Source organism: Mercenaria mercenaria, chromosome 18 (genome assembly GCF_021730395.1).
Source record: "Mercenaria mercenaria strain notata chromosome 18, MADL_Memer_1, whole genome shotgun sequence".
Classification (NCBI taxonomy): domain Eukaryota; kingdom Metazoa; phylum Mollusca; class Bivalvia; order Venerida; family Veneridae; genus Mercenaria; species Mercenaria mercenaria.
The window spans coordinates 25,789,651-25,933,829 of record NC_069378.1 but is presented as its reverse complement, the minus strand read 5'-3'; the positions used below and the strand labels follow the sequence as shown (position 1 = coordinate 25,933,829).

Here is a 144,179-nt window from a genome sequence, read left to right as displayed (position 1 = left end):
AAATCTTTATTAGTCATATGCATAATATAACTCATCGACATAAACACAAATAAATGTACACACACACATGCATAAATATAGCGAAAACAGAAAATACGTTATTGTAACGAGAGACACAAAATGCAAAATATTTTAAACTTCTGAACTCACGTGACATTAAAATTTTTACTAACTATATTAAACAACATCATTGTCTTCCTTTAAATATCTTAAAGGATCGAGCACAGTAATTTATGATTTAAAAACATATTTAATAAATTGCCAAATTCACAACATTACAGAAATTGAACAACATATATTATTTTGCAGTAAAATACGCTAAACGAGTATTATTCCATTTTACGTCTTTGTAATATCTTCCAAAACTTGACCATGTCATCGAAGTACAGCATACAAAATGCCATTGAAAATTTGTTTTGCCTTGGTAACTAAATCCTCACTATACATATAAGTTCAGCTTATAAACCATTTTACACAACTGTCTACTACAGTCTTATCGACTCCATTGCTTCAGTTTTATGTATGTTATTATTGATTACAAACTCTGTTTCTGTATGGTCGTGTATCTGAAAAAAAAAGAAGATTAATTATTTGACTTGCTAATCATGAGAGTAATATCCAACTTTACACATTTTACGAAAAGTAACAGTTCACTGTGTTATGTTGAAGAACATTTCAAGGCACATATAATGTATTTTATATATAATTAACATAGACACGTACTTTGTGAGAGCTAAAACATGCATGTATAATATCAAAATAAGTTAAACTTATATGATATATTGTCATAAACAATAATTATACTATCTTGTCAACCAAAATTGCAAAACATTTTGTGAGACAGGAGCCTTGATAAGGCGACATAAGGTGTTTACACTAAACCTAGACGGTTGACAATTCATCTTGACAAGAATTGTGCATACATTAATATTTGTCTGACAGGAGCATTGATAAGGCGACATCAGGTGTTTACACAAAGCAGAGACGACTGATAAATCAATTTTGCATATATTACATTTTGTCTGACAGGAGCATCGATCTTTACAAAGATGGAGAGAACAGATGTTCTTATCTTAAATAATTATGTATATTCACAATAACAATGTAACGGAATGTTATACTGGGAAAGGCGGATACATTAATTGCGCATCTAGAAATGAAGAATGTTATTATAAAAAACGCATGCATTAATTTGAGACAGATGTCTTGATAAGGGGACATCAGGTGTTTACACGGAGCAGAGACGTCTAATAAATCATCTTGTTTACAAGAATTTTGCATACATTAATTTTTGTCTGACAGGAACATTGATCTTTACAAAGATGGGAAGAACAGATGTTCTTATCTTAAATATGCATCTTCTCAATAACAAAATAACGAAATTTCCTGTCGGAATAGATTGATACATTAACTGCGTATTTAGCAACGCAATATTTCATAATAACAGAAACCGTATGCATTAATTTGAGACAGGAGCCTTGATAAGGCGACATCAGGTGTTTATACAAAACAGAGGCGACTGATAAATCATCTTCTTTACAAGAATTTTGCATACATTAATTTTTGTCTGACAGGAGCATTGATAAGGCGACATCAGGTGTTTACACAAAACAGAGACGACTGATAAATCAATTTTGCATATATTAAATTTTGTCTGACAGGAGCATCGATCTTTACAAAGATGGAGAGAACAGATGTTCTTATCTTAAATAATTATATATATTCCCAATAACAGTGTAACGGAATGTCATACTGGGGAAGGCGGATACATTAATTGCGTATCTAGAAATGAAGAATGTTATTATAAAAAACGCATGCATTAATTTGAGACAGATGTCTTGATAAGGGGACATCAGGTGTTTACACGGAGCAGAGACGTCTAATAAATCATCTTGTTTACAAGCATTTTGCATACATTAATTTTTGTCTGACAGGAACATTGATCTTTACAAAGATGGGAAGAACAGATGTTCTTATCTTAAATATGTATCTTCACAATAACAAAAATAACGAAATTTCCTGTCGAAATAGATGGATACATTAACTGCGTATTTAGCAACGCAATATTTCATAATAAAAAACGTATGCATTAATTTGAGACAGGAGCCTTGATAAGGCGAAATCAGGTGTTTATAAAAAAATAGAGGCAACTGATAAATCATCTTGTTTACAAGAATTTTGCATACATCAACTTTTGTCTGACAGGATCAGTGATCTTTACAAAGATGAAGAGAACAGATGCTATTATCTTAAATATGTATATTCACAATAACAATATAACGAAATTTCATATTGGAATAGACGGATACATTAATTGCACATTTAGCAACGAGGAATCTTGTGATGACAAAAACGGCATGCATTCAGTTTGAGACAGGAGCCTTAATAAGGCGACGTCACGTGTTTATCTGTTTATATAAAACTGAGGCTACGAATAAATCATCTTGTTTACAATTACTGTCCATACATTAATTTTTTTTCTGATAGGAGCTGAGATCTTTAAAAAGATATAGACAATATTATGTTCTTTCTTATCTTAATTATGTATTTTCACAACAATGTAGTGAAATTTCATATTGGGATAGGGGGAAACATTTATTGCGTATGCAGCAATGGAAACAAAATATATAACAAAAAAAAATCCGCATGCATTAATCTTTGTCTGATAGAATAACATTGACCTTTACAGAAATTTTCTTATCTTTAATATGTATATGCACAATACAAATGTAGTGAAAGTTCATTTGTTGTAGATGTGTAGGTAGAACTTATGCATTAAGTTTTGTCTAAAAGGCACATTAATCTTTACAAAGATGAAGATAGAGAGATAAATAAATTGCCTATAGAGTAGGGAGCGAGGATGACTTCTATTATAACAAATATCGCATACATTTTTTTTTGTCTGACAGGTGCTTTGATCTTCAACGGATGTTCTTATCATAAATCATCATTAAGTCATCATAAAGATGATTTACAATGTTAATACATAAGTGACACAATTTTCTGTGTAGAACGTACACCAAGTTTGTATGCCAAAAAGATCACGGACACGTTTGATAATGTACAAGACTGCTTACACCATTAAGAATAATACAGCCCTTAGATATTTCACATCGTTAACGTTGAGGTAGTGTTTTACGTTCGAATTAAAATCTTCTTTAAACCCGAGTTTTCAAAACTTCAGAATATACTTCGAAAATTTGATCAATAGAAAAAGATAGGGCCATTTGCTACCTACTTTTGTGAGTAGTCGTCTTGAAACTGAAACATTGTGAATATTGTTAGGGCTTGATACAATTTGAAATGCTGTTCAAATAACATCAGAGGTACGGTCTTTGATTCCGTACAAACTATATTAGGTAAGGGAATGTATATCATTCACACGGAATTGACACCTCTCTAAGCTCAGGTAAGTCAATATTTTGAGTTACTTAGACCAACCTTTATGAAAGAACCTCGCCCAACGTATACGCCAAAGCTTACAAGAACTGTTTCTGACGTATAACGCAATAGTTTCTAGATATCCCTGTACACTGAGGTTTTCTGCATGGAAAACATTTACACCAACAACAAACATATCAAAGAAATGACCGATTTTCCACTTGCCACCTGTTCATCATACATAGAGGAGTAATCAATTTTGACTCATATATGCTATTGATCACTTGTTTCAAAGCCAATTTATAAATATTCAAAAGGCATAGTCACGTCTACACTCATTAAAAATGTATCTCAGCTGATATGCTTTAGCCTATAAATAATTTATGTTAGGTCGATTGTAAAGAAAGTTCTTCAGCTCACATGTATATTATTCACTCTCGACACCTTATACCTGATGGAATCCATCACCTCGAGGATATGAGAGAAGAGGCCAGTTTCTCTTTTTAATGCTGATCACCAAGCAAGGCAACTACTGGTACCATTTTGCACGTCTTTGGTATGACGCGGTCGGGGATCGAGTCCACAACCTCTATGTTTCGATATTACTTGTTATTACTTTTCTTTGGGCTTTAAGAAACATTAAACATGTGATTTTAATGTGTATTTAATTTTCTGTATTTGGTGGAGCGCCATTTTTCAACAGTATTTTAGTTATGAAACTGCAGGCAGATGACCAAACCAGTGTACTTTGATTCAATACCAGTACTAAACCTGTTTTCCGTAAGTAAACTGCAACTTCTCCACATGAATCAGAGTAACTTATAGGACAATTTCAGACAAAGTGTGTTCTTTTAAATCGTCACGGAGAAGGTGGTCGAACTCACAACCCTACCAACTGGGAAGGCGCGTGCACACTCCCTACTGAGCTAAGCGGACGGGTATAATTTTTGTGTGAAAATTTGTCCTGCTTACATGAATAAATACACAGATATACGGTTTCGACTTCGAGGCGCTATGTTGTTGGAAAATAACTTCTTAATAAATTATTCAATTTGCCTTAGTTTTACTTCGGGTGTCAACTGTGATTTTGTTTTCAATATGAGTGTTTAATTTCAGTTTCAAAAATATCTTGTTAGCCTTCGTCAAACGCAAACATTTATTAGGTAATACACAGATGAAAACACAGATTTGCTGCCTGCCGCGGCAAAACAAAGATATTTGGTAAATTGAATATTGTTTTTTTTTCTTCGACGTAATTAGCTATAAACAAGCATTAAGGCACGCGTCATAATCAAAAGCCGTTGTACTGAAGAAAATTAAAAGAAAAAAAAATGAATTGAATTATTTATTGAGATATAAAGCATATAAAAGGAAATGAATTCTTTAAAGTTGTTGAATGTCGGAGTTGATGCCTGAATGTGGTATAAACACGCTAATTTGAATATGTTTTGTACTGCTACTAATGAGTTGAACCCTTCTCTCTCTCTCTCTCTCTCTCTCTCTCTCTCTCTCTCTCTCTCTGCCCATGCAGGCCTGACGTGAATAAATCCTTTTAAACGGCGAAATTCCTTCGACATTGTCGTGTTTGATGTAAATTGTATCTGTAAAGAAAACCTCATTGTTTAGTCCTAATCTTGAAACTTGTGCAACAAAAAATGCCAGAAACGATCCTTGAAAGATTTAGTAGAGGTTGGGCAGAGTTGTTACAAAAAGATCGTCCTAGTAAATACAAAATGGACTTACCAGAGCTTGAAGCGGTATTAACTCCACGTTAACATAATGACTATACACAAAGGTACACATAACGTACGTACCTACACTAGTATTTTGTTTTTGTGTTGCACAAACAAAAATTATAAACTTATTACCGAATTATCAAATTACCTAGCGAAGGAAAAAATATCACAGTCAGTCAATTTTCGTCAAAGTTCTAAAACACTTCTGCTCAGAATAAAACTTATTTGATTAACAGTATTGTGTTAAATTTGAAAACAGAGTTTAAATGAACAACACACTCGATATCAATGCCAGCAAGCTATAGAAGTGAAAATACATTTTCATCATGAAACAATACTGTATGATAATTTACGTATCATATGATTGGCACTGTATGTCAAACTTATATTTCCAACAGTTATAACTTACAAGGAGAAATACACGCGAAAAGGTGTTCTTTTTCATATGGGTCCTCCCAACAGTCAGGTACAATGTCACATGTGTGAATCTTGTGAAATAAGTTTGTTCATGCTAATGTTTTAACTTTATTTGGAAATTGAACAGACTAATTAGTGAGGAAACAATTGTCTTAGATAGAAAACAAAATGTGTCTGAAATTTGAGATGGCGATTTTTTATTCGTGTCTTATAGTTTTAATTTTCTGGACTAGGCCAGCCTCTGGACAGGATTTTAGTGAGTATAGAATTTATTTGTTACTTAAAAGTGAAGTGTTGGATATAAAATTTTATACTGCAAGAATAACACAAGTTTGCTTCGTGTTATAACGTCCCTATATCTTAGATCGTGCACCAACGAATCCCGAGGTTTTTTGCAATGCTATGCAGAAAAAAAAACATGCGTTAAACGTGTAAAAAGCTGGATTAAATTGATATCAAGTCGACAATCGTTCATTACACTTTACACGTATGTTAAATTATGCGTTACGTATAGGGACGTTTTACGCCGTCTCAAGTATGATTGTCAAGAAAGATTGTTATAGTTACGAAAATAAATTTCATTAATTTACATATCTAATTGCCAAAAGGAAATAGCAAGGTGTTTGGCCATTGAAAAATTGAAAAGTGTATAATTATATTTCTTATTAATAATTTTCAGAACAATACATGGTTTAAAGCTACTTTCCATGGAATCGCAAATAATTTTATCATTTGTCTATATTTTCTTTATGGTTTCAGACTATGCAAATAGCAATTATTTTATTCAAATGCCATTTTGTTACTTTGTAATCGCTTATTTCCTCGGAGTACCAAAACCTATTTTTAGAACGTGAAATTGAAAATACTAGCTGTCGCTTTTATTTTTAGATTTGGATTTTCCAGACTGTTCCATTTATTAAATAAGGGTTTGAAATATATTTTAAAAACACTGATAAATACTAGGAATCTTCAAAGTCACGCAAGGAACTGAAGTGTGCCATTAGGAATAAGATATACTCACCTAATTCTATTTATCGTTCGTTTGTAGAGAGAGTTGAGAGTCATTTTCCTTGCCAAACTGAGTATGGCTATTTTCTCAATGTGGCAGAGTATGTAATATGCAAACGATAAAACAATTTTATCCTCGTGAAAATCGTGCAAGTACACGCCATGTTGAATATTTACAGAAGATATCTGAAAAACCTATGTCATATGCAAAAAGAGCAAAATTATGCTATTAATGCAATTCAAATACATATTAACATTATCATCATTTTAAAGTTATTTAAAATGAAAAAATATAAAATAAAAAAAATATTGATCTCCGTTGGAATTCGAACTGACAAAAGTTAGATTCTAGAGCCGTCACGCTTACCACTGCACCACGGCGTCTTATTATCGAAAGAAGCAGTCATTTAAATATCTATTATAAAAATAAGTTATAAAAAGTTAGGGCACCCCTCTACTGAAGTGGTTTATTCCAGTAACCTTTCAAATCTATAAATAAGTCACAGCTAGTAATTGCTTTGCTATTTTTAGAACTGCTAAGTGTCGTCGACGACACTTAGTAGTTTACCACTGAAATCTTTGAAAGTACGCCGAATTTAACAATTATCAATGTTTCACTGTTTAAACCAGAATTATTTGACAACGTACAAGTAGAATTACTTTTTTCTTTAACGAAATTTAATTAGACTGTGGAAAGCAGCTTTAACAGTTTCTAGCTTATTAAAGTGCTTCTTAATTTCAATGACTTTGATGTAAATCTGGAAGCATGCTACTTCTATATATGTATAATTGTATAAATTTATTGTTTCTATATAAACAGCTGATTGTGGCGGAGAGCTTTCAGTCGATTCAGGAAGCGTAGGGACAATCACATCACCAAATTTTCCTAAAACTTACCCTTACAACTCAAACTGCACCTGGATAATTAGATGCAACGACGTCGGACAGAATGTTGTTATCAACTTTGACTTCTTTAAATTAGGAGGGAGCCGTCATCAATATAATTGTTCCTGTGACTTGATCTCACTCGATAACGGTATGATGGCTCTTGTATATAACCGTTGAATTGTATTTAATGGGAAAAACAAACTTTAGGCAAAACTGTTACATTCCGTATAGAACAAGTTGTGTAAAGTGAAACCAGTTTTTATGTTCTGTCCAGTGACCAAAACAAGTTCTACTTCCCTAGACCAAATTTTTTACAATAAACAAGTTAAACAGGTCCATTTTGAGCACTAAGTTCAGACCGGCAAACTATTCATATTCTGATGGGATGGTTATGATACTATGATCGGCCTTTTGAATATATAACTATCCAACAATTCTTATAACGTTTATTACAAATGCCATTAGAATAATTTACTGAAGACTTTTTCTAATTTAAAGTACATTTTGAAAACTTTATTGAAAATAACGCATCAGAATTAGAGCAAAATCACACAACTTGATTTATTTGAATATCCAAACCCATTTTTAAAAGTTTGTAAGTCTTTAAAAGTAAATATGCATCAATAAATAAAATGCATCTCTTGAAGTAACTCGCTGCGTCTATTGCCTAAGAAATTGTATTATACAAACAACTCTGTCATCCAAGAAAATGTGTAACGAAAAGTAATAAATATACAATTAATGTTTAGGTGACTTAATCGGAAATGCTGATCTTGGAGTATTTTGTGGAGGTGCAGGTACAGCTTTTTTTGATATTCTTCCGCCGGTCAACGGAACTGTTAGCAATGAGAATGCTGTGTATTATACAAACAACTCTGACATCCAAGAAAATGTGTAACGAAAAGTAATAAATATACAATTAATGTTTAGGTGACTTAATCGGAAATACTGATCTTGGAGTATCTTGTGGAGGTGCAGGTACTGTTTGTAACAGCCTTTTTTTGATATTCTTCCGCCGGTCAACGGAACTGTTAGCAATGAGAATGCTGTGACTATCAATTTTAGGAGTGACCATTTGTCCAACCATCTAGGTTTCAATTTAACATACACTTGCAGTAAGTATTAACATCATAGCAACATTTTATAATCTGCCGTTAAATATTTAGCATATTATACTAGCATGAATCTATAGACTGAAGGTTTAACAATAAGTATAATGCTTTTTTAATTTTGGTAATTAATTCTTTAAAGTATATAACAAAGCTTTTATATTTATTTTAAACCGTAAAATACCAATTTCAAATTATATTTCCTAAACATTTGAGTATATTTGCCATGCTTTTGTTTGCATTACAAGTTCAGGGAAGTTAATCTATATATTTTTCTACAACACAAATACTTACATAGTCTGTAGTTGATAGATATTAAACATATGTAGGCTGTTGGAATAATTGTTATGAATTTATTTCAATTGGTTATGGTTTCTTTCCCAAATGTATTGCATGTTTTTAATTGGTATTCAGCTGGGAAAACGGACTCAGGAAGTGGGAAAACGGTCTCAGAAAGTGGGGAATCGGACTCAGAAAGTGAATCAGATGATTGAACATATTTGTCTTTACAAGAGGTAAGAACTGGCTGAATTAACTCTTATCTGCTTGACAGGGAAGTGGCTCTTACATATTGCGATGTGTAAAAACATCAAATTGAATTTTCAATTGTAAAGTGCAGCTTAATTCCTTCGAATTCTAATGCACAATTTATGTAGTAGATCTTGTTTTTGTTACATATTTTGCCGACTGAACTGCATAAACTTACAAAAGCATTTTCTCATTTCTCTTTTTAACAAATTTTGATTAAGATAAATGTCATTTTCTGAAGGTGTGTCTCCTTGATAACGTTGAAACTAGCACTGCAAACATGATACATATTTAGTTTAGGTACCACACTTAAGTCTATTTATTATATTTCAGCCATAACCATACGACAGAGATGACAGCAATATCCAGATGACAACAATATAGAATTTAGCTGAATTTGTGCATGTTACTAAAACTTGGAAATACTTAATAAAGTATAATTGCATCTGTGTTGTTTTTTTTTATTGTTTATAAACTGTATCTATAATATTGAAAGACATTCACCACTATTTATGCTTTACAGGCCTATTTAGGTCTGGTGAAGTATAAATGTTCAGACAAATATCTCCAAACCGTCAGATGTTGTCTAGTTTCAAGACTTTTAGTGTTCGGGTCCCAGAACTGACCTCCACTGGTTATTTAGTGTTGTATTTAGTATTTAATGACCCAGAGGTGAATTCCGCTATCTATACGTTAACGATCAACACACATGAGTGCTATTGGTGATTTCCACAATTATCACCGTGCATTGTCACGTTCCGTATTTTTTAAGTTGAATTGTTTAATGAAAAATAGTTCTGATAAAAGCAAATGCGGCTTCAACTTGAAGTCTATAAATCACAAAGGTACACCAAATAATTAAGAAAAAACAAAACACTGCAAAGGACTCTGAAATTTATACCCCAAGCCCATCTTTATGTCCAGGTATAAAATATTGTCTACATGATCAGTTAAATCATGTATGGCTGAGAGGTGAGGTCACACGTAACTCTTATTATCTAATGATTTAATTGTAGAACATGTCATTGTTTACATGGCCGATTGTTTTTGATTAAAATATATAGACACAAGCATTAAGCAGTCCCATCCGTTTCCTGTCCGTCTGTCGGTGAACTTAGTATGGAAACACTATGATATATAAAGTAAGAACAACAAATTAGTGCACTTTGGAAGAATTACACAGAAAATTGGAAAGACAATAACTACCTATTTGCTGATTCTTCAAATCATTAACAATTTTCGTGCTTTTTTATCCTATATCTACAGGGCTTTGCAAAAGTTATTGTAGAATTATGTGTCAAAGAACGATAATTCTAACTTTCCCTTACACTCATTGGGTTGTATCGAAAATAAAAATTCGTGAAAAACATAAGTTATTGTCTGATACAAAATAGCACTGACAATAAACTGTTTGGGATTGTTGACATGATCTAGATTGTCAAGTTCGTCTGATAACTGTGATTACTTCCGTAATTGAATGCTTCAATGAATATTTTGCAATACCTCTTTTTACTTGAAGTGATGAAACTGGAGATATGTTTACACAAAATTTGATAATTAAACATCGGTTTTTGATCCAATAAAACAGCAAGTACTTTAATAACGTTCGGCTTGACAGGCTTCTGAAGCTCCTCCTGTCTAATTTTAAAATTTCAAGGCAATACCTGAAGGTAACTTTTGTTGGGCCGGTGGTCTGGTGGTAACACCCTTGACTGTCAATCCAAAAATCCGGGTTTCGAATCCCGGTCCAAGCACTGGAAATTTCTGAGATGCTCATGAGTGTCTCCCACCTTACTAGAGGCCTGTACTGGTTCTTTCCAAGAAAGACGGGCTTCGCGTATATCGGTGCTACCCCCGGGCATGTTAAAGAACCAGACTGTCTATTCGAAAAAAGCTAGGCTAAGTTAGCCGGACACGTCTGTATCTGAAACGATCTCTCTGTTTGTTCTAGGGGCTTTATCTCACTCTGTCCCTCTGGTCAGGTCGCTCTGTATCTGCACATAGTCTAGTAGTGGATGATTTCGCTCCCTGTATGGCTGCAGTATATGTAAAGCGCCTTTGAACATGTTTTTCATGAAAAGGGCGCTATATAAATCTGGTATAATAATAATAACGTTATGAGAAGGAGTTAGAAAAAATGTCAATTTTATTCCATGTACCGCACCATAACTCTAAAACTTCTTATGTGAGAAAAGCTCTTGAAAGCGCATTTTTACACAGCAGTTATATTGATATTATGTTTGCATGATACAAAAAGAAGACATAAAATTACACATAGTGATAACATATAAAATGAGAAAACAATTAAAGTTGAAAAGACAAAAATGTTGTAACAACAGTTTTATATGAATTATACGCAGTTAAACACAGCTAAACAGATAAGAAGAGAATAAACATTTTTAAGCAACTAAGTACAACTGAGCGAGACGGTACACAATCGACAGAAAATGTATAAAAAATAATGAATACATTTTTTTTATAAATGTACATACAAATGATTAATTTTCATGGAATTTTCAATGTTTGAGAAAAAAATGAATGAAAAGAATTAACAATATACACCAATGCAGTGATATTGTGTATGGTGGATGAAGAAAATGTGGAAACATATCCACAACATCACCCTTCTCATTGAGGCTATCTGAACCCTATTGCTGGACACCAGTGTTTATTGTCTGCCTTACATGGAGTGTCCAGAAGGTTCAAACTAACTGTTTAAGGATGCTTATTTTTCAAAAAATACCACAGACTAACCCACAAGGCTATATACCCATGAAGCCTGCATCAGCAGTATATAAAACATAAATTAGTTTAAATTTGATTAATAAAAACTATAGATCAGTAGAATAATAGAAAGACTGCTTACATAGATTAATTTTAAGATACCATAACAGCCAAAGACGTTTTCCTGTTTCATGGGTTCTGATTTCGTAAGGGAGTTAATTCCAAATCTTAGGATCGCCAAACGAAAATGAGTAATGTTGGCTACTACTACGGCTACTACTGCTGTTTTCTAATGTTCGTACTGCTTGCTGCTACTGCTCACTGCTACTGTAAACCTTGTTAAGTATTTTCTATTGAGCAATGACATTTAAGGGGAAGCTATACCAGCAATTCTAATAAGTTAAATAACACAAACTTATCTTCCTTACCTGTCCTGTAATACAATCTTTGACGCGCACTGTGGACATCAAACTGTGGACTTATACAATAGGGTGGTTCTCAAAAGGGTTTGCAAGAAGAAAGCATAATTATATATGCTTATCTGAAGTAACTTCTAATTAAAATGTATTGTGAATTCCTGTAATTCCAAATCACATTCCATTGCTAGAACAATACATGCGCTTGAAAGTAACAGGAAGAAATACAAGATATATTCGGCTAAAGTAACCTGAATAATGTGATAGCCATAATCCTGTGTAAAAGAGCTGAATTCGTATGTTTTATGTATTACAATGTGTTCAAAAGCAATAAAACTGACCGACTGTTCTTTTTCTTTTAGAAGCTCTTTCTTGCTGTAAAGTAACGGAAATTTCAGATAAAAGTTTTTAAGTTGTTGTGTAACATGGCTGTGTTGTGAAGAAACGACGATCTAAGATAGAATCTTGTTTAGTTTTGTAATATAGCTGTAATGTAATGCAATGATCACTTCAGATAGACCTTTTTTATTTTAGTTATAGAACATACATGTAGCTGTCCTGTAAAGAAACGACGATTTCAGGTAAAAGGTTTGTTTCAGTTTTGTACATCCGTACGATTTTTAGCGACGGTGTCACTGTAATTGGCTTTTCATCATTTATTTCAATAACTTTTAGTAAGCCATACACTTTTTATTTAGCTCATTTTATTGTCTAAATGAACAGAAAAGTTATTTGATGGCCGCTCTATCCCAAACATTACTGATTAAAAACAAGAAATAACCTTCAAAGATAAGGGAAGGCATACAAAAAGTTTATCTGGCATAAACCGTCACACGTGTATATTTTATCATTTTGACGTACCTCTCCAGCGTAAGAAGCAAATTTTAAAGATCTGTGATAAAACATTGTTCGTGTTATCTTCAGTCTCAAAAAAATGGCTTTCATTTTAATTACCAAATGTTCCATATGACTATGTTTTAACAAAATAATTGAAATAAAAAACAATTTGCGTACAATGCCGAGCGGAAAAAATATTATTTTCATTTATTTCATATAATTGTAGAATGTGCCATTAACAATATTAAATATATATTTCAATGTATTATCTTAACTCATTTAGTTCACCACACTGTCCATTTTTTAAAAAAAACATAAATGTAATGCATATACACGTATCTTTCATTCTCGTCGGAACGAGCTCTGAAACATAGTTTAGCGAAAATATGCTTATTCAGTTATGTATCAGCATCTTTGAGAATAAAATACTACGATCTCGAAGGAATAACCAATCTCTGATATCAGATTTTGAAAAGACAGGCTCGTTCTTGAGGACAAAGGTCAAGCTAGATTGAACTTCTGGCCTCCTGTTTAAAAAAACAAAAACAAAAAACACGTATCGCTGACGAGGCCCCACGTTCGCAAAACAGTTTTCAGTCTAAGCTAAGTTTGATAATTAAACTTTATTAGCATGGAGAGTAATGTTTGTGGAATATGTGGACGTGCAGCATTCAGTGCCGTCAACAAAGCATGATTTTCTTCTGGGCCGTGTCGCAAAAGTTCTGAGTATGTATGGAAAAAAGCTTGTCAGCGAGATTCATGTCAAGACCAGTGTCGGTGAATATATACTATAAACAAAAGTGATTGTGTGACATTGATGATAAAAACAGATCGAGTGAACGTTTAACATGTGTATTTAGTAAATACCTGACTACTGACACTTTAACAGTGAAGTTCAAAAATGTTTGACGTTACACTCTTATCATTTGCCACAGCAGTATATAATTTATCATATAAATCTAAAAGAACAAAGTGTTTTGACGTATACATATTAATCAGTTCAAGCAAATACAATTATCAGCCATAGTTAAAATCACAGATTATCCACTCCCTAAACATATGTTTGGTAACGTGTAGTAACGTAAGCTACTATTCCAGCGGTGAGTTACATACATTTTTACATTTAATTTGGTCAAATTTGACCATATGTATATTTCCATTATCCAAGTGTGAGTATAATTCTTAGGATAATATAGTTAATATATTAATTGAAAAATTAACAAGTTTATATATTAGGATTAAGAAGTGTATTTAATAATTCAGTAACGTACTACTTTCACAACTATTTCACACTTACTGAAGAAATGAGAGTTTACTAAAATACACCAATAACGTTCAAAAATTGTGGACTTACCGTTATAAAGAACCCAATTGCCAGATTGCAAAATTCAGACATTATTATGTTCTATAGACATTGTGCTTTTAGAAAAACATGTATAGGGTTTTTAAAAAGGTAAGGGAGCAGCTTGAAGTCTATTACATGGGATCCAATGTAACATAGTCACAGAAAATAGATAATACAGTCACGACTATAAAGTTTTCTTGTGCAGATCGTTATATTTAAATCATGATATTTCAGGAAGTTACTGAAATTGAGAGTTCAAACATGTTGTTCCTAAATGCCTTTTAATTTGGTTGCGATGTCTTAGCTAGGTAGACACTCCTTGTTACACTCGACGACATTCTTTAGACTTCCCATCCCTTCTACATAAACACTACCCCTCGGACAGGAATGGCCTACGCTGAAACCATCTAATAGATACATTTCCAATAGGCTCCGCAGCCATACTCTTTCATACCGTAAGTAAATCCAGGCGTTGATTGCTTTCATGGATCTAAAAAAAAAGGTTAAGTACAGGAAAATATAGTCGTTAACAAATCAGTTACAATTGATTCATACTGAATTATTCATCGAAATGGGATTTGATATGTTAAATGCTATGACATACAGTTAGCACCAAGTGTCGCCGATAATTAAATTCATGCCAGATTGCAAAACAGTTCAGAAAATTCCGCGAAAAAACGATATGTGAGTACTCAAATTTCGGATGCATTTAGCCAAGAAGGACTTTTTTCAGATGCGATTGTCAATAATATGAAATCAGTACTTTACGTTGTGTACCATAGTCACATATAAGTTTCTTAGGATTGATAGAATAGTAAATAAGTAATGCTTTGTACGAATTACTACATTTTATGGCGTTAATAAAACAATTTCGATTTTACAATATGAAAAGACAAAAAATATCACCTAAAATTCAATGCACTAGGAACGACGGTCTGCAGGCGATTGCGTCTGAGTCCCAAAATCGGCCAAATGGACATGAGCGCCCGAACGACATTATTCGTTCTCCTTGTTTCCAGCACGGAACAAACGTTGTGCAATCACAAAGGTATGGGCAGAAGATAACATCAGGATCATTTAGACTCCAGTAACACATATCTTAAGAAAAAAAAATCTATTTACACATGAATACTTTCAATATCATCACCACTTCAGTTTTTGCTGCATATGCAGTTCAAAAACTCACTGATTCGTTCAAGATGGACATTTGCTGCCTTCATAAAGATGTTGAATTGTTATAAATCCTTGCAGCTGCCTTGAGTGAATGCTGTTAGTGAGTCGGACTCATTCACGATAGTTTAAATTAAGATGTGTTCTAGGCCGCTCATTTTAACTTTTGGAGCTGAACTAATTCGAACTTTAACTTTTTGGTGTGGAATAAGTAGTATGTCAAGAAATGAGACACAGAAAAAATCCTAAAAATATCATAGTACAAACTAAGATATTGTATTTGGAATTTTATGCAACGTTTAATATATGTTGTGGTCATTACTGTGGATCATATGCTGTTCTTTTTCTTTTTTCTTTTTTTTGTCGGGAGGTGGGTGTGGGGCTGGGGGTAACGTCGCACCAACACAATTATTGGTCATATGGCGACGCTTCCGTAAACCAGTCGGATGGCTTCCTCTCATTAAGAATTCAACGCCTGAAGTGAGGCTTGAACTCACATTGGTGAGGGGCAAGTGATTAAAAGTCAGCCACTTTAACCAATCGGCTATGGAGGCACCATGGATAACATTGTCATCTTAGCGCAAAAAGTTCATAAGTCCTCCTTAGATAAATTGTCAATAGAGTTATCCACTTCTTGCTTTGAGATGACGATATGCTGTGTTGGTCTACTACGGGTTTACTATAGCATAAATATTTGCTTTGAATATCAGCGAAAAAATATATTTAAGATTTCAAGCAAGTACTGGTAAGTTAGGTTAAAAGCAATAAAATGTCAAAATTCAGAACATCTGTGTCAAAGTCAGAACATAGAATTTCTTATACATTATATATTTCTTAAAAACAACTCGTCGGCATTAGTGGTAAAAGGAGTTTAACACCAAAGATGTGTATTTCCAAGTCAAAATCAAGAAAAAACATTCATAGGGGATTCGTGAAACAAGAAATGTATAGATAATGTTACTGTAGACGGGTGGGGTACTGAATAACATCAATATTTACTCGTACTTCATGAACAGTTACGGCAATTATTTACAAAATTCTTCTTAAACTGCTTAATTATATAATGCATGCAATTGAGTAAAGTAATGATACGAATACTTCGTTTGATTGATTTTACTTTACTTCAGATAAATTTGCAATACTTCGTTTAATAAAATCTAAAGGAAGCCGCCCTTAAATATCAACAGATTTTCAGAGTTTGGTTTGGATTTATTTTGAGGACTATTTTCTTGTATTGCATAAGTTACTAAAGATTATAAATCACCAATAAAACTTCATGTTGGAATAACTTTAAGGTAATGGCATAATTTCTGGTAGTATGGCCGGCCTATATTTCGTCATCCAAATATTGAGCGACTTAAACCTACCTGCTGTGTTAGCTCATGTGTGCCCTTTAAAGTCGCTGTAAATCGGTAAAGTTTTATTTCTTTCTAGGACGGTATGTGATGGCGATTTGAAATGGGCGACTTCGGCTTCAGTTAGGAGCTTTCTTTAAGCTTATTTATGATAACTTTAATTAACATGTACTTTCAATTACTTTGATAAAGTTGTCCAGTAAAACAACCAATTGTGTTTCAGCAACACAGTTACATATAGGTACAGCTCGCAAATGGTAAACCGTTCGTGCATGTCATCTAGACTTGCATAACGTTTCATTACAGTGTCCGCATTAAAACAAATTTTAACCAGACACCTATCAATGATTTTCTGACCACAAACGCAACAAAATTCACCCAGTCATATACATCCGCATACAGACGGATAAAACACTGTATATCCGTCCGCAAAACTCATGATTTTGGACATATATGTAAGACCGGGCATGAAAAATAAAGCTATTTGAACATTCATTTATATACACATACAAAGGAGAAAGACCGGTTAAGAAAAAATGGAATATGTGAAAACCACTGGCATTTGCTTTTTTTTTATAAAGTACAATAAAGGTAGACAAAAAGAAATTAGATTTAACTAATTATGTTGAATAAATTGCAATATTGAAAGCAGGAAACATATTGATAACTGCTACATGTGATATTCAGTAGAACTGTAATGTCAGATTGTCCAAAACTGGTCATTTTTACAGAAGAGCATTTTCATTGTTTGGAGACTTTTCTTCCAGGTATATTATATTAGATTAAAAGAGCCTTTCAACACCTTATTTATTGTTGCTGACTTCTTTTCTTGCTTAAATGGTGATTTTTAGTGCAGTGACCCTTTCTGTTTGTCATGCAGACAAAATTGCAAAATTTAAAGTGTCTCTACATAGCAAATAGTAAAAATAAATGTTGCTGTTAGCAAAATTAAATTGGTCAGCTAAGAGGTAACATTTGCCTTTGAGCAAGAGCAAAACTTCAGAAATTCAAATTCGCAGACGAAGTGCTCGGCCGTACATGAGTTTCTAAATACAAATATATATATAGACATGCGTACAAGGACTTCTCTAGATACCTGTCTTCTTAAAACTAATGACGAGTTAAGGTTCTTGTCAAGCCTTGAAAGCACCCCTCGGGTGATTTTTTGTTTTAGGTTTTTACGCCACATATACCTTGGTTTATCATATACAATAAACCAAACTATTCATAATAAGTAAAGAAACTTTCATGACAGGTTATATTTTATTAAACAGCACATTTTGCCCTACATAACTTGTACTTGTTCTATTTTGTAGAAGATATCAAGCTTCTTTTTGTATAGTATTTTGGCATTACTTTTATGAATACTGTGTGTCTAACATATTTTTCCAGGTACTCCGAGAGTTGAAAGTGTTACAAACAATGTGCATTTAAAACATACAAAATGAAAGTGAAAGTAGAGCTGTCAAAATGACCAAAAACTGTAATATTTCAAAAAATATATCAGTTAATCAGTTTTCATTTCCCGGAGTACCTAGGTAAATATCTTAGACAAACAACAGAAACAAATTTAGAGAAAAATATTTTTGTTAAAGAAGTTTGGTATTTTCAACAAAATAGAATATGGACAATTTAATCGAAGTACATGTGTTGTAAGACAAAATACATGTTACCGTACAAGGTGACCTTTACAGAAAATATGTTCATCCCCTTCGAACAATTCTGCATATACACGTTTTGAATATTACGGGTCTGTCAGGTATGATTTCCCAAAATAAAAATTTTCCCGACGGGTGGTCTCAAAGGTGTTTGCATGACCCTTAAAATGTAATGTTGTTGTGGAATGAGAGATTACTATCTAAAATTATATCTACTTACTTTGAGAAACGGATGTTTCGAAAAACGTCAAAACAATCAATGGAAGAAAGCTATTCTGAACAACGTTCAACTGTAAATAGTAAACGGTATAATGAGGAAATATCTGATATAAAATATAACAGAAGCGTGAACCGTCAAAATATTAGTATACGCCCATCAAGGCAAAATATTTGGCTGCTACCAAGATCTATTTATTGGGCAGATAAGTTGACGATTTCGATTAATTCAAGAGCGATAACTTGAGCGACAAGGACTATCATGTTATCGAAGAATAAGTTAAGTGAACACTGGATTAGGAATTTAATATTACCAATTTCAGGTGTACAGTGTCATTTTTCGCAGTGTTTGTAATTCAAGGACCATAACTCAAGTGCTACTGAAATAATCCGAATGGTTATCAAACTTGACCGAGATATTATGTCCACAAACAGTGTGTAAAAGTTTGTTGAACATTTGGTAAGTGCTGCTTTATTTGGATATCGGATGTCAGTTTCTCGCAATTTTGAGAAAAGCAGATGCCATAACTGCAAAAGAATATTAGGAGATCTAGCTCAAGCCGGGATATTCCGCTAATAAAAATTGTGACATAACTCAAACGCCACCTGGATAATGCAGATGTTTATCAAACTTTGGCATTGGATAAGAACGGTTGATAACTTTAGATTACGCCGACCGCAGCTGTAAGTGATCATATAGACTGGCTACCGACTAGATAATTTTTTTTTAAATTCTCTTATATAGTCTGGCCAATCTTTCTTGTCTCTGATTATCTACTGCTTTGAGAAGAAAAACACAATTATAAAAAATGAATAGCCTCATTAGTTATCTGCTACGAACAAAACACAGGATCTGAGCACAGCCTAGTAATCACAAAATACGTACTTATTCATGGGTGTATATAAAGTACATTCATAAACATCTGTTGTATAATATGTGTGATACTTTGTTTGCCCATCATTTTATTGACAAAAATGGTTATATTTTTAAATGTATTTGCCCAGAACCGCCATTTTAACACTAACATGTCTTTACTGATGTTACTTTTACCTGTACCTAGAATTTGATTTTAATTAATATTACGAAATAGTTAACTTTCAAGGGAAGGGTGTTTATTAATGTTTGCAGAACTGGTGGCCCGACCCTATTGTTATATAAGGGATTGTTAATGTCTACCTGTGTAGTATATATTAAATAAATATTATGTATTGTATGCGATAAAATATTCTAAACTAGAAGAAATTAATTTTTGGCAATATAGCTTAGAATGATAATTCTGCAATATATTAATGTAATAAATACGTATTTATTGTTTTTATCTTTCACATATTTATAAATGAGATAAATATCAGAAGTAGCCAGAGTATATTACTTTAAACTCAAAGTACCTAAGGTCCCAACAGGTAGAAAATGATCATGGGTCCTATTTCTTAAGTTAAATAAGGTCGCTTTCCAGCCTAAATTTGCATCTGCACTATGTGGACACTAATATTGAGGTAGTACTTTTCATAGACTCTTTTGCAATGGCATATAACTTTGAGCTCCATCCCTGTCCTCTCATAACAAGAGCCAAGCGAGCCACTTTCTACCTTTTTTAAAAACTATACTTGTCAGTTTTTGCATTGAAGACACACGCTTTGAGGGACCTTGCGTATCCGGGGAAATGGTAAGCTCCTTACTATAACCCTTACTTTTATCTATTAACATATACTTATTTATATACTATTTTCATAATTATGTTAGATGTTTATAGTGGTGTATAGTCAATTGTAGTACCATAACCGGGACTGATTCATTCTAATATATAGATCTGCATAAATATTTACTTAGCATAATAGTAATCTTATTTTAGTTATATCTACTATGTTTTGATGGCAGGCATTACATTTTTAAAAAAGACTGCATAAACGCGTTTTCCGTTAGGTAAATTAATGTTTACCATTTCGTTTAGCTCTTTAAAGAATTCTGTTTCGGTAGCAAAGGAAATGTTAAAGGGAATTCCTATAGTTTTTTATGCGCATCTTTCTGCGCAGCCGACACTTTCTATGGAAAACTGAACTGAGGTCAACATTTGTTGAAACATGTTACAGACAATCTTAAATATGAGGAATCTTGAATGAAATAACATTTTTGATAAGTTTTATCAGTAATCAAATGCTGGTACTGGTTTATGTTGTATTGACAAGTATCATGCCTGACAGATATCTTGCTATTTTTGTGGTTGAGTTTTCACATTGCATTTTAGTACAAAGACAGTGTTGTTCATATAATGTAAGATAATTTACTTAGTACTGATAAGACAATATCACCGTTCGATTATTTAGTATTCAATTATAGAAAGAATTAAGAATTTTTAAAACTTTTTTTTAACTTCTAACTCACATACTTGTAATTAATTTGGCCAGGATTGCGCCACTTTCCGTTTGAACAGGTGTTGTATTCTAGCGGTCTTAACATAAAATTTAGCCTGGTGACCCATACATTTTTAGCCATTTTTATGCTCACAGTACAATTATCTATACACAAGAAAAACAGGAAAAAATTCTATGAAAGAGATTTTTCAAAATTTAAAATAATATTCTTCAATATGGGTATTTTTCATTGAAAAAAGTTCACAAAAGTAAATATAAACAATATTTTTTTCTTAATTTGTACCCATTATTGTAAGGATAGAGTATTACAAATATGACTATGATATCAAATAAGTATATAATAAAATCTGTAAAAAGAAAAAAACCTTGTTGTGCTGTCTTGATGTATATTTTGGTTGGTATTTATAAAAAAGCAGAAAATTATGAAAATGTTGGAAAATCGCTGGCAGTTTCAGCAACAGTGGGTGTGTTCAAAACAATTTTTCACAAAAACAAGCCTGGTGACCTATTGTTTTTATTTGCTCATTGTATTCAGCACAAAATTTCCTATCATATATGTGAATTTAAAAAAATTCTATGAAAGGAAAAAAACTATAGGAATTCTCTTTAAACTGAACTAAAATCATAAAAAGGCGAATGAACGTGCAGTATTAGTCCAGTAAAATCGTGTAAAAACACTTCAGAAAATGGGAAAAGCACAAAACTTGGTACATAACTACTTTAGGACAAAACACAAAAAAATGAGAGCATTAGACCCACTCCAAAAAATCCAATATGGCCGAAAAATTCAAGATGGCAGCCATGCATGTATATATTTTCAGAAATACCTAATATTATCTATAAAACTTATATAGACACGTACAGTCATCAACATAATTAACTAAACTCACCTGTTTGAATAAATTCAAACATATTATATTAACAAAAATACCGCTCTTCCAACAAAAATGAAAAAAGCTGCCACCCTTGGATAAAATTTTCTATTAAGCAGAAGAAAAGTCAGAATGCATTTATGTGAGTCAAAATTAAGTATATAATTGTAACTGGCATATCAAGAATGTTTAAAATGGCAACAGTTCTGTGTAGAACTTTACAACAATTGTAAATTGAATAAATATCTTCGAACTTCGTTAACTGGAACCCATCGGGAACGACAAAATGTGTTCGAGTTATCGGTAGTTTGAGTGATCGAACAATATATTATAAATGAATTTGGTTGGGACCTGACGATAGGTTCAAGTGAAGGATGGTGTTCAAAATATCAGAATTTGAGCGAACTAAGTTTGACTGTAGTGTATATTAGTGAATAATTGACATGTGTTTCACTTTGTCATTAGTTTACGCGACTCAAAATTTGTTAGTTTTGCTGTATTCATTTCAGTTTATTTACACTAAGAGAACTAATGACACTTAGTAAAACAATATAATTCATTAACTATGTTAGTGCGATAGACCATGTGAACATCTCTGGCCTGTCAGACCATCATGATTTCTTTGGGGAAAAGTCATTGCCGTTTGATCAGTGTAATCAATTTTACATTTGCATGTTTCTGTAAAGTTCTGTTTTTGTCAATTGTAGCACATTGTGCCATAACAATAGTTTTATAGTTAAATGTCATCAGCATATAATGTAAAGACACTTATGCCCTGATCACTCTCAGACGAAGACCATGAAGATCACACTGCGTCTTGAAAATTTAGACGCGGTAGGGACGGGGTTCAGACACGAAAAATGCGCAGTTTTGAAGTTCATACTGCGCCCTTACAACATCCTTCCCAGGTTCTCACGGCGTCTAACACGTTCGCACTAATTGTCTAACCACGCGCATCTTCAAGTCAAATGCGTTCTTACTACATTCTTAAAACAACCAGTCAGATTGCAACTCTAGCTTACCATGCTTTAACCATGCACTTATCACCTTCTCACCGCGTTCGTCGGCTACTTATAAATACTAAGCCCCCCGCCTATTTTTAATTCCTTCTGCAAGTTATAATGTGTCCGCATCTACACTCAACAACAATCAAATACAATAAACCACAAGCCCCCCGCCCCCTCTTTCACCCCCGAAAAAATCAGAGCAGTATTATAGAGAGGCCAGAGAGGTCATAGTGGAAAAAGCAAAGGCAGCATGAAGGGCATACTAAGGTCCGGAAGTCTACTTCCAGTGCTGCTGAGTCCGTGATTATGTGGTAATTCCTGATGATGTGCGATCATACCCATTGCTGGTTGATGGGGAATTGGATCCAGTATTCATAATCAGTTCTCAGAATCTGAAACAGACACGGTGAAAACCTGCTGCAAACGTGACAAAGACATGTTGAGCACCGAAAGAACGTAATGTTAACCTAATGCGGTATTCTACAACGTGGCACGGACGTAGCATGGTAGATAAGTCGAAGTGAAAACTCCATTGACGTAGCAAGAACGATATGACAACCCAGTGACAGCGCAATGCAGTCTTTCCCGTCCGCACCACGCATGTACTACGCCCTACTAGGTTTTATTTACATCATTACTACATCCTTATTAAGTTCTTACTGCTTCCTGATTCGACCACGTCCTCACTACTTTTGTTTTGAAATGTCCAAAGTTCGACCGCGTCCTCCACACTCATGGAGACCATATCATGTTCTTATCGGTGTCAACTGTATTCCTTTTACATTGTTCAAGTTCTTACTGCGTCCTGCCAGTTTTTAGGACGTAGTGGGAACGGGGCTGAGTGTGATGGTGGGGGCGGGTGGGGGGGGGGTATAAATTAGGAGCAGAAGCTATCATTTATACCCCAAAAATGCTCTAATATCTATTTCTGGACATTTGTACTGAAATTAAAATATATTAGATAAGGACATATTGATTGAAAGTATTTAAGGATTTATGTAATGAGCACATGTATTCGGAACACAATTTTAATACCAATTTACTAGTTTTAAGACAACACATATTATCTATTTATTTACCATTTTTAAGGCTATGTCACTACCAGTTAAGCAGTCCAATGTAAGAATAATACTGTCTTGTTAAACAAATCTAACCAGTACAGCTCGCGCTTACTGGTGAATCAAGCTTTTAAGTGCATTTTTTACACCTTCCTATAAACAAACTGTTCAGTCTTTGGTATAGATGGAGGCTTTCAATACTCTTCTTTACAACAAAATATGTCAAGTAGCTCATCAACCATCTGTTCACACAAAGATTAGGGCTATGGTGTAAAAAGGTTGCCCATTAGGTCGGGCACATATGGGGGTCACGTGTTCTATGACTTTCCTACGATTCTAAGTCAAGATAAATAAGGCTGACCAGAGGTATCTTTGATAAATTGGAATCTTTCTGGTAGTTTTTGCCTCAAGTAACTGAGTCACGTACCAATAGCTCCTCAAGTGTGCAACCTAGATAAAGGCTGCCGAGGAAGATGTAATTTGTCAAAAGAGCTGAAATGCTCTGCACTGCTTTATGCAAGTTAAGTAAAGTTGTCTACAGTCTCATGCTTGTGTGTACTGACACGAGTATCTGACATGTATCTTATTTCAGATTTCATCTCACTGTGCTGGATGTTATATTTCACATAATAGTTACAAAGTGTTGTGCATGAAAGCAACTTTAATATTTTCAGTCTTACTCTTCTTTGTTACACAGTAAGCATTACATAATCAATGATTATGTGATCAATTTATTATGCAGATGTTGTGACTGCGGGTGCATAATTAGGAACGTTGTTTCATTTGATCCTACTAGCTCGCCGCTATAATCTATTCTTGCATTTCTAAGTCCCAAACCAAAAGGGGTAGTTGTCGTACTTGGTGTCATTTTTTATACTAACTAAGTTAATTTACCTTCACATTCACAATATTACATACCATCTATACACATGGTTTCATAAAGAAATATTTGGAATTTGTACTTTTGAACTAACTGAAGAATGCAAATAGAAATATAAATTACATATAGTAAAACAAAACATCCTTTAAAATATGAAAAAAACAACAACACAGTTTTCGCTATGATAATGTTAAACTGAGTTTTAAAGGTTAGATTTTAGCCGTTACCATGGCAACATAAAGAAATTAACATCATTTAAATTGTCAATTTTGCTTTCGATGCAAATGTAAGATTTATTTTATCATATACATTTATATTTGGTGCATTTTGAGGATGAATGTAAATATAATGACCTCTTATTAGAATATTGTAAGGTAAATATCGAGTTTTGGCGGCCATCTTTACAGATATCAAATGGGTCCCATGAAAAAAAAAGTTTTTTATGCTTTAATAAAATCTGTGCCAATTTTAGTTCTTTTCCCATTTTCTTAAGTATTTTGGCATTTTCTGTTACGAATTGATCGGACTATATATGTCGCTACGGCAACTTTATAAATTGATACATACAGACATAACTGTTAACTGCTTTTTCTCATTCAAATATATTTAGAGGACAGATACTTTGCACCCGTTCACATATAAGTACATGTGCATCTCTTGTGATGGAATAATTAAAAGCTATTGTTATATATAACAGATACTGTAGCTTAATCTTTGATGGTGTATCCGACTCCAGTAGACTTTGCAAGACCTGGATCATATGAGGCGGACAAGCTTTTCGTTTATAAAGTGTTACGACAATTAACATGTATACGTACGATAAACATGTACACAGTGCAATACTAAAAAGACATATTTCTGCTCGTATTCATTTACAATATTGAGCCTATTCTAATACTGCTTGAATCAGTCTACATTAGATATTGGCGAAGCCAAAACTGAATATTTTGCAAATAGATAAAAAAATGCCCTTAGCATTTTTTAAATGTTCTGAGCACGCAGGCAAATTTTTACGATTTTACGTTTCTCGTTAGGCTATCTGTTGTATGCTCAATACTTTGCTAGAATAATGACCATGTGATAAATCGCTAAAATGATTACTTATCAATGACCCTTTTAGTGAGAAACATTGGTATTTTGCTAGGCCCTTAATGTGCCTTAAAGTTCCCCCTTTACGAATTTCGTTATTAGTAAAGAAAACATGTATGATAAGGTCACCATTTTTAAAAGAACCATGGGTGATCTAATACGCGGGATTTACTGTGTTAATGTTTAAGCATAAACATTCTTTGTATAGCTACCAGCAATATTAGTATAAAGACCATTATATGTATAACAATAACATGTAAACGCAAAAAAAAATATTTCGGTCTAGTCTGCTGACTTGGAAAAGGCTTATTAAGATTGTGTGATTATGACCTCAGTCGGGCTTGAGCTTAACACCAAATGGTTACGCGATTTAACATTCAAGTTTCTTACATTAAAAAAAGGATTGATTTAAAACAAAGGTTCTCAATGGGCTTCTTTGTGTTTCTAGCTGCTTAAAAGCTGTAAATATAGGGATTGAATGTTTGTTTTATGTGGGCGTGATTAATATATTTACAAGAAGATCCAGTGTGGTTTATGCCCGTCAAATGCCTAAAACTGGCATATAATTCTTAAACTGAACGATAGACTACTAACGCAGTATTAATGATATGCTTGTTATAAAGAAAATACATATATTTGGTGTTTCTGTTTTTTAATATATGTGTGCACCTGCGCATTTCTTTCAATGATGTTTTGCATAATTAGCAATAAGTGTCATGCATTATATTAAATATACACCCTACTAGGAATTGGTTTCCAGATCTCTCGGGGCTTCTGCATGATGTTGATACGTGCATTTTACTACACTTGTTGATCTGCTAGGTACTGTCATCATGATTTACTGAGGGACGCAGATCTACTTCTTGGAACCTTTTGCATAAGAAAATCATAATTTTCCATACTGATATGACGCACTGACTGTCTCAAAATTTATGATCATTAATTCCATTGGAGGTGTGTCAGTATATCGTTAGATATAGCTTATTATATACATTTTTTCATGTAGAACATCTTTTCTGTGTGCAGTTTGTTAAACTTCACTATCCGCATTTAAACAACGTTGCAAACATTCATTCAACTGCTATCAGCGATGTAAAGACGCAGAATGAAATTGACTAACTTATTAATGTCCTTGCATTTAACTGTATTCAGATATTAGAAGTAAACACTTAATTCGTTAAAACATAAACATTTTAAATTTAACGTCTGTTATTCAGTAAGCAGAAACATTTTGCTATTGTACAGGATCAAAGGTTATATTTGTTTTCAAAAACAATAGTTATACACAGTCGCTGATGAATGAAATTTAATGCCAATTTTAACCTAATTTTCTTGTAACTGCTTTCTTTAAAACAGACATTATTCACCTAATTACATGTTCCACACTCTTACCGATGATGTTACAAACTTGGCGACCTTTTAGCTTTCCATGGTGAAGGACGACCCAAAATGACCCCTTACATATCAAGCATCGCTTTTTGTACAGGCGGTCACCTGAGTAAAACCACAGAGCTGGTACAAGCTAACTGGATGACATGAAAACCAATTCTACGCTAAAAGCTATGTTTCAAATCCACAGCGGTTAGGGCATGTGCTTCGAAGTTATCGACCTTTAACCACTTTGCCTATGAGGCCATACGTAATAACTAATACGTGCGCACGCATCAAACATCTATTTCTGTGTCACCTTGAAAGACCCCGTATATGTTTTTGTCCTGTTACAGATGTCATGGATCAAACAGTAAATGTGTAAGAAGACCCCTTGGGAGCATATCTAAGGCAACAAACTGGTATTCTTCCTAAAGTGAAATACAGGAAGATTTTCCCAAATGACAATTTTTTCATGATGTTTAAACTGTGAAATTAAAGCGTCAAGTTCTGTTCTAAAAACATGTCCTTAACGTATGAAAATAATGAATAATAGTTCAACTTCAGAACGACAAAAACATTTAATACTGTTTCTTTTTTCGTTTTTTTTTTTGTTGTTTTTTTTTTTGCTCAATGCTCAAACATCATTTTAACCAGTTATGCAAGTGTCCAAGCAATTGGTTTCGACGTAAGGTGGAGATGTACATGAATATTTTCTTTGTATTTCGTTTAAAGTGAAAACCACTCATAGGTCAAATGGCGACCTCTCCTTTATTGCTCAACCAAATAAACCCGTGTTAAAAATATAAATATTTAAATCAATACTAAACAAACAAACAAACACTTGAACAAACGAGTGATGCTATATTTTCATTGTATGCTAATTATTCATTCATCATAATTTATCTTGATGTTAAGTGCTTAGTTTAATCTCAAACAATTATGTAAATCGCTAGCTAGTTTATATTATGTCTATGCATAGCTTTTGTTTGTGCGTGGATTGTGAAATTTAACAGAATTTAATATCAAAAAGGTAAGTAGTTCTCTAAGCTTTTTCGATACGAAACAATATAGATTTAAATGAAAATAATAATTATATTTAAGGTGTCTAGACAAATCGTTTGACATATTCCTTGGCGGAAATACGGCAACACGCCTCCTATGAAATAAATAATTATCATATTTATTCACTTTGAAGAGGGTAATTTCTTGACAGCAGCGGCAATTGCGGTTTTTTATACAATTATTCCTAAAGCTAAAACTCTCCCTCGTTAAATCATGATTATAGTAATACCCAGGAAATCAAGTTTAGTAAAATACATTTTGTGTATGAACATTATTACAGAGGCACCGAGAGTACTGGAAATCAAGTTCCAGATGGGTAAATGTTTATGAGTAATAATTACGTGCGAAATCCTTACTTATAAAAACAATCATCAAGAAATGTTTCCGTTTTAATCAATGGTAGTTTCATGATTAATTGCCATGTCAACAAGTTTAATGTAACAAATGTACATGCGTATTAAACAGAAACACGAAATGCTTGCATTCTCTTTATTACAAACATGACATTAATCGTTTTCTTTAAGAAATAATATGTGTTATTTTGATGTATTTAGACGTTAAAGGCACTGACTTCAGATCGTTCGAAAAAAAAAATGAAGATATCTTGAACTTTATGCTGTATTTCTTAAGAATCCTTTGAAAGTTAATTACTGACAGACTATATGTTACGGAAATACATGAGAATTAGTTGTTTTTACTTTATTTTTACGATAAAAATAGAAACGTGTTTGTAACTCTTTACGCGGGGTAAATTACCACGATTATGAAATAGGGTTATTATAACAGTAGCTCGATTTAAGATGTTCGAGTGGATTGTTTGTCAACTCGGATCTCTAAAACTAAAACATGTAATTGAAATAACAACTTTTGAAGGGATACCATAATTATTCATTCCTAATAACTTTCAGTAGCTACAATCTAATTTATGAAGTCCAAAACCATATGAGCCACGTCACGGGAAAATTGGCATTCGGACATTTTGGTGAATTTACGGAAAGTGTATATTTAGGCTGACCTGTGCATTTATGCATCTGAATTAGGGTCAGAAAATTTCATATTCAGGTAGAATAATCCTTTTTTTGAAATAACAGCGAATGGCGTGGGCCCTGATCAGACTGCGCGGATGCGCAGGCTGATCTTGGCCCAAACTGGTCGTAAAGCCTCGAAGATTCCTGAAGGCCCATTTTCTCATGATGCGGCTCATATGCATTTTGTCATCATCAATTTCATATCATAAACTTCAACGTTTTTGCTCTGTATGCAAATAGTATGCATTAGATAGATGTTATTGTTTGTTTCAATTCTTAAATGTATTATGTATAGATTGCCTTCCGGACGGTTAAATGAAACAAATATATTCATGAAATGACAGATCGCTTGCTGAAATCATCAAGCGTTTAACTTAGTGAAAAACAAATATATATGTAAGAATGTAGTTGGGAAGTATAAAACATAGCCAAGCAAATAACAGCAGACTCGATTTAACTGAGTCTGTTCAGTCTCGTTATACATCTCCTTCGTGCTAAAATTCAGTCCGAGCTAAAAATGTAGGATTAAACAGACCATTAGATAGAAAACAACTTACTAAAATTAAAATGACTACCGAATTAAGGTATTGGACCCCTAATAGTAATGTTTAAAAAATAGCATTTGCTTTGTATATTCTTAAAGTTGATCATGTTTCGCACTGTATTGCAAATTTTAAACAACTTTTACCGTGCTGTTTTTGTAAATTTTGTATTCTTTATGGTATTTCCTCAAGCTCAAGTATAGACAAATTTCAATGTGATGGCCACTATCTAAAACGTTTGCAGAGAATTCATTACAGCGTTAATTTTGATACAAAAAACATCAAACTATTGTTAAACAATTATAGAACACAAAATGAAACTGTAAATATCATTTTTTCTAGGGTACCTCAAGTAAAAAGATTTAATGAGACAGAATTCTAACTCCAACATTGAAAAATTAAGGTCGAATCCTGTGAGTCTGTTTTAAAATTTGCTCACTTCATTCCAAAGTAACCTTGAGGCAGAAGTAAAATTTACCTGCATTTCTTCCACAATATTTAATCTGAAGAATGGCAAAATAGAGAACTTTTACCGCATGTTACTCAGTATTTTTAAAGATGTCTTACTCTACCCCTCCTGATTCAGAGATAAATTCACTCTGAACAGCAAGAACTCACTTATAAAATGAAAATTTGCCACTTTTGTACAATGCATCCATAATAAGTCTTGAAAGAAGTAAAAACTTACTAGATAAAAAGGAAAATATGGAGAAAAAAAATTTGGTCCCATTGGGGCTTGAACCTACGCCCCCCCCCCCCCCCCTGAAAATTGCAGTCAAAGTAGGTTTATGATAGGAATTGAATACTCTTCAAAAAAGGAGGTACTCTATTACGGGTCCAATACCTTAAGAGTCAGAAGTACAAAATCCTGGATATATAGAGCACAGTAAACGCAACCACAATAGCAATCTGCCCATAAATAGGCACAGTATTAGGTTTACCTTAGGCGTAACAAGTTGTTCCTTTCCGGTATCCCGACCTACCCTAAATGTTTGGCCCGCACTAAATGTTTGTATGGCCTTTGAGACTTCTTTTCAAATATTGAACAAAAACATCACTTTTTATGCTTTAAACATGGTTAGTGATGTTAGAAATCAACTTACTGATACTTTACAGGCATAACCCTTTATTTGTAATTCATTTTTTGACATAAAAATAATTTCCGAAAAGTCTCACTTAATAAATAAAATTAAAAAAAGAGAAAAATTCCGACCTACCTAGTACCCTGATATATTTAGCATGTTACCGGAAACAAAAGAACTTTTTAGGCCAAAGATATAAAAGAATGACTTTTTAACAGCAATCAGCAAATTACTGATCGTAAAAGTGTTATAATCTCGAATGGACAAAAGGCACATCTATGTCAAATTTCAAGTTTTAGCCGATTGCAACGCACTTGTTGTTCAATTCTGTGCTTGATTTTATGTTAATTGTAACATTTGATGTTTCTACGTTTTATGGTTATATGTAAAAAACGGCATATTTTAATTTGCAAACAGGTAGTTACATCCCTGAGAAAATTAAAAACGCAGCAACCTTTATGGCAAATTGTATGGAAATATTAACACATTTTCAGTAAGTCCATTCAAATAATTGTTGCAATACATCTTTTGTGATACTTGAAGCGTGGCTACATGTGCACGTAAAGCTGGTGCGCAAAGTAATGTCAGACCAAATTCAGAACGTACATTTTCATAAATGAAATGTTGATTAAAACCGTATGAACAATTGCCCGACTTGATGAATTTTTGTCTTCGGTGCATTAACAATATTGTTGTTTACTATAATTCTTTGCCGAGTGGTTAAGGTCGCTGACTTTGAATCGCTTGCCCCTCACCGATGTAGGTTTCAGCCTCACTGTGGCCGTTGAATTTTCCTTTGAGGAAGCTATCCAGCTGGCTTACGGATGGTCGGTGGTTATACCCAGGTGCCTGCACAGGGTGAAATAATGCACGCAGGAGCAACTTGGGTCTTCTTCCGGTATAAAAAGTTTACCCCAATAAAAGTATTCTTTTTAATAGGAGGCGTATCTCAACAATCTTTTCTATGAATTGTTATTATGCCACAATGCCAGCCATCAGTTATTTAGGTACTGTGGAGGCACCAACAAGGCATTGCTTTAATTAAATCCCATTAACATAATGAAAGGACTTTGCAACATAGCAATCAACTCATTGTTTTAAGTTTGTTTTCTTGTTGTTGTTTTTTTTTTCTTAACTGGAAGTCACAGTAGAGCGGTAGTCACATTTTAAGTAGCACCTAAAATGACATTGATTACCAGTTTGTTTGAAATGAAATCACCTCAGTTATCTCGAATTCCATTATTAGTCTAGGTTCAATCCATTTATTAGTTCCCTCCGTCAGTCATTTACTCTTTTTCAGAGAGTAAATATTAAAGGCCAGTGATATTTACTTGATTACGCAATATTAGATAAACATCACATTTATGAACCCTCCATTCAGTAGTACCTTTGCCAAGAAAATAGCATAAACGTCGATAAAGTAAACTCAAAACAAAAGTACATGACAAAATTTATGTTAACTTCGACTTGATCAACTCCAAAATGTCAATTAAATATTTAAACTTAAAATCTTCTTCAAGGTCACAAGGGACATTAAAATAAAAATAATTATAGCAATCGTTTGTCAAACTTTAGGCAGAATTGTCTGTAAGTGTTATTCTTGTTTAGAGTCTGTGAACATTCATTTTTCTGTTTCCTTTTTCTGCAAAGATTTCCCTTCGTTCGATATTCTTCAATTCGACTCGACTCTACCATGTTAATGCCTTCCTCGACTCTTCTTTTTCACCTTCTTTATGTTTAAGGGAATGCTATCTCGGCGGAATTCGATAACCAGCTGTATCCTTTGATTCGTTGTACCGTTATGACCCTTTATTGGCCCTTGATTTCCTCAAACTTGAAATATGCGATAGAGTCTGCTCTCCAACTTTAGTAGATCTAATCAAGTGTTCAAAACGTTGGTCAAGATGTTTCAGCTAAGATTGTCAAAGCAGCTGTTGAGATATGACCCTTAATTTATCAAAGCAATGCAAAATTGACAGTGTTTACTTAATACTTATAGGAGTTCTAACACATTGTTCACAAAACTTAGTCAAAATGTTTTAGTCATAATTAACAATTTAGTCAAATTCGAAAACTGGCCGGATAGTATTTGTCTCCAGGGCCCTTGGATCGGTCGAACTGGAGAAAATTGACAACATCTGCTCAATAAGAAGGGTGTTGTAAAAACCAAAAGTAATTTGCTGTGATGGGCGTAAATTGTAATGGTCTGGAAAAGTTACAACGTTATACATTGCATATTTCTTCATTATATCGTTTACTATTCGCAGATGAACATCGTCAAACATAACTTTCTTCTCTTGGTTCTTGTGACAGCGACGCTAATATCCGTTTCTCAAAGTAAGTATATACCGGTACATAAAAATTTATTTGTTATTTCTCATTGCACAAATATTTTCTTTTGATTATAAGCTCCTCATTAAGGGGAACTCTTGCCCGCATGTGTATGACAGATATTCATGGTGTGTTGATAATTGAACCCCGTTAACTATTTTCTTTTCGACGTTGTGAACACAACGTTTCTACTGGACGGTTCTGACAGTATCAACTCTCAGGACTGGAACCAGGAGCCGAGCAGTGTTGCACCGATGATTAAGACGGTTGATTCCAAAACGAGTATGATCAATGAGCGAGTTCAGTTGACACACTAGAGTTCACTCTGATAACTTGGACTAAAGCAAACACAGAGTTTTACTCTAGTGAGCATATGACCTAATTTCTTACTTAAGTTCCACCCTGCCTCCAAAACGCATTCGAGTTTGAACCATCGAGAACATAATTATAAAAAAAATGTAATTGTAATTTCATTTTAATGTGAGTCTATGTTTATAAACTTTACATAACTGTAACTAACATCATGCCGTCGTCGTTTCTTTCGTACAATAACAGGATTAACAAAGTTAGATTCGTCATGTTTAGTTCTGAACCAAATTGATTATACTCATTTTGCTAAATCGTCGCTCGAATAGATTTATTTATTTTAAGTTTTTTGTTGATGATTACTTTAGAGATAACTATACTCGATCATGTCGGATTTGCTGTCTATATTTCTAACAAAGACCATCTCAACTCTCTTTAGCGGTAAAACAGGCATTAACATCGGATCACCCAACAGGGATGTCTAAGAATACCACTGAAGCTTAGAGGCTGATAACTGTTGCTCTGACTGCCTCCCTTTATAGTTCTATTTGTACAGTCTAATGTGCAGTATTAAATTTATTCATTCTTTCTTGCTCAGTTGTAGTTCATATGGAGACTTTCCAGCTTTAATGGTGGAGGAAGGCCCTGGGTGCCCCTCCGTGCATTATTTCATCACAAACGGGCACCTTGGTAGAACCATCAACCTTCCGTAAGCCGGCTAGATGGCTTCCTTACATGAAGAATTAAAAGTAACGCTTCTTCAAACCATATAATTTTGCATAACATCTATCATCATTTATATTATGCATTATGCATTCTTATCACGTTATTGTTCGACATCATGATAAAATTCATTATTACATATGCACAATACTTTTACACTAATTTTACAAAAAAAACAACATAATTATTACTTTACAATTTTACTTGTAAAATTCACGGACATAACTATTCATTTAAGAAGAAAATGAGCCGCGCAATGAGAAAACCAACATACTGCGTTTGCGACTAGCAATGATCTAGGCCAGCTGTTCGATTTCAAAACATATCGCAATTAGACAAACCGTTTGCGAACAGCATGGATCCTGACCAGACTGTGCGGATTCGCAGTCTAGACTGGATCCATGCTGGTCGCAAATGCACTATGTTGGTTTTCTTATGGCGCGGCTCAAGAGAAGAACACAGAATTCTGATATTATTGTGTAATAAGTTCATTTTAATCAATGTTTTGTCAACCTTTGGTAACTTGGTTCATATTACATCAAAATATTATGCATTTTATGTGTTTTATCAAACGAATTTCTCCCGTCATGACAATGATGTGAACAGTGGGTCATCTCATTAACACGAAATTACTTTATTAAATATCACTATTCATATGTTTTTCGTCCCATATGTCACAGTATAGGACTTATATATTAAAACGGGGAGAAAATGTGTAGGTGGCCGGGTAGCTCAGTCGGAAGAGCATCGGGACGGTATTTCGAGGCCCCGGGTTCGAGTCCCGGTCTGGCTGCACATTTTTCTCACCCTGTGACATTTGGCGCCCAACATGGGACCGTGACTGAATGTACTCTGAGATTATGTTTACCTTGTTCTCTAATTCCCATTAGAAATTCGAGGACGAATTTCATATAGCGGGGGAGTATGTCACGGTATAGGACTTGAATATTAAAACGGGGAGAAAATATGTAGGTGACCGGTTAGCTCAGTCGGTAGAGCATCGGAACGGTATTCCGAGGCCCCGGGTTCGAGAACAGGTCTGGCTGCACATTTTTCTCACCTGTGACATTTGGCACGTCACCTTATCTAAATAGGAAAAGCAAAAATCTACGGGTCGCAGGGTCATGAGTTAGATCCTTTAATTGTGCAAGGCGTATGTTCTCCGTGACAATTTGACATTGTGTCTGAAATCGTTCGCACTCCACCTCTGATTCATGTGGGAGAGATTTCAGTTAAACATGCGGTGAAGAGATATAGATTAACTGTCCGCCGTTACATAACTGAAATTCCGCTGTAAAAACGGCGTTGAACCCAATAGGAAACAAATAATCAATCTTTATTACTTTTGTCGTAAATGTAAAGATACTTTTTGCATATTTTCTAAGATATGTGATAATTTTGCTTTAAAATGATGAAAAAAGTATCAAATACTGCGGCAAAACCGTATTACGAATCAAGTGCGAAAATATTTTTTGCAATGCTCTGTTTATCATTAGATCAAAATCATTTATATTTTCTCTCGATTTATAATCATTTATCTATAAAAAGACCAGTTTTTCAAAATATGTAAAGAAATATTTCTTAAGAATCCAGAGCCATGTATTAATAACCATCAAAGAAAACAATAAACCAAAGTGTGTACCAATGTCACCATGATTGTTAAAATGATTGTAAGTCAATTCTGTTAACGTATACACGTGCGGTACATCAACATGCAATTAATAAAGGTGTGATAATCCAATTAAAGGTGATATCTTGGTCGAAAGTAGCAATGAAATGGAAATAAGGAACAATAGGGTATTGTATTACTGTAACACAATATTGTAGATGAAAACATGAATGTCTAATTCTTCTTTTCTTTCTTTTTTTATTTTTAAATGACTGAAATTCATACCGTCCAGCTAGGACACAGTTGTCCATCTATATCAGTTAGAATATGTTCGATTTATATTACCTTGTAAAACATGTTATTTCGTCAGCGGACAAACCCTAAACCCCCACACGTAAGCTTATAGTTCACAGAAATAAACATAATCTAGCAAATAATATCTATATTCATTTTTCATTTTCAGTATGGAGAACATGTTTTAAAGGCGCATACCTCCATATTTTTGCTAAAATGATCTTATTTTAAAATGAAAGTTTGGTCATATTATGAACATTGGTGCAATATGAGTTTTTATTGCTAAACTATCTTAAAAATACCAAATCAAGAAAAATAATGCCCGAGTCGAGAATCGTACCCAGGCCGTCGCGGCAATTAAAGCTTTCTCGCTGTCATTACCAGCACACACCGAATGAACATGTTTTTAATGATCTTTGTATATAGATATTTTTAATAAATGCCTTTTACCTCTGGTAAAGCGTTAGAAACACTTTTCAATTTTCTATGTAAAATTTAGTAAAAACAACTAATCTTCATGTGTTTCCGTATCTTAAAATGAAAATACATGGAAGCGATTTTGTCCACTTCCTGAAAGTTAAGCAGAAGGAGTTTTGTCCTCTATAATATATAGTTTTTACTAGAGAGCTACTTTGTTATAAGAACTATCAATTTAGCGACATGGTATAGAATATAGTAGGAAGAGTTGGTCCGGATAATGTTCAAGTCGTACGTCACATGATCAGCATGATTAGGTATGTCAAAGAATGCAGATGCGTACAGAAAGCGTGCCACATGGGATACTAGACCGTGTGGCCGAAACTTTTATCAACAATCTTGGCATCTTAACATCGCCTTTAAATTGCGTAATCAGCAATTAATCAATTCTATTAAACATTTTCATCAAATATCTATATATACATGAGCCATATCATGAGAAAATCAGCATAGTGGTACGAGACCAGCATGATCCTGACCAGACTGAGCGGAAGCGCAGTCTGGTCTGGATCTATGCTGGTCGCATAGCCACTTCGTTGATTTTCTCATGGCGCGGTTCAAATAGTAATAATGCGACACCACTTTTCTTATTTAGGGAACTACACTTCAAACTTGTTATACTTAGAATTCTAACACGGCCAGCAAATAACCTACATACATGTAGAACAAAATCTATCTCGGCTTTTCTTCAATAATCGACGCGCGTACAACGAGTTCATCTAATCCAGGTGCGTAGTACAGTCATTATAAGTATTTTCAATTTTTTCTAACACTGTTGATACTACTATGTCGTGTTGGAATCGAAATAACAAGTTTCCAAGTGTGATTTATCGTAGAAAAACCCAAGTTTTTCGTTCTAATGCGAAACGATATATAACTAAGGCCTACAATAAACCACGATTGGGAACTTATTATTTTTGAATATAAATAACTAAAACAGACTTCCACAAAAATATACTGCATGGAAAGAGTATACACAGCTTTCATTTTCACGGTGATGTTCAGGGGCGGATCCAGTTTCCAGGGACATGACCCAGGGAGGTGGTATATAATTGGGATGGGGTGGGGGGGGGGGGGATGTTATCTTCTATAATTAAGAATCTGTCAATTAGTAAAGTAAATTAAAGTGTTACGTTTCGTGCTGGTCAATATGGAGTTTCGCTATGCAGCCGAAATAAATAGATACTAGGATCGGGATGTTCCGATATTTTTCCGTTTACATCATAACTTTACACACGGCATGCTGCTTCAAACACACATTTTCAAATCGTTATTTTTAAATGCTGACACCATGACTCGCGTTGACGAAATACACACATTTTATCTGCAGTCACGGTAATGGAGTTATAACGAATCTACATTGAAACTGTTCATCTTGTAAGTGTTACATATGGCGAATGACAATAACAAAAATGCAGATTTCGAAGCAATTTTCTTTTCCGATGAATTGATTTAAGAAATAGAGATGTGGGTTATCTGGAAATGATTAGTCTTATTTTGTCGACATGAACGTCGGAGAGAAAAGAGGAGGAATGAAATAAAACCTTGATATGGTGTTTCATTCGTTGAAAATCTACAGGAATACGGATGTATCTTCGTTTTAAACTGTTTTTTTATAACTGCATAAAAATAGAATATACACCAAATTTACCTGTTATTCTTCACTTTCAAATGATATAGATAATTATGTCATACATTGCAGGAACATATCTAAATGCACTTACCTTACAGAATGTGTAGTCTCACTATCCATGCAAACAGTGCACATATAATCGTTTGTGTATTTTATTGAAAAACATGTATGCTAAAAATCTAAAATACTTTACACCCGTTGTATCAAGCGAAATTCTTTGAAGAAAGCAACTAAAGTAAATAGAGGCGATCATCTGTTAAGAAGTCAAAGGTATAATAGAGGTCAGTGGAAAAAAATTGTCGCTTGCCAATTTTGTGTACTTGCAAAATATCCTAATTAATGGTTATAATCGATAGGTGTGATAATCAGATCAAATTCAGTCGCAACTGATCAATGCATGTGTTTCTTAAATTAGAACTATCCTTGATGACCACGGTTTAACCTACATCTGGCAAAACCAGTTTAATATGCTTATTAATTTCAATACAATAAAACAAAGAATAATAGATATGTATAACCAACAATGGTACTCATCAATTAATAACTCTCCTCGTCTTGAAACGTATTGTTTATTTAAGCATGAATTTAAAGTAGAAAAATATCTTGACATTATACAAGAGCCTAAATTCAGAATATCATTTACGAAATTCCGTACATCATCACATGACTTAGCAATAGAACGCGGGCGTTACAACAATGTACCAAGGAACGAAAGAAATTGTACATATTGTAACAATGGAATAATCGAAAATGAATATCATTTTCTTCTAATCTGTCCTAGATTTAGAGATCTTAGAGTTAAATATTTAAAACGTTATTATTATACTTGACCCACCAAACAAAAGTTTATCAACCTACTAACAGTGACTAATCGGAAAATTATACAGAACTTGAGTAAATTTATATATCATGCCAATCTGACACGAAACTAAGAACCTTTTTCTAATATCCACAAACATCTATGCTCTTTTGCAAAAAATGTATATTGTTTAAGAAATCCATGCCTTTTATTGTATTTAATGTATTGTGTTGCTATAAATGTGTGTAACATGTTTAATGCAATAAATATATTGAATTGAATTGAAGTTTCTTAAATTGATTTTGTCTTTTATCTGTCTTACGACGCTTAGTTCAGACTGTTGTGTGATTTGGTGAAAATTGCATTTATTTTCTTTGTGTTTTATATGCCTCGTAAAAGAATAATGAAATAAAGTGCAATAAATACATATATATAGCAGGTCATTTCCAAATATGTCCCTTTCCGATCAGCGTGTTTTATGCACTAACTCACATTTTGTCTTTCTTTCATTTTAAAACAGAAAATCATTTTTCATTTCCAATTGATAAATGAAATACTAAGAAATACTTAAATAATACCCAATAATAAATATATTAGAGATCCTTTCCGATGTTCAAACATTCTCGATAAGCGTGATTTATACGCTGATGTGTATATACATGTAATTCATCTGAAAACGAAGAAAGAAACTTTTATATATTTATTTTCTGTTCCAACTATTTAGTGAAATATAACGTAATAATCAAACAATTTACAAAACAAACATAGCAGACCGTTTCAAACCGTTTCATGCACTGACTCATATATTGTCTTTTATTCGTAAAAACTGTAAGATCGATATTTATTTTTATTTGCATAATTTATTTTCTTTTTAGATAATGAAATAAAATATGAGCAATATTTCAATAATATCCAATACTAAACATAGAACAGCCATTTCTCGATAATATTAAGACATATCCATGGTCTCGTCATACCGGATGTAAATGGTGAATGGCATTTTCATCATTTCAAAGCAGAATGAATTGCAGTTTTTTGGTTTTTTTTTTTTTTTTTTTTTTTTGGTTTTGTTTTTTTTTTGTTTTTGGTAATCGATCAAATTACTGGGAAAGCATATCGAACTTTTGATTGGCTGAAAGAATCTCAATTAACGCTTCCCGTTTAGATACCATTTGGCTTATTGGGAACGCTCACCAAGCTTTTGATTGGCTGATCGATTCTTGACTAACGCTTATCATTTAGATATCATTTCATTGGAAGATTACTGAGATAAACCGTTTCCGACGCGTTTCGAAAGCGTTTACAAACGAGATTGCACGGAAATTTATCGCGAGCGCCACTGTATATATCAGGTGGTATGATACGAAAATTCTTAAAATCTTAAATATATGAGGTGTTGATTATTTCTTTTAGAGTAGAGCTTTTGGTGTACAGTAAATATACTTGGAATAATTTGTCAAACTTTAAAAGAATCTGATGAAAATAGTAAACATTCGTCTGCATTGATAAAGTTAGTAATTCGAAGCTATTCTGACCTTTCAAATACTTTTGAGACTGGGAGTCAGCATATTAATTCTATTTCAGGCACTTTAAATTGTGGTTGTGGGTAAAGAGAAGATTTATTTAGCTATATTGATGATTTAATATTTTTATTCTATAAGGTTTTGAATCATTTTTATAGTGTTTGCTTGTTTATCATTATATCTGTAGAAATCTGTGACAAGAAGACTAGGGTAAACGTTATTACGTTGAGATTGTATATGAATGGAGAGAAATAGTCCGTCCGTGTGCGGCATGAACTATTTTCTTTACAGAAAAATGTGATTTTAATCCGTCATATGCATTTATTGAATATTTGTAATGTTGCGGTTCCTACCTTCCATATACAAACTGTATACATGTCTACATTTGTGTAAGAAACAATGCTTGGTCATAAGGTATTTAATTTATGTCACATTTTTAGCATTCAATGTCATGCGTGTCTCTTATGCAGTTGTGCCTTCAGTATCGTGACGGCTTGCCAATATATATATAAAAAAAACAAAACAATTTACGTTGAAATGACGCATTAAGACTTTCCTTGATACATTCTTTTACAGTGTTAAGGAAGCCTGAAACAACCACTGTGCAAACTACAACACTACGTCCAGGTATCATATATTTATATATTGTCAATATTTGTTTTGAAAATCACGTTGACAAATTTTAGTAACTGGACCGTTTTTCTTTTTGTTGTTTGTTTTTTTGTGAGAAAACATAAATCCTTGTGATGAATCTAGCTAAGAGGAAAGCTATTTAACCCTTAGCCTGCTGGCGGCAATTGATTTTGCCTTTGCGACCAGTGCAGACCAAGATCAGCCTGCACATCCGTGCAGTCTGATCATGGTCTGCACTGTTCGCTATTCAGTCAGTAAATTTTCAGTGAACACCCCTTCGAATAATAAATGGTATTGCCCATATTGAATGATGGACCAGTCTTATTTAGAAATTTAGCAGGCTAAGGGTTAATTTAGGGCTCCCTAATGGAAAAAGACCTCGCCGTTTTCAAACTCTTATAATGAAATGAGCACCTTATACCCTCATGATCAGAATAAAAACAACTCTTTTTTATAGTTGAATCTATTTACCGTGGATAAGCATATACGGGCTAATACGGCAGATGAGAGAAAGCTGTTTGATATTTTAAGAACATTAAATGACATATAAAGCGCGCTATGAGAAAACCAACAGAATGCGTTTGCAACCAGCATGGATCAAGACCAGCCTGCGCATACGCGCAGTCTGGCCAGGATCCATGCTATTCGCTAATGGTTTCTCTAATTGCAGTAGGCTTTGAAAGCGAACAGCATGGATCCTGACAAGACTGGTCTGGACCCATGCCGGTTGCAAACGCACTATGTTGTTTTTCTCATGGTGCGGCTCATATTAGATTAGCTCCAGCTACTGTAAACAGTAGAAAAAATGTAAAGAGCGACGTTTTTTGATAGTTCATTATCCTTATGAAAAAGCAAATACTTAGCTGGAAAAAGTTTGCAACTTTTGTGCTTTATTTGTGGCAGTAATTGAAATAATGGCGATTAAAAGAAAGATACAAAGTCATATAAAAATAATTTCAATTATTTGTTTTAGGTTTATGTGACAGAAATCGTACTGATATAGGTGTTGCCTTCAATTCCTACCCAGGGGACTGCACAAAGTTTGTGCAGTGCTGGAAACAAGGGAAAACAATCATGTCGCTCGTGTATTCGTGTCCACCTGGCTTATTCTGGGATGCAGACGTAATCACGTGCAGACATTCGTTCCTTGTGCAGTGCACTGCAGGTTTTCATAGTGATAAAAATGAAAATTATTATGCTTTATCGTTATAACTTACGTACTAGCAAGTAACTGTTTCTTACTTAATATTCTGAATATATCTGAAACTTATATATGACAATGACACATGACATAATGTACTTATTTCTTTATTTTACACAATAATATCTGAACAGACCGCCCAGTGCGTATAGAATTCAAGTCTCTAGTTTATGGTGGCTGATTTCTGCAAACTTCACCTTATCGGTTTGAAGGCAACATTTTTGGTTTTGGTGCGTTGTTGCCTTTTCTCTTTTTCGAGGGTGCCAGGGCGAAAAGGCCAGATTGAGAAACACACGACAAACAAAAAGCCACAATGCGAAAAATGCGAAATAGTGAAAAAGTGACAAGCCAACAATACCAGAAATTTCGCCTTTTCGCTATCATAATAATGTTGCCTTCCTGTAGCGCATTTGCTATATAAAATATTCCTTCGTTTATGATAATTGTAACCGGAGTATCCAGGTAGTAACACCGTGAATTTCTCCGCATTAGGCAGAGGCGACAATGTGCCAAAATTAAAATCGTGCATTTGTGCTTCTTCGCCTTCCTGTAGCGCATGCTCACACCATTGTTATGAGATGTTGCAGTGCATGATTCCTGAAAATGTCACATCTCATAACATTAGTGTGCGCATCCGCTACAGGAAGGCAACAAAAGAGGAAAGGCGAAACTTTTCTTATGCAGGATTATCACCATTTCTCTCTGTCCCGGGCGCTGACGGCACATTAGAATTCTCGCTATTTTGCCTTGTCGCTTTGTGGTTTTTCGCTTTTCGTGTTTTAAATCCCGACCGCGAGAAGCTAAAAGATGACAATGCGCTAAAAACCAGAAATCTCGCCTTTTCGCCCTGGCGCCTACAACAAAGCGAAAAGGCGACTACGCGCAAAAAACAAAAATATCGTCTTTTCGCACTGGCGCCTGCAACAAAGCGAAAAGGCAACAACGCGCCAAAACCAAAAATCTCGTTTTTTTTCACCCTAGCGCCTACAACGCGTCAAAACTAGAAATCTCGCCTTTTTGCCCTGGTGCCTGCAACGAAGCGAAAAGTCGGGAACGCGTCATAAACCAAAACTTCCAGCCACATTTCTAGTCAAATGCAATGACCGTCTAAGTATATCAGCGTCTTTAGCGTAATAATTAGTCCAAAGGTTTGTGAAAGTTAATATTTACGGGATTCTTAGCGAACGCTAATCCGGCATAATTGAATCTGATTTCATTAAAAATTCATTTATTGTTAAAAAATATATTAATTGTCATGAAAGTAATTAGTTAGTTGATAGTATCTTGTAATTAACTTATTTAGATCCGTGCAAGCAATCAACGGCTGGATTTACTTACGGTATGAAAGAGTATGGCTGTCGAGCTTATTGGAAGTGTATAGATGGTTTCAGTGTTGGACATTGCTGCCCGAATGGCAGTGCCTATGTGGACGGGATAGGATGTCTAGAAAATGAAGAGTGTAACGAGGAGTGTGCACATAGCAAAGAAATTGCAGCTAGTTGTAAGACATTAATGAATAACACTTTTAAATTAAAACTTTCAATCACTGCTCTAATACACATACTCTAATGTCAGTACTTTCTTTTTTTACAGTGAGTTTTTGTAAAAATTCAAACATCTTCCCTAAAGACCTCTTTTTATACGTCAGGTGGTATGATACGAGAATTCTTAAAATCTTTTTAATACGAAGTGTTGTTTATTTCTTTTAGAGCTTTAGATGTACAGTAAATATGCTTGGAATAATTTGTCAAACTTCCAGAGAACCAAATGAATATAGTGTACATTCATCTTCATTGTTAAAGTTGGTAATTCAAAGCAATTCTGACCTTTCAGATACTTTGGAGACTGGGAGTCAACATATTAATTCTATTTAAGGTACTTTAAATTGTTGGTGTGGGTAAAGAGAACATTTATTAAGATACCTTGATGATTTATTATTTTTATTCTATAAGGTTTTGAATCTTTATTATAGTTTTTTCGTGTTTATCATTAGTTCTGTAGCAATCTGTGACAAGAAACCTCATTGGGATAAACGTTATTACATTGAATTTGTAGATGAACGGGGAAAAAAATTCCGTCCGTGTCATGCAGGAACTATCTTCTTCATAGAAAAAAAATGTGCTTGTGATTTCAATCTGTCATATCCATTCATTGCACATTTGCATGCATTCAATGCCATGTGTGTCCCTTGTGCAGTTGTGTCTTCAGTATAGTGACGGCTTGCCAACTTAAAGTCAATTTAAGTTGAAATGATGCATTAACACTTTCCTTGATACATTCTTTTTCAGTGTTAAGGAAGCCTGAAACAACTACTGTGCAAACTACAACACCAAGTCCAGGTATCATATATATATAGTAATTGGACCGATCTTTTCTTCAGCGAAATCATACCTACTATATTCGTTCCACGTGACATCAACTGGAAGTTCATAGAAACATTTAAGCCATTTTTGTTTTGTTTTGTTTTTCTTTTAGTTGTTTTTTGTAAGAAAACATAAATTCTTGTGATGAATCTAGCTAAGAGGAAGGCTATTTAATTTACAGCTCCGTATGGAAGAAGATCTCGCCGTTTTCAAACTCTTATATTGTAATGAGCACCTTATACCCTCATGATCAGAATAAAAACAATTCTTTTATATAGTTGAATATATTTACCGCGAATAAGCATATACGGGCTAATACGGCAGATGAGAGAAAGCTGTTTGATATTTTAAGAACATTAAATGATATATTAGGCGCGCTATAAGAAAACCAACAGAATGCGTTTGCGACCAGCATCCGCGCAGTCTGGCCAGGATCTATGCTATTCGCTAATGGTTTCTCTAATTGCAGTAGGCTTCGAAAGCGAACAGCATGGATCCTGACAAGACTGCAAGGATGCGGTTTTCTCATTGTGCGGTTCATAGTAGATTAGCTCCGACTACTGTAAACTGTAGAAAAAACAAGCGACGATTTTTGATAGTTATTATCCGTACGAAGGAAGCAAATACTTACCGCGAAAAATTATTTGTGGCAGTAATTGAAATAATAGCGATTAAAAGAAAGATACAAAGTCATATAAAAATAATTTCAATTAATTGTTTCAGGTTTATGTGACAGAAATCTTACTGATAAAGGTGTTGGCTTCAATCCCTACCCCGGCGACTGCACAAAGTTTGTGCAGTGCTGGAAACAAGGGGAAACAATCATGTCGCTCGTGCAGTCGTGTCCTCCTGGCTTATTTTGGGATTCAGAACTAATCACGTGCAGATCTTCGTTCCTTGTGCAGTGCACTGCAGGTTTTCATAGTGATAAAAAATGAATATTATTATGCTTTATCATCATTACTTACTTACTAGCAAGTACCTGTTTCTCTTTTAATATTCTGGAATATACCTGAAAGTTATATATAACATTTGCACATGACATGAAGTACTTATTTCATTATCATAGTCAATAATATATGAAGAGATCGCCCAGTGCGTATAGAATTCAGGTCTCTAGTTTATGGTGGCAGATTTCTTCCAACTTCACTTTTTCGCTTTGAAGGCGAGATGTTTGGTTTTTATGCGTTGTTGCCTTTTCACTTTTTCACGGGTGCCAGGGTGAAAAATTCATGATTAAGATCACGACAAGCAAAAACCCACAATGCAAAAAAAGCGAAATAGTGAAAAGGCGAAAAATCGCCAATACCAGAAATCTCGCATTTTCGCTATGTTGAATTCCTGTAGCGCATGTGCTGTATAGAATACACATTTGTTTGGGATAATTTTAACCGGAGTGTCTAGGTATTAACAAAGGGTACGTTCCATGCCTAAGATAAAGTGATAAGGCGACAACGTGCAAGAAGCAAATTCTCGCCTTTCCGCTTCGTCGCCTTCCTGTATCGCATGCGCACGCCATTGTTCTGAGATGTGGCAGTGGATGGTTCCTGCAAATGTCACATCTCAAAACAATGGTATACACATGCGCTATAGGAAGGCGACTAAGGAAAAAGACAAATATTTGTCGCTGTATAAAAGTACATTCGTTTGGAATAATTTTAACCGGAGTATCCAGGTAGCTACACCGAGTACGTTCCCCACCTAAGATAGAGTGTAAAGGCGACAACGTACCAAAAACAAAATCTTGTATTTTTGCTTCGTCGCTTTCATGTAGCACATGCACACAGCATTGTTATGAGATGTGGCAGTGCAGGCTTGGCGTGCGCATGCGCTAAAGGTAGGCGACAAAGGCGGAAATGCGAAACTTTTTTTTGGCTCGTTGTCGCCATTTCGCTCTGTCCAGGGCGCTGATGGAACATTAAAATCTTATTATTTCACTGTGTCGCCTTGTGGCTTTTCGATTGTCGGATTACCCCACACGCGACAAAGATAAAGACAACGTTGCGCCAAAACCAGAAGTCTCGCCTTTTCGTCCAGGCGCCTGCAACAAAGCGGAAAGGCGGCAACACGCCAAAATCAAACATCTAGTCTTTTCGCCATGGCGTCTGCAAAAAAAAAAGCGAAAAGTCGACAACACGCCAAACCAAAAAATCTCGTTTTCTCGTCCTGGCGAACAAACATATGCATTCATTGCACATTTGTTATGTTGCGGTTTCTACCTTGCATATACAAACTGTATACTTGTCTACATTTGTGTAAGAAACAGTACTTGGTCATAAGTTATTGTGTCACAATATTTATTGACAATGCTTCTAGGCATTCAGTGCCATACTTGTCTTTTAGTGACGTCACTCCAACATAAAAAAAGAAAATCAAATTAAGTTGAAATGATGTATTAACACTTTCCTTGATACATTCTTTTTCAGTGTTAAAGAAGTCTGGAACAACCACTATGCAAACTGCAACACCAAGTCCAGGTATTTCAATATTTATATATTGTCAATATGTTTTTAAAATCACGTCGACAAATGTTTGTAATTAGACGCCTGTTTTCTTCAGGGAAATCATACCAGGTCATACTGTAAACATTTAAGCCATATTTTTCTAAAGAAAACATGAATTCTACTGAGGAATCTAGCTAAGAGGAAGGCTATTTGAGCACTGTAATGTAAGTAGACCTCGCCATTTTCAAGCTCTTATGATGAAATGAGCACCTTATACCCTCATGATCAGACTAAAAACAAGTCCTTTTTTTTCTAGTTGAAGCTATTTACAGCGAATAAGCACTGTTTGATATTTTAAGAACATAAAATGACATATGACCGCGCCATTAGAAAACCAACAAAGTGCGTTTGCGACCAGAATCGATCCAGAACAACCTGCACATCCGCGCAGTCTGTTCAGGTTTTTCTAATCGCACGAAACTTTGAAAGCGACCAGCATGGATTCTGGCAAACGCATTATGTTGGTTATCTCTTGCTGCGGGTCATATTGGATTTTCTCCAACTACTGTACACCGTTGGAAATAAAAGAGCGACGATTTATGATAGTGCATCATCCTTATGAAGGAAGCAAGTGCGCTTAGCTGGAAAAATTCTGCGACTTCTGTGCTTTATTTGTGGCAGCAATTGAAATAATAGTGATTAAAAGAAACATACATGTAAACTTGTCAACATCTACATTTCTAGATTCTTTCAAGAACCAATTTCTACTACATGTTACACAGTGACCATGTTTCCTCCTTTATGATGGCCATGCCATACATATAACCAGGAATGTTTTAAAATACATATAACCAGGAATGTTTTAAAAAACTGCTCTGAAGGAAGATGTCCATATTGTTTGTGTTGCCTTCTCACTCGAATCATCTTATACAACCTTAAGATGTGGGTGTACTTGGTTATATTGATGTTGCTTTTGAAGCTTACAAGCTATGAAGTAGAAAAACAGTTGACAATGACCAACATGCTCATTCAATAGCAAACGCTTACATGTCGTTAGTGACCATAAGAAATCTTATGGCAGCATTTAGGAAGGTAGGTGTTTTCCCTTTTAGTCCTGATGTAGTATATTTTCATGAGGAAAAGCATGAAAGAGAAACGGGGAAGCCAAAACGAGAACAGAAGGAAAAAAATATGTTAGAAATATCAAATTACTGTGCACACCAATATAGAAGAATGATGACAGTAAGCAAGAATACTTTTCATAAAGTAAGGAATACGAGATTTTAGAGTATGGAGCAACGGTAACAGAAATAGAGTTCATTGAAAAGTTGAAGAGAAAGAAAGAGACTGTGAAAACAGAAACGGTATCCAAGAACAAGAGAAGAAAAGATTAAACTTCAAATAAATGCAGCAAACAGGCAAATGGCTATTGGGGAAGATTGTAGAAGATGGACTAAAAGAAAAGAAGCTGAAACCAACAAAAGTACTGAGGACCTAAATAGAAGAAAAATCTGTTTCAAGTTGACCACTGAAGGCGATTGATAGCCAGATAATGATGATAATAAGTGGGTAACTTGCTATGACACTGAAAGTGATGGCAGCGGATATGAAAATAATGATGAAATTGTTTAAAATGCGGCAAATTTGTACCTCCAGGCTTTGGAAAGAATGGAACAATAGAAAATCTAAACTGGGAAAAATGTGATGTTTATCGTGAACTTGTTCATTTGAAGTACTACAATTGTGAAGTCACGGTCAAAAATGATGAGTCATTTAGGCGTTGAAAATATTGAAGTATTACTGTTTTTATGAAACTTTTTATGTCATTCTTTTAATAATGTTTCTTTGTGGCAGTGTTCACAGTTAATTGATATTTGTGTTTTATTAGTGATAACATTTTAGGAATTACAGAGTACTATGATTCGTACTATATTTTCAAGTGCAAATATAAAAAGAAAAAAAAATCATTTACGCATTGAAATATGTCTATATCATTTGAGTATTACATATAATTGAATACTTGACTGTCTACAAAAGCTCACATAAGTTTTCGACAAATCATTTATGACGTAAACTTAGGTATGTCAAATTGATCTACTTTATCAGAATATCAATACTTTACAGAAGTTTACACGAATAAACCATCGAAACTACGGAGTGTTTTTCATATAGAGTGTGAGATCACAGTATGAACACATAATTCATATATTCCAATAGGTGCGCAGAAAAGGCCGAGATCAATGTATATAACTTAATCCAAACCTCTGGTAGTAGCATTCCACATGCACGGTAAAATTTAAACCGTAAGTCAGGCGATTACAAAGCCAATATTGTAATTACTTCAATTTTTGTTGATTGTTAAGGAACTTTCTTATAAGTATCAATGATATTTGTTGAAGTATTGACTTTTGATCTGTTATATACAGTTATTGATTTTTGGTTTATTTCAGCTATTGATACAAGTGCTGAATCTACGTAAACCGTGATGCCGCCAACGACCACCACCAGCCGTTAGCTCATTAAAAAAAGAAATGAACACTTAAAATAATTATTTTCTATTCCAAGAGTTTAAAGGTGTTTAATCAGATTTTCGTAACCTAATGGATTTGTTAAAAACTAGTTATGTACACTTATTTGTATCCATAGAGTTTTTCATACTAGTACATGTTAGATTTTCACTGAAAGTAATACTAAAATCTGATTTTCCTCATCCTGGTTGCCCAACCAAGACAGCGTTATTTCAGCACAAGTATAAATTTAATAAACATATTCTTGCCTCAGGAAGAATATGAACATGAGCACTATTATATTATATGTTTAAAAGATTTGCATTTAAAAGTATATATTTTGCCAAAATTCATTAGAAAAGCAAGTATGTGAAATTATTATTACCTTCCTTTGCCTATCTCGTTTGGGCACCCAAGACTGAAAATAGTTGTATTTCCTAAGCTACTCGCTGTTTTAAAACTTGGCATTTGCTTCAGATAGTTCAAATATATACAGTTCTTAGACCAAAAGTTCTTAAAACATAACAATCTTACAAAAGTAATGCAGATTACTAAATCTCTATAAGGAAGTACTTTATGAAAGTAAAATTGATCTTTGTTTTGTTTTGCTCAATTTTTATTTGATTACGCTGCGTTGCATAGTTTTGGCCTTTTTCGGCCAAATTTATTAATCGTAGGCCCAGCGAAATTTGAATTATAAGACTAGTTGTCAAATACAGATCGATGAAATCAAAATCGTAATTCAGTATAACCTCTGCAGAGCAACATTTGACGGAGACATAACACTTGATTGCTCTAGAGAGGTGTTGTTGTTCGAAGGTTGTTGGTCAGAGGTAATAAGTCAGTTCTAGCTGTTTTAGTATCTATTTAAATATATGTGTAACAAATGGAAATAAACAATAGGTAAACATTTACAAGCTTTTATTAAGTAATATATAATTACTGGACTGAAATCACTTTACTCATTCTATAATGTAAAGTATGCATATAATTTGAGAAAAGGCTACTGAAAGACGTAGTTTAATGCCAGATCAGAAGAGACTTAAAAAACTTAAAAGGACTTTCATATATTAATATTTTCACCGCGAATATAATAGGGTGTAGGGAAAACAGATGATAGTTGAACAAACTACATTTTGTACGAAGACATGTATGTAGAAACTGTAGTTTCCTAGTACCCATATAATAGTAGTGTGGGAATTTGTCTTTACTTTATTCAGATAACTTTAAAACGAAGTAAGTGAGCAGGTTGTTGAAGACTTAAGAGTCAATAAGTTTTTGTCCCAAATTATTGAAGGCAAATAGAAATTAAAATAAAGGGTTATACGGACTTACACTTTACGGACATTTTCTAATTTCTAAAATTGTATCGAGGCTCTTCTAATGAGTTTTGAAAATGTGTATTGGAGGGAGTGGGTGGTGGAGAGAAATGCTGTAAGATAAAAAAAATCATCAGAGATTTAAGCAAATGCAGAAGTTTCAATAAATAGAAAACGAAAGAAAGAGTGATGAAGATAAATGAGATATTATGAGAGATTTAGTCAATGAATGCGTTTTCACGAATAAAGGTTTGGAATAAAATAAGAAAAGAAAAGACAGAAATGCAGTAAGCTGGAAAATTATCACTGGCATCGACGTAAATGTACGAGTTTTGTTTAGAAAAGAAAAGCGCCAGTAGAGTAGGATGGATGTTGAATATTAAATTTTCGCAGTTATGAAAAGTTCTTTTTGTACTGAAATATCATGCTTAAACATTAGGTGTAATAAAAGTAACTTAGATATTATACTATTACAAGTTTTCCTTAGATGCAGCGAATATCTTATATAATATATGTCGTCGTTCCTGGACAAAAACTGAATGGCATGTTTTATACGTTTCTGAGAAAGTTCGTGCATGAGATAGTATCAGGTTTGAATAAAAAGCATGATATATAAGTGCAAATTTTACTCAATCCTCAAAATGTCATAAATTTTGACAAAGCACGGATGATTAAACGTTCCATACCTTGCATCTGTTGATATAATACTGCTATTTCCCTCTTCAGCAGCTTACTAGTGAGTCGTGTACATTTTAATCTTTCAGTACATGCATTGCAATGAGCATAAATAGCGAAATTTTATTAGTTCAACAATAAGTTTTCTAATGACTCAATATTCAAACTTGAAAATGAAACATTTCGAAATGTCAAACAACAGTAAATGAATTATAAAACACAGCTAACAATATTGATTACAAAACCGTTGTTCTTTCAAATACCAGTTTTCTTTTTCAGGTTTCCTATCCGCTTTATAACGTAAAATGTAAATATAAAATTTTAAAATTAAATGTAAAATGAATAACAATTTTATGCAGAAGTCGCCGAAAGTGCTTGAAGCAGTACGTACAGTATTTAAAGGAAAGTTTTATTTTGAACTCCATTTTCATGAATGAGAGGTTAGTTCAACTAGGGAACAATTGGAAACATCTGGTAAGCGAAAATGACAAATTAAACCCCTTAAGGTATGTGTTTTGGCATACAGACACTAAAAAGAAAAATGACCCGGATTCAAATAGTCCTCAGCTTTTTTGCTCTAAAGAGCTATTTTCCTTATTTCCGTTGCATTTATTTTTGCTTATATTACATGACAGATCTATGCATGACATGTAGGTAGCATTTTCATAATGAAAGAACAACATGACAGAATTTATCATGGAAACTTTGATCTACACCATCAATAAAATTTGGGATCTCATTTTTAGCTGATTTTGCAGTTTGTGTGTTTGACTGAAATATTTTTCTTGCATCAAACATGACCCCACTTTTCTTTCGATTTGTACTCAGAACTGTCAATATTCTTCAAGTAAAATTAAGTTACAGACATTTAAAATTGGTTCTGTTGTGTGCAGCGGCTATTGAAAATATGTCATTTTATATAGCATAAAGAAGAATAGCTATTTAGTGTGTTGTAACCTTTTATCATAGTGTATAAATTAAACAGTTTAATCTATTCTGAAATTGAATGATTATTTAGTTGTCGGCATCCGTTTCGACGACTTTTTATCCAGCCAGCGTATGACAATAATGAATAATATTTCAGCTTTAGAACGACAAAAACATTTAATGCTGTTTTTTGCTCAAACACCATTTAACCACTTATGCAAGAGTCCAAGAAATTGTTTCGACGTTAGGAGGAGATGTACATAAGTATTTTCTTTGAGTTTCATTTAAAGTGAAAACCATTCGTGGGTCAAATGGCGACATCTCCTTTATTGCCCAACCCAATAAACCCGTGTTAAAAATGAGATCAAAATGCGAGTTTTTACGGAAAAGGTCACACTTGATATTACTGCGTATATTTTATGTTTAATCAAATCAATGTAAACGTTGCATATTTTACTTCTATCAAAAACTACTGAGTGAATATATATTATTTAGGTCAATACTAAACAAACAAACACTTGAACAAACGAGTTATGCTATACCTACATTGTATGCTAATTATTAATTCATCATAATTTATCTTGAATTTTGTTAGGTGCTTAGTTTAACCTCAAACATTTATATAAATCGCATGCTAGTTTATATCGTGTCTATGCATCGCTTTTGTTTGTAAGTGGATTGTGAAGTTTAACAGAATTTAATATCAAAAAGGTAAGTATTTCTCTCAGCTTTTTTCTATACGAAACGATATAGATCTAAATGATCACCAAATGAAAATAATAATTGTATCTTAAGGTGTCTAGACAAATCGTTTGGCATATTCTTTAGCGGAAGTACGGCAACTCGCCTTCTATGAAATAAATAATTATCATAAATTTGAAGACGGACTTTTCTTAACAGCAACGGCAATTACGGTTTTCTATAACATTTTCTTAAAGCTAATTCTTTCCCTCAATAAATCATGATTATAGTAATAACCCAGAGAATCAAGTTTAGAAAATACTTTTGTGTATGAACATTATTGCAGAGGCCCCGAGAGTACTGGAAATCAAGTTTTAGATGGGTAAATATTTATGAATAACAATTGCGTGCGAAATCGCATTTTATGCTAAAAAATCTTCAAGAAACTTTAAGAAATGTTTCCGTTTTAATCAATGGAAGTTTTATGATTAATTGCCATGTCAACAATTTTATGTAACAATTGTACAGGTGTATTAATCAGAAACACCTACTGCATGCATTCCCATTATTATAAACATGACATTAGTCGTCTTGTTTATGAAAGAGTACGTGTTATTTTGGTGTATCTAGACGATAAAGGCACTGGCCAAGCAAAAAAATAATGTTTTTAGATATCTAGAAATTAATGCTGTATTTCATAAGAATGCTTGAAATTTAATTACGGACAGACTATATGTTACAGAAACACATGAGAATTAGTTGTTTTTACTACTTTTTTACGATAAAAATCGAAAGGCGTTTGTAACGCTTTACGCGGGGTAATTGCCTCGATTATAAATATCTATATTTAACGCGCCTTTAATAAACTACACTGGGACTTCCTGCAAAGCCATGAATCGCGCTCGAACACAAAAAAAAGAACATTTAATCCCGATATTTACATTCTTATATATATATAAACTACATAAATTTATAACTTCATATCCATAATTTAGATTTAAACTTAAAAGCCGTAATAATTGTCCTTAGCCGCGGGGCATGTCAGACAAACAGGCACTTATCCAATTGGTTACCATAATATACAGAAACATGCGGTTAACTTGTTGTCAAACGCGTTATTTGACTTTAATCTTGTATGACAATGTGAAAGTGATGCTTGATTGGGGTTTATCATGTACAGATATGCAATAATTACAATAATTGCAGCCGAATGATATGTTTTCATATTCCCTGTTACTTTTTAGTGAAGTGTGTGAAAAAAGAGGGAACTCGAAATAAAAGTAAACAGCAAAATTTGATATATGTTTTAAAGTGAATATTACTTCCATTGTTCATGTGTTATATTTACATGTACAATATTCAAATTTAATTATGAACACGTAGTTCTATAACGGTTAATCAACTTTATGTTATGTTATGCTTTATTTGTTAATAATTCTAGTAGTGAAAACTAGTATTAAATAAATAAAAAAATGAAATAAATTTTACCTAAACATGTAAGTCGGAAATTAGATCGACACACATGTTTATCTTATTCAGAGACTTGTACCAGTTTATCCGGTGTCATCAGTACACGTGTACTAAAATTTAATTTAGTAAATTCAGTGATATTCAAACGTTTAGGGAAGCAATAAGACTGACCAGTCCTAGCATTATCCTCTTAATTCTGAGCGCCAAGCGGGGAAGCCACTAGTACCATTTTTACGTCTTTTGTATGACGCGGCCAGGAATCGAACCCACAACCTCCCGCACCCAAAGCGGACGTCCTACCACTAGGCTACCGAGTCGGTTCTAAACATTTTGTTGATCAGCAATTAAACCAAATGCATTTTTATTTAACAGATTAAACAATGACCATCGGTCTTTGAAATACGTTTTAAAGCATTCAATTGATATCCATTAAAGTAATTATACTGTACAATTATACTGAGCGGGTCAAGATAATCTGAAGGTTTAAAACGATTATTATCTTTACAAATAACCTGGTTAAAACAGTGTTGGTAGTTTTAATCGATCCAAAATATCGAAGTTTGGCAATATCGATTTCAATAACATTACTTTAAAATATATTTAAACTCCCTTAACATGTTTAGGTAATGTTGTCCTTAACTAAAGCAAGTAGTTGAAATAATAACCTTTGAAGGGAAACCATAATTATTCATTCGTAATAACTTTTACTAGTTACAAACCTTATTTACGAAGTCTAATAACCATTTGCACTTTGTTATCATTAATTTTATATATCATAAACTTTAAAGTGTTCGCGCTAAAGGCAAATAGTATGCGTTAGATAGATACTATTTGTTTAATTTGACAAGACATTCCTTAAATGTATTAATGTATATAATTTGCATTCCGTGGGGGGAGTGGGAACGAAACAAAAAATATTTAAAGAACGACTGTTCCCTTGCTGAAATCATCGGGAGTAAGTGAACAAATATATAACAGAATAGTAAACTGTAAGAAATGTTTTTGAACATATAAAACACAGCCAAGCAGATAACAACATACTCGATTTAATTCTTACCCTGAAAAATTTCTAAAATGAACGTGTCCATCTTTGAGGACAGATTGAGTAACATCAACTGTTAAAAGGCGTACATACAAAAAAAGGTACTGACTGAATGGGGAACAGTACAGATCATGATCAGACAGCACGGATGTGAAGGCTGATGATGATTTGCACTGTTCACAAAGGCAGAATCAGTCGTGTCAAGCATGTTTTCCTGGAATCAAAGAGCAGAGAAAACGCAAAAACAACAACAAACTGTCCATAAATAGACACTGCATTAGGTATATCTAAGACATAATAGAATGGCATTGACTGCATGCAGCAAAGTACTGTTAGTAAAATAACTGTGAGTACGAAAGGGGGAAAAGCAAATCTTTGGCAAATTCAAGCATTAGCCTATTGTAACGCACTTGTTATTAAATCCTGTGCTTGTTTCTCTGTTTAGGGTATATGTAAGAAACGGCATATTTTGCGTGCAGGTAGCTCAGCCCTGGGAAAATTAAAAATGTAGCATCCATTTTTGGCAAATTGTATGCAAATATTCACGCATATTCAGTAGTATTTTCATGAAATTCATTCAAATTATTGTCACAGTGATAATTCCTTTTGTGAAACTTAAAGCTTGGCTGCATGCCCACGTGGAGCTGGTGCGGTAACTAAAGTATATTTACAGGAATTAAATGTTTATTAAAACCGTATGAACTAGTTTTTCTTCAGCCTTACCCGACCTGTTGAAAATTTTCGTTAACTTTGTGCACTGCAAATAATGTCCACAATAATTCTTGCCTGCATGGTTGAGTGACCTAGATAACTGTCTTCAAATAACTTGCCACTCACTGATGTGGGTTCCAGCCTCATAACGGTTGTTGATATTTTCATGTGAGAAAGCTACCCAACTGGCTTACGGAAGGTCGGTGGTTCTAACCAGGTGCCCGCCCGTTAAGAAATAATGCAAGAAGGGGCACCTGGGGTCTTCTTCCGGTATTACTTTATACCCTAACAAAAATTATTCTTGTCAATAAAAGGCGTATCTCAACAATCTTTGATAAATTTGTTATTATGTTACAATAACAGCCAACAGTTATTTGGGTAATGTGGAGAAACCAACAAATCAATATTTTAAATCACATAAATGTTACCGACGAAAGACTTTTGCAATATAGCGATCACCCCATTTTTTCTATTGTAAGTCATAGTAAATTCATTGATTATTCAACGATGTCTTGACTTTTAGGGACATTCCTTTCTGGAATCTGTATATCCGAATAAAATTAATTAGAATATGAGGTTCACGAGCGGTAATCATGACTCAAGTAGCATGTAAAATAACGATTTTGTTTAAAATTGAGATCATATCACTAAAACCCTTCCATATGGAATTCTTTTGATAATTAGACCTATTGCTTGATAATAGGCTAGTTACAATCCAAACATCAGCTCCTTCCCTAAGTCAATTATCCCTTTGCATAGGCAAATGATATTATGCAATATTAGATATTCATCAGTTAGCGTTACCTAACTTCCATTTATCTTGAAAAAGAGATAGCGCCGAAACGTCGATAAAGTTAGCTGTAATATTATTGTTCATATCGTGTCAGTGTTGATCTTAGTAGTATTAATGAGACAAGTACGAGTCACCACTTATGTTAACTTCGCCTGGATTAAACTCTTTTAGTCATCATGTGTTAAATTTGAGACAGTCACAGCAGTTTCTGTTTATGTGGTTCTGGTTTGGAGATCAGTTAACCTTTCAATTTTCTGTTTCCGTTTCCTGCGTAGATTTCCCTTCTTTTGACTTTCTTTAATTCGACTCTACCATTTTTAATACTTTCCGTATTCAAATCACCTCTTCACTTTCGTCATTTTCTGTGCACTATCCTAATTTATGTTTATGGGCATAATATTTAAGTCAAGTTCGATAACTTTCCGGATTGTCCCTGTAGTTCTAGAGTTATAGCCCTCAAATTACTAAAACTTATGAAAATTGATAGTGTCCGCTCACTAAGGTTAGTAGTTTACAACCAATATTCATCAAATATTTAGCATAATATCTCGGCCGAACTTGGTAACCAGTTGTATCCTCTTATTCGTTCTACAGTTATGGTCCTTGATTTTCTCAAAATTGAAATAATTTATAGAGTCTGCTTTCCAGCTTGTGTAGATCTTATTAAATGTTCAAACACTTGGTCACAGTTATTGTGGATATAATATTTCGACAAAGACTATCTGGTCAGTTTTTTATGACCAAAAATAGTTTCTGAAGTTAGGGCCCTTGAATCAGTCGAAATGGAGAAAATTGACAACTTATCTGCTCAACAAGTAGGGTGTGGTAAAAACAAAAAGTAATATGCTGTGACGATCATACATTGTGACGGTCTGGAATAGTTACAACGTCATATATTGCATATTTCTTCATTATTATACCGTTTACTATTCGCAGATGAACATCGTCAAACATAACTTTCTACCCTTGATTGTTGTGACAACGACGCTGATATCCGTTTCTCACAGTAGGTACATATAAAAATATCAATTTCTCATTGCACAATAATTTTCTATTGATTGAAAACTCGTCATTAGATATCCGTGCTCTGGTGATAATTGCTATTCGTTTGTTTGTTGTTGTTGTTCTTTTGGCCGACCTTGTTACGGTAAACCAAGAACAATAGCTGTGGTATTGATCGGTCTATAATTATCTTATGTATGTATAAATGGATATTTGAAATAAGTTTATTTTTCATGCTTGGTCTTACATATTTGTCCAAGCTGGTGAAAACTTTTATTTAATATCAATGAATACCTATGTCTTTTATGAATTCCTGTTCATTCTTTCAGAAACATGTTATACCGTGACGCTGTATCTAACAAAGAAATATTGGATGTAAATGCAGCATCGGAAACTATCACTCCACCTGTATCTTATTATGTATAAATTAGTTCACAATGCCCGATCTGGTAAACTCTATAATATTTGTTATATATTTGCAGGTAAAACGTCTGCAAAGCCTGTGAACACAACGTTCCTATTGAACGGCTCTGACAGTATCAGCTCTCAGGACTGGAACCAGGAGCCGAGCATTGTTGCCCAGATGATTAAGACGATTGATTTCAGAAAGAGTATACTCAATGAGCCAGTTCAGTTGACACACTAGAGTTAAATCTGATAACTGGGACTAAATTAAAACTAAGTTTCTATTCCAGTCTACTCAATCCTGCCTCTTCGCTGGGATCATAGTGAAGTAGGTACAGTCAAAATGGCATTCTAACATGGCTGTCAGAGAGACAATTCTGGAATCTCCGAAGAACATTTTTATGAGAAATAAATCTTAAATTTTATTCTAACTTGATATGACTGTAATCGACAGCGTGGCGTCTTCCGCATTGCATATTTCGTACAATAGGGTTGCCAAACCTACATTTGTTATATTTTTTACTGAACTAAATCGATTATATTCGTTTTACTGAAAAGCCGCCAGGGTAGATTTATCTATGTATTACATTTTTTGTTGATGATTATGTCTGTAGAGTTAACTCTAGTAACTTAAAGTCAGCTGAACTGGTTCATGTCAAATTTACTATCTATAGTTCTACCATACAAGATCAACTCTTTTTAGATCTAAAACAGTTCTGAGCACAATGGCATATCTAAGAATACCAACGCAGCTAATAAAAGTGTTCGCAATAAGTTCCTTAATCAGTCTTCCTCGCGCACTATCGCGCAAAATATTAATAGATCGTCAGTATATGAGCAGCGCCATGAGAAAATCAACATAGTGGGTTTGCGAACAGCATGGATCCAGACAAGCCTGCGCATCCGCGCAGTCTGGTCAGGATCCATGCTGTTCGCTAACAGTTTCTCCAATTCCACTAGGCTTTAAAAGCGAACAGCATGGATCCTGACCAGACTGCGCGGATGCGCAGGCTGGTCTGGATCCATGCTGGTCGCAAAGCCACTATGTTGGTTTTCTCATGGCACGGCTCAATTATCAAACTGAGCTTCGTCCGACAAGCTCAGTCGGGTAAATGTTGACGAAATAACTATTAGGTCTGATTTTGGGTAAATCTGTCACAGAATACAAATACAGAAAATTGCAACTACTCGACAGAAATTGTATCAAGCCCTTAATTTGGTTTCTCTACGAGGCATTGTGTCCGACCAAAGTAATAATCATGACTTGCCGAGGTAAATTGCATGATAGACTTTAAATCTGTACGGCAAGTCAATTTTTTTGTACATAAACGTGTATATGTAAGTAGTAATCTTTAATCTTTGCTCACAAGGGTAAAAGGGTAAGATTTTTACCTGGTGCAAGATTTGTGTCCGCGAAAAAGTAAACTGTTTGTCATGTAGACCATTAAAAACGCGCGCAAATTGTATGTTAGGTTGTTTTCTGCGTCTAGTAGAATTTGGTGCATCTACAGCAATCAGAAATACATCCCTCGAGATAAGCTAGAATGTTGAGGGAATGTACAAAATGGAACACTTCTCTGAAAAAAAGTGAAAGTAAAAGAAATGCAACCACACATATTTTATTGAATAAAACATTATGGTTATAATTTTCAAGTCAGTCTTTAAATGTAAGACATATATGCTGACAAATGTAACAGTTAATCAAAAATATTTCATTGTTCCAGGGCAAGCAATTCTTTCGGCAATATTAGATTGTTAGTGTAACCAAACGATAACGCAGTCATTAAACATGGAAGTAAAAAAGTAAATTATAAATGTTAGCCAGCTGACTTATATTGTGAATGTATAATTTATTGCGTAAATGTTCAGAGAACATCTTTTTAGATCTAGTTTCATAAGAGTCAATAGTCATACATTCCTAGGAGAAATTATAGTCAAACTGGTAGCAGGGTGTACACTTGATCCGCTCACTAGATCAAGTATAACTAAACTGTTTCATAGTCTCTGAGCTGTTATAAGGTAAACGTTCAAATTTAGCATTGCATGACTTTACAGAAAATTTGTATTGTTTACTCTCTGAGGCTACATTTTCTACCTGAACTACATACGGTGTGTTCATTAACTTTATTTAGATTAGGTACTCTTACAAAAATGTACAAAACTTGGTGCACTATCTCAGTTGAACAATGTCTGTTTGAAATTTACCTTAAACTCGTGAAAGTTCGAAGAAAGGGTGCCAATTCGTTTAATATTTTGCTTCTTCAACATTATTACCAATAATGTCATCATCTTCACTGTTTTTTTATTTTTTTCTCTGGACCACCATTTATATTATTCATTCGTATCATGAAGTATTTTGCTTGTGGTCAGGACAAAATACTTCATGACGCATGCGTAAATGACTGTACACTAATTTTACTCAAAAACAATCATAATCCTTATTTTATAATTATCAATGAAATAGCTGTATATCACTTTTTTTTTCAGCAAAAAACAAGAACTTTGCTATCATAGTGTAGTAAGGCGTTTGAACTTTTTTATATTTTGGCAACCTTCGTTAACTTTATGTCACCCTGTATTAAACCTTGTTACAACACATTTTCAGATTTTCCAGATTTAATAAATAACTATTTTGCCATTGCAAAAGATCTATTTGTCTCTAGACTAAGTACATTGTTTTTCTTTTTAATTTTTAAAACAATGGTGAAAATAATTGCAGTATCATTTTAAGCAACGCTTATTTCTGTACGACTAATCACAGCAATGTCATTTGATCCTCCAAGGAACTTTAAATAATATGGTTTTAGAACACTATAATTAAAATAAGTAATAGTTATAGTATGTGTGAGTGTGTTACCAGGATATATCAGAGCTAGGGGTACATCGAGGGTATTTTTCTCTGCACATATCGTCGAGGCCGGTAGGCCGAGACAGATATGTGAAGAGAAAAATAACGAGATGTACCCCTAGCTCTGATATATCCTCGTAACACACGAGCATTACATATTATAACTGTTTTATCGCATAGTTTATCATTAAAATTTATATATTATTTTCATTTAAATTTGTTTATTATTATTTTTACTATTTTGATTCCCTTTCTGCGCCTCGCTGACTGAAACACTAAAACTTCTGTTTTAGAAAATGTATTCCCCAGATAAAAGTACCCAACAAATTTCTGCATTGGTTTTAAATCTTTGCATTTCATTGGCCAGACATATTGTAAAACTTGTTGTTTTGTTTGTAAAAAAAATCAAAGAAAAAGAAACATTTGAGAAATCTCAGAATTTCATATATTTCATGTATTTCTGAATTTGGCAATAACTATCAAGCTTTTGAAATATTCTAGTTTATTTATTCTTTTACTTTGTAAATGTAGGTGTTTGCGACAATTCTTTCTCTCTGAACTGTAAATAGGAGCTAAAATCATCTTTTCTTTGAAAGGAAAAAATTATACTCCCTTGATAGGACCTCAATAGAGAAAAAGTGTTCCGATATATATCGGAACAGTTTTACTGTGCTGATATATATCGGAACACTTTTTTTCTTATGAAACTCCATAGAGATTTCCGTGTTGATATATATCGCAACAGTTTTGTAAGATATCAGCACAGTTTTGTAGTAATAATGTGTGTTACTATGTATAACATGCTGCAAAGATCAAAGGAAAATTGCCGCACTATGCGATAATTAATTATAGCAAACATTTTGCAGAAATCATAGCAATAGGTTTCGGGCACAAAAAAATGTGTATCTGTCGAAACAATTGCTTAGCAAGGCATTTTCACATTTTTTCATCTTATCGAATGCAAATGATACATTAATGCTTGAACATGGACATTAGTTTTAAACTCATGCATATTTCAGTTATTACAACAACTAGGCCACCCAGACTTACGTCGGTACCTCCGATCCAACCCCCAGAGGAAAGTCCAGTAAGGGAAAGTAATTTAACATTATTTGTAAAAATTTTCATTGCAAATAGCGTTTTTCATTATGATTTCTACTATAAGGAAACCTCGACTTCAGCATTGAACGAAAGAAGCTTTAGCTTCTTTTAAAACAATGTTGCACACTTTTTATTACAGAAATCCATTAAATAAGTGTTTAATTACACTATTAAATAGAGAGACGTTTTACCAAATATTTGGTTCGATGTAATTCAATCACCTCATTTTGATTATGTTCTTCTACATCAATAGGTGGGTCATTTCTGCCAAACAATTTCTGTTACGAATTCACCTTAAACCTGGGTTCATATCATTTCGTATAATAATGTTTTGCTTGTTCAACATAATTATTGAGTGTCATCTTGCTCATTGTACCACTGTTCACAGTCATGAAGACTGTGATTTATATTTTGCATTTCATATCAAGAAATATTTTGTTTGAAATCATGGCAAAATTCTTTAATACATATGCACACTACTTTTAAGCTAAATTCACACACATACAAAACAATAATAATTATTACTTTACAATTTTACTTATATTCCTGAAATAACTGTCCATCACAGTTATCTACGAAAAAACATTAATTAAGAACACAGAATTTTGCTATTGAAGTGTAGTAATGTCACTTAAGTCAATGTTTTTGCCATCGTCTGGTACCTTGGTGTCAGATTACATCAAAATAAATGTACGTTAACGCAGTTCTTTAGATGACCCTGGTATATTAAGTAAATGTGTCCCTATTTCAACACAGGAATATTATTTTTTTCTCTAGAAAATATTATAAACATAATTGCAGTAATATTTGAAGAATTTGATAAAGCGCTTCTACAGAAACACTTATATGACTGAATTTTTTTTAAATGAAAATATGAGCCGCGCCATGAGAAAACCAACATAGTGGGTTTGCGACCAGCATGGATCCAGACCAGCCTGCGCATCTGCGCAGTCTGGTCAGGATCCATGCTGTTCGCTTTCAAAGCCTATTGCAATTAGAGAAACCGTTAGCGAACAGCATGGATCCTGACCTGACTGCGTGGATGCGCAGGCTGGTCTGGATCCATGCTGGTCGCAAACCCACTATGTTGGTTTTCTCATGGCACGGCTCATATAAAGACGTAATGACGTAAACGAATGCATGCAATGCATCAAGCTTAGACAGAGACTCTCAAACTAGAGTTCCTTAACAGAAGTAGAACTCATCCATTTCAAATCTATATCATACTGTCCTTGCCAGAGAATAAACAATGCCTTAAAGAAAAAAAAGACTATAATAAAGTTATGAGTCACTGCCAACACTTTGAAGGTCAGAGACCACGAATTAAAAACAGTATAGGGAACTTACTGGGAATCAGGTAAAGGTATACTTGGGCATAAGGTAAGTTTTGTCCGTTCGAATCGGTCAGTCATGTAAACAAACCCGGGAGTGATTTTTTTTTTCAAAATTGATTTTTTTACTGCATTAACAGTATTTCATCATACATTTTGACAATATTTGCAACATTTTATGTGTATTGAAAAAAGTTTTATCAAACGAATATGAAACTGAAATAATTCAGTTAATTCTGTGCTGTCTATGCAGCAATACAGTGTAACTTCTGAACACCGAACGACCTCCGGACCAGCCTAAAAGTTCGGTTTTTGGAAGTTTCCGGAATTCAGAAGTTTGAAAGTTTGTAGGCAAAGTAGACGTGGTGCACAAGAGTTATATTTTCTTTCACGTAGGATAAAGGAGATTATTATCCTTTTAATTTTACAATTTCATATAAATAAATAAATAAATAAATACATTAATTAATTACAAACATTAAGGATAATAAATACATAAATAACATAAATAGAAAGAAACAATATAACTTTAATAATAGCATTAACGCAAACATTTTCCACTTAAATTATACCCTCTTTGGAGTCCCGGGTTCGTCAACATTAAATTTTAATTAATGTTGATGATGCATAGTCGATGTAACTATATCGTTTAAAACATCTGTCTTTCTTTCGTTCAAGCATTAAGAAAGTGTTTTACACGTAAGATATTTAATTCATCACGTTTTCATAAATAGAATACAAATGAAAATAATCGCTAATTACTTTCTTACTTTTGCATCATTTGATCATTGTGATCATATAGCGTGTCAAAATAAACGCGCGACGCTAAATAGATAAAAAAATGAACATGTTGACAACGTTTTCGGATTATTAGGTGACACTTTTAATCCAGCAAATATTTTGCTGTTCGGTTTTCGGAAGTCAATTTTAGTGTTAAAATATAAACGGTGCTTCAAAAATCGTCCGGTTTTCAGAAGTTCCGGTTTTCAGAAGTTAAAAGTATAGAGAAATAAAAACAGAAAAAACAGGAAGTTTCGTGCGATTTTCAATGTTTCCGGTTTTCAGAAGGTCCGGTTTTCGGAAGTTACACTGTTATTGAAATGATAATATGCATCTAAAAATAGAACATCATGTATTTGTTCAAGGTGTTTGTAACAGGAGTCTTACTGATACTGAAGTTGACTTCTATCCTTATCCCGGGAACTGCACAAAGTTTGTTCAGTGCTGGAGACAAGGGGTAAAATTGTACTCGTGTCCATTCGGACAATTTTGGGACGCTGTCGCAATCACATGCAGACCTTCGTCCCTTGTGCAGTGCACTGCAGGTAAATTGTAAACCTTTTCATATTGATAAAAGAAGAAAATTATTATGTTTTATCGTTGTAACTTAGTAACTAGCATGTAACTGGTTCTTGTTTAGTGTTCCTTAACTTACTTGAAACTTATGAAATATGTAGCAATGGGACACAATATGAAATATTGATTTCTTTATCATAAACAATAACATCTGAAAAGATCGCCAAGTGCGTATAGAATTAAAGTCGTTAGTAAAATGCAACCGCCGTCTGAATATTCTATATTAGCGTCTTTTGCAGAATTTTTATTGAGGGGGGGGGGGGGGCGTAGTTGTGAATGCTGACATTAACGGGTATCTTAGCGAAGGCTAAAGCGGTCTGTATGACACACAATGAATCGGGTAATATATTAAATCCGATTTCATGAAAAAAGTCATTCATCGTTATAAAAATGAATCAGTTGGAAGTGGTTTGTTAATAGTGTCTTGTAACAAACTTATTTAGATCCATGCAAGCAATCACGGCCTAAATCTACTTTCGGTATGAAAGAGTATGGTTGTCGAGCCTATTGGAAGTGTGTAGACGGTTCCAGTGTTGGACATTGCTGTCCGAATGGTAGTGCCTATGTGGACGGGAGGGAATGTCTAGAAAATGTCGAGTGTACCGAGAAGTGTCCACCTAGCAAAGAAATTGCAGTCAGATGTAAGGCATTTAGGAACAACATGATTTAAAATTCAAACTTTTAATAACTGCAGCAGAAAACCTGACATACCCTCATGTCAGTATTTTCTGTGTTCAGGAAATCACATTACAGTAATGTGAGGTCTAAATATATTGGACTCGTACACAGCAGTAATAATCCATTGAAGAAGCGATTGCCAAGTCCAAATATGGGTTATTACTGCTGTGTACGAGTCCAAATAAATTCAGTATTGTACTAAACACTGTTTAAATTACATCTTTATTTTAAAAAGATGGTGTTTGTGGACTGTAGATTTTGGATGTTGCTGGTATACATACTTAAGAAACTTTAAATGCATTTTAAATCACACAGTAAAATACGGGTTTCCAATTGGTTGAATATATATATGTGTGAAATAAAATATTGGAACGAATAATTCAAACATCTTTTCAAAAAGACTTCTTTTTATAAGTCAGGTGGAATGATACGAGAAATCATAAACACTCAAAAGTATGAAGTGTTGATTTCTAAGCTCACCTGAGCACGAAGTGCTCAAAGGTGAGCTTTTGTGATCGCCCTGTGTCCGTCGTCCGTCCGTCCGTCGTCGTCAACAATTTGACTGTTAACACTCTAGAGGTCCCAATTTTGGACCAATCTTAACGAAACTTGGTCAGAATGTTACCCTCAATAAAATCTTGGACGAATTCGCTATTGGGTTATCTGGGGTCAAAAACTAGGTCACCAGGTCAAATCAAAGGAAAAGCTTGTTAACACTCTAGAAGTCACAATTTTGGCCTAATCTTAATGAAACTTGGTCAGAATGGTACCCTTAATAAAATATTGGAAGATTTTGATATTGGGTCATCTGGGGTCAAAAACTAGGTCACTGCGTCAAATCAAAGGAAAAGCTTGTTAACACACAAGAGGTCACAATTTTGGCCTAATCTTAATGACACTTGGTCAGACTGATACCCTCAATAAAATCTTGACGTGTTTGATATTGGGTCATCTGGGGTCAGAAACAAGGTCACCAGGTCAAATCAAAGGAAAAGCTTGTTAACACTCTAGAGGTCACAAGTTTGGCCCAAACCTTGGTCAGAATGTTACCCTTAATAAAATCTTAAATGAGTTAGATATTGGGTCATCTGGGGTCAAAAACTAGGTCACCTGGTCAAATCAAAGGAAAAGCTTCTTAACACTGTAGAGGCAGCATTTAAAACTGTATCTTCATGGAACTTGGTCAGAATGTTAATCTTGATGATCTCCAGATCCAGTTTGAATCTGGGTCATTAAGGTCAAAAACTAGGTCACCAGGTCAAATCAAAGGAAAAGCTGGTAAACACTGTAGAGGCCACATTTATGATCATATCTTAATGAAACATGGTCAGAATGTTAATCTTGATGATCTATAGGTCACGTTAAAATTTGGTCAGGTGGGGTCAAAAACTATGTCAAGGGGGTCAAATCAAAGGAAAAGCTAGTTAACACTCTAGAGACATCATTTATGACTGTATCTTCATGAAACTTAGTCAGAATGTTAATCTTGATGATCTTTAGGTCAAGTTTGAATCAGGGTCATGTGGGGTCAAAAACTAGGTCACCTAGGAAAATGAGACACTCAGCCACTTATTCTTTGTTAAATTTAGTACTTCAAAGCTATTCTGACCTTTCAGATACCTTTAAGACTGGGAGTCAACATATCATATATAAGGTACTTTGAATTTGGGTTGTGGGTAAAATATTTTGACTTCTTCATGATAAACTATATTTATTTTACTACGTTTTTGAATCATTAAAGTGTTTGCTTGTTTATCATTATTTCTGTAGCAAAATGTGACAAGAAGCCTCACTTGGATAAACGTTATTATATTGAGCTTGTATATGGACGTGGAGAAATAGTCCGTCCATGTCCTGCAGGAACTATTTTCTTCAAAGAAAAGTGTACATGTGATATCGGTCTGTCCGGGCTTCTACCTAAAACCCGTGATGGTATGTCCCTTACATAACTGGTGTTTTGAAACTTTGTACAATCAATATCATAGTAAACGTTTACAGTTTTAACTTAACATATAATGGAAGCAAACGCGGTTAGATACTTGACTTGTATACTACTGTGTCATCATCAATACTTCTGAGCGATCAGTTTCTGTAGATTTCATGATTGCCTGATTTCCCCAAATTAATTCCCAACGAACACAGATTTGAAATAATAAAAACCGTAAGAAATATCCTTGTTGACCAAGCAACGAAATTTAAACCAAACATTATTAAATCTTCAATATTTGAATAGATTGCCGTTTCTCAATAAATCGTAAACCTGAAGGTTTTATTTTACCACAGTAGATATGTTGCGGTCTGTATGACGTGATAGGTATTTATCGCCCTTTAAACTACTCAGCATAGAAAATGTCTTGTATAATTTTAGAAAGACTGTGTAAAAAGCCAGCCGATATCGTTTTCGTTGTTGATGGCTCGGATAGTATAAACAATGCAGATTTTGTGAGATTGAAGAATTTTGTAGCCAACCTTATTGACAACTTTGAGATTGGTACTGACGCAATCAACGTTGGTATTATTGTTTACAGTACACTCGTTGGAGAAAAGGTCGGGTAAGTACTTTATAATAGATGGACTAGTTTAATACCACTTTCTTTCAAGAAGTTATGGGATTTCCTCTACGTACGCTGTTGAATGGCCAATTCCATTAACTTCGAATTTTATGTCTGATAGTGCTGTTAGTTGTCTTGGCTTCGTTAAATTTTGAGAACAAGGAGTAATTGGAAACAGGTTCCTACACACGTTTAAATAATGCCAGCATTAAACTAAAAACATCGCAAACTCATACTCTAGATGATAAAACAAAACACGTTTTTGCTCAGAAATATGTGTTAAACCTATTAGCTAGTCTAACCATTTTTTTCCACGTACTAAATTCGTTTTAAGTTTATTTCGGGTGCTTCTCTTTTGTTTAGCTAATATTTCATCATTTCGTATTGCATCGGTTAGCAGATAAAATCCCTATGGCATGTATAAATATAAATACAAATTTATGTTGAAAACTTTAGCCAACTAGATCTTTTTTGTTCGACTTTACCCTCGTAATTATATCAAATGGTTCTTGCTTTCTTTTAGCCTTTATCCACCAAAGAACAAGTTCATATTGAAAGCCTTAGCTAACAACTTGGAGCATCCGAAATTCGGTACAGATACAGCAGCCGGTATACAAGCTGCGCGTGAAATGATCAGTCAGCAGGGTAGACCAGACGCTCCTCAAATGATCGTTGTCATCACAGATGGCCGGTCGACCAATCCGTGAAACACTATAGTTCAGGTATTGTATGCTGTTTGTTAATGCCGTCAGCTGCAAATTGCCTTTAAAATAAATAAAGAGAAATATATCAGTTGTTCATATATAGTATTTAAATATACATGCCTTGTAGTAAACTGTATGATTTTACATGATATAACATGAAATGATAAATTAAACACAATTATAAATATTCGATTAGAAAACACACGTTCAAAGAACGCGGTCTGCCTAAAGACCATATATATAATGCTGATTAATACACGTTTTATGTACCAAGCGATTGATAAAGCATAGTACATCACTGCACCGGAACTATTTTCACTGCTGACGATAGCCTTTCATTTTTTTCTTCTTTGCTTTAGAGTCACGCCGACACAAACAAGCTTTGACGATATTCATTCTTTTTATTTTTCATATCGTCAGTTTTGAAAGCATCGGCAGCTATTTTGTTATCGAATTTGTCTTCGTTCAGCTGTATCATGATTCAGCACATTTCATCCTTGTACAAAAAGACACTTTGTTGAAGGAAAATTTAAGTGTTGTTTTAATATGAACGGATAAGTTTTCCCTCATTCATCATTAATAATTATGCCCGGAAATTCTTAGTAAAATTAACGAGGGAGAAAAGCAAGTGTGGTTTTATGGATATTTGTCTTCCTCTCATCTACCATTCGAACTTTCATATCTATATTTTAGACAGGCTCTGTAATTTTGATGACTTTATGTGTAACTAAGATTAATTTTGTAAAATAAGGTGCATTGCAAAACTGTACAGAAGTCAGAATGGTCACTGTGACTCAAAAAGTAAACAGTAAGTACATAAAATAACTATAATAATTATATTTAAAGGTATGTAATCTAAAGTAACACTGTCCTCAGGTATTTTGCCATTTAACTTACTGCCTGTCAGGGTGCCCTTGTAACACGATAAAATAGAACATGTAGAAATAACAGGTCGCCCAACACGACATAAAGGAAACTGTTGCGGGCTCGATTTGGTAGAGCATGTTAATGGAAATGCAAGCCACCGTCCACGCCCTCTAGACCCGGACTGAGCAGAACTCAACATTTACATATGTTGTAAGTAACTAACATAATTTAGAGAAACCTGCATACGTCGATGCACAAAGAGCCTTCAATGGTACTCTGAGTACAATTCCGTGAAAAGCGGCGTATGATCCTTAATCAGTATAAGCGAGAAAAGAATGGGCAGAACTATACAAACTGGAATTTAAAAGAGGGATCTGAGGTTATGGAGCTTGCATATCACAGAAACTGCCAAAAGACAAAATTTAAAAATATAAAAAGCAGTTCAAGGCGCATTTCATTCCAGCATCGTAGATCTTAAGGATGTAGGAACGGATTTCTTCTAACGTTAAGATATTTTTTCATACTCGTGAGCTTGAAGAACATTAGTTACCAAGACAAACAAAGGAAGAAAAAGCACCGAACTCGTTTTAATTTGATAGGGCATTTTCTTCACCCACTGTTTAAGCATTTCTGACATTTTGTAAAATTGAAAAAAAAAATGGTGGTACAAATTTTAAACTTAAAATATCCCACTTAATGTTATAGGCAAGTTAATAAGAATACAAGGTGATGTCAGTATTATATAAGCACAAATGTCACTAACAAATCTCTTTCATTTTAACATGCTGAGATAATTAACCTATCCACTTTATTTTCAATGGAAAAACCTTAAGATTTTCAAAATATTTGCAGCTTTTATAACACACAAAAATGCTTCAAAATGGAAAGAAAAAAGTTGGGGTCACCATGCATCTAAAGGATTAATTTTGAAAAAGAAATTTGTTAAAAACTGCTGAATTTTGATATTTTTTGTACTTTCTGTTTTTATTTATATTTTCTAGATAATAGAATTTTAATTATATAGCATTAATTCTTGGCAAAACTTTTGTTCGAAAGCAATATTCGAAGGCACATTTTTTTTTCAAAATGGCGAATATCCTAAAAAAGAAAACCGCTCGTACATCCTTAACAAAATAAAACATCGCTTTAAAAATAAGAAAAGTTGTTGTTATTATTTACAGGCCAGCGTCGCTAAAGCTCAAGGAATTGAAATTGTTGCTGTGGGTGTTGGACAGGATATCTTCTCAGAGGAACTGAATAAAATCGCTAGCAGTCCGAAATATGTGTCAGTGCATGCGGATTTCAGAGCTCTAGAAAACTCTGTTAATGCTTTTGCGGATCTGGTCTGTACTTGTAAGTTTGTTCTTTTTAAAATCATTTTTACAAAATGTTTAAATGAACAACTCAGAGGTTAATTTGCAACAGTCTATCATAAAAATCATGGAAAAATAGAGGTTTGAAAGTAGTTATTACACGAAAAAATGGAAAAAGCAGCAATGAAAGACGCCAATAGGTACAAACACTCGTTTCGGCCTATTCTGAGCGTCGGGTATTCTGTACACCTTGTAAAGAATCGTACATGCCAAACACGACCAGGCGACTACAATTTTTACACTATACAGGCGAAAAAAATGTTATCTCGCATTGATTGAATTCAGGTAAGCTTATTTAATGACTAGTCGACCTTAAATTAACTATAAACATACAGTTATTTTCTGTCAAACTTTACCTCCAAAGACGTTTGACAGCAGCTCGGCAAAGGTCAGTGAATCCAGGTCAACAACGAAAAACTCAATTTCATAAAACAAAACAATGCACCATCCGACCTATGCATATATTCTGTTGATTAATAAATTTTGATAATGTCTATTCAATTGAACAGTATTTGTACTACGTTCACATAGTTTTATCAAGCAAATGTGTCGTGCACATTCATTTTTACAACCCAACATGGCCGTTGTTCAATGTATGGGACAGTGTTAGTCTGTTTCTATACTGATTAGCATTTAACTAGTATGGGACTAGAGTAGAACCTTAACTCCAAAGTTTTCACTCTTATATTATTAGTTTTGTACCCTCCATACACTATGTTAAAACCCTCGAGAATAGTTTATTCTTTTAATAAAGTTTCTTTCGGCATTGTTACAGAGCACTATGATTTGTACTATATTATCAAGTATAAATATAAAAAGAACGAGCATATATTTATGCCTTGAAATATATCATACACTGTGATATAAGCATTTAACAAAATTTAATGCTTGACTCTTAACTTACAAAAACACACAAACAAAGAAACTGCCAACCAAATTTGAAAGAATTATAGCCGACAAATCTTGTGTGTCGTAAACTTAGAAATACCAAATTGACCTACTTTATCCGAATTATCAATACCGGAAAGTATACACGCGTGTGATAGGGAAAATAAGCCAAAAAGACAACAGGTAAGTTTTCGTTTTATTTACTGTGAGATCACATTATGTAAACAAGATTTTGGTGCGCAGAATAGGCCGACATTGTATATACATGTATAACATAAACCTAACCCCTGTAGTGGCCTTCCATATACACGTGTTAAAATTTAAACCGTAAGTTAAACCGACACGGTTTAATTAACCAATATTGTAATTACTTCAGTATTTGTTGATTGTTCAGGAATTTTCTCACAAGTTTCAATGATATTTGTTGATTAGTATCGACTTTTGATCTGTCATTATATAGTTATTGTTTTGGTTTATTTCATTTATTAATACAAGTCCTGAAAATACGACGACGACCACCAGCCGTTAGCTCATTTAAAAAAGAGAAATGAACACTTAAAATAATGTTTATAATCGCAAAGTTTATATGCTACGCTCTAAAGTTACAATGTTAGTCATCAGTTTACAATGTTGGTCCCTTAAGTCACTATGTTAGCTAGTAGCCCCTCAAGCTACAGTAATAAACGTCAATTAACAATTTTGGCTGACAAAGTTACAAGGTACTAAGACCCTCAAGTAACAAAGTGAGCCATAAAATGCTCAAGAAACAACATTAGCCTGAACCACCGAGTTACAATGTTCGCTGTCAAATTACAATGTTATACTTCAAGTTGCAATGTTAGCCTCTTCCAAGTGAAATATTAGCTATCAAGTGACAGACTAAGTCATAAACTCACAATATCGGTCCCTCAAGTTAAAAGTGTTAGACGTCAAGTTACAATATAAATCGTAAAATTTCAATGTTAGCCTTAAAGTGACAATTTTAACCGTCAAGATACAATGTCATCTGTCAAGTTACAATGTTAAACCCTCGATTTACATTGTAAGTTAAAATGATATCCAACCTCAACATAAGTTAGTCATTAAGGGAGAATGTCTCTCAATGAACTATGTTAACCCCTCAAGTTCAGTAATAGCATTTCAAGATAGTATTACAGATTCTCAAGAAACAATGTTAGCTGTCAGTTGATAAAAATATTTACCGTAAAGTTTAAACATTATACCCCTTCACGATGATGTTAGCCACCCCGTAACAATGTGAGCCCCTCAAGTTACAATGTTACTCCAGTCAAATGAAAATGTTAACCAAAAGTAACATTTAGCTGTCATATTCGATTTGATCATCTGAATGTTTGAATGGTTCTCAAAATAAAAAAAAAAACTGTGCTTTTTGAGTCGGGGATGTTTGTTTTTTCCTTTAAAAGTAATTCATTAGACGTAATAATTGTAATGTAAAACAATAATTCTGCTGCATATTAATATACAGTTTCAGTCTTCTTTGTTTAAAAGGTAAATAAAACGGGTCGTTATAGAACACGTTTTCATTGTTCTTTCTCTTAAGAAGGAACACTTATAGTCAACATTTCACACTTGAAAGAGCAGGTAATGGATACAAGAGTACTGTCAAAGGCATCCGAATATCAGTAGGGCGTCGCCATCTTGGACTAACGCATATTCATTTATACAAATATCCTCTATGTCAATGTGTGTTCATACGCTTTTACGTAAATCTATTGTGAAATGCATGTTGTTTTAGCATTCGGAAAAGTAATTAAAAATACTAAGCGATTTACCATTAGTATTCACTATTAATTATAGAGGAAACATTACATCATGCGACAATATTGTAAGGGGTAATTACATCATACGATAATATTGTAAGAGGTAATTACATAATACGATAATATTATAAGGGGTAATTACATCATACGATAATATTGTAAGGGGTAATTACATAATACGACAATATTGTAAGGGGTAATTACATCATACGATAATATTGTAAGGGGTAATTACATAATACGATAATATTATAAGGGTTAATTACATCATACAATAATATTGCAAAGGGTACAAACATGTAACAAGTGACGCTAACTTATAAATTTGATATAAATTTGGAGTATTATGGCCACTTCAGGATTGGACAGGGAGTGCCGGAGCAACTGTCCATACGCAGACGGTCGAGAGAAGTACCAGCGAGCCTAGTAGAACAGGGAGTGCCATTCGAAGCAACTGTCCATAAACGAGCGAACCTGCAATAGTATGACAGGGAATGCCGAAACAACGATCCGAACCTGCAGTATCCAAAATAAGCAAATTGCAAAACCTGTTGCGAAAAAGGCAAGCTATTATTGTAATCCACGGGAAAACACGTAACTTGACGTACACAACTGTTCTTTTGTTCTCAGCGGATTAATAACTAAATGAATACCTGCATGCCATACTTGCGCACGTGCACAGGTATGTATCATACATATCCGAGCACGTGAAAATATCTGTAATGTTAATTTAAGGCCATGTTAGACAATATCTGTGTCAAGTAGCATTTACAAAAATATATATTTTATTTCTTTATATATATTGTATATCTTGACCTATAAGTTACGCTCGTCACATTGTCATCTACACTAAGCTTGGGGTACATTCACGGCTCAGTACTCGAAATCAGACTAAACAGGGAGAAGTACACATAGCATACATATACCTCGCCTTAGGCTTACAAACATTTGTCATCGTGTGCAAATCTTTACACATGTATCTATCATACTGTTACAAAATACATTGTTGCATCAAATGATAATAATAATAATAACTGGAGTGGGAGAAGCAGGTAAGAATTATAATTATTATTGTTAAATGATGATGGTCATGATCATGATGACGACGAAGACGAAACCGTAAATGCAGAGCTTGAAACTAAGTTTATCATTATTATTATTTATACAATATACAAGACTGGACGATTGATAGACTTGCTTCTGTTTATCACAATAAGCTACTGTATAGCTACTATGCAGTACATAGATTAATTAATTTATCTCTAAAATGATCTATCTAGATTGCATGTGATATTTTTCACCTTTATATCAAACCAGTTCACACCTTTGTATCGAGTTTAGAAATCCTGATTAAATTAGGGCTAAACAAATAAAGTGATAACATACAACAGTATTTTTTATTGTTAATAAATTATGTTTTATTATAATTATATCTCATTTTTGCTCGATTTTTATATAAAATAAAAGAAAATGCATTTAGGCACCTTAATAAAAATAATCATTTATGTATAAATCATTCATGCGTGTTTTGAACAATGATGTCTGTTTATTGCTGGGTTTTATTGTACAAATACATATTTCTTTTTTGATTATCTATTTAAAATGCAACTAAATGCTTCTTTAATTTCTGATAAAATCAAGCAATATTCATTTTTTTTTTCTTTTTTTTTTTTGGTACTAAGAAAAGAAAAATCATAATAATTGAAAAAACTTACTTTTCAATTCTCTTATTGAGTTTTGAATAATTATTCTATTTTTCATTAGGCGAGAGTTGCCTTGATGCAAGAGTTATATTATGATTGGTCAGGACATAGTTACAATAAGTATATAATTATTTTCAATTAAAAAAAATGTGTTTGTTCTAAAAAAAAGCTGCATTTCAATCAATGAAATGAAACACACTGGAAATAACCAATTTTCTTTACATATCAATAAAATTTATGATCCTCTGACAAAGGCTACATGTAAAATCTACTGGGGTTTTATGGACCCTTATCAGACTGGACCAGACAGGATCCTGTTTATTGGCGATTAAAATGTCTGACATTTAGGGGGGATCACTTATATAGGAGATTTTCTTTGCCTTTAAAAAGATAAACAACAACAGCAATAACAACAACAACAAAACAACAACAATGAAACAAATTTGCGGACTTTTCATCCAGTTAAATAGATAAACAGACGATACCATTTTCGGATACATATCACTTCATATGAATGTGAACTCAAGAATGTGAAATATTGAAGTAAGGGAGAGCGGGACCAGAGAAAACACTGGTGCGTTATTTGTTCTACTGTAAAATCAAACAGAGAAAAATTCCCAACAAATAATCGGCTACCAACAAAGCATTTACATTTAATCTTGCTTGTTAAGAAAACTTTCATAAACGTTTTAATATCAATTTACGTATTACAAATTATCAACTGAAGTTAAGGAAATTCCAACATTTTTTTTTGACTGAGGGAAGGAAAAACTTAACGATAAATAAATTGATTACAACTACAAATTAATACGACGTTGTGTAAGTCAGTTACTTACCTCCTAGATCGGTTTTCATAAACTGGAAATACCCGCGGTCGTGTGGTAACACCTAGGTGTCACGATTCGCACGAGCGCGGCTATTTCCAATTCATGAACATCTTCTACTCGGTTAGTAACCTACACTTGAAACCAGTCAAGTCAAAACCTTGGTAAGCGCATCAGTAAACTACGCAAACTAGGCAAATATGGCAAGCGCAACAGTAAAGTAAGCAAGCTAGAATTGTCAGATCACTTGATGACTTAGGCAAAATTTAGAAACGCAAACAGAATTGCAGGCTTGCAGATAAAAATATATAATTACGCTGTGTATAATTACTATAAATAACACCAGTCGTAAATGTACCTAAAAAACAAGGACAAATATCAAACAGGGAATGCCACGTACCAAACACGCAGCCTCCCCAAAACGAAACCCATAACACGCAGACGTGCACACCACACACACATACACGCACACACACACAAAGCCAACACATGAGTACAAAACGAACAAACAAAGGAACACAGTGGGGCACCGCCTTGGAACGGTCAGTGGCAAAAACATCACTGGGGAGCTTAAACCGGTTTATGGTGCGCACCCAACCTCACTCTTAACCCCACCATGTTCCAAAGACACGGGACAGTGTAAATAAACGTAATCCCCTCCAGGCGAATCTTTAACACACGCAATGGAAACAAAAAGGCATGGCATGTAAAACACAAAAATGCTCGTGTATAAATATATAAAATCTAAGGGAATGAGGCCAGGGCCTCAACATCGATATAGGAGAAAATACGACGTGCAGATACAATATAAGACCAAATAATGAAGTAATTTTGTGTATATGCAGTTAAGTTTTATGGCTCGCGTGTTCAACCCTCGGCCGACAGAATTTTTCCGCTGCAATAATTTTCTATAAATTTACCTCCCAAATATTCTTAAAAGACATAATTGCAAACTATATTTTCGTAGCAGTCTTACCAGTAGTAATCACGCAAAAGTGTTCACATTTAAAACTAAGTAACCTCAGTAATACCCCAGTCACACATACGGCGCGGATAGCTACGTTCAGCTACGGATAGAAACGTAGTAATCCGTATCGATCCGTACCTGAGTCGTGCGGATTGGTACGGACTGATACGGGTTACTACTTAAAGGTACGGTCCGATACGATTCGATACGGATTACTACGTTTCTATCCGTGGCTAGACGTAGCTATCCGCGCCGTATGTGTGACTGGGGTATAACGGAAAATTTGATCCAAAACGCTTAAACACGTATACATATTTATTTGAATTGAATTAAGTTTTATTTTTAACCTGTATATCTCAATAAATTGTAAGTAAAGCTTAACCAACATCATTGGTCTTTCCGCATTAAGACCAAAAGTTCTTAAAAACATAGCAGATATTTCAAATGTGATGCAGCTTACTAAATCTCTATAACGAAGTACTTATGAAAGTAACATTTATCTTTGTTTTGTTTTACTCATTCTTATTTGATAACGCTGTGCTGCATAGTTTTGGCCGTTTTCGGCCAAATTAATTAATCCAGCGAAATTTGAATTTTAAGATCTGGTGTCAAATACAGATCGATGCCTGGATGTGATCCAAATTGTAATAGTTGTATTATATGTAAAAGGGGGGTTTAATTCAAAGCCCGGATGCTATTTTTAGAACATGTCTGGGTATTGGTGGAGGTATAATTTTTGTTTTTGTAATGTTTTTACACTGTTATTTTCCGATTAAATCTGTCAAAATTTCAAGAAGGTAAATTAAAATAGATAATACAAAATGATTGATGTTGTTTATTTAGAGTTGTTAATTAGCAAAATCATCTATAAAAAGACCTGCGGTTACCTTCCTGACTTGCACACAAAACATCCAAGGGGACAACATCCACGGTCATGAACTGTCTAATGGTATACCCTACTAAAAACACAGTAACGTATTATTTTCAAACCGCACCTTTATATATGTCATGTACACAGCTATCTTTTTTTTATAAATTACGAATAAGCCATGTCGATAAACATTATGTACTTTACCTGTTACAAAAAACATTTGAAAATGCCGTTTTACTAAATTGCTGCATTTTTTTAAATTCTGTCCTTTTTTTGTATTTTCTGGCCGAAAGTCTATTTTTTTTGTGCTCGCATCGTTTTACATGTATATATATGTTAAAACAAAATAGCTGTTTCCGATCATGATGTATGAAATTTTACAGGTATTTTTTATTAAATCGTTCGTTTTTATATGATTTTGCATGACATTATGCCAGAATCATATTGCAAGAGAACTCAAGCTACATTTATTATCTAGCGCGGCTGACAGTTTGAAGCGATAATATTGAATAACAAATGCTCTACGTGCGTTTTTTGTATTACGCGACTTCTAAATTTCGCGATATTTCTTTAAACTTAAAGATTATCTTTTTTTACGGTTAAAATCGGCTGTTGCTGTTGTCAAAGTCCTCGCTCGGGTGCTTCTGTCCCCGTGGTAAGTTCGACTGACAACGTGAACCAACTAGTAAGTGACGTTAGCAGCATCATCATTGGCAGGATTGAAGTTGAAATAATTTCTGTTATTCGCCAACCTAGCATGGGCATTTCGACCGATAGCACTTTGGCGTATTGGCCCAAGAGCAGCACGAGTCCTCCTACCTAAACCGCGACCACGTGGCATAATAACTTAGTTTTCAGCAGAGTAATAAAAATGTATTCTTCAAAATATCCGGACCCTAAACCGTTCACCCTCCCTGAGCCCGAAACCCCTACCCCTCTTCCCGAATGCACTTTTACATCGACCTTGAGTTATTTGTTGTAATTTCTATTCATATTCCTTTCTTCTTTCAATTGTTTTGTGTTTTTAGCTCACCTGAGCAATGCCCAGGTGAGTTTCAGTGATCGCTCGATGTCCGGCGACCATCTGTGTATGTCGTATGTCTGTCAACATTTAGCTTGTGTATGCGATAGAGGCTGTATTTTTCAACTGATCTCCATGAAATTCTGTGAGAATGATTACCTTGATAAAATCTAGGCCAAGTTGGAATACGGGTCATCTGGGGTCAAACACTAGGTCACTAGGTCAAATCAAAGAAAAACCTTGTTATGCGATAGAAGCTGTATTTTTCAATTGATCTTCGTGAATTTTGGTCAGAATCGATAACCTTGATGAAATCAAGGACATATTCAAAAATGGGTCATTTTGAGTCAAAACCTAGGTCACTAGGTCAAATCAAAGAAAAACCTTGTATATGCGATAGAGGCTGTATTTTTCGTATGATCTCCATGAATTTTGGTCAGAATGATAACCTTGATAAAATTTCGAAAAATTAAAAAATGGGTCATCTAGGGTAAAAAAAAACCCTTGTGTATGCTATAGAGTCTATATTTTTCAGTTGGTCTTAAAGAAATTTGGTCAGAATGATTACCTTGATGAAACCTAGGTCGAATTTGAAAATGTGTCATCTGAGGTCAAAAACTAGGTCATTAGGTCAAATCAAAGAAAAACATTGTGTATGCGATAGAGACTGTATTTTTCAATTGATTTTCATGTAATTTTGTCAGAATGATTGACTCGATAAAATCTAGGTTAAATTTGAATATGGGTCATCTGAGGTCAAAAGCTAGGTCATTAGGTCAAATCAAAGTAAAATCTTCTTATGCGATAGCGACTGTATAGGTCACTAGGTCAAATCTAAGAAAATTCTTGTTTAAACTCAAGAGACTACTTTTTTGGACCAATCCTAATGAAAACTGGCCAGAATATTTGTTTCTATGAAATCACTAGGTCAAACATGTTTACACTGTCATGATGTGTTTCTCAGGTGAGCGACCTAAGGCCATCTTGGCCCTTTTGTTTATTGTTTCAGAACACCCTACTCTTTCCCACACAATAACAAATAGGTCAAAGATCCGTATTTTTCTGCCGCACAGACTGCTTTCTGTAAAATTTGCGAGGCTCAACTTTTATCTCAATATGAGCTTTTATTTATAATCTTCAAAGGACTAAAAGGTCTAATATTTCAACCATGTTGACGTATTATTATAATAGTATAGGTACGTTTAGGCATAATTGTAATAGTTTAGGTATGTTTAGGTATTAATAATAGTACAGGTACGTTTAAGTATCATTGTAATTCGGTACAGATATATAAAGGTATGATTTTAATGCTATAGGTACGTTTTGGTATAACTGTAAAAGTACAGGTACATTTTGGTATTATTGTTACAGTAATAGTACAGGTAAGAATAGATAAGAATGTACTATTTTTTAGTTTGCATATGTTGGGTTCTTTTCATCTTTGACAAGGAGATATATTAATTCATATAATAAGTTAGATATTGATCATTGAAAAACTAATGATATGAAAGATTGTTGCGTATTGTGACCATTTGTGTCTATCAGTCAAGAATGGCCCCACATACTGTCCCATCCTCTAAACATCAAAACATATCAAAGGGTCATAACTGCAGTGAAATATTCACAGATTTTTTTTTCTTTATGGTCATCTGCACACCAAGCATGTTCATTTGTGAAAGATTGAAGTAAATCAGTCTTACAGTGTGCGAGGAGTTGGACACACACTAATTTTCTCTATATTCCGTAAGCAAACACTAGGAAATGACCTGTATTTTGAAATTACAGCTTTAAATGAACTATAAACAGAAAAATGATCAGAAATACGTTTGAAACTTTTAAGTGTAAAACATGCAGATGTCAAAAATAAACTGTAGAAAACAGTTGACATTTCTATCTGTAAAATGGTCATGTATCAAAATTACAGCTGTAACATTTTTGGAGGGAAACATGTTTACTGTCGATCTATAATTAATTTTGGCGGGATATAACTGAGGTTCAGAGAGACACAATATCTTCTAGAATATTGGATTTTGAACCATTATGGACTAAGCCCAATTGTATCATTATGTAATATAGATGTAAATGGACAAATGTATGCACATGTATAACTTTAAATGCCCACACTTAGGGGGGTGGGGCATATTGATTTGCCCTTGTCCGTCCTTCCGTCCGTCCGTCAGTCCTTCCGAGAATGTTGTGTCGCGCCTAGCTCCAAAAGTATTTGACGTAGAGTCACAAAACTTTACAGAAATGTTGTAGTTGTGCACCTGGGGTTTTGCGTCCGGATTCATTCAGTCGTGTAGGTGTTATGGCCCCTGACTTTGTAAAATTGGTCGTTTCAGTGTTGTGTCGCGCCTAGCTCCAAAAGTATTTGACGTAGAGTCAAAAAACTTTACAGGAATGTTGGTCAGCATGTGAAGTTGTGCACCTGGGGTTTCGTGTCCGGATTCATTCAGTCGCGACCATTATGGAAATACAAAAAATTACAGTTATTTTATGGTGTGTCTTTAAGGTAACTTAACAATAGCCACTACAGACCTTGACATTTTAAAAAAATACAAGTATATATAACTCTCAAAATATACTAAGCATTTAGAATTTAGTTCGAATAAGAGCTGGCACTATTAGTGACAAACGCCCCCGAAATGTGCCCAAAAATGCTACAGTTGTCTGCGCAAAATATGCCAGAATAGTTTAGGTATGACTCATTTTGCGACCAGATTCAACAAGTTCTCCGAAGGTAACATTGACCTTGAAGCTAGGGTCTGTGTTTTCAGCATGACACACCAGCTCGTCATAGGGAAGAATTGTGACAAGTAATTTCTGATGAATGGGAGAGTAATTGACCGCACAAGAAAGATACAATGTTAAGTCTAAGTGTGACTTTTACCTTGAAGCTAGGGGTCTTGGGCTTGTGTCTGACACGTCATTTAAATATAGGGAACGTTTATGCCATGTAATTTTAAAATCTCTTAATCGATGGAAGAGTTATGGTACGGACAAGAAACACATCATGTAAACTGTCAACCTCTAAATGTGACCATGACCTTAGAGCTGGTGGTCTTTTTGTTATGCATGATACGTTTCTTCGTTATGGGGAATATTTATGCCAAGTAATTTCGAAATTCCTTGATGAATGACGAACCGGACATGAAACAAACCCTATTAAACTTTGACTTGACTTCTAAGTGTAAACTTGATCTTGGAACTAGTGGCCTGGGTCCTGAGCGTAACACATTGCCTCATTATGGTAAACATTTATGCCAATTTGTTTCAAAATTCTTTCACAGATAACAGAGTTATATACCGGACACGAAAAATGTTCTTTAAACCTATGACTATTACGATGACCTTGACCTTGGAGCAAGGGATCTGGGTCTTGCGCATGACACATTGTCTGATTATGGTTACCATTTATGCTAAGGTATTCCAAAATCCCTTCATCGATGGCAGGAATATGGACCAGACACAGAAACAGATCTGAACTCTAAGTCTGACCTTGACCTTGGAGCTAGGGGGACTAGGTCTTGCCCATGACACGGCGTCTCATTTATGCTAAGTAATTTCAAAACCTCTTGATAAATTGCAAAGTTACGAACCGGACACGAAACAGACCCTATTAACGTTTGACTTCTAAGTGTGAAATTGACCTTGTAGCTAGGGGACTGAGTATTACATACGAAACGTTGTCTCAATAAAGTTAATGTTTATCCCAAACTATTTCAAAATTCCTTCATGGAGGACAGAGTTACAGCCCGGACAAGAATTTACAAAATTACGGTCGGACGGACGGACTGACAAGGCGATTTTAATATGCCCACCTTCGAGGCATAAACATCAAAGAACATACTGTAGTGTAAATAAGAAGTTATTTTCTGAAACATCGTTAAAAGATGGAAGCACTGATGAAAAGGCTAATAGCGAATATTGCAGACTCGATTTGATTGAGAACGCATTAGCTGTAGTGTGTTTCTTTTGTACACTAGTCAGCAGTGTACATGTATCTAGATAATTTGCAACCATGCTTTGCACGGAATGTCACGGATCAGAGGGATAGACTGGCTATATTCATCACTACAATCCGGCAAAAATGTATGAAATCTAAAGTGGTAGTATATTTATGGTATGAACAAAGTTTACAAGGAATGTTGGTCAGCATGTGCAGTTGTGCACCTGGGGTTTCGCGTTCGGATTTATTCAGTATTGTAGGAGTTATGACCCCTGACCTAGGAAAAAATGTGTCCTTTGTCATGTAGATGGGGCATCTGTGTCCCATGGACACATTTCTAGTTACACTTTATTTAAAAACTGATAAGTCTAAACGAAGTAATTAAAAATTGTCGTTTTTAATGACAAAGAAAGTTTTATTAACAAAATCTGATGCATAGTTTCTACTTTGTAACCCATTCCTGAATTTTACAAATTCAATTATACTGTAAATATATTTCATATTGTTTTCTTACATCCAAGAGTATTTTATTTTGCAAAATTGTAGTATTTTTTCCCTTACTACAGAATTACAATTCTCCTAAATCATTTTGTACCTCTGCTTTCGTCCTTTAAAGTATTGTCCTCATTTTCAAATTGATAACATTTCTACAGCTATAACTTTGAGGCATTTTAACAGCGGTATAATCCTCCCAGGATAACACGAAGCGCGGGAAATTTTGGTATAACTGATAATAGGGTAATCAGGTTTATAATAAGAAGTAATTGTATATGAAATAATAAGTACATATTTTTATGTTTTGTATTCTGAATGGCATGGTATGTAGTGGTAACTCGTCCGTTTGTTTTTTGTAACAGTTTCTGTTATGGGCAGGTATAGTTTCGAACCCAGAGGACGAAGATTTTTTTTTCAATTATTTAATTATCATTTTTTCTTTGTTTATTGGTTATTTTGTATTCGTTTTATTTTATTGATTGATTTATTGTTTCATCTTTCTAATGTAACCAGTTGCAATAACAATGAGCATTTCAGGAGTCTGTAGTATTAAAATAAACATGGTACATGTATGTAGTAACAGTATCTAACAACAGTTCATTCATCGACTGTGTCTGTACAAGAAGACTAACCATAAGATTCAGAGGCAGTGTCGCCGAGTCACAAGATGTAACCTGAAACTCAAGAAGTTTTTCCATTTCCTTGTCAATAACAATGTCCCCAGCCCAGTATTTTCCTTCGTGTCAGCTGCAGGTTTTCCATTGCTCGGCTATTATACTGTCGCATGCTGCTTCTGCAAGCTCTGCTATGTCATTTATTTTATATGAAAATGTTCACTTCGATACATTTTACTTCTCGTTTACCCAATTAAGGTCAATTGGATTGAAGTATGTATGGTAGGGAAGAAGCATTATAGATCTATATCCGTGCAGCTCCAACATGGTGTAAACCACATAATGAGGTGTTTGTTTGTTGTTTCTACAAATTCCTAGCAGTTCCGGTTAAACATTTCCGCTCTTGCTTTTCATTTGCATTTCTCAATAGTTATAAATGTTTTGAGTGACACAACCCTTACCTATTTTGCCGTGTTTGACTATTCCGATTTATAATTGTAAAATTACTTCTAATCTTGCGCCAGGTGTAGGCTGCAATTTTTTCTGCTCTGCAAAAATTGGATTATTTTGCCAAAACCGGTGATTCTAGAGATTGGATTTTTGACTCAGTTTTTAATAAAATGGTGACCAACATTCTGCAGAATTTATTTTGTGGAATTATCATTGGATTTATGAATAACTTTGATGTAAGACAATCGCAATTTGACAAATACTGGAGTAACGTTTCAATAATTTCAGTCAGTTTTGGTGAACAACATCTCACTCGAAATTATGGCTAATCCGTGTACAGGTAGACAATACAGTAGAGACCAATTACTGGATTATAGAGATGTGCCTAGGAGGTATACAATACCGAATAAAGAAACATTAGCTATGTTGAAAAAGTATAATCTTTTGAAATACAGAGGTAAACGAGCTGGTCACCCGAGGATAAAATCTAAAGCTGATATTCACTTGACAAATTCGACCCAAATTAAACTAGATCATACATTTATATCAAATGCACACATAAGAAACAACAGGAACGTTCAAATTTTATCCAAATTAAACTAGATCATTCATTTTTATTGAATGCCCAAAGAAAGAAACAACTGAAACTTTCAACTGTGAACATAAAGTCTGAGCATGGAAAGTCTGCTGACCTTCTCCAGCACATATTAGAGGAGGTGATAGACCTCTGTGTGATCACAGAAACTTGGCTACAGCCGGATGGTGATGACGTTGTCAGGGGGGAATTGTCTCAGGATGGTTACTGCTTTGATGATGTCCCGAGACCCGACCGTAAAGGTGGAGGACTTGCCCTGTTATACAGAAACAATCTCAAAGTGTCAAGATGCCCAGCAGAAACCTTTCAGTCTTTTGAATGTGCTGAATGGAAAGTACGTAGTCAATCATTCATCCTCTATATCTTTGGTATATATAGACCGCCATATTCGGAGAGACACCCAGTAACTCAGGCTATGTTTATGACAGAATTCACTGAGTTTCTTGAACAAATAACGACAAGATCCGAGTCTCTGGTGCTGTTAGGTGACTTTAACATCCACATGGATAATAAGTCAGACTGCTACACAAAACAATTTCAGCAGTGTTTGAGATCTTTTGGACTGGTTCAACATGTCAATGCTCCTACTCATTCTGGTGGTCATATTCTTGACCTGATGATCACAAAGCTAGAAGACAAACGTGTGAATGTCTCAGAACCTTTGCCAGACTATTACATCTCTGACCACTGCTTTGTTAGTTGTAACATTGAACAGTATCGCCCTCCCTTGATCAGGAAAGAAATCAAATCTCGCAATTGAAAATATGTATCCAGTGACATATTACAATCAGAATTTGGTCAATTAAATAACATTGTAGTGAACTCGTCCAATGTCAATGATCTTGTGTCTGAGTTCACTAGAATCACGTCCGACATTGTTCAGAAACATGCCTCTCTAAAGGAAAGAACTATTCTCTGTAGACCGACAGTTCCTTGGTACTCTGGATACCTAAAACAGCTGAAACAATACAAACGATCAATAGAAAAAATCTTTATGAATGACAAATCTGACCTTTCAAAGAAAGTGTATAGTGGTGTAAGAAATGTATATAGCGCTGAACTTTCTAGGGCCAAGGATGAGTACTACCAGAACAAGATTGGAGAAGCAGAAGGAAACATCAAAAAGCTATATGCCGTAACATCCGATTTACTGGGAAGGTCGAAGGACAACCCGCTCCCATTACACACAAGTGCAGTATCTTTGGCAAATGACTTTCTACGATACTTTGCTGATAAAATAATCAAGTTGAGAAATGATCTTGACAACATATCAACTGAAACACCCAATGGTAATTCTTCCTACTCAAATCCACCCGTGATTATGAATACATTTACTGCGCTCAAACCACTTTCCGAAAACGATATTTTGAAACTTGTATATTCATCAAAATCTACAACTTGTGAACTTGATGTGATACCAACTAAGAAATTAAAGGAGCATTTTTCACAACTTGCTCCCGTTGTGACAGAAATTGTAAATCGATCACTGCTATCTGGTGTGTTCCCTGAGGAATGGAAAAGTGCTGTGATAAAACCGTTGTTGAAGAAGAAAGGTCTCCCATTTGAACTGCAAAACTATCGTCCAGTGTCAAATTTAACATTCCTCTCCAAAATTCTTGAAAAAGCTGCACTAAATCAAATCAACAAGCATATTGAAGCTAACAATCTCCTCCCAGCTTACCAAAGTGCCTATAGAAAATATCATGGGGTTGAAACAGCAATGGTAAAAATGTATAATGATCTTTTGGAAACCATAGATGAAAATCAAATAACAATCGTGGTCATGATCGACTTGAGTGCATCGTTCGATACCATCGATATCCCGACCGATACTGATTCAAATCCTTCAAGATGACTTTGGTATACATAGCACTCCCTTGAAATGGATAGAATCTTATCTCTAGAACAGAACAATGAAAGTTTTAGTCGAACAGTCAGCATCTGACACGGAGCCACTAAGGTTTGGTGTCCCGCAGGGTTCTTGTGCCGGACCGGTGATCTTTACCCTGTATATATCGGCTCTCAACCGAGTGGTGCAGAAATATCCAGCCGATCTCTATGGATACGCGGACGACCACAAGATTGCGTTAAAAATTTAAGCGGGAAATTCTCAAAATGAGACAACTGTTCTTCAACAACTCGACAGTTGTCTAAATGAAATCATAAAATGGATGACAACCTTAAAACTGAAAATGAATCAGTCTAAAACTGAAATTATTATGTATGGAACAAGACAACAGTTAGCGAAATTGAACATCACAAGTGTAAACGTTGGTAGGTATGACGTAAAATGCGTCGATCATGTCAGAGACCTGGGTGTAACTATGACTAATACACTCAACTTTGACCATCACATTCAGAGAAAGTGTCAGATAGCTCATGTGCAGTTACGAAACCTTATGGCTATACGGAAACATCTCACACAGAAGTCAACTGAATCATTAGTGCATGGATTGGTTCATTCTCACATTGACTTCTGCAACAGTTTATTTACAGAAATTCCAGCCTACCAAATCAATAAACTACAGCGAGTCCAAAATCATGCCGCTAAAGTAGTCAAGAATGCTTCCTATGAAAAACCAAGTACCGAACTTCTGAAAGAATTACACTGGCTCCCAGTTAAGGCTAGAGTCATGTTCAAAGTTTTAGTAGTAGTCTTCCGTGTCATCAATGGTACAGCTCCAGTATATCTGAGGGAAATGTTTGTACCTACTCGACAACGATACAGACTTCGCTCACAAAGTGACACTAACTTTAACATCCCTAGACGGCGAACAAAACTAGCAGACAGGTCTATGGCAGTCGTTGGTCCCAAATGGTTGAACGATCTGCCTAGCTATCTGAAAAAAATTCAGTCTGAAGCCAGCTTTAGATCAAAACTGAAAACGCATTTATTTAGGCAGTTTCATGAACAATGAGTGTAGTCTTGTTTAAATATAAAATATCAGAAGTGGTGTAAAATAGTATTTATATATGTCCAAATCTTTAAATCTAAGTTCTAGAATCCTGTTCATATTTTGTATGTATATATGTTAAATGTGTGTTATGTAATTGTAAAGCGCAATAGAATATTTTATAATTTTTGCGCTATATAAATGCCATGTATTTGTATTTGTATAAACATTATCCCGGGCGGACTGTACTCTTCATTAAATAACAAATGTATCTGTACACATGGACGGTTCCAAACTGGCGGGGATCCACGCTCATAGATAATGACAAAAATCGATATATATCGCATATCGTTAGCCCTGACCAACCTTTAAACCGAGCCAGTCTATTTTAATTTAGTACAACAAGACTGTTGACCTATCTCCACGAAGAATATAGTTCGACCATGTGTTTGAGCCGTGACGGAATGACACACTTATTTCAATTTGGTTCTATCGAAATTTCAGTGTAGTATACATTATCTTTATTTTATTTTAATAACCATTTTATATATTTGAATAAGAATGTTTAGCTTATATTTTTCATTGTTTCTATATTATATACATATTTTGGTACTTTTATTTCAATTTAATTAATGTCACATAATTTCAACTATACGTATTCATAACGTGTAGAAGCCATTACACGGTAACGAAGACTAACGACAACAATCAAGTCTTTTTAAGTAGCTAAAACATCATTGAATAATCGATTCAGTGAACTGCACATATTTTGTTTCGTACAATGATTATTGAAACAATTATATTTTTAAAAAGGGACTGAATGTCAAACATCAAGTTCGGTTGGCCAATGCCATATTCTTTGGGCCAAGCATTTAGCTTACAATCATAGCTAACTTATACTGCTTTAATATGTATTACATAATATTATATGTCCCTACCCTTTTTTGGCAAATCAACTGTTCTGCATAAATAATTCATGGCTCATCAAAAAATGGACGGACTATAACTGTTTCATTTTACAGCTGTTTGTTAATATTTGTATCTCATTTTCATATTTCCGACTGTGTTTTACAGTCGTTTTAAAGCTGTAAGTTGAAATGTACAGCTGTTATATCAATGTTGTTATATGAAATCTAAAGGTGTTAGTTTGATGAACATCTACGTAAACAACCTTCTGTATGCAATAAATTTCATTCCTTATACCAAAACTCAGTGAACTAATTTTGCACATGTGTAATGATCGGTCATTAATTAAGTAATTAAATACAAGAACAATAATCCATCTCAAACTACAAAGGAAATATATCTTCTCCAACTTTCATGAAACCCAATTGGATTGTCTGTTTTTGTTTCTTTTTTTTAGGTTCTAAAACAAAGACACCAGAATAGTTATATCATCTCATGTTCTGTTATCAATACGTACACTGCTTTATTTGGGACGGAGTTTCCTTTTGCTGCATCTTGCAGCAACTTTCATACTCGTAAGAAATAGAGATGAGGTATAGCATGATGTTCTTCTGTAAACACTCTTTTAGTAAATTGTGACAAGTTCTCTGTCAGCATAACAACCAAAATGTTAAGCTGATCGAGTAAAACATCTTAAAACATTTAAATCAACTAAAGAACAAACATGAGTCACGTACAGGAATAATAATGTAAAACAAACGATTGGACTGTGCTGTGTGTATCAATCTTTAATTTTTATCAAAGTTAAAGTTTACATCATAATTGAAGATCATATGTGCAGTGAAATGTGGTAGCGTTTACAAGTCTGTGTCAGAGCTCTTAAGTTTATTTTCAAGTAAATTTTGACAAACGGAGGACTTCGATTTTTGTTACATTCCGTACTAATTTGACACACTTAAATTATTAAGGAAATGAAAATAAATTCTATAAACACTATGGTTATACATGAAATAAAATCTGCAGCATAAATCTAGGTCATTGCTCGCTCACTTCCTGTCCATCATGCCGTTTCTTATTCATATGGAACTAAAAAAGAAGAAATCAAACAATATTACATGAAAGCTTCTGTGCAATTTACTTCGATAAGACGTCATTATTCTATTAAAAAGAGGGGTGTTCAAATCAGATGTGTGACCTTTAGAGTGCATTCTAAAGAATTGTATCAAAATATTCTAACGCTTTAGGTAACCCTTATTTCAACCATTTTCGAACGTTTACTTGTCACCATATTTTTATCTCGCAATACAGAGTTTGCAAACCTTAACGGTGGCATTGATTTGCACTCACTGATAAGCTATGCTTGTTAACAAAAAAGAAGTAATGGTTCTGTGTGCAGTCATAACCGTTCTCTTACCCAAGATAATTTAAAACAATCATTTCGTATCACAGATTTTAAAGTAACCGGTTGAAATCTGTTGAAAAATATAAGCATGTATCTTCTGTACTCACGGATAATCGGCAGTTTTTCACAAAAGTAGCGTCGGTTGTTTGCGCAGCTGTGATCGTTCCATTTTCCGTCTGGATACATTTCAATACAGTTTTCCGAAGATTGATGATTGTTAGGTTCGCCAGTTGCCCAGTTTTTGAAAGTTGCAGTTTTTCCGGATGCGATCCATTTATAAGTGCCGCCAACCAATTTCAGCCCAATCCAAGCAGTATGACCTGTAAAATTGTTGCATCTCACAGATATTCTTCTATTCTATTTTATTAAATAAAGCTCTGACAAATACGTCAGATGGTCAACACTTCATTCAGTGGTTAGAGCATTAGACATCCATCCGAGCATTCCGTGTTCGAATCTCGCCGCAGGCAGATGGAATTTGCCGTCATGAAATGCTATGCTCTTTGAAATGTTATTCGTCAGATCTATGATGTTTGTTAGCAACAGGTTGACTGAAGCAAAAGAAGTAAAGGAACTGCTTAATACGATAAAGTAAACATTCTGATAAATAAATAATTTATTACTAACATCAGAAGCAACGTTATATCTTACAATAGACTTACTTTGTCGTTACATATGTACATTGACGAGAAAAGAAACGACCCATTCAAACTTTTTGTTGAATATTTTGTTAACCGTTCTAAGTAAGAAATCAACCCTTACCCTGCTAATTTTTTATAATGAACTTGTCCATCTTCCAATTTGGACAGTATCATTAACTGTTAAAAGGGGTGTTTACCAAAAAGATACTGACTGAATAGCGAACAGTGCAGACCATGATCAGACTGCACGGATGTGCAGGCTGATCTTGGTCTGCACTGGTCGCAAAGGCAGAATCACTTGCCGCCAGCAAGCTAAGGGTTAACAACATAGTTATCTGAAAGAATGCATGATCAAGTAGACAGAATTTTGTGGTCACATTATGCTTCAAACTTGAATTTCAACAAAGTTTTAACTTCGCCTCATGGTCGCGCAAAAGTTACGTAGCAGACTTTGTAGGTTTATTGCCCACTCCTTTTGAGGTGCTGGTTCGGTCCCAAATAATTAAATTATTTCAACACTAAATTACTTTCCTGAATTATTAGAAAAACAATTTTCTAGATTCATTTTCAAAACAGCATTTGGTCACTGTTATGTTTAAATACATGTAATTAGCTATAAGTATACATATATCTGCCATAAATGGAATTCGAATTCTTCATATCTTGGGCAGTTATTATAGCAAGCGCTGTTGAAGCTGGCTGTTCCATAATTCTTGCTTCGATCAAACACCGAGATTAAGTCGCGTAATATGTCGGGACTAGCTGTTGAAGAAATATATTTTATCCAATTATATATATACACGTTTTCGCCACACGTTTGTCTTGTGACACTGGGGTATGAAAATAATTAAATGTCTACTACCATGACATCCTATTTTAATCATAATATCAGAGGTAGATTTCACTCTATTGCATTTCTATACATATTAATTCATTTTATGGAATAAACATTCGAACAAGAGGTCGTAGAACACGAAATGCTCCCCGCTCCTTGACACATTCAGTAATTGCACAAGAAACAGAAATTATTTGCTCCCTGTGAACGAAAGTTCTACTGTTCTTGTCAAATGTGACCTTGACCTTTGATCTATCAACCTCAAATTCAACAGGTGACATCTGCTGGTCATAATAAACATCTTTATTAGGATTCGTGATCCTAGGCCCAAGCGTTCTTGAAGGGTTTAACTGTTCCCGATCAATGCATGTGACCTTGCTCTTTAGCCTTCTGACCTCAAAATCTTTAGGGATCATATACTGGTCATGACAAACCTCATGGGCAAGTTTTATGATCCTAGGCTCAAGCGTTCTCACGTAATCGTCCCAAAGTGGTTTAACTGTTCCGGGTCACTGTAAACTTGACCTTTTACCTACTGACCTGCAAATCAATAGAGGTCACCTGCAGGTCATGATTAACCTCTCTATCAACTTTCATGGTCCTTGGACCAAACATTCATCAATTATCGTCCGGAAACTGTTTCATTGTTTCTGGCCAATGTGACCTTGAACTTTGACTTAACAATCTCAAATTCAATAGGGGTCATCTGTTGGTCCTGACCTACCTCCCCGTCATTTTTTTCTGAACCAGCAGGCTGACACAGACCGACCGAAATCTGAGAAACAATATACATATACCCTCCTTCCTCGAAGGGGCCATAATTATTGAAAATAATTCATCAACATGCCAGAAATGACATCGTCATTTCAGATACCACCGTCCAAAAACACTTCCATGGTTTTTATGTATCAACTTTGGATGCGCAATGCTGAGCAGGTATCAATTTTAAAGTTTATATTGCAACAGTTAATGTAAATTTTCTATCAGCTTGGAATGAAAAGTATGGATTTTTTTTAAACTTTGAAATGACCTCAAAGCGTATAAAATTCCAAACGCGACTAATAGGCCACAAGTGAGGTGGAGGTCCTAGCCCATAGTATTTGTGCACCAGTTAAGGTCAATACCCGTTTGTTTCGGCTTATGATGCAGATTACTTTCATGTATAAAAGTGATTTAAATTTCTTGTAAAGAGTCTGTAGTTTACATATTTCAATATCATGTTCCTGAAATAATATTTGATTTGTGTGTTTGTTTGTTTTGGATATAACGCCCTTTTCAACTGTATTTCAGTCTTATAACGGCGGGCAGTTAACCTAAGCAGTGATCCTCGATTCTGTAACAGTAAAAAATAGTTCTCTAAATGTAACTGGTAAGTCTCCCACATGTATCAATAGGTGGAGGACTAATGATTTCCCACACAATGTCGTTTATCAAATAGTCGCGAGGAACGAGCTCACGACCCAGCAATCTGTAGACCAACGCACTATCTACTGAGCTAAGCAGGCAGGCAAATTAATATTTGAAGTAGCATGAGTCAAAAATAAACTACTTACTGCCGATGTCCTCCTCTCTAAGATCGCTTAAGAAAGTATTTATTTCAGCGCTAGTAATTTCTGCAAGGTGGCCTCCGTTAGACATGCACACAGCCTATAGAAATTCGACATAATTCGTGACTCTTACAAATATCATGGTCTTACTTATAATTATGTCAAAATAAACCATTCAGTGTTAATAAATTCCTACTTGAGCCAAATCCCTATTAATTGTGTAATAAAGACTTACTTGAGCCAAATCGCTATTCTGAATGTAATAGTATTTCTTGGACCGAATCCCTATTATGTATTAATAAACTTTTCTATTAGCCGATTACCTATTTTATGTGAAATAAATTCTGACTTGAGCTGAATGCCTAATCTGTGTGTAACGAATTCTTATTTGAGCCATATCTCCGTTCATTGTGTAATAAAGTCTTACTTAAACCGAGTCCCTTTTATGTGTGTAATAAACTCGTATTTGAGCCGAAACCCTATTATGTGTGTAATAAACTCTTACTTGTGCCGACTCCCAATCTATAGAGGAAGTATTGTGGAAGTACTTATAGCAACGTCTGTCTAAAAGTTTGAATCCGCTCTCACATACCTCTGTGGTAAAGAATAATATAGAAAAAATGACAAAACAAACATAATTATTATGTGGTAAAATGTAAAACATTGGCGTGGCTATAATAGAAATGATTAACATGTTCCAATAATTTGATCAATTAATATAATGTGGACAGATGTATTGATCAATATGATCAATTATTTTATATTTAATACTGATAAAATGTAGGCACATATTTACTTTTTCTTTACAAAAATGTTTTTGTGTGCTTTTAGATTTGCCAGTAATCAAAGTGATCCGTGAGTTTCAAGCAGATTTAAGACATTATTTGGAATTAATTAACGGGCTAAAATTTTCAATATCATATTTCATTTAAAAAAAAAGATAATAGTTTTGCAGTATCATTACATTCTCTGTTCTGTTGCCCCTGATTCTTAAAATAATCGCATTTCCTTATGCCGAATCCAGGCTGTAAGGTTTTCAGATAAATGACTATGCAACTACTTACGGTTCGTCAAACATGCAAAGCTAACATACATATTTCAACTGAAATTTACAATGCATTAATCGTATTATGTTCCTAGTATCGTACTTGATTTTAAGCCAGTCAAATGATTTAATTATCACGTTTCTTATCTGTTTTGTGTATAACGGCTTTCAGGACACAATTTTTTTATCATCCGGATAAATGACGATACGGCACCGCTTATGGTTAATATATCACGCATACTAGAATGTAAGTATTTCTGTGAAATAATTGCTCAACTACAAATCAAAATATATCGTTATATATTGTAACACATTACGTTTTCGTATGAATTGGTGTAAAAAAATCAAATGGCAGATCTATTTAGTGTCATGTGGACACTGTTCACATTCTAGTTTTACAATTCAACTATAAGATAAAAAAACGTGAGAACATAATTTGATATAACCGTTAACAGCACTTTCATAAACTAAATATCGATTCGGCAGTTCAGAGACACCTGTTTAACATTCCAACACAGTACATGGTTACAAAACTGTGAACTCACCTCTAGGCGGACGTTTACATATATATGCTCGAGAATATGTGCAGCGCTTATCGTCCCACTCTCCACGACTGGTCATAAGTACACAGGCTTGTGTCCAGACTACATCGTTAGGTTCGTATTGACCCCAGCTCGTGTAAGTAGCAACTTTCCCAGATGATACCCATACATGGGTGTCATTGATTTCTCTGTCATTCAGTCCAATCCAAGTATCAGATGGATATAAAATATCTGGAGAGAAAAAATACTTCATCACGGATAAAATTGAATTTATCATGGTTATAGCAAAACAACCAAAACTTAATTATTAAATGGTATGCTCTACATGGTCTAATATGGAATATACACTACAAATAAATTCAATATGATATGAAAGCAATAGTTAGGTTATTAGATTAGCGTAGATATCAATATCCGTAAACAGAGAGAAGCATTACGAATGCCGCTTTCTCTTGATATCTATCCTCAGACTCCAAGCAGTGATAATCTATCCTGGTGCAATATTAAGGTACATTCTATAGCCAAAATGTTTTAGTGCATGTTTTTACAACCATTTTTTGAATTTTTACTGAAGAATTACACAATTTGATGAATGAAACGCCTATTAAAAATGATTAAGCTCTCTTTTGAAGTATATATCTTGAAAAACAAATGCCAACACTTGTTGTACACGAAAATCCGGACAGAAGACAGAAACCAATATTTTTAGGTGGTCATATTTTTTTCAAAATCGACAGCTGCTACACTCAAGCATTATTTTGCCTAAAAGTGTGACCAAAACTTACCTAGATAATATATGACTTCCTGCGAGCAATCAGTTTTTAAATAAATTTGATGAAAGTGCCTGTTAGAGTTGATAATTTCAGATAATTTTTATTTTCGCTTTTTTTTTCATGCAGACATCATTTCACAACTAATTTGAGGTAAACTTGCGTATCTATGACAAAATCCATAATATCATTACAAGGGCAATACACACAGAAGTCAGATGTGTCAATTTTATTTTTAGAAACGGTTGCAGTCACAAAGTGATTGACAGAATAAAATGTAAGTTTCAGCATATTTTTTTCACACAAAAATGTGTTAGTGCATAGAAATGTGATCAGGCTGAGTACATGGTCTTATGGATTACATAATTTTCGGCGCTTAACGTGAAAACAGTTAAAGCACAGGATTCACAAACATTAAATTTATGCTTAAATCTATATGCGATACATTATATATATAATTATAATTCACAATAATATATCATATGGAAGTAACTGGAATAAATTTGGACTATTTCCTTTGGAAGTTTACATGACTGTGCTATCAAAAAGCCCCCCTCGTGTTTATATATTTTGACAGGTCGAGTTGTTCTGGGACTATGGACAATGGTAAGTGCAAAGTTATATAGATTTATATAAATTAATTATTTTTGCAACGAGTTCAAAGTAAATTGATAATCAGTCGACTCTATTTCAAGATTTGAGAATGATTTGCCTATTTTGGGACAGAGAACATAGCATTTGCATGCTTGTATCACTGTCACCATAGATTATCGTAAGATCCACTGGTAGATCTAGATGCAGAATTAACGCATTGTGTTATAGATAGTGAATCGATCAGAATGGACAGAATAGATCATTGTTGAAGTACTTTTTGAATTCGAATTGACATAATTTGATTCGAATTGACATAATTTGAAAGTAGACTCTGCATTTATGCAATAAGACACGTCTGATTGGACGTGCTGAATCGTCCGGCAAAAGCCATTAAGATTTCTAAAGTAACATTAATTAGAATCAAGGTCTACTGTGCATTTAATCCGTCTTGTGTTTGTTTCAGATGAATGGATATCTGCACCATGGAAACAATGTCATTTGCAAACTGTCTGAACCTGTGCTGGGCGTGCACATTGACATTTCTTATTCAACAGGAATACATGATGTCGACCAACAGTACAGCTAGGTAAATATCAATAGTCTATATATATTCTTCAATAATTTCGTGAACAACGTCTGTAAGTAAGCCAAGGAAAGGCCACCTCTGCATAGCTGAAAAGGTCAAGGGTCTGAATGAAGCATGATCATGCACCAAAATATCAACAAATTTATACATTTGTACAATGGAATAAAATAACATACAGTGGGCCTATATTATATTGATAATAAATAGTATCATAATTATTTATTTTACATGGCATGCATGAATTGTTCAACCTTATTCGTACATCAGCTGTGCTGTAGACCTACAGAATCAGCATAAAGAAATGAAACTACATGAGTAGTTTTAAGGTACATAAATCCACACTTGTCAAGACTCCATATAATGCTGATTTCCTTATATGGGTGGTTTTCAAAATAATGAAGCTTTTTCTTCTTTTTCACCTTACTTTAATTCAGTTCAGTTTTAGAATGTGTTTCGGGACAAATCATATCCAAATCAATGTATTCAAGAAATGTGTGCAATTTCAGCTGAAAGGCCCAAGCATTTTGAAAGTTATGTTAAATTATATAGCTAATTTTGTGATGGAGGCCCCTTATTAAAAAATAGTGATAAATTCAAATGTTGAACACTACAATTTCATAACCCCATTACTTTTCTTAAGTCCTAATGTTTTTCTAAATCAACTTTCTCAGAATCTTCATATAATGTTTATACACCCAAAAATGTCCCTTGTAAATATTCTTTAAATAAAATGGGTTTTTACTTTATTTCCCTCTCAATGGAAGTTACAATGGATACAAAAGCAGCTTTCAGTTTCACATATTAAGCCAAAGTGATGTCCCCTGTGCACCCTTTTTTGATATTCATCAATTATCATAGCATTTATACTGTAATTATATTCTCAGCAGAGTGTAAGTTAAATGCAGGCATTACTTGATAATTAAGCATTATATAAGAATCCCAGGATAATTTAAATTTTATTTTTTTGCATTTTTCCCAAGCTGGCAATATTTTTTGCTTCTTAGTCTCTTAAGTTTGCCTACATATGTAAATATTCAGTAGTGAGTATTGTGTAAGAAAGAATTTTACTTAATATGAACATTTTCCATGAATATATATTTTGCTGCATTTTGTCCCCTGTGCATCTTCTTAAAATTAGTAGAATTATAAAGTATGTATGAATTTTACCATTCCATTTTACCATGCATGACATTCTGTCATTTTTATCTACTCTGAAGTGCATGTAAACTAAATGATTTCAATGTATTAGTTGTGTTTAAAGTCACTTGTTCTTCATTTAAAGCATTACATGCTTTTGATTTTTCATCTTTGTGTTGTGAAAGTTTTCAGTTTTGTAGTTATTTTGTGGAATAAAGTAATTGTTCATAGACTTTTGTCTTAAGATGCTCACCATTAATCTTCTTTTGAACAGAAAACTAATACTTAATGAATATTACACTGACTTTTAGTATGTGTCCCGTGTGCATCTCTTAATAACTCAATTTTGAGTTGAAAATTTTAGAAATTAAAATCACCAGACATTTTTGAAATTTGGAATGTGGTTTATAAACCAGCAAAATGTGAGAAAAAAATAGGTTTTATAATAATATGTTAAATATTTTTCATTCAGCAACAACTTTCTAGGAAAAATTTTATTTTTATGTCAGATTTATGCAGAAAGGCTGATGTTAAAAACCACAGTCCACAAACATTTATTAAATAAGTTTTAAACTATACACAAACACCTATTCATATAATATGTTGACCAAAAATACTGTTATACATTAAAAATCCAACTTAAATTGTGCTAATTAGTGCTAATTGGCATTCATCCGAGTTTCTGATATTGTCAATTTGCAGATAGAAAAATAGTTAGAAATTTTCAGACTGGATTCCCAGGCTAGATCCGGACCTGCCCTTAAATATGATAAAGGCCTTTAAGGTCGATGTCGGACGAGGGATCTAGCAAAGTTTTACAACATTTAAGCTTATCAACGACGTCTGCTGAGATTATGAAGTTGTACTGTTGTCAGGCTAAGATGCAGGCATACTTAAACTCCAAAACGACGGCTGTTTTCGTACAACTATAGAACTCCTTTAGGTTTGAATAAATAGTTCAAATGGTTATGAATTTGAACAGTAATCATTTCTGCATACAGATTGAAGTATTACCATTAGTGGATTCATAGCGTGTGTGGGAGTGGGGGGGGGGGGGGTGCGTTCGCTACGCTATGGGTACATAATTTGTCTTTTATTCTGACTGAATAATATGGAATATGCATTTTTTTCTCGTTCGCTACGCTCGCACTAATAATTAATCTTTTGTTCCGGCTGAAAAATATGCATATTTCTTCTCGTTTGCTACGCTCGAAAACGTAATTTGTCTTCAGTTCTGGGTTAAACATAAAAAATGCATTTTTATCTCTATCACACAAGTAATTTGTCTTACTTTTTTTCGCTCGCTATGCTGGCACATTTAAAGTCTGACAAAGTTTGCATGAGCTCCGAAAAAACTCTGTTTATTTTAGTCCTAGGTTAACCCTCACCATAAAAATCCTCAAAAAACGGGCTAAGTAATTCCGAGATACTCGCGCAAGAATAAGTCTGACAGTTCATAAGACGTGACTATAATTAGCATGTTATTTGTGTTGATTTTGTCACAAAACCTGTCCTTTGTCAATAACAAGTAAAGTACCCCAGAACGCCGAGAATGCACCAGATGGATCCATTTTTTCATAGTTTTCCGGGGAATCATGCCCCCGGACCCCCTATTTGCTCTAGTCTTCAAATATTTTACGCCCCGTCTTAGACCAAATACTGTATCCGCCCCTGAGGTAGTCAAAATATTTAAAAGACGTAATAGATGTAAGATTTTTTTTACAAAGTTTGGAACGATAACGCTTTTATCATTATAAGTAGACCGTTTGTAAAAAAGTTGGATAGTTCAACGAAGCAGATATTCTAGATTTCATTTCAGGTTGTAAAATGTTTTGAAAAAAAAATGTTGATTATTCTTCGAATACTTTTTGACTGTACTATTAGAATAGTGTTATTGGATCTATAAAATCTGCCGAGAATGATAATCGGGATAAAGAACTCTCCCTTCGGGTAAACGGCGTGAAGAACTATCCTTTATTTTATTTAGCGGGAATCGGGCACGTTTTCACCGTGCAATATTAGTATTTATAGTAACAAAAAGTAGTCCGTCATGTCAACAAAGCACGCTGAAAACAACTGTCTGAAGCATTCTAAAGTATATTTTCAATAGTAAATTGTCAGCCTTTTAGAAAAAGTTTGGGTAATTTAAAGGGTGGCAGGAACTAGATACATGTCTTGTCTGTCTATTAATACATTTTAAATGGACTCCGCATGTATTTTGAAGCAGCCCTTGATTTTGAAAAAACATTACCAATTTTGTTATCAAATTCGTCGTCGTACGACTTATGAAAGAGTCGTAGTCGTAGTTTGATAATCTAGTCGTATACTTCGTTCCAAGACGAATCTATTGGTGTATACTTTTTACTGTATTTCATTATTCTGCACATTAGTTTTCTTATATCAACTTTCTCAAATACATGTATCCGCCTTGCAAAAACCTGTTTCTAAATAGAAACCAACAGCAACAATCGCACCGAATTGCAAAATCAAGGACTTCCTGCTTATTAAAAAAAAAGCAAAAATAAGAAAAATCCATCTGATTGTTTCTTTCCAATTCGATCCATGCCTGACAAGATGTTCTAAGACACCTATATACTCCTTTGAACATAATAGTCCATTTCCACTATATGCTACATTTTGTCAATGAAATAGTTTTCATTCCATAGAAAAACACTAGCCACTTTTTAAGTAAGTTTATTTATATCAAACATGTTTAAAATGTACTGGATCAAAAATTACTTTCGACAGTTTACGTCTGATGACGTATTTTCTTAACGGTGCTGATAAATAAATGACTGTGTCTCAATGCAGACTTGGAGCGCCAGTATAAATAACAGACTTCGGTATAATATACCGGATTCAAGCAATCTGAACTAAAAGTACTTTTATGTATATATTTTGTAGCTATGGTGATACTTACCCTAACCTTTAGTCAGTATATAATACATAATTATAATACACTAAATGCATGCGAACATGCAATAATTAGCGTATTTTTGTCCTGCACTCCAATTAATAATCACTTCTGGGCATGCGCAAAAGACCACTCCAACTCTGCAATGGGCTATATTGTAAATAAATTCATGAGAGCAATTAACCGTAGAATGTCAAAATCGTATATGAAGGATAATCATATCAAAATTACCGACTGTCAATAAGGGCACACTTTCTTCGGACTTATTATTCCACAGAAACTTACCCCTCGTCATAAGATAGGTCAGGAATGTATTTTCGTCACGACTGTTGATATCCACTAGATGACCAGCATCAGCAACGCATGCATCCTATTGAATTTTGAAAAAAATGTCATCACAAGGATGAACCGAATCTTAATGACAATATATATGTATACTGATTGACGTCTCACTTTAAATTAATTTTAAGATGTTTTCTTCTTTGTTAAGGCTCATAGACAAATTTGCAATTTTTCAATTTGCAATAGAGAATATCAGTACAACTAAAGACCTCACAAGGCAGCAGATAATTTTCAAACTGGATTAGTCTATGCAAAGTGCAACATAGACAGCGGACTTGAAATTAATATACCCGTAAAATATACACTCACTCCGTGAAAGATGGTAAAGGTTGTTGATTTGATAATGGTGTCCTTACTTGTTTCAAATGATTACTTACTTCAGCTTCTTCCCAGGGTTTCTTGACTTCACTGTTGTATTTATAACAATCATTTCTGAAGAATGTCCATCGTTCGGGACACTTTGCTGTAACGAATAAAGAATACAAATGGAGGAATATTGAATATAATGTCGAGATATAATTTATATTATTATATACGAAGTCAAAAACTTCATATATTTACAATTAACCTATAACGTAAATATTTTTCCATATTCATGTTTAAACTTACACCTGATGCGTGACGTCATTATGACGTCAATGCGTGTTGTCGCGTGTAAAACGTTTATACCTCGAAAATAACATTTAATCAATCAGAACAGTTTCATACAAATTTGAATGTATTATAAGCAAAACATGTCCAGTAACATATTTGACATTGATGGGTTTAAAATCAAAATAGTAGATGTGTAAAGAGGCATGTGGACAATATTCACATAACCTTTCACAATAATAGAAAATACAAGTATTACAACATGATATATATCCTATTTAACCTGATATCTTCTTTGATTCCCTAACTGGTTAAATCCGTTTATTCCTTTACATACACGAAACAATAACATACACTTAATACTATACTAGTATGTAATCTAGTATACAAATTTAAAGCAATGCAATGAAATGCAAACATTACAATGGATATATATGTGTGTTTTAGTTGTCCAGTTATATTTATCATAAATATGTATCGATTCAATTATAATATTCCATATGTATATAGAAGGAAAGTTTAAAAAAAAAAGAAAGATGCGATGCTGATTTTATTAATTTCCATTAGGCTGTGCTTTCGTAGTGAATTCGAAATGACAAGTATCAGTATTATTTTTGCTGAAATTTACATTAAGTATTACTGTATTATTACTGTAGAATGATCTGACTTGAAATCAGGTTAAATCACACAGCCATTTGTTAATCTGCATACATTTCTGCAGATAAGAAAAGTGTTTGGTTTAAAAATATTGGTGGATTTTGTATTTGAATGCCAAGTATTATGACAAATTCTAACACGGTCCGATTCATTTTCCCATTAAAGTAAGAAGGCTGCGCCATCGTAATATAATTCCTTCGCATCTGAACTCCAAACAATGATCTATTCAGCGACAAATCCCTAAATGAGATATGAGCCGTGCCATGGGAAAACCAACATAGTGGCTTTGCGACCAGCATGGATCCAGACCAGCCTGCGCATCCGCGCAGTCTGGTCAGGATCCATGCTGTTCGCTAACAGTTTCTCCAATTCCAGTCAATAGGCTTTAAAAGCGAACAGCATGGATCCTGACCAGACTGTGCGGATGCGCAGGCTGGTCTGGATCCATGCTGGTCGCATACCCACTATGTTGGTTTTCTCATGGCACGGCTCATATATTATTTCTGTTTTATTTAATATGTATCTCATAACATTAATTAAATTTATATTTGTTGCATAGAGTTCAGTTACGTCTTGATTTCACATGGGTGTCTTGTCATCCACTTTTCGTATCTTAGTTTATATCGAGTACTGTGTTTAACTTAACACCCTGCCCCCATTATAAAGCTTTTATCATTATTTTCTAGTAAAATAAATCTTGTTTTGAGAAAGTTGGATATTTTCTAGTAAAATAATTCTGGTTTCGAGAAAGGTGGATATAAGCATTGTTTTGACCATTACCAGTTGAAATTTTAAGATCATTTTCATTGATTAGTATTTTTAATGCAGATAATCGGCGTTTAACTATTTCCGAAAAAATTATTTCTTCAAATATCTGTTTGATATTTGATAACGAGGCGATTTCTTCTTCATTGGAATGTATGCCGTAAAAAAGCTTCACCTTTCCGGTCATTTTGCCTTATTTTAACTGTTTGCGTTAATTAGATGTGTTTCCTGAAACAAGCAGATAGAGAAATTTTAACGCTTAAACCATTTAAATTCTTATTTTCGTTTCCTTGTATTTAGGTGGGGGCCAATAAGGTCTACCATGCACCCCTCCCCTAGAAATTTTCATATGTACCAAATTGTTTGGAAAGAACAACTCTTTCAAAATAAAAACTATTCCCATAAAAAAATCTTTAGAATTACATATAATTTCATTGTTTCCATGGAAACCGTACATTTTAGGAAAGGACAACCGAAAAGATATTAATTAGTCATATCTGGGTCAGTTTTGGTGATAAAACGATAAAAATCGTTTCAAAATGGAGCTTAGACACTGGCCTTTAAATAGAAGTATTTTATGTTAATTAATTAAGTACATTCATGAATATTAATGAGAATGTTACAAGATGACAAGATTTTATCAGAAAATACTATTTTTTAGCTCACCAGAGCCAAAGGCTCAGGGTGAGCTATTAGGATGTGTCACCGTCCGGCGTCCGTCGTCCGTCGTCCGTTGTCCGTCGTCCGTAAACTTTTACTTCGAATGACATCTCCTCATAAACCGCTAAGCAAATTTCATCCAAACTTCTCAGGAATGTTTCTTTGGTGAAGCTCTACAAAATTTTTTCAAAGAATTGAATTCCATGCAGAACTCTGGTTGCCATGGCAACCGAAAGGAAAAACTTTAAAAATCTTCTTTTCAAAAACCAGAAGACCTAGAGCTTAGATATTTGGTGTGAAGCATTGTCTGGTGGACTTCTACCAATTTTTTTCAAATCATGACCCAGGGGTCAAAATTGACCCCGCCCCAAGGGTCACTTGATTTTACATAGAAAAATCTTAAAAAATCTTCTTCGCAAAAACCAGAAGCCCTAGAGCTTAGATATTTGACCTGTAGCATTGCATAGTGGACCTCTACTAAAATTGTTCAAATCATGACCCCGGGGTCAAAATTGGGTTACTTAATTGTACATAGAAAAATCTTCAAAATTTTCTAAAAACTAACCAGAAGGCCTAGAGCTAAGATATTTGACATGTAGCATTGCCTAGTGGACCTCTACAAAATTTGTTCAAATTATGACCCCCGGGGTCAAAATTGACCCCGCCCCAGGGGTCACTTGATTTTACATGGAAAAATCTTTAAAAAATTTCTGAAATATTTAGTTATCAGTTTATTAAATAGTCTTACTAAATGGTATAGTTTTATACTTCTCAAGCAATGGAATGTTTTCCATAACGGTGCTTTAAACTACATTACCACTATGTTTTGTTGAATTTAGAAATATATAAGAAGACCTTTGAATCATTGTTATCAGTATTATAACATAGTTAGTTTGTTAAAACTTTAAAGTATTAATTCTAACATTCTTTCTTTACCTTTGTCAACCAAGGAATCATCTGAATCATTCATTAGCCATTCAATGTTCCTTTTTCATTTTGAATTGATGCATCTATTACTTAAGTTTCATTATACTAATATCAGTTTCTCTATTATTTTGTTTTTATATTTGATCGTTTCAATATTGTTGTCAATAGTTACATTTTACATTGATTATGTTTTTGTATATATAATTATTCTGTATATTATTTTTGTATCAATCCCTGCTAACATCCAAATTCTGATAATAGGGTTACAATTTGGGGCTGCTTTTCATGTTCATGAAATATGTTTTTGATGGAATGTTTATCTTGTTTTGTTTGATTGTGAAGTGTATCTATGCATTTATTTACGTGAGATATAAAGCATTTTTGAGATTCAGAAAAAAACATGCACTGTATTTAGATATTCATGGGCTCAACCTGACAAAAGTTTAAAATCTAAAGTTTATACGTAAATACCTGCATATTTTCTTTTAGGGAAGACTGCACATATCAGCTGTATGATCATAATACTATGAACGCATTGCAAGTTATATTGTTCAAATTCACCGCTAATAGCTTAAATAAATCAGTATGTGACTATTTGGGCTTCAAGTTCTTCTTAAATATCTTTTTTACAAAAGCAATTGTAGTAGTAACGTTTTTCATGGTGTGTTACCGAAAAATCACACTGTATGGCAAGTAAAATAGCACATTATATCATCATAGTACAAATTAAAGAAATATTGACTGTTTCTTGAATATTTTCATAAATAATTGATGCACTACAACAATGTTGTAGAAATGGTAACGTAACATGTGTAATGTATGTTACATTTTTATTCTTCCTTCCAAAAATAGTTTTACTCTATGTCTGCCAACATTATAGACTATATTAAAAATTTGCTGTTTCGTTGATAACAATTGATTGTATCATTTTACTCAGTTTTAGTGGTCTCAGAAAAGTATTCGTTGTTTGTGACACTGATTCATTTTATGCAAATTAGCAAACTAGCTAAGCACACTCAGTTTTTGGTAAAAAAATACCATATGTGTAATAAAACTATTATATTAAAAAGCACCGAGGGACTTTAAGACCACATCAAAGCTGTTTGGTACATTTGATTTTATTTGAAACATAGAAAATGGTATTTTTAATAATTTTTGGCCATTTTGTAAAAGTTTTATTAATGTTCACGAATATGCAAAAAAGTAAATTAACATTAAAATGCTGCTTTTGAAAGGCCAATGTCGAAGCTCCATTTTGAACCCAGTTTTATTGTTTTATCACCAAAACTGACCAAGATATGACTAATTATCATCTATATGTTTGTCCTTTTCAAAAATGAACGCTTGCTATGGAAATGGTGAAATCATATATAGTTCAAAAAAAGTTTTTAATGGGAACGTTTTTTTATTTTGAAAGAGTTTGCCCTGCCGAATAATTATGTACCTATGAAAAATGTCTAGGGGGTGCATGGTAGACGTTATTGACTCTTGTACTCATTAATAAGACCTCTAATGTTCATTGATATTATGGATGTTACCATGATAGACCAAATAAATTGTACTGATATGAAATACATTTTTTCTAAAAAATGAAAACGATCATACATGTAGCTGAAAGGGTAATGGAAGTTATATATATGAGTAGGTTATGAGCAATGTCCCTTTTTAATGCACACTTCACTTCGTTTAATCATTATAATAGATATTATCATAAGTTTATCAAGAAATAGGTGTATAGGTAGATTAAGCTATTAACGTTTTTACATTTACCCGCTTTTTCTTTATTTTATTTTATTTTTTTTAAAGAAAAAGAAATATGCAAGTGTGTATTAGGCAGGTTACAAATATCAACGCCAAATGTATCAAGGGTTAATAGCAGATTGGAAGTTAAATCCAAAATAATATATAATATTGCTTTGAAAACCTATTTTAAACTGTTGATGTTCAAATAAATTTCTTGTGATGGAAAGTAAGGCTAAAATAGTTACATGAATACACATCCACTTATCAAACTTGTACATTGTAACATTCAAATTAGGTTCCGTGTGTCATCAATTTAAATTCAAAGAATAAAAGGAAATAATCGACCTTTCTAATACTGAAAGGCAGTTTGATTTCATGATATCTAGTGCGTAATGCATTTAGCACACAATAGTATATGTATTCTTATTAAAAGTTACTTCAAGAATTGTATAAAACAATTCTACACATTCTGAGGACCCACTTATATCGAGCACAACCTTCAATACTGTTAAAAAATATACGTATATAATAAAGTTGTTTACATTTTAGAAAAACTGTGTATTTAAACACCAAATACACCCTATTCTTAAAAAGGGGTGAAAAACCCGATCCTTTCCGAAACAAAAACTAAGAAGGCGTCTAGGTCATGCAACAAACGGTTGCTCAGATTTATACAATCAAGCCTTCACATTGACTGAAAAGAGTTCGTGTTGTTTATAGTTGTAATTTTTAAGACGACTTTAATTGTGTTGTTATAAAGTATTGATGGTTACTGGTTTCTTTTCTTAAAGTTTTTGGCTCTCTTTCAAAACGAAATAAAGAGAACAATTACATATGAGTAGTAAAAATATAACCTGATAACTTGACTGCAAAAAAACTTGGTATCGATTCAGCGATCATTTCTGAAAACATGTAACCTTCTGTTTTTGCATCCCGAAACATGTCTCTATTACACAGCTTGAGAAAAAATTTCAAAACTCACCTTTAGCCGGACGTTTGCATATATAGGCTCTAGCATATGAGCAGCGCTTATCGTCCCACTTTCCACGCCAGTTCATCTGAACACAGGCTTGTGTCCAAACAACATCGTTAGGTTCGTATTGACCCCAGCTCGTATAAACAGCAACTTTTCCAGATGATACCCATACATAGGTGTCATTGACTTCTCTGTCATTCAGCCCAATCCAAGCATCAAAGGGGTATTTATAATCTAGAAAAAAATCATTTATCGTGGTTTTAGCAAAACAATCAAAACTTTATTATTAAACCGTATATTCTACTATATTTAAATATGGATTATACGATGCAAATGCATTTAATATGTGTCAGCATATCGTTAGATTCGTCCACACCCCAGTTCGTAAACAAAGCAGCTTCCCAAGATGAATACCAAGCATGGGTGTCAGTCTTTTCTCCATCATTAAGTGCGATCCGGGCTGCAGATGAATCTTCATTTCCTAGGAAACATAAAGGGTGAATATTACTTAAATATTATCAGTTACATAGTATACTGACATAAGTGTGTAGTTTAGTACTAAATATATAATACTACCAATAAATTAATTAAGAAGGGAGGGCGATAGGTAAGATATACACTATGTAAGTATGTTAATAAAGTTACCTTCGATTATTGTTACAGAAGTCGAGTTGCTTGCAATAAGGGCCTAGAAATGATTCGATTACTAATTTTCAACTTGGTATTCACGAAATACAGTGCTTTTAAATATCGAAACTTATTTCACAAACTTTTGCAATTTATTTTCTTAAAATTCTTTAAGTAGATCCGACAATATAAGTCTTTATTACAGACATCAGATATTTTAAATTGACAATTGACATTACTCCGAAAATATTCTATAAATGATACAACGCTACCAGATGTTACATATTTTGATGGCTTTCATTCACGTCTCTGCTTTGGTCTATCGTATTTCAGGTAGTAGCCATTAATGCATGTAGTAATGAATTCGTTCAACTTATGTCAGTTAAACTATCAAAAAAGAAAAAAAAACACTTTCATTTGTTACATGGACTTTCATAATCAAAATGGCTACCAGTTTCCTATTGTAGCTCTTCAAGCTATAACAAACATTTAGAGAATTTTACCGCTGACGAAATGACTCCCCTGAAATTAGTAATATGTACCAATATTATTAGTTAAAATTTTCACAAATTCAAGCAAATGATATTAATGCACATAAGTTACATTTCAAAAGTATGGAAAATTTGTTTTCTATGGTAGATCTCCTGGTAATAAAGATACCGTCTTTTTTCAAAACAGCCACTAGAAATAAGTGTGCAAACATAAATATCGATAAGATTCTCAATTATCGATATAAAAATCAGAAAAATGAAACACATCTAGCACCCTAAACACATATCGTCCGTCGGCAGAATCACAGACGGCTCAGAAACACGTAACAACACTCGGAAACATAATATCAGCCCTCTGCAACTTTTATCGGCATTCGGCAAAATATTTCGGCCCTAAGTAACACAACTAAGGTGTCAGTTACACATGGTAGCCCCTTTACAGAACAAATATGCCTCTTTTAAAAGAAATTCCTATCTGATTCAATTTACATGAAAGGGTATCGGTAAATACAGTTTAAAACCTCGCAAAACCACTTAAGATGAGGCCATTTAACCCCTAAATATATGTTAGAAGGATGGAGATTAACTCACCCCTTGCCCTTATAATCCACACACAGCCACCCACCCATACACTTACAAATTCAAAGTAATATAGTGACTATTTATCGGTAGAAAGGTCCACTCTATCTCCTGAGATTATTGCAGACACATGAGTGCACTTTTACTCAAGTCATAACGCTACTTCTGAATTTTTCAGCTGTTAAAGTAACTCATTAAAGCAACTAGCCGGAGATTGCCAAAATCTCATACGAAGAAAACATAATGGTAGCGATATTTCTGAGTAATGTTCATAACTGGTCCACTGTCTTAAGACCTTTTACACAAAATACTTACCAGCCCTCATAAGATTAGTCAGGAATTTAATTTCTGCGTCACTGTTTATATCCACAAGATGACTATAGTCAGCAACACATGCAGCCTGTGAAATTCGGCAAAAAATGTCATCACAATAGAAAACAAAATTTAAATAAGCATAAATAATTTTTTGAGACCTCACTGTCTTACATTTTCAGAGATGTTTTCCTGTTTACTCTGTTAAAGCTCATTTGAATATATCATGACTCATGGGCAATTTTTTCATTTTATGATTTACAAAAGAGAATATATCGTTATAACTATTTGCGATAATCCTCTTTAAAGACACTGATTCTGGTATGCCTGGTATGTGGCCTATGGAGATGATAAGGTCTGCGTATTGGCGATAAGGGCCAATACACAAGTCGGGACCATTGGTAGACTTGCTTCTGTTTATCATAATAAGCTACTGTATAGCTACTGTGCAGTAAATAAATTGCAGGTGATATTTCTCACCTTTATAGCAGATCAGTTCTCACCTTTAAAACGAGTTTAGAAAGCTTGATTGAATTAGGGCTAAATAAACAAAGTGATAAGAAAAAAAAACTGTGTTTTTATCATATTTTTAATAAAGTAAGTTTTTTAACATTGCTGTTTTTTATTATCAAAAATATAAAAAATACATTGAGGCACATAGCTTTTAGAAGTAATGAATTATTGTGTATTTTGAACAATGATAATCTTTATTGCTGGATTTTATTATACATAAAAAAACGTTAAAATTATTTAGACAACACAAGAGGAATTAAGCATTTTTAATATATAACATCTTTCTGTCTATATGCCTTCTTTATCTATTAAAAATGCAACTGAACGCTTCTTTAATTTCTAATAAAATCCAGCAATTATATTTTTTTTTTTTCGTTTTTATTTTGTTACTTTTGATAAAAAGATCATAATCATTGAATAAACAAACTTGTAATTTCTCTTATTAAGTTTTGAATAATTATTTTTATAGTGAGAATTACTTTGCTATAAGAGTTATAATTTAATTGGCCAGGGTATTACTCAACATGACTGAGCAATCAAAATTAGTATCCTATCAATTAAAATAATTTTGTGTACATTCTAAAAAACAAGACTAAAAAAACAACAGCATTTCAATTAATAAAATGCAAAACACAGGAAATAACCAATTTATCTGTAGGCAATAAAATTTATGATTCTCTGACAATAATTAGGCTACATGTCAAGTCTACAGGGGTTTTATGGACCCTTATCAGACTGGACCAGACAGGATCTTGTATATTGGGGATTAAAAAATCTGGTATTTGGGGGGGGGGGGTCACTTATATAGGAGATTTTCTTTGCCTTTAAGCAACAGTTAATACTGCAGATAACTTACTTCAGCTTGTTCCCAATCTCTCTTGTCTTCTCTGTCGTGTTTATAACATTCCCCTCTGAAGAATATCCACCCTTTTGGACACTTCACTGATTTGAAGCGAATACAAAAAAGATGGAGAATACTGAACACATTTGCAACAGTCGACAGTTTTAATTTTGCTCTAGTTAAAGAACAATACTATACCATTTATGAATGAATTATAATTTTAGTATGTATATAAGTGTTCTCCTAAATCGCACAACATTCCCATTGCAGAACAAGCACATATTTTATACAACTTTAATAACCTATAACTGTAAGATGTCATTAGAGAATCATAGACCTATTCATATAATTAAGTTCTAAACAAAATTAATACTATTATTTACTATTGATCTTAAGCCACGTATCCGAATGTAAACAGGGTAAAAGTATTGTTGCTTCTTACACCCAAATGACGATAAAATGAATTTAATTGATCAGCTTAAACGTTTTATATAATTTATACTTACAGAAACTGAAACATTAACACAGTGGTGAGAACATATACTCACAGACATTCATGAAAATACCAATGGACAATTAAACTAATCATTATCCAGACATTCATAAATATCGGTGCACTGATAACAAACAGTCGTTCACATAGAACTTGTATTTGACAATTAAACTAATCGTTATCCAGACGTTCACAACACAACTTATCACGAAGAGCAACATTTTCATATAATCTGTCTTTTACAAGTGAAATTGACAAGGAGAATCATTCATGGATGACTATACTGATTTCAATCCAAATGATTACAATGACCCCCTTGTTGGCGTCTATACTCACCATCAGCCAAGCATTCAGAAAGAACTGGGCATTTACCAGTCATTTACAGAGCTGTACTTTTTTTGGTTGTTATAATTATAGGTTACTGGACGTTCACCGTTTCCAAGTCGTTCACAATAAACTGTTCATTTTTGTTTTCACAGTTAACCTGACGTGATATTGGTAGAAAAATATTCGTTGATGTCTAAAATCACGTGAAACCAGATATTCATATAACACGTTTTATTGACTATAATACTTACCATGGGTCAAACGCTCACTCAAAAGCATTCATTGATAAATCTGCTCAGAGATACATAAACGTTCATGAAGAACTATTCATTGACGACTTAACGTACCATATACTAAACGTTCACAAACATAGGAACGTTCGAGTTGGCAATCAGTATCGTTCCATTTTCCATTTCCGTGCAATTGAACACAAGCTCCCCCATCGTGATCGTTAGGTTCGCCAGATCCCCAGCTGCTATAAGTAGTATTATTTCCGCTTGAAACCCAGATGTGCTTTCCTTCAGTTTCTATATCATGCAGTCCAATCCAAGACTCAGTTGGATTTGACGAAACTTCGAAATCCAAAAGGAATATGAAAATCTCAGTTTTCGAAAATATATGTAAAAGATATTGATAAATGTTTTAAAAAAGGTGTGTCAATTAGACAATTGAAAAAACAACACTTATATGTAAATCAGCATATAAAAAGAAACATTATCATAAGGCCTTTCCTGTCTTTGAGAAATATCTAATATAACCCGCTTGTTCACAGCAAGTAACTACCTACGCTATGTTACTACCTTTCATAGATATTTGACAGAGACAAGCCTATCTCGATTCATAGATCGCAGAATAACCGTTGAATTACAAGGTACGCTACTGATATGAAGAGGTTAGCCACTGTGAGAATACCAATACATGTCTGTCTTTAAAAATACTTCATGAGCTTTCTCAATGCCGCTACACATTATTGAAGACGCAGTCTATCTAATCCCATCGACATATCTATTTAATGTTCACTCGTCGAGTCACCGACTCTCTACGGTTACGCCATGAGTTTTATATAGAATGTGACCGGTCTCTCATTGGGCATGATAAGTAGTTACACCATAGATAAATTGTTCTTTAGTTTAGCCAGACGCTTTACAACAAAAGAAAAAGCGTAATACGATTTGAATATCACTGCACAAATATATATGCCATAATTTTGCATATGAACAAGTTTTCGCAGTTTGTTCCTGACATATGCATTGTGCAAAAGTTCCTTTTTTTTATTGAAAGATGTTGTAATGGATATACACTTCGGCAAAACTCATCCAATAAAGAGATCTGTTTAAGGAAATGAGAATCAGTATTTAACTCTAGATAAATAATTTGAGAATTTCAAGACAAATAACTTTGAACCTTACTGATATTTTTGGAATTTTGTCTTTGATTTTGTCTCTAGTTTTTACATAAGTTTGCTTCTTGCTACTTCATTCAATGTAGAACAAATTAATCAATAATGGAACTGTGAATAGTCAGGGCCGTTGTTCGAGATCCTAATAGTTTTTTATCTAAAGTTTAAAAGTGTTGCAATGTACATACACTTCGGCAAAACTCGCCTATTAAAAAAAATCTTTTTAAGGAAATAAGAATCAGTATAATTTAACTCTTGATAAATAATCTGAGAGATTTAAGACAAAAGAAGTCTTGAAACCTGGCTGATCTTGTTGGAAATTTGATTTTGATTTTGTGCTATATATGGAAACATTTATTTCCTAAGGCAGATTCACATGAGGCGATCTCCGCTTACTTACATTTCTTTGCTTCTCACTCCATTATTCAATGTAGAACCAATTAACCAATTATGGAACTGTCTAAAGTAAGGACTGTTGATCAAGATTCGAATAGTTTAACTCATACATAAATATTTAATGCAGACTCAGGCCTTCAATCGTATATCAACATGGTTGAATGGCGTTCAGAATGGCCTAGATCTTTAATCCGCATTCTAAAAAGGCATTGTCCTAATTCGACTTAAGAAACAGTGATTGCAAGACCCGCGTCCAACTTGAAATGCGAGTCTATTTGCTGAAATAGTTCATATATGTACAACTTGATAAAAAATGATCCACGAACTTGCTCTTTTTAAATGTTAATCGGGTATGGCAGACCATGGTGCACAATAGCTTACACAGGACTGAAAATTGAATTTCTATATACTACCTTAACCATAACTGCTTTTAATGTTGTTCTTCAACTGCACATCCTGATCACTAGTAAATGCTGATCTAGGATCCGTATAATTCTGAATGTTGATCTGAGATTTAAGAACCTGGTCTACATTGAATGTCAATATGCCACTGAAGGCCTGGGTCTACTTGGAATTCCGATTTACCACCTAATCAATTTGAATTGCTATTAAACCATGTCTGACCTAAATTGCGATCTACGATCTACCTTTACCTTAATTTTATGTTTTACTTAATTAATCTGATAAATTGTTTTGCTAAAAATGTTAAAGCCTCAGCGAGGATATTATTTACGTTGTGTTGTCTAACTTGTTGAAAATAGGGTAAAGTGCGAAGGTGGCATGCCCTAAACGCGTTTAAACACCAAGTTTCCTTTATATAGGTTACTGACCATTTCAAGGCAGTGCCTTTATTTTCAACTGGTTTTCTGCCTGCCTTGTGTGTAGTGTTGCGTATGCTGTCTTGTTTGTTGTAAGCGGTTTTTCCTCCTTGTTCTCAGTCCCCTTATTGCCCCCATCATTCTCCCTTTCCTTTGCGATGCCCTTTTGTTTGTCTTCCCCTCCATTTATACTAATATTAGGAAGTTTTCGTGACCCATCCCCTTTATATTGGCTGCCGGAATCCTTAAGTGGCACATGATTGTTTTTTCCCCCTTTTTCCTGCACACAGGTGTACATTTGTGCGCTTGTCTATCTGAAGCAGTGCCCTACAGTGTTGTTGTATTTTACTTATCTGTATATTTATGCTAGTTAGTTTTTTGTGGTTGTGCATTTATCTGTGCTACATGAAGGTCTGCGCTATTGTGTCTTACGTTGTAGTGTAACTGTGATTAAATGCTACGTGTGTAGCTTTCCCTTTGTCTACTCATCCTTGTTCTACGTTCCCTTTCAATCTACTCCCCTCAACCCCACCTCTCTCCATCTTCTCTATATTTTGAATAAATTTAGATGTACTTGCTGGATTTTTTGAAGCAACCCGTCTGTAATATTTTTCCGTTACAACTTCTTTTTGTTGTGGACCTACTTTAAAAATGCATGAATCTCAGGCTGTGTTTTAGTGTTTAATGCTCTTTGAAATCTACACTTAGCTATTATCTTTTATTTTTTTAGAAACACTTACCGTTCGTTTTCAGCTCAACGATAAAGTTATTCTCTGAATCACTTTCGATTTCTACAAGTTGTCCTTCAGCATTAAAGCATGCAGACTATGTGAAAAAGAAATCGATTGTCATGACTATTATAACACAGTAAAAGAAAATAACAAATTTGTTGTTTGCTTAATAACTTATATATTCTCTATTATTTCAATTTTCGTTTATATTCGCTAAAATGTCATTTTGGGAATAAATATAGTGTGATTAATATGATCATGACATATTTCTGAAACTTGATAGCTTCTTAACTGTATTGTATGCATTTTACTGTACATATTCAGCAATGGTTTACCTGTAAATTTTTTAGCACAACACTTGCTTATACCCCAGTCACACATACGGCGCGGATAGCTACGTCTAGCCACGGATAGAAACGTAGTAATCCGTACTGATCCGTATCGATCCGTACCTGAGCCGTACCTAAAAGTAGTAACCCGTATCAATCCGTACCAATTCGTACGGCTCAGGTACGGATCGGTACGAATTACTACGTTTCTATCCTTATCTAAACGTAGCTATCCGCGCCGTATGTGTGACTGTGGTATTATACCCCAGTAACACATACAGTGCGGAGAGCTACGTCTAGCCACGGATAGAAACGTAGTAATCCGTATCGATCCGTACTTGAGCCGTACCTTAAAGTAGTAGAAACCCGTATCAATCCGTACCAGTCCGTATGGCTCAAGTACGGATTGATACGGATCATTACGTTTCTATCCGTAGCTAAACGTAGTTATCCGCGCGGTATGTTTGACTGTGGTATTAAAGCTTTCATGGAATGTTTGGTAACTATTTACATTATTTAACTTTTTAGCAATACTGTGCAATTTTGCTGAAACCATTATAGGAAAAAACTGTTTTACCTATTATATATGTTTTTATCTCAGGAAAATTAGGCTTTTTTATGATAGGTAAACTTTTCAGGCAAGTTCGAAATGTACTGATAATTTCTCTCAAAGTATCGAGGTAGCTGTCTAGCTAGTAAACGGCAGCTGTGCACAATTACGTAAACGTATCGAGATAATTGAGTAGATTATCGTAACAATTATCCCATGGAACCTATGACTACTCAGATAGTATTTAATGAAGACTCTGCTGAATCAATATGGTTCTTTTATTCTATTATTGAGAAAACTACCTAGCTATCTCGAACAAAGAAATATACCAGCCTGATTCATGTCTTAAAATACAAGCACTCATTTTTTTGCGATCTCGCAAGCTATGAGCAGACAGATTTGTTACTATGAAGTAGAGAAATAAAGTCCAAGTGATAATTACCTAGTCTACAGTAAGTAAATGCTAGTAGATTTAGTCAAACTAAACATTGTGGAAATAGCAATTTTCAATGAACAATCACACTTATAGAAACAACGCCTGATGTTTTGAACTTCTGTACGTACAATACAGAAACATACGGAAGAACACTGGTAAAACTGTGCGCGTTAGTTGTCTTACTTACATGAATGTTTTAAATGAATATTTTATTTTAAAAACTTACCTGAGCCGCATCCCAAGATTTTTTCTCATCACCGCTATATAAATAACAACTCTCTCCGAAGAGTGTCCATCCATATGGACATGACGCTATAGAAATGAAAATATGAAATTTAAAGATACAAATAAGGAATAAGGTCAGTAATTCGGTCGAAAATGTGCTTCCGTGGTGTAGTCGAAAGAAGTCCATAATAAATAGACCCTAATTTTCCCATTTTCTGCGCAAATTCGTGTAGAACGAGTGCTTTATTCACACTTTTTCGCTACTAGAATACATTCTGCATGAAATGAGATGGTTTTCTTGTTCATTCAACCAACATGACAAGTTTTGCAGATCGAAACCGGAAGTATGTGTTTACTGCGCAGAGGAGAGTAAATATGCGCCATTTGTAGGGTAGCAGACCACAACTGACTGGCATTTCACTAGGAACTATTCAACCCCCTATTTTCTTTTCATTTTTTCGTTAATTTCTGATAGAACTTTCATGAAAAATTGGTGTAGGAAAAAATGACGTTCTTTAAAGATACGTAAAGACGACATGAAGTTGTCGTTTTTTATATGAAACAAAGAAGGATTTGAATTACTGACCTTTAACCATAAAACATAGCTGTGGAAATGTGATGACGTAAAAATGGTATCAGAATACAAAAAAAAAAAATGTCAAACATTTTATTTTCTTTCTGCCCTGCTATTCTTGTGTCACATAAACTATAATCAAACTGTATTGATATAGTTTACGTTACCCAGCCAAAGACAGCTTATTCATCTTTGTAAAAACCGCCATATACAAAGTTTTGACAAATTGAATATTCGGGTTTTTTTCACTTGTTCAAACTCCTTTACCATAACATGTTTTTCCTTGGCTTCATATTATCATTTTGAAAACAAAATAACGAAAACAAAAATTCGAGGACAGTTATAAAAATAGTTTTCAAACTGGCAGAATTATGATCTAATTTTGAACTTGTCAATGAAATATTGTGATTTGTAAATAGCAGCCTTTTCATAACAAAAGTTTGTAAATTGATTCTTTTACTATATTCGTTTTGTTTCTTTTTATGGAAAAAACCGCGTTAGCCATAAAAAATCAAAGTCATATCTCTTCAACCGTGTATGTCTGTAAATTACTGTATAACTTATATATAATACTATATAAAATACTATACAAAAATCATCTACCTTTGGTATAGTTTATTAGTATTCTCCCCGTGTGGTTGTTGGCAACAGTGTTAGTCAGCCACACATGAATCCTAAACGGGACATTTGTGGACGAACCAACTAATTTAGCACAAAAATGCACGGCTTTAAAAGACGAAAACAGAGTAAAGTAGAGACAGGGGAACATTTCCGTGAAGTAATAAAAATCCTTCATAGCAATTAAAAGTTTGGAGCAGAAACCTTTATACTTGATCTGCAATTGTAACTTCCAGTGTTGTTATATTTTCTGGTCCTGTGTTCACACATTGTTTCATATACTAAGATAATTGATCAATGCATACAAAATTTAGGGAGCAGAAACGATTTTACTTGACCTTTAATAGTGACCTTGACTTACGACCGGCAATGATAAGTCGTATTTGTGCAGAGTTTGCATCTTGCCCTCTATTGACATGCAAAAGTGTATGATTCTAGCTTGAATATTTTTTTCAGTATATGCTTGATCAGTATTTGATGGGCTGGCAGATGGACGGATGACATTCCTATTGTCCCCGATAGGGGACATACAAAGCCACGTGTCACAAAATAACCCTGTTACCAATTTGATCGATCTAACAGTAAGTTTAAATCAATGATGTGTAAGAAAAATATGGCTTCTAGTTAGATATATCACTGTAGGGCATTTAGGTTGAAGAAAATGTTATCAGGAGTCCAATCGAGAAGCGAGCTTCAAGGTAACGTTTGTTTGTACGCTTGTTTAGTTCCAGACTTGGCGCTTTTAAAAGCAACTGACGGCAGTTTAACCATAGACGCCACTTAGCAGCGGACAAATGAATAATATGGCGTCATTCAACTGATCAGTAAATATCAAATAAATCAAATCTTAAAAATCTGGACCTCAATTTTCTGACTGGAAAACGACATTTTTGAAAGCAATTTTTCGAATATTTTTTTCTACACTTCAGATTTTAATGATAAATCTCACAGTCGAAACCAAACCCAGTCTATAACACTATGAAATGAAATGTACAGATCGGTGTTTAGATATATGCACAGAATTAAAGTGATTCGCACACTTCAAGCTGATTTTAAGACATTATTTGGAATTTTTCAAATGTTATTCAAATTAGGTCAAATGATTCAATTTAAAAATGTGTCGATACATATTGCCATTTTAATAAATTTACCCACATGATGCAATTAATTCATGAAAAATATTTTTCATTTCCCGAGGCAGAGCCTCGCCCTCTATAAAGCATACTGACCCTACATATTTCCGTAGAAGGTCAGTTACAAGCCCAATAATTAATGATATAATGTATCTGTCCATTTGCATATTTTTCTTTAATATCTAACCATGATTTCAGAATCAAGCTGTTTTAAGACATTATTAGGAATTATTCAATGTCAAAGTTTTAGAGTAACATATCAATTCATTTTTTAGATAAATAGCAATATTACGGTATAGATAAATTTATTTACGAGTTCCCAATCATTCGTAAACTGTTTCCCGTTTCCGTATGCCATATCCAGGCTTTATTCTAGTATGTAATCTAAGTTATATAAATACGGTTTTCATGCATCAAACGAGCAGATCTACCAAAGCTCAGACCAAATCTTGATCTGATACATACATGTAAGAATGAAACAAATCTTCTACGGGTACACTCTTCATAAATCTTTCAAGATCATTTCCGTACTTAATACTTAGTTGCCGTCATTAAAAAAGTCCTCAGTTAAGTGAGATTGAGCCGCAAAAGTGATATTGGCTCTTGTAATACATTTTCGTATGATATGTATGAAATATGAACCAGTAAAAAGAGTGCATTTAAGAAGTGCATATAATATAACAATTATAGACTTAAAGTACAATACACATGCTTACATAGCATTGGGTATTATTTAATCACCCCTTAGATATTGTGCCTGCTTTTTAATTTTGACTTTTGACATTTCCTGTGATACGCAGGTTCCATAACCTCAAATCCCCTTTCTAAATTCCAGTTTGTTTAATTCTCCCCATTGTTTTCTCGTTTGGGGCAAACCCTTTATTTTATCTGGGGACCAAACGCCACTCTTTATGGAATTACACGCTTCAACACGTGTATCATTGAATGTTCACCGCCGTTTGAATACATCTGCGGATGTCTCTAAATTCGTTTCTAGCATGTGTAAATGTTCAGCTCTGCTCAACCCGGGGCTAGTGGGCGTGGACGGTAGCATGCATTTCCACTACCGTCCATGAACAGGCTCAATCAAACTGAGTCTGCAACATTTTCGTTTTTGTCGTGTTGAGCGACCTGTGAAGTTTCCACTTTTCTCTATTTCAATAACTGTATAATATGAGCCGATAACTGAACTTTTAGAACAGTATCAATTCAGCAGATGAAAGGTTTTTTTCGAACAAAAAAGCAACATTATGTCTAGAAATTTTACCAAGTGTCCCGTTACATAATTCTAACATAAGCAAAACGATTATTTTTAAAAAACTTACCTTTCTTGCATATATAGGCTCTAGAATATGAGCATCGCCTATCGTTCCATTGTCCTTTACGTTTGTCCATTAGTACACAGGCTTGTGTCCACACAACATCGTTAGGTTCGTATTGACCCCAGTTCGTATATGTAGCATTTTGTCCAGATGATACCCATACATAGGTGTCATTGATTTCTCTGTCATTCAGTCCAATCCAAGCATCAGATATATATACATAAACTAAAAAAAATAAAGAATCAATATTATGGTTATAGCAAAACGAAATGTCAAAGACTTTATTATCAGATAGTATTTCCTACTTCGTCTTATGTGGAATATAAACTATCAATAAATTTAATATGAGATGAAAAGCTATATGTAAGCCATGCACAGTTTTACAACTTTAATGAATGAGAAATTACATTGTTTTCTATTCTGGGAGTAGTGTTGAAGTCAAAATCCGTAAACAGAAAGAAATCATGGCGTGTTGAAGTTCAGTTTTATGCCTATTCTCAAACTCCAGCAGTGATTACGTGACGTAAAAATCAAAATCACATGACCGTTGAAAAATAATTTAACTGCCATTTTTTATTAGACCTTTTTTATTTCATCATGCAATTAGCCTCAAATCACTTACCCGATCGATGTGTATCCACTCTTGACGACATAATAGTAAGGTACTTGTTTACTCAGATATTGCCTTTTCAATTTCAAGCACCAAAACAGTAGAGCACGCTGTCTCTTCTAACAGTTCTTATTCTTAACCCAAAGTACATATATTAAGCAGACATCACAACAACGGAAACCAAAAACGAAAAGAAAACGTCTGCGATTTCCTAAAATTTAGAACGTTTTTTTTTTTTTTTTAGTTTAACGCCGTTTTTTCAACAGTATTTCAGTCATGTAACGGCGGGCAGTTAACCTAATCAGTGTTCCTGGATTCTGTACCAGTACAAACCTGTTCTCCGCAAGTAACTGCCAACTTCCCCACATGAATCAGAGGTGAAGGACTAATGATATCAGACACAATGTCGTTTATCAAATAGTCGGAGAACATACGCCCTGCCCGAGGATCGAACTCGCGACCCTGAGTTCCGTAGACCAACGCTCTTACCTACTGAGCTAAGCCGGCGGGCTAAAATTTAGAACGTAGACAGCTGAGTGCATGTGGCATAAGTTCAGCTTATGCGTATTTGTTTTAGCTCGATTTTGATGAAAGCTTCAAGCTAATTGGAACGACTCTCGAATTTACTTCCTGGAATAAACAGTTATTGTGTCATATGAGAAGTAACGGTCGTTCCCCCAGTGGGGTTCGAAGCAATGACCCCTGGATTGAGCTGCCGACACCGTATCCAACAGACCACCACTCAGTTTATTGTTGTGACAGAACACCCAATTTTAAAATCCACGAGCACCTTGGTAAAGATTTTCTAGAAATACCAACCTTAAAACTAAATGTGAGTGTCTAAATTTTTAGCTCACCTGAGCACGAAGTGCTCAAAGGTGAGCTATTGTGTTCGCCATGTGTCCGTCGTCCGTCGTCGTCCGTCCGTAGTCCGTCCGTCCGTCCGTCGTCCGTCGTCAACAATTTGACTGTTATCACTCTAGAGGTCACAATTTTAGCCCAATCTTAATGAAACTTAGTCAGAATGTTAATCCCAATAAAGTATTGGACGAGTTAGATATTGGGTCATCTGGAATCAAAAACTAGGTCGCCAGTTCAAATCAAAGGAAAAGCTTGTTAACACTCTAGGGGTCACAATATAAGCCCATTCTTAATGAAACTTGGTCAGAATGTTACTCTCAAAAAAGGCATGGACGAGTTCGATACCGGGTTATATGGGGGCAAAAACTAGGTCACCAGTTCAAATCAAAGGAAAAGCTTGTTAGCACTCTAGAGGTCACACTTTTGGCCCAATCTTAATGAAACTTAATCAGATTGTTACTCTCAATATGATCATTAATGAGTTAGATAGCAGGTCATCTGGGATCAAAACTAGGTCACCAGATCAAATCGAAGAAAAAGCTTGTCAACACTCTAGAGTTCACAATTTTAGCCCAATCTTAATGAAACTTGGTCAGAATGTTACCCTCAATAAAATCTTGGACGAGTTTGATATCAGTTTATTTGGAATTAAAAACTAGGTCACGAGGTCAAATCAAAGGAAAAACTAATTAACACTGTAGAGGCCACATTTTTGACTGTATCTTCATAAATCTTGGAAAAAATGTTAATCTTAATGGCCTTAAGGTCTAGTTTGAATCTGGGTCATGGAAGATAAAAAACTAGTTCTCCAGATCAAATCAAAGGAAAAGCTAGGCTACACTGTAGAGGCCACATTTATTACCATATCTTAATGAATCTTAGTCAGAATGTTAATCTTGATGATCTATAGGTCAAATCTGGGTCAGGTGGAGTAAAAAACTAGGTAACTAGGTCAAATCAAAGAAAAAGCTAGTTTATACTCTAGAGGCTACATTTATGACTGTATCTTCATGAAACTTAATCAGAATGTTAATCTTGATGATCTTTAGGTCAAGTTCGAATCTTGGTTATGTGAAAAACTAAGTCACCGAGTCAAATCAAAGGAAAAGCCAGTTAACACTTTAGAGACAATATTTTTGACCATATCTTAATGAAATTTCGTCAGAATGTTAATCTTGATGATCTTTAGGTCAATAGGTCAGGTGAGTGATACAGGGCCTTCATGGCCCTCTTGTATTGAAAGAACGATTGATAATTATTGCACAGTCTAGGAAATTTATGAAAACGTATTATTTCTACTTATATATTGATTTATCATTGTATATAATCCATATAGATTGTTAAAATTATGTACAGTCAAACCTGTGTTAAAGACCACCTCTGAGCAGAGACCACCTGGCTCTTAAGACCACCTGTTTTGTTTCCTATTGTAACATTTACAGTATATGTCAACCTGTGAATAAAGACCACCTCCAAATAAAGACAATATTTTGGCTCTCCCATGAGTGGTCTTTATAGACAGGTTTGACTGTATAGAAAAAAATCTATGCTCGAAATTGTGATAAAAAGTGTAAATATCCCGCAGACTTTCACTATGAAAAGTTCAGGTCTTGTCTGAATTTGTCAGATCGATACCTATATTGCATTATTTTACCGCCTTTACTAAGTATATTCTGAAGTTTGTTTTATTCAATTCTACGTTATAGAAAGAGATGAAAAAAAACATTTACGCAACGTAATGTTATATATATTGGGTTTATATGGGACTCTTAGGAGAAAACATCATAAAAAGAAATATAACTACACGGATCTTGAAGAATATGTAGTGTATTATAAAGACTAAATCACAATCGTTAGTGATGAGAAGAAGAGATAATACCATAAAAGCAATGGCTGTCTAAAAACAGCGCGTTCAACGATTTGAAATTCTTCAACTTAATTCTAGCTTAGAAACAAAACTTTGAGCAATATTTTTAAGTTGACAAAGACATGTGTAAGGAAGAAAGCACATGAATTGGTATTTTTTGAGAAATCTGCTTAATAATGATAATATCTTAGCAAACTTTAAGCAAAATTTTAGAGTTTAAATGAGGCATAATTTTGACAAAGTCGTCCGGTGAAATTATTTAAAAAAAAGCATTCGTGCAACGGACATGTGATTCATATTTTACGTTTTCCTGTCAATATTTTATAGACCGTTAAAATAAAGGAACTGGCGGATATAACAGCTGCCACTATGTAAAATAAAAGTATCCATTTAGCATAGTTCAATATATTAAATTTCTACTAAACATGAAGCTGACTACTTATAAACCAGGAACAGGTAATAGTATTGAAACTTTCAAGTGTCTTAATGAGTCGTCTACTTTAAGACGTATTTTACAAATACTTACCAGCATTCATAAGATTCACAAGAAATTTATTTTCCCCAACACTATTTATATCCACAAGATGACCTTTATCAGCAACGCATGCAGCCTGTTGAAACAATGAATCGGAAAAAGCATAACTGTTGTTTTGAGACATAACTGTCTTTAATTTTTAAGACATTTTCTTCTGTTTGTTCTGTAAGAGAAAATTTGAATATATGAAATCCCACATTTCTATCTGCAATTTCCAATTTGCTATAGAGTATACAATTCTGAGTAAAGATTCCATCGAAGCAACAAATATTTAGCAGTGAGACTGGATTTCATTTCAGTCTGTGCAAAACGCATCGTAGTTCCTTTTGTAAAAGCTTGAACAAAACTCAAAAGAGCATTGCAATACTCCACAAAAAGATGAAAATTGATTTAGAAATTTAATATCCGCTAATTTTCAGATGTGTAGTTAAAATATGATAAGGACTTTTGACTGGCAAACGGTCTCTATTTTTGACAACTTACTTCAGCTTCTTCCCAGACTTTCCTGACTTCTCTGCTGTATTTATAACAATGTCCTCTGAAGAATGTCCACCCTGAGGGACACTTCGCTATATCGGAAAAAAGAAAAAGCCTGTAGAATATTGAATTTTTTTTTTTTACTTACGATAGTTTTAATATCATTTTAGCTAAAGAACGAATAATAATTGTAGTATGTGTGTGTTATAGAAGAACTGATATATCTGCACCGTGACATATGTATTAATTCCAACGCAGAATTACATTTCGCTCCGCAAGTATTGCAATATTTTACATGCATATTTCTTCATAAAAAATCGTAAGACCTACTACAGCAAAACAGAAGACCTGTCCTTTGTCAAATATATTAATCATTATCCGGATATTCATAAAAGCCTGTACACTGATCACAAAAGTCGTTCACAAAGAACTGTTCATCAAGAGTTATTCTCGCCTCTATTACTACTTTCACTAAAACATGTGCATTGGTGAAAAAAATCACTGGAAATCGGCCTTTTATTTATGATATCGCTCACTTTAAACCTGACGTCGCAGTGATTTGATCATTAATGACTATACTTAGTTTAAACCGGGTGTTCACAAAGAAAACTCCATATTCTTAAATCAAAAGATAACAAGGAACTTGTCACTACCCACAAAACTAAGCCCATTGGCAGTCATATACAGAACTGTTCTTTCTAATCTTTCTAATCCAACCGAACTGCTGTATTTCTAGATAATCAGACGATAAAAACACTTTGCACTGAAGACTACTCACCATTAGCTCACCAAAGGACTATTCATATAATATCAAACTGACGTTTGAAGAGAACAAGTCGTTGACGACTATAATAATCGCAAACCAGACGTTCATAAAATCTGTTCAGTAAAAGTTATACTCACTCTTGGCCAAACGTTCACATATAATATTGATTGACAAATCTGCTCAAATATATCCAAAGGTTCTTAAAGAACTTTCCTCACCTTTTACTAGGCGTTCACAAAAGTAGGTACGTTCGAGATTGCAGTCTGCATCGTACCAGTAGCTATTGCTGTCCATTTGAATACAGGCTTCCCCATTAGGTTCGTTAGCCGCCCAGCTTTGATAACTGGGGTAACTGGCTTCTATTCCGGTTGAATCCCAAACATGCTTTCCTTCATTCTCTCTATCAATCAGACCTATCCAAGACTCAGATGAATTTGACGAAACTTCAAAATAGAAAAAAAATTTAAAATCTAGCCATTAATCTTGGCAACTTTCAACTGAAATCTATAAACTAATCTATAATAATGTTCGGTCAGGTCATCTGTATCTTCTATCTTGGTACAAACGATTCTCAAAGGGCCAAGTATTGCTACATTTAAGTTAATATGACCACCACGAATCATGATTATTTATTTTTTGTTCTGCTTAATTGAAATATATAAAAGAGAAACGTTGAGTCTAATTGATTTCCAAGCAGCCCTGTCCGATGTTTCTTTTTTACTTTTCACAAACACTGAATAGGCTCATAACCTAACTCGTCATTAAGACCGCTGTAGGGCCAGTAATAGTTGGATATAAGTATTTCCAAATGCTTTTAAACGCAGAATTAATTTACTCAAAAGAGAGAATAGTGCATACAAGGCTGTTGAGGTCTGACCTTGTGACAATGCTTATAAGTTCATAAATCATTATTGTGGTTGTATCTTTCTTAATTCTGACCAGAAAACTCATGCTTTAGGTGACTTAGATACATTAACAGCTTGCAGATTAACTTATTTTGTTTCAATGAACTCACAATTGATACAGAAAGTGCTTTAAAGGTCAGAATTATGATTTTCTTGTACGTTGCCATGACAATGGAGCATTCTTTTAAAATTCTAGTAAAAGTTTTGGACAGTTTAACTTTGTAGATTAATTATACACGAATTAGTTTTGTTTTGTTATTATTCTGTATGTGGAAATGTAATATCATTTTCAGCTTATTCTGTAATACTTCAGACATCTATAAATGAGTTTGCTAAAAACTCATTTTTTTGTAAATTTTTAAAATTTTCTAAAAAGCTCAAATAGGAATGACCAACTAAAATTCCTACTTAAATTAAAAAAGGTATTATGGTTCTGCTGAATCCATACAAGTACTATATTCAGCACATACACTTTCCTTTTCCATCAGAAATCGGAAAATATACATGTAGGCCAGTTTTTACAGATAATGTTATATCTTAAAGGGGGTAGTAGAAATTGGAGCTTCTAAAACTATGAAGCTGTTGAAAGACAATATTTACTTTAGGTATGTATTTCAGGCAAATATGAAAATATGTACTCTATTTCAGACATAAAGACCACTTTATTTAAAAAATTGTAACATTCTAATCGAAATTGGCTATCAGGGATAGCCCTTTTTCCAAAAATGTATAATTTTTATTGTTTCCATGGTAACCAGAGCTGATTCATATCTTTACACACTTAACTCTTCATAGAAGTCCTGTTTACTAAGAAGGGTGCAGATATGAAGTAATTCTTGGACTATTAGGTACCGGCTCCTTCTTCGATTTTTTCGTGAATACAGAGATTGGTTTTTAAAAATAGCCAAACCAAATTCTTTAACACATTAGAAACAAATCATTATGGGACAAAGATATAAAAAAAATATTGCTTTGCAATACCTCGCTCATTTATATCAACCATATCATAATTTTCCCTTTGTTATGTTTTAAAATATTTTATAGCAAACTCGAAGCAGCATTAAATGTTATTCTCGGGTCTGCCATAAGAGTAAGTATACAACTAGGGACCTGGATCTACACTGTTTGTCGATTAACCACCCGATCAATTCAAAGTGTCAACCTGCGTAGATGTGTTTACACTGAACTACAGTTTACTGCTTGGAACAAATTTATTTGTTGTGCTGCCAATGTTGACCTGGGTCTGCATTAAATAGCGATCTAAGACCTGAACAATTTTGATAGTTGATCCACGATTTTCTAACCGGGGTTTATATGGAATGTATTTACTCTTTTGTAAACCTTGTCTACATTGAATATCAATCTGCGATTATATTAGATGTTGGTCTACGTAATGGTTTATTGTAGATATTGATACACGGGTCCAAGTTAATATCGATCCTGAATTGCAGACCCGTATATAGTGAATGTCAATTTACAGCATAACACACTTTTTACATGTTTATGTTCGATTGCATACCTATTGTAAATGGGTTCCATGGTATCATTTATGTCGATCAACGACCTGCTGAGTTTTAAAAATCGAACGACGATCTACAGTTGCCGATCTTATAGGCAATTTCGTACATCTCTTAGGGAGGTCTTTCACAACGAAAGCTTAAAATTCGCTAAGGGACCTCAATTCTGTTTATGCGCATACATCCAAAACAACCTCCCAAAGATACATTATAATATCTTACAAATTTATATTGTTTTATCTCAGGTTTGTATATAAATTTCAAACAAATATTTTTTGAGCATCTCACATTAATAAATGTTTTACAGATACGTACAGTTACTTCTTAGCTCAACCAGAAAGGCCTTTTCTGCAGAACTTTCGATTTCTACAAGTTGTCCTTCAACCGCGTAGCATGAAGCCTGTAGGAATAAGATTATAATTGTCATTATGATAATGAAGTAAATGGAAATAAGCACACAAACACTGGTGTTTTTAATTTCTGTGCGTATAATACAGTAATTCATCGGAAACAGTGTTTAAATTGTACGAATTAGTGTTCTTTCGTACGTACATGTTTAAGATAAAGACTTATTTTCAACACTTACTTGAGCTGCATCCCAATTTGCGGTCTCACTACCGCTATAAAAATAACACTTCTCTCCGAAGAGTGTCCACCCATCTGGGCATGACGCTAGAGGAAGAAAATATAAAGTTTGATAAAAATGAAACAACACTGCAAACAAGTGATTGTCGTTAGAGAGATATCTGGTTAGTATATGCTACTTAGGAGTTCATATCTAGTATCTCCTATTAGACGTAGGACACCTACGTAGGAGATACTTAATCCTAAGTAGGAGATGCTAAGTCCAACGTAGGAAATTCTATGTACTACGTAGGAAATACTTAGTCCTACGTAGGAGATACTAAGTCCAACGTTGAAGATTGTATGTCCTATGTAGGAAATTCTGTGTCCTACGTAGGAAATACTAAGTGCTACGTAGAAAATAGTATGACCTACGGGGGGAGGTAATAACTATTACGTGATATTTACTATCTGTTATGAAAGTGATACTAAATCCTACGTTGGAGATGCTAAAATACTGACAAACATATTACCTATATCAGGGTGAAATCAATGTATACTTTTTTAGATATTTGCTCATGATTAAAGTGATCCGCACAGTTCAACCTTATTCTAAGATATTATTTGGAATTGTTCACGTGTAGAATGTTTGATATTTTACATTTTAGAAAGGTAATAATGCCGTTGAAATAAATTTACCAACGCGTTGCCATTAATTCCTAAAATGAATTCCGTTACCGCACACAGAGGCCTTACCCTACATTATCAGCGAACATGTAAATGGCTTTACGCGATAACTTCAAGTTTCAAATTACTAAACACACAAAACTACTAATACATATTAAAGACGGTTTTCCTTAGCAATAATTTGGAGATTATATGTAGATGAAGCACGTGGCTCTCAACATGCTTGCAAGATCGCAAGGCTAACTGATACCTTCGACTACAAAGTATTTTAAAGATTTCAAGCTATATAATTACATTTTCAATTATATATAATTTTGTTAAAAGTATCTTTATTGCAAATGATCAAGATAAACTTGCACCGCCCATCAAAGCATTGATTCAAATCTCGGTCCATATTTTTGAAGATATTTGCTCTTAATAGTATGATTGATACATAAGGATGTTATCTGGATCAAATGCATTCTCATGAGAAACTGTTAAACTGACATCTGGGCTATATTTACAAAATCATTCTCTAAAGTCATCGTTAGAAATTATCACGAAATTAAAGATTGAGAGGGTGTAAACTACACTGATAATTTAAGGGCACGTTTCTTAAGTCCCCGAAGCTCTCAAATTTGAATGTGACTTTATTGGTATCAACAATCTGTTCAAAAGATGTAAGTATTGGCTAAAACTCACAGATAGAATAAACAAGGATATGCAACATTCAAAATATTGGTCAGATAACGTATAAAACGCCAAAAGGTATAAACAGACACTGTTATTGTCTATTAGGTAATTGATGTACGACATGACGAAGTTATGTATATTCCTTGACCAAAATTGTGCAAAGTTAAGTTCCAGAATGTTCAGTTCTTTGTTATATATCTTTTTATAGGATTAACCATATCATTTACATGTTACTTGCCGGTTCAAATTGATACTTATCCGTTTTTATTCTCGAGAGAACCGTTCAAAAGCAGAATTATACATTACATATACTTCATGCCAGTAGTCAGTCGAAAGAAATCTTAATAACGACTTTTACAATTTTATTAAATTAATGCGTGTACTTACGTTCCGTGACCTCTCTTTTCTCTAGACTCAGAGCAAAATGAGCAGCTGTAAAAATAAAGCATATGTATATGTGTAACAATATTAACGGTAAAAATCATATACTACTATGACCAATATCTTACAAACGGAAGAAAAGAGTTTGATAAGTAATTACAAAAGAGAAGATAATGAGTTTGATAAAACAAATGAGAATACACTTGGTTTGATAACGACTTTTGAGAAGACAACGGGTTTGATAACTACAATTGAGAAGACGATAGATGTAGTCATTATAAATGAGAAGAAAATAAATTTAATCAGTATAAATGAGAAGACGTTGGATTTGACAATTATAAATGAGAAGACGTTGGATTTGACAATTATAAATGAGAAGACGTTGGATTTGACAATTATAAATGAGAAGACGTTGGATCTGATGTTTATAAATGACGACGGATTTGATAACAGCAAATGATATATAAAAATCACTGTCTTCATATCAAATGAACAAGTAAACATTATAAAAATTGACCATTATGATTATAAGAAATCGTTAGTCTTAATTATCAAGTAAATATATCTTTTATGACTATCTTCACATTTAAGACGTTAATTAAATTGTGACGATTATCTATTTAACGAAAGAAGATTCGTTTTAGGTCGACTTAATTAATCAAGTTAAATATGGCCGTTATATCCTGTGCAAAATTAATCATAATTTTTGATTTTGGTCCACATTAGTTTGCAACCTCATTTTATGCACTGTTGCTTGATAATGTCTAGTTAACCCGGCTTTATGCGCATATTGTTCGAAGTGCGGAAATGTGGAATTTATGCAACTTCATTCTGACCAATCGTTTGATTATTATGTCCTGCAAAAACTGCATTATGCTCAAGACACACAGTATAATCACATTTTCATCCAAATCACAAAACATAATGCAATACTTTTACAAACATAGCGTCCAAAATACAAAATATAATTGGGCTTGCACATAACAAAGGATCAAATAACAAAGCTTAATGAGGATTTTGCATGACGCAGCGTCCAAATCACAAAGCATTATGCAGTCTGTAATCAAATTAACAATTAATCTACGGAATCTTGCAGGAATTATGACCAAATCGAATAGTATAATTAAGTTTGCATATGACAAAACGTCCAAACCACAGCATAATATAGTTTTTATATGACATTACAATAAAATTCCAAAGGACAATTCAGTCATTTTAAGAAAATAACAACCAAATCACATGACATAATGTAGGTATTTCAAGACATAAAAATCATCTATCATATCTGTTACAGGAAATATTATCAAGGACCTGAAAGAGTATATTCAGGTCTTCAGATAACACAATATTAAAGCCATACAGCATATATGCGATTTATGCAGGACAACCAAACTACAAAATATAATCCAGTTTACCTAAGAAATAAAACATACTGTAGTTCCCAAACATATCATACCACAGAGATCAATTTTACAGTATTTCCAAAAGACATAACAACCTAACCATAAAGAAAGCTATAGCTTTAGCTTCTACAAGACATAAAGAAACAAAAAAGGTCATGATGACCCTGGATCACTCACCTTTGTCATATGAGCTATATGTTTCAAAGTTCAAACTGATGCTAAAATACTAAGAAAGTAGATCAGTAGGTCACATTTATGGTTACTGAAAGATTAGTATGCAAAACTGTACATGTCATCAAAATTTCGAGACTGTATCTTTAAAAACAACAAAATAGGTCAGTAGCTCATATTTATGGTCACTAAAATTCAGTTTTTAGATCAGTCTGCAAGATTGTACATGTCATCCAAATGTCATAGCTGTATCTTATAAAGCGTTTAAGTACGCCATACGTCACATTCATGGGCACTGGAAGTCAGTTTTAAGATTGGTGTGCCAAACAGTACATGTCATCAAAATTTAAAGGTTTATCTAAAAAACATTGAAGTAGGTCAGTAAGTCACACTCAAGGTCACTGAAAGTCAGTTTTCAGATCGCTGTGCAAAACTATATATGTCCTCTACATTTCAAGGCTGTATCTTTAAAACAAGAAATAAGGTCAGTAAGTTAAGGTCACAGTCAAGTCTAATTACTTGAGGTCATCAGGTAGTTATAATGGAACAATAAGATAATTTATGAATTATATTTTCATATATAACTCATATACAAGTGACCCGGGGCCTCTTTTCACCACAGGGGCATAAGTTGAACAATCTTGTTAGAGAACCACAAAGGAGTGCTACATACCAACTATCAAAGGATTAGTTTTCCCTTATCTAAGTCTACGTAAAACTTGGGGCCCTTGGGCAGGGCTTCTTTTCAACACATGGCATGATTTGAACAATTATGGCAGGGGACAATTAGGTAATCCAACGTTCCAAATATCAAAAACCTAGGCTTTGCAGTTTCAGGCAAGAAGATTTTTCCTATGTAAGTCTTTGGAAAACTTGGGACACCCTGGGTGAGGCCTCTTTACACCTCAGTGGCATAATTGGAATTGGAAAGGACCACTAGGCAGAGCAACAAACCAAATATCAAAAGCCTAGGTGTTGGAGTTTCAGAAAAAAAGAATTTTTAATTTTTTTCCCTATATATGTCTATGTAAAACTTTGTACCCCTGGGGCCAGGCCTCTTTTCATCCCAGGGACAGAATTTGAATAAATACAGTAAAGAGTCACAAGGCAATCCTACAATACAAATATCAAACGCCTAGGTCTTTTGGTTTCAGGAAAGAAGACTTTTTTTAAAACAGAAGTCCTATATAAGTCTATGGTAAACCTTGAACCCCAAGGGTGGGGCCTCTTTTCACCACAGGGATTTAATTTTAATAATTTTCGTAGAAGGTAATGCTACATTATATATATAAATAAATATCAAAGGCCTAGGTCTTGTGGTTTCAAACAAGAAGATTTTTATTTTTATTTTCTATATAAGTCTATATAAAATTGGGACCCCCCATGAGTCGTGGCCTCTTTTCAGCCCAGGGTGTTAATTCGAACAATCGTGATACAAGTCTACCAGGCAATGCAACATACCAAATATCAACGGCCTATGTCTTGTGGTTTCTGAAAAGAAGATTTTTAAAACTTTTTTTCCGTACATGTCTATCTAAAATTAGAGACCCCCGAGGCGGGGCCCCTTTTAACCCCAGAGGCATAATTCGAATAATCTTGGTAGAAAACCACTAGAAGGTGTTACATACCTAATATAAAAGCTCTATGCTCTGTGCCTTTTGACAAGAAGATTTTCAATTAGTTTTCTTATTTAAGTCAATATAAATTATGTGGCCCCCGGGGCGGGCAGTATTTGACCCTAGGGGGATAATTTGAACAATCGTGACAAAGGACCACAAGATAATCTTACATACGAAATACCAAAGCCCTAGGCCTAGTGGTTTTGGATGAGAAGACGAGACGAGTTTTCCTCTATAAATCTATGTAAACCATGTAACCATCCCCCCACAAGGCGCAGCCTAGGGGAATAATTTAAACAAACTTGGTAGTGGACCATTAAGATAATGCCACATACCAAATATAAAAGCCCTAAATATTGTGGTTTTAGACAAGATTATTTTCAAAGTTTTTCCTTTCGGTTGCCATAGCAACCAGATTTCTTTGACTAATTTTCAATGAGAATCTTGCATTGAACATTCCTGTGAGTTTCATCAAAATTGGACAGGTGGCTTAGGCTGGGAGGTTTTGACAGACGACGGACGCCGGACAATCACTGACGACAATAGCTCATCCATGAGCACTTCCGGCTCAGTTGAGCTAACACCGAGGTTTACAAAGTAAATTTCGACCAAATCATAGGAGAAATAATGAAATTTGCACAAGATATAACGATAAAACCATAGAATTATATGTGTATAATGGATAGCACAGCTGTTTTGTCCATTAAAACCTTTGTATTAAAATCAATCATTTTCAGTTGTTTCGCGACAATTAGCAATAGGCAGAACATTACTGGTCATTTTCTTTATTCACTGTCTAAATTCTTGAAACAAACTATTCGGATTTAAACAATTTGTTTATTTGTTATTCACGTATGTCGTTCTTCCGTCTAAAACTCGTAAATAATATATGTTAAAATTTTCTTACGATTTTTCTAATGTGTCTGGGAAGATCCATCAATAAGGCCTTATCAAATTAAAAAGTTGTTAATCAGATTTGCCGCACGCATATTTTCAGAAACATTTTCTTCTTTTTTTCATGCGCTTGCCCCATTGAAAAAAAATCTAGTCAAAACTTTTGGTGGGCTACTTTACGGATGTTACAGTGTACAAGTGCTTAATATTTCAGTTCCAGATTGTTCTAGAATAGACTTAAATGAAAATAAATACATACTTAAATACATACTACGCACACATAGTCTACAATATATCACAAAACTTATATTTAGTTTCATTAAAGTTATTTCCACTTAATGCAGTAACGCCAATTTCTTCCAATGTTTAACAAATTCAGTTGCAGCAATACTGGATTTATTTCATTGAAAATTGGATGAAAAACATATTAATATATTTGATTACATCAATCTAAATTATTTTGGTAAGGGTAATACGTATTGATACATGTCACTTCTTTTCTTTTTGCTGTTTTTTTTTTTTTTTTTTTTTTTTTTTTTGACAACGCAAACAACTTTTCTGGTATTCAAACTTACTTTCATTTGAATCATTTTTAAATTAATGTAAAATGGCTTTACATTCTATTTCAAGGTTTCTATTTGTCAATCGAGGACCAAATCAAGACAAATATATTTCTTCGCTCTTCGCTCACTCTTAATTTTCTCAAAACCAAAAAAAAAGTATTTAAACTTTTTTTAGCTCGCCGCCACGTTTTTTTTCTCTTTTATTTTTCTCCCCAGAAATAAAGTCCGGTGAGTAACTTTTCATTTGGCGTGGTCTAAGTACACTTAGAGGAGCTTTAACTATACCCCCTATGTTAGATATATGGACTGTTTAAGCGGTGTGTCAATTGCTTTATGTGGAACAAAGCGGATTTTGCTGAATATGGATGAAGTATATGGTGTGCTGGAATAATATTTCCTGTCGTAAGAAAATAAAGAAATTTAATGCAGAATATCTTACGATTCTGATCGTACCAACGACGTAGACGACATAGGTGCTGCCAAAAGTTATTTACGAATAAATTATTTAGTTTTATCATATTGCCAAAAAAAAGCAGATTCTGACATTCAAAAACCAAAGCTTGACCTTAGGTAGATAATCAAATACAATGTTTAAATAAAAACAATCAAATTATTTTTAATTTGGTCTTTTAATGGCGTTCGGCACATTTTAGAGTCCAATTTAGGACACCTCAATGAATACATTTGAACTGGAACTATTTTACCAAAAACAAATCAATGATGTAATTATTTATCTTGAACTGCGTTTGATTGTAAACTTTCTTTATTCATATCAGTGTCGTGGATTTTGCATTTCGTTGTTTTTACTTTTGCGTAGTATTTTTGATAAAAGTACCACTTGTAGTTCCTTATTGGAACACATGTGCACCGTTGTGTGTAATGAAACAATTTTGTAAACTTTGAACCAAACACATCTATGTATACCATACAAATATTTCAGTTTCACTTAAAACGAGAATAAGCTTAACTTATATTTCGTTTTAATATTCATATAACGAACAAAGAAAGTACTTACATAAACTGCACACAGCAACAATCAATCCGAACGTGATGATATTTTGTAAATGCATTTCAAAGACATGCAGAACAAGTGTTTCAATCGTCTTTTTCGTCCGAGCGCCGAGAAGAAAATGACACGTAGATATTAAACGACTTGGTGATTTATATAATTATTTCGAAAACATGTGTTTCAATCAGCTCAAATATTCTAGAGTTGTACAAAAATTCGACGTGAGTATGTCTATGGATTAATTATTGTCAAGTTTGTTTAGAAAATGAAACATATGCTTATCAATTTAGTTCCTTTGTTTGTCAAATACATTTTACATCATTTGGCGATGTTTTGTTTAGAACCGTTATGAAATATTCTATCCTGAGTAATTTCTCATAAACCACCCATAGTTTTAATGTTGTGCTTTTGTGTTTGAAGCGAACACGTTTATCTACACTTAAAACAATGAAATTCAGGAAACAATGCAGAAAGTTTTAAGCACAATGTACCATATGTTATATTTGAAAGTATCTTAGCTACATCTTAATTATATTTACGAACAAGCAGTATCATGTATACCAGTTGTCGTCTGCTGAAATTAGTAATTTTGTTATTCTTAACTATCACACCTTGAATATATGTCTTAGATTCAACGAAATACAGAGTACTTTCAAAAGTGTGAGTATGTGTACGTGTGCATGAGAGAGAATTTATTTGTAGTCGTCACTAGTGATATAGACTTGTACAAGTTCTCACTGAAAGAAGTTGTAGGGTGCGGTAGGGGAGGAGGGAGTGAGTGAAGAATGTTGCACTTACTATGACCACTTTCGAAATTGACTCAATAAAACCCAGTCTTGCTGTTATCTTGGTTGGTTGCATTGTTTAGTTTCTTCCTAGGCATCTCTTATTTTTAATTATATGATATCACCACCCTCATCAGTGCCTTTGAAAATAGAAAAAAATGTGAAAAATACCTTTATCTTTTAAAGGCTTGGCAATTCCGGGACACATAATTATCTAAAAAAATCTTTAAGGATACATATACATTCCCTGTCATTTTGCAATCATAGGAAATTATGAAATATCTAACAAATTTATACGGCGTGTTTATATTGGAAAATAAGTGAAATCGTGGATAAGTATGACAGGTAAAATTGAACGGATACGTTAAGAATGTATTGATCACTCAATAAGAAATTCATCAGTCTTCGTATGTTTACTTTAAATTGATCTAGTTGCATTTAACACAATACCTGTATTCACGAAACTCGAACATTACTAGATTATATACAAATAATGTAAAATGAAGAGAATACCAGCTATACATGCCTTTTATAACAGGAGCATCACCTTGCGGGTGCAGACGCTTATCTGATTATTTTTCTTTGTATAATAGAATGTAAGAATCTTACATGAGCCCCTGTGAAAGACTGGTTTTTTTCGCATCCCGAGGGACAGCAGGGGATAGGAGGAACCGAGCTATTTGCTTCCTATTTGTAAACAACAATGTTTATTATAAATTGCACACTGTGTTGCGTTTAATATTAAAATCAGCTTTCTTTTTGTTTTCAAAAGAGGGAACACTGCGACATCATCTAAGGAACATTCTCTCTGACTATATGCTGGTGTTGTTTAAAAAAAATCAAAAGAAATGAAAAAGATGAAAATTTGTTTGTTTAAGTTTAATATTGAAATATTTAGATCACTCCATGAATGTGAGATTTTAAAAACTTAAAAGGACATTTTGATGCTTATTTTTCATGTAATAGAATCTATCAAACTTTTTTTTCACTAAAGTGATATCTTGCCACATGCGAAACTATTCCGTGTGAAACACATTTTTATAATATATTTAAGATCAAAATATTATATACCTATGTGAGGGCTTATATTTTATGAAATATAAAGTATAGCTAATGTAAGATCAAAACATTTTTCACTCGTACATGATCTTATATGTTCAACCTTGGTTATGCTACTCGAGAAAGTAATGACTATGGTGTTTACCTGTAAATAGTAGTTCTGCATGTACGATAAAAATATATTTCGCTGAGGCCATAATTAAAAAAATAAAATTTGCTTGCGGTAGCATGACCCAGTTTCTTTAGTGTGGGTAAATAGGTACGGATATTTCCTTTTTACATAATATTATGATCATATAGGGAGAGGAAAAATTCATCTCATTTACCAGGAAAACAGGAAAAAATGGGTTGCCGCCATTTTTATGGATTGGTCGCATTAGCGCAAACAAATTAGTTTTTTTATATATAAAAGTCTGATGAACATGAGATCTTTCATTTTCACTGTGGCTAAACCACTCTTAGAAGGATTCATCTAGTGTTCACTAGTAAAAGAAAAATATGTTGACCTTACAGGTCTGTTGTTCAAATTTATGAGATGCTGTTAATTATTACATACCCGTTTGTAAACTCCGTTACGCTACACTGTAGCCTGAAATGTCAATATTTTTCCATATTGACATTCAAATTTCATATTGGGTGCATGCCATCATTTGTGTAATCCTTTGTTATTTTTTCATTATATAGGTATTTGTACCAATATCATTCTATACACACGATTATTCAACCTTGTACGCTGAGAGGTGTGAGGACATCAACCTATGAAACTCGGAAGTTTAGAATTATAAACTGCAACATTTTACAGACCCTGTAACTGCAATAAAAAAATATTAGTTGAAAATCAAACAATGTGCCAAAAGTAATTACAGAATGTTAGTTGAAATCTTCAACCGTTAATAAGTTGTAAGTCTTTTTTGTGTACTCCTAAATCGCAGTAGAAAAATTGCAGATATACACCTGATATGGCATTTTCAGTAAAAAAAAAGATGAGAACGGGCAACGGGTAATGTAAAAAACAAGAGCTGTCGGAGGACAGCAACTCTGCTTTTCAACAGCCTTGTCAACTGAATGGATATAAATATCGGAAAGCGGGTACAATTTTGTAAAATTGCAAAAAGAGTTATGGAACCTGTACAATGCATATCAGCTCATGACAATGGACAACTGTGCAAATTTCAATCCGTCATTCCCTTTAGTGGGTACTGAGATACCAGCTTACATATAAAAACTTTACCAAAAACTGCGGCATAATTTTGTAAAAATGAAAAGTAGAGTTATGGAATCTGAGCACTACATGTTAGATCATCAAAGTGAACAAGTTTGTGACGTTTTAATCCAACTGAATGGATATTTAAATCGAGAAGCGGGTACAATTTTGTAAAATTGCAAAAATAGTTATGGAACCTGTACAATGCATATCAGCTCATGACAATGGACAACTGTGCAACTTTCAGGCAGGCATTCCCATAAGTAGGTACTGAAATACCAACTAACAAATAAAACCTTAATAAAAAAAATTCTAAGTCGAAACAGGGCATAATTTCATACAAAAAGCAAAATAGAGTTATGGAATCTGTACTGTGTAAATATCACAGTGAATAAGTGTGTGAAGTTTTAATCCATTACCACAAGTGGTTACTGATATACATACGAAAACTTAACAAAATCGTGACGCCGGCACGGACACCGACGCATGGATGAATTAAAAAAAGGGGAAAACCACAGGTCCACCAACACGATATAATCGAAAAGTTTGCAGGCTCGATTTGATTGAGCCTGTTTATGGACGGTAGTGGATGCGCAAGCTTCCATGCCTTCTAGCTCCGGGTTGATCAGAACTCAGCTTTTACACATGTAAAAAATACCAGGCCACGTGTTCACAAAACATTTTTCGATCTCAGCTGAGTTTGAGTTTGATATTTTAATATCAATTTTACGAAATCTTCAAGGTTATATTTCAACTGAAACTGACCATAAATACTAACTGGCCACTTGAAAATATGTATTACCTTGAAATTCACTTTTAATATGCTATTTAGATAGAAATGACATATTAAGTGTCATAATCAAACTCGGCTAACACTGAAAATGTTTTGTGAACACGGGGCCAGAATGCCATAAACATTCCCTATATTTAAAATATGCTTTTACATCCGCAGATGAATTCATACGGCGGTGCACATGGAACCTTCAAACATGCACAGAGTGCAGTTCCATGAAAAACGGCTGTGCCCTAAAAGAAAAAAAAATAGGTAGAATTAAACAAACTGGAGTCCAATAGCTCTACCTATTCTTTGAATAGGCGAGCTATATTTTTTTCTTTCGTTTTCAAATCTTGCAGACCTGTCTTTCTCATGTAGTATAAAATTGTTTGTAGTTTTGCCATAACTGACATTCCTACCCAGAAATGTGCAATTTCACCTAGCTATTACAAAGACAGAGAAAGAACAGAAAAAAAGCAAGGTCAAGATCCCTAAACTTTTCTGCACGTTACGGTATTAATAAAACATTTGACCGTAATGATCTTTTTTTTTTGCAATAAAAGTGTTATTTTTTTTGCATTAACGAAATATTTTCTCGTAATAATGAGATATGAGTCATAGCGAGTGAAGATCTCATGTGATACGGGTAATTTTCTTCTAATAAGAGTGATAAAATATCTCGTAATTACGAGATAAGAACAATTATTTTGTAATAACGATATGAAATACATACATACGTTTTAGAATGTCTTCACCTGGACCCGTCACATATTATCAAACTGCTTGGTTTATACAAAACTGCAAACACAGCACGAAACAAATCGACAACTATTGATACATGCAATATATGGCCAAGTTAAATTTTACCATTCGCAAAGTTACTTCAAATCTTTTGAATATGACAAAACGAGATATGTTCGAAACTTTCCTTAGAATCACTGATTATTATAAATGCTTACAATAAAAAAAATTGATTGCAATAAATATTTATGGTAAATCTTTTACTTAACACAAAGAAACAAATCGACGAATTGTCTTTGCCTAAAAGGACACAATTAGAGACATTAATAATATCACGACAATCTTGATTTTTATCTCGTGAGGACCATGTTTTAAGTCAGAAAAAAAGCAACAAACGATCCATTATGTGAAAGAACGGACAATCAATCGCGTTGCGTCTCGATTTGTCCATTCTTTCACATAATGGACAGTTTGAGGCTTTTCTCCTTTGGTTATGACTACAGGCATTGCTTATTACATATACTGATTGATTACTGCATGATACCTAATATAAAACTCGAAGAGACTGTGCTATTGACATGTTTATAACTTCAGTACAGGTTTGTTTGGGCAAAAGTCTAATATTTAGGAGAAAATGTTGACATTTTTATTTTGTGTCATGTTCAGAGGGTTAATATTTCTGATAAAAACGTACCTAAAATGATTTTCCATTGGGTTTCAATGGACCGCGATCGTGCAATATGTTTCCATATCATGACGTGGAACTCTTTTATCTCGGACTTGAATGTGTTATTGACGTTTTAATGGAAAGAATCACGAGACGTCCATGGATATGTGATACAATTCGTTCCTTCGCGGATAAAGTCGCGCAATATTACCGCTGCAGAACTCATGCATATATCCACATACAAAGATCATAACCTATAACTATTGACAGTCAAGCCATTTAATATGTTTATAGTCAATAAATCGCATGGAAACACCATTATAGGGCATTTCATTTTTCACCCTACACTACACTTAGTCTATTGCAGAGGGTTATGCAATGAACTAAATATAAATGCATGGTTGTCACAGTTTTATGATATAAGTTGATTCATTTTTTACCAGTAGCAAAGTTGTTGTTTATTGTGTAATGTTGTAGATATACGGGCTGAAAGGCTTCAGATATTAAGAATAACGAAACATTGAATCAAGCTATTCTAGGGTCATTATAACAATAATCATCATGACAATCATGCAGGAATATGGTACACAATCTGTGTACAGATTTCAAATTTAAATTATCCCTTCAAAGTATTCGCATTTGCTTTCCAGACACTTCCGCGGTAGAGAGATGTAAGACATGAACTTGCAGATAAGTTCCCCGTACGTATGTTCTTAAGTACTTGAAAACTACTACTTACAACTGCGTTATTCGACAAATGTTTGCTCCAAGCTAGCAACTGCCTCAGTCTTGGAAAAGGAAATGTCACAAGGACTTAGTTCTTGTTAATAAGCGGGATGATTATTTTGTGCCACTTTCCATGTAACGATGACACTTGTTTTCAGATGCAGCGTTGTCATAAATCAATAGTCCTGGAGCGCATTGTTTATATTTTCGTTTAACCTGATCAGTAAAACCTTCCGGTGACTGGCTTTCCTGGCGGTGTTGGATTTTGTACAATTATAGTACTCCTTGAGCTGAATCAGATGTAATGCAAAACCTTTTTGACACTTAAGTTCCTTTTTGAAATAACAACTGGTTCATTGCCAGATTTTGTTGTCAACGTAACGCTGCGGCTCATAAAAGTATGTCTAATTTCCTGTTTGTAGCTACGACATTTTATTTCGAGAGCTTTTTCAGATTTTCTGCAGCACCTTTTACCCTTTGGTCTTTTGCTCTTCGGTGAATATATGAGACACCCATCTGGCACAAACCAATGTTTTTAGTTAGAATCGCTTGAGTTCTTTCCCATTAACATGCAATAAATCGCAATCTCAGAAATCTTGCACTTGCGTCCTAATCAATTAGACGTCTTAAAACAGTGTTCTTTTACGTCAGTGCTATTTTGGACCTACCAGGACGAGCTCCGTCTTTAAGGACTGTCTGGACATTTTTAAATTTACGTACCTACGTATCAGTAGTTTTGTTTAAACATGAAACACACTAGACATTTTTAAAGTACGCTTAGACGCCGTTGACCTTGTAGTCTACATGAAACCTTATTATATTAATTAAATTAATTGTCAGAGACAGAGTTTAGCAGAAGTTTGTTACATTGCAACGTTACCTAAGCATAATATTGCACAATTAAACGTGTAACATCATTTGTAAAAGGTATTTTTAAATATTTTTTCTGATCTTTTGGAATCAAGGAGAACATGTATAAAATACCTTTTAAGTCGTTGCGAGAGGCTTGCAGCGTTATATCTTCCAAAGAATTTTTTTCATGGATTTACTAAAATGTCCGACTTGGCACTATATTTAGCATACTGCTGTGTGTTATTTCAAAAATCTTAGTTTCTGTGAAAAGGGTATGTGCCTAGCTACAAAAAGATACCTGTCTATCGCATTTCTACTAATTAAGTATGAAAACATGGCTTAATATTGTCATGTCGGTATGAAATTAAATCCATTGTACTCTGGCATCATCAAAGCAAATATTGCGAGCTCAAAGTAAAGATTAAAACCAGCTTTAAATGAATATAATTAAGGAAATGTACGAGAAGGCAAAAATATGGCTCATCCACTTATGGGGAGACATAAAAATTATCAAACTGTTACAACAGCGGTCTTAAAGTGCTGTAAAACGTCTTCCTGTACTTGGACTTGGTGCTTCTATATTTTCTTCTTGTCCTTTAGGATAATGAGAAACACTCATTTTTATACGCCCGTTTAAAAAACGGGACGTATTATGGGAACGCCCCTGACGGGCGGGCGGTGTCCACAGACATT

The 144,179-nt window shown here is 34.0% G+C and overlaps 3 protein-coding genes across 6 annotated transcripts; 2 read left to right on the top strand and 1 right to left on the bottom strand.

The window, feature by feature from the left end:
• The first annotated feature begins 28,323 nt into the window (after positions 1-28,323).
• LOC123538817 (protein PIF-like) lies at positions 28,324-50,593 on the top strand. 3 transcript variants are annotated; one of them, XM_053529650.1, is made up of 9 exons: positions 28,325-28,468; positions 33,420-33,489; positions 41,424-41,474; positions 42,454-42,645; positions 43,985-44,182; positions 44,970-45,020; positions 45,768-45,959; positions 47,471-47,521; positions 49,939-50,593. In XM_053529650.1, the coding sequence occupies exons 2-9, from the start codon at positions 33,420-33,422 to the stop codon at positions 49,965-49,967; spliced, it is 834 nt and encodes a 277-aa protein (XP_053385625.1). In that variant the 5' UTR covers positions 28,325-28,468; the 3' UTR covers positions 49,968-50,593. The 3 variants fall into 3 exon arrangements, with proteins under 3 accessions (XP_053385627.1, XP_053385625.1, XP_053385626.1); XM_053529652.1 differs by lacking the exon at positions 42,454-42,645 and having other exon boundaries at positions 28,324-28,468; XM_053529651.1 differs by lacking the exon at positions 45,768-45,959.
• Positions 50,594-53,542: 2,949 nt separating this feature from the next.
• On the top strand, positions 53,543-72,153 carry LOC123539424 (matrilin-2-like). Its single transcript, XM_053530433.1, has 9 exons — positions 53,543-53,627; positions 58,550-58,619; positions 59,098-59,226; positions 65,446-65,625; positions 66,100-66,297; positions 68,105-68,266; positions 68,703-68,886; positions 69,410-69,608; positions 71,639-72,153. The coding sequence occupies exons 2-8, from the start codon at positions 58,550-58,552 to the stop codon at positions 69,591-69,593; spliced, it is 1,107 nt and encodes a 368-aa protein (XP_053386408.1). The 5' UTR covers positions 53,543-53,627; the 3' UTR covers positions 69,594-69,608; positions 71,639-72,153.
• Positions 72,154-90,556: 18,403 nt separating this feature from the next.
• LOC123539215 (macrophage mannose receptor 1-like) lies at positions 90,557-136,994 on the bottom strand. 2 transcript variants are annotated; one of them, XM_045323743.2, is made up of 21 exons: positions 136,684-136,993; positions 131,025-131,069; positions 129,301-129,386; positions 129,030-129,114; positions 126,511-126,735; positions 125,533-125,618; positions 125,041-125,125; positions 121,180-121,401; positions 117,531-117,616; positions 115,999-116,083; positions 112,993-113,217; positions 111,841-111,926; positions 110,475-110,559; positions 108,469-108,696; positions 102,521-102,606; positions 102,087-102,171; positions 95,804-96,031; positions 94,719-94,807; positions 94,220-94,313; positions 91,298-91,510; positions 90,557-90,874 (listed from the first exon to the last, which is right to left on the bottom strand). In XM_045323743.2, the coding sequence occupies exons 1-21, from the start codon at positions 136,736-136,738 to the stop codon at positions 90,861-90,863; spliced, it is 2,493 nt and encodes an 830-aa protein (XP_045179678.2). In that variant the 5' UTR covers positions 136,739-136,993; the 3' UTR covers positions 90,557-90,860. The 2 variants fall into 2 exon arrangements, with proteins under 2 accessions (XP_045179678.2, XP_045179679.2); XM_045323744.2 differs by lacking the exon at positions 131,025-131,069 and having other exon boundaries at positions 136,684-136,994.
• Positions 136,995-144,179: the final 7,185 nt, after the last annotated feature.

Coding starts and splice junctions, on each gene's coding strand:
- LOC123538817 (XM_053529650.1), top strand. CDS start 33,420: ATGAACATCGTCAAACATAACTTTCTTCTCTTGGTTCTTGTGACAGCG. Junction 44,183..44,969: donor CAAAGAAATTGCAGCTAGTT/GTAAGACATTAA, acceptor ATTCTTTTTCAG/TGTTAAGGAAGCCTGAAACA. Junction 47,522..49,938: donor AACTGCAACACCAAGTCCAG/GTATTTCAATAT, acceptor GGTTTATTTCAG/CTATTGATACAAGTGCTGAA.
- LOC123539424 (XM_053530433.1), top strand. CDS start 58,550: ATGAACATCGTCAAACATAACTTTCTACCCTTGATTGTTGTGACAACG. Junction 58,620..59,097: donor GCTGATATCCGTTTCTCACA/GTAGGTACATAT, acceptor ATATATTTGCAG/GTAAAACGTCTGCAAAGCCT. Junction 65,626..66,099: donor CCTTGTGCAGTGCACTGCAG/GTAAATTGTAAA, acceptor AAACTTATTTAG/ATCCATGCAAGCAATCACGG.
- LOC123539215 (XM_045323743.2), bottom strand. CDS start 136,738: ATGCATTTACAAAATATCATCACGTTCGGATTGATTGTTGCTGTGTGC. Junction 113,218..115,998: donor CGTTGAGCTGAAAACGAACG/GTAAGTGTTTCT, acceptor TGGATTTCGAAG/TTTCGTCAAATCCAACTGAG. Junction 94,808..95,803: donor ATGTAAACGTCCGCCTAGAG/GTGAGTTCACAG, acceptor TCTTTACCACAG/AGGTATGTGAGAGCGGATTC.